At 44.4% G+C, this 118,930-nt stretch overlaps 1 protein-coding gene across 1 annotated transcript; it reads left to right on the forward strand.

Annotated features, from left to right (window-relative positions):
* The first annotated feature begins 8,884 nt into the window (after positions 1–8,884).
* Positions 8,885–118,219, forward strand: LOC149449199 (uncharacterized). Its single transcript, XM_089693692.1, has 20 exons — positions 8,885–8,985; positions 12,693–12,766; positions 17,558–17,701; positions 21,076–21,218; positions 23,058–23,175; positions 26,790–26,918; positions 28,669–28,892; positions 53,488–53,590; positions 80,961–81,035; positions 82,069–82,208; positions 84,886–85,039; positions 86,510–86,585; positions 86,851–86,940; positions 95,939–96,029; positions 99,968–100,060; positions 102,691–102,719; positions 105,062–105,150; positions 105,423–105,515; positions 109,529–109,623; positions 117,271–118,219. Exons 1-20 carry the CDS (start codon positions 8,885–8,887, stop codon positions 117,454–117,456), a joined length of 2,247 nt encoding a protein of 748 aa, XP_089549818.1. The 3' UTR covers positions 117,457–118,219.
* The last annotated feature ends 711 nt before the right edge of the window (positions 118,220–118,930 follow it).

Raw genomic sequence — 118,930 nt, forward strand, 5'->3', positions numbered from 1 at the left:
ATTTTCACCATGCCAAGGCAGGAACCAAGTGCCAGAAACAATGTAACTTATGCATGCACTCATTATGGGTGTCAGTGTGATTGAGTGCTATTCTTTTCATTGGCACCCCAACACACCCTTCCAGCACACCTGTTTGCAGCACTGCTGAAAATGCTGCATGCATGATTTGGTTCATTAATGTATCTCAGCAGACTAGGTTGGTGTGAATGGTCCTTAATGGCAGTGCTCATGAATAGGCAAATTAGAGTTTATTTTGATATTTTAAGTGACAGTAAAAAAATTCCATATGAGGATGTATTCTTTAGGGTCCTGTCACACAGGACCACTCTGATTAGTTAAGCAGGGAATCCATGAGCAGACTCCATTATGAATCTGAGCAGAATGGAAAGGATGTCAGTTTTGTGACATCCATGCCTGTTCACTTTTTTGTTCACACTTTGAGAGTGGACTATGGCAGACCCACTATGGCTCTATGGGCTTCCACATGTAAACGGACTTGTGGCTCCTGACACAGATCCACCACATTTAGGTTCAAAAAAATGAAAAAGGACACAGTCCTTTTCCTTTTTTCTCTGGACCTGGATCGACTCAAAGGTAGGTGGATGTATATCCACCTACTCATAGACCTGCATAGAGTTTCCGATCAGGTCCACCTAAAAAACTGACAAGCGGACCTAATGGAAAAGCTTTTGTGAAAGGGGTCTAAATAAAAAAAAACACCTTCTATCATGTTCAGCCTCCTCCAAATCTCCTTTTTTTTTTGTCTGTGATTCAATTTCCGGTTAGAGGTGCTCTGCATAATTCCACTAAATTTAGGAATTTAGCCACTCTTGCTAGCTAGCTCCCAAGATGAACTAGTCTGTAGACTATATAGTGTGCATAGAGCCATGTACATCATCACAACTAATACACCCTGCTCATTCCAAACAGAGGAAAGGCAGAAAAAGACAGTACGCAACCTGTTATAAATTCGGTACATAGCCCTGCAGAACAGACAATGCACACTCCACGTGTGTTTTTCTGCTTCACTGCAACAAGGAAACAGGAAACTTTATTCAGAGAAATAAGAGTATACCATAGAGTCAGCTACAAAACACTGCCATCTACTGGTTGAAGAATATATCTCTACTGAATACTGATGTAGTTGTCGCACAAAATACATGAACATGGCTCTCCTCCTATCTATCCCAACGCTCCTTCAGCGTTGCCTATAACGCTACCACCTCCCCCTCTCTCCCCCTCTCTGTTGGGGTCCCCCAAGGCTTTGTCCTCGGGCCCTTTCTCTTCTCCATCTACACCTCCTCCCTCGGCAAACTGATACACTCCCACGGCTTCAACTATCACCTCTATGCCGATGACACACAAATTTACCTCTCCACCCCTCAACTCACCCCTTCAGTCTCCGCCCGTATCACCCACCTACTGAACAACATATCAGACTGGATGTCACTCCATTTCCTCAAACTGAACCTTTCCAAAACCGAGCTCCTGATTTTCCCCTCAGCCCATGCACCCCCCCCCCCACCCTCTCCATCACGACCAACAACGCCACCATCAGTCCCTCCCCACAAGCCAAAGTCCTAGGTCTCACTCTAGACTCAAACCTGTCCTTCCAACCCCATGTCCAATAGTTGGCAAACTCATGCAGGCTCCACCTCCGCAACATCTCCAAAATATGTTCGTTCCTAACCCCAGACAGTACTAAACTACTCGTTCACTCCCTTATTATCTCATGTCTGGACTACTGCACCTCCCTTCTCACCAGCCTACCTCATCGCAGACTATACCCTCTTCAGTCTATCCTGAACTCAGTGGCCAGACTCATCCACCTCACCAACCACTCCGCTTCTGCCACCCCCCTCTGTCATTCCCTCCACTGGCTCCCGATTGCCCAACGCATTAAATTCAAACTACTAACATTGACGTACAAAGCCATTCATAATGCTGCCCAAAACTACCTCACCGACCTGATACCCAAATACCACCCTACCCATAATCTTCGCTCCTCACAAGACCTCCTACTTTCTAGCTCCCTGGTCTCCACCTCCCATGCCCGACTGCAGGACTTCTCCAGGACTTCCCCCATCCTCTGGAACTCACTACCCTAATCCATCAGACTGTCACCTACCCTCCTCACCTTTAGGCGCACCCTGAAAACCCATCTCTTCAGAGAAGCCTACCCTGCCCTCACCTAACAGCGGATCTCCTCCTCTCCTCCCACCACTCCATCCCCCACAGCCACTTCTTCCTGTACCACTATCCCCTCCCTGCTAGATTGTAAGCTCGAAAGAGCAGGGCCCTTGAATCCCTCGTGTTCTGTTTTGTTACTGTATTGTCTCATGTACTGTCCCCCACTATAATGTACAGCGCTGAGCAAACCTTTTAGCGCTATATAAATACTGTATTATAATAATAATAATAATAACATAGTATTCCAGTGAAACCATTTTCTAAAAAATAGATACTAGGGTCATTAAGTAGCAGATGTGTATGGAGTATTTTTGGAGTATAAAAATATTGTTTAGTATCACTTTTAGACCATTTATAGGGTTTATGATGTTTTGGCCCACCCATATAATACATTATAATTCTCAACTTCCTCACATTTTTATTTTTTTTATCTATTTTTGTTGTCTTTTCTGTTTGCATCAGAAAGAATTACCAACAGAATAGAATATATCCAATAGAAAATAAAATTTTCGGTGACAGGGGACACGTTCTGTCCATTCAAGACAGGAGAGGATATCACAAGATACAATAAGAGGGGACTAACAAAAAAAAATATAAACTTGAACGTATAGATCAGCATCCACAAGAGCCTAAGACATCAGGGCCAACAGGGAGGATGTTGTGATGGAACTTCCAATATGGAAGCCTGTACAATATAAAGAAAAAGGTAAACATCTGTGATACTGGAATAAATAGCCACTCAGTAAGAAGCTCATTACTATACTCTGGGTACATAGGGTTCTGAGTAACATCATGAGTGATAGTAACAATGGGAAGATGAGTCAGAAACTCAAAGTACAGGAAAGAAATAGAATGAAAGAAAGTGAGAGGAAAAATAGGAGAGGAAGAGGGCAAAGAGAGGGAAGGAAGGAAGGAAAAGGAAGCCCTCAGTGTTTCTTTGAATGTTCTAAGCCAGTGGTATAAACTAGAACCAGTGCACGTTGCTGTGACAGGGTGCGCGTTAATCAAAATATGTAGCAAATTCTGAAGAGTGTCTAAAATGTGACCAAAAGGTCTATGTACTCTTATAGGTTTCTGATTTGTCAGTTTCCCAAGAGACTATTTCATGGGTGCTCAACCTGTGGCCCTCCAGCTGTTGCAGAACGACAAGTCCCATAAAGCATTGCAAGCAAAGGCAGGAGCATGATGGGACTGGTAGTTCCGCAACAGCTAGAGGTCCACAGGTTGAGCACCCATGGACTACTTGTTCTAGGTAACAAAGGGGGCCCATCTCACAAGCCAAACCAATTGGAAAGGGGTACCTGGTTTGAGCCAATTTCTGGACATGATAGACCACAGTCAGAAAATACGAAGCTCCTTCTGTTTATAAGTGCCAGGTAACATGAACAGTATTGTGACAGCAGACGTATTAGGAAACCTGTTGCCCACTAATTTATGGTACAACTGAAAGATTTTATCCCAAAAGGGGTTCCACAGATTTTTATAAACAACAATACCTAACATCCAACTCCAGCTTAAACTTTTTATTTCATATTGGATAGAGAAGAAAAGATTAGAGTTTTTATTGCCCTCTGTGATCATGTTGGGAATATATCTCCTCACTTCATTTTCTGGGCCTCTCAAATACTTCTCTGCTGTCCCTTCATACAGCCCTCATTTCCAGGAGATTTCCTTCTTTGTCCCACAGCAGAGTCTATTCCTGCATCAATAAGGATGCTTTCACACTGATCAGTTTTTCTTCCATTTTTGCATTATAAAAGCGGAAGAAAAACCCATGACCCTTAAATTCTATGGAACTCTTCACACTGGTCATTTGTAGGTCCATTGCACTTTTCAAAGTCCTGCAAGCTTAATTTTTGGTGCATGTTTAAGGTGCTAAAAAGAACTTCAGCAAAACACCCCCCCTCCCCCCCTCATTATAATGAATGGAAAATGCATTAAAAAAGTGTCTAAAATGCATCCAAAATGCACCCGCAGTTGCGTTTTTGGTGCTGTTTTTTGAGTCATGCCCTGTTTCCACAGGTGTAAAATTCACCAGAAATGAGACAAAAACATGATGAAAACATGGCAAACATACATATGCATTTTTACCGCATTTTTGGAATGGAGCAGTATGGAAGTAGTCTAACAATGGGAGCCATTTGGATGCATTGTCCAAATCAGAAAACAAAAAGGAGTACTTGTATTTGAATTATGAAAAATTTGATTTCTGTAGAGATTTCTGTAAATCATTATATGCTCATTGCTCAGTATGATTTGCGTTAAGGGCACATTTAAATTTATGCAGTGCATTCATTCATGGAATGTCATATGTTAATGTGTATTGCATCAAGGTAGCCCATTGAAATCAATAATCAAAAATGTCCCAATTATCAGACATGTCTCAAATTTTGTGGTTGCAGCAGATTATTGTGCGTCACCATATTTTGTGGCATGTTGTAATGCGTGCATGTTGCCTTTATGTATTGGGGAGATAATCAAAATGATTGGCACTGCAATACACAAAAGCATGTAGCAGACGTTGCGTTTTGTTAACACGTGTTGTCACAATGCAGAAATCTAAATCTAAATGTTGTTTGCATTGCTCTGTCAGATGATACATTCTTTTAAATCTGTACCTTTTCCTGTGATTGGTATTTGGCCTCATACAGTGTCAGCCTGTGTTCAGTAGATGTAAAAGAAATTACTATCTGTAGGTCTGCTGGAGGGTAATAAGTGTACTGCAATAGTTTTCCTCTCCAGCTCCAGGTCCTCTTTGTATATCTGTCTCATATTCAGATTTATGTATAATTTATAACCAGCCCTGCAGGCAGAAAATATTAATGTTCTGTCAAATTTGGGTAGCTCTAGCATATTTTTGCTCTCAGCATTGACAAACTCAAGTACGTGGATAGACTTAATCTACAGAACAGCGCCGCTAAAACGTGGAACAACTGTTCCTTTGCTGATCATTTTTCTCTATTCTGTTCACCGTTATCGCTCTCAGCAATCAGAAAAACCTGTTGTGTTTGCAGTCTTTTAATGAGTTTAGCAGAGCTCTTGCCAGTTAAAGATTTTATTCCCTTTAAACTGGAGTAAGAAATTGTATTAGCTGAATTACTATCAGGTTTTAGAGTAATATATATTTTTAAAGGGTTTTCCACTCTTAACAGAACACTGACCAATATTAAAGGGCTCTCCAAAATCACAACGTATCTAAGGCTTGATATCCAAGAACAGTACCAATATTTCAATTTCAAAGAATTTTTTATTGAAGCAATTAAAAATACAAGTTATAACATACAAAATTATGTGGATATACACTATATTGCCAAAAGTATTGGGACGCCTGCCTTTACATGCACATGAACTTTAATGGCATCCCAGTCTTAGTCCATAGGGTTTTATATTGAGTTGGCCCACCCTTTGCAGCTATAACAGCTTCAACTCTTCTGGGAAGGCTGTTCACAAGGTTTAGGAGTGTGTCTATGGGAATGTTTGACCATTCTTCCAGAAGCGCATTTGTGAGGTCAGGCACTGATGTCGGATGAAAAGGCCTGGCTTGCAGTCTCCGCTCTAATTCATTCCAAAGGCATTCTATCGGGTCAAGGTCAGGACTTTGCTTTGTGCACTGGTGCTCAGTCATGTTGGAACAGGAAAGAGCCATACCCAAACTGTTCCTACAAAGTTAGGAGCATGAAATTGTCCAAAATGCCTTGGTATGCTGACGCCCTAAGAGTTCCCTTCACTGAAACTAAGGGGCAAGCCTAATCCCTGAAAAACAACCCCACACCATAATCCCCCTTCCACCAAACTTTACACTTGGCACAATGCAGTCAGGCAGTTTCTAGTCTCCTGGCAACCACCAAACCCAGACATGTCCATCGGATTGCCAGACAGAGAAGCGTGATTGGTCACTCCAGATAGTACGTTTACACTGCTCTAGAGTCCACCACTGCATCCGAAGTTTTGCATTGCCCTTGGTGATGTAAGGCTTGGAAACCCACTCCATGAAGCTCTCTATGCACTGTTGTGCTAATATGAAGGCCACACAAACTTAGGAGAGCTATTGACTCTGCAGACATTTGGTGACTTCTGCGCACTGCTCTTCAGCATGTGCTGACCCCGCTCTCTCATTTTACGTGGTTTACCACTTCCTGGCTGAGTTTCCGTTGTTCCCAGTTGCTTCCACTTTGTTATAATACCACTAACAGTTGACCATGGAATAATTAGTAGCACGGAAATTTCACTGATGGACTTATTGCACAGGTGGCAACCTATCACGGTACCATACTTGAATTCACTGAGCTTAGGAGAGCAACCCATTCATTCATAAATGTTTGTAGAAGCAGCCTGCATGCCTACGTGCTTAATGTTATACACCTGTGGCCATGGAGGTGATTGGGACACCTGAATCCAATGATTTGAAGGGGTGTCCCAATACTTTTGGCGATATAGTGTATCAATGCACTATTAGTTTCCAGAACTGTAGCAGTCAATAACCTGAGTTTGCATTGGACCATAAGATAGCAACAGAAACAGAAAAGTGAGCAGAAAAAAGTCATTCGAGTCTGCCTTATTTTTTTTTTAAATATATACATTTTTTTGCTAACTTTTTTGTATGAATGTAGCACTACACCCTAGGGAGCTGCTGGATTTTGGGTCCCCCTTTGTCTGCACAGGTAGGCAACACGCATATTCAGCAGCCACACGTAGTCAGAAAACCAGTCCTTGGGCTTGTTTTTATGTTTTATTGGGGGAATATGACTTGGATATGGATTAGGGGTTATGGGATGCCCAAAGTGAATTCAACAATGACTTAGAGAACAACATCGCAATGTACAACATGCAGCAAAAATGGATCCTAGACTGTACTCCCTCCAGAATAATGTCAGTCCTTAATGGATCAGTAGCGAATATCCTTTCTGCTTTTAGGAGCTCTATGTCCCCTTTGTAGAAAACAGCACTGTCCCAACTGTATGCAGGAGCTGTATGGCCCCTTAATAGAAAATGCCAGTGCACCTGGCTTCAACTGGGAATTCCCCAAGCAAGGGTGCAGGATAACAGTATGCTGTTCCTCTGAAAGCTAGCTAAATATTTCACTCGGCTGCAATCTCCCTTGTAGGCCCTGGGAAGGGGGGGGATGCAAAGTTTATAAGAACTAGAAAAAAGTCCACTGTGGCTACGCTGTCTTCTTAGGACTAATTCCAGACTGTGTTTCCAGGGGAAATTATTTTCAATAGACTGGCAAAACACTTCTAATACTGATTCCACACTGGCACATTAGCACAAGATTATCTCAAGCAGGGGTGAAGTTTGGCAGTAGCAGTCCCTTCTGGATGGCTAGCTGGTTATTGCACCTGGCTGCATCCCCTCTATAGGCTTTGGGTGGTGAAAGTAGAGGTACTTATACTCTCCCTTGAAATCCTGCTTCTTGGTAAAGACTGTTGTCTAGGCCTCCTGCTGTATGAGTCTTTCCCTTGCAATACAGGGTGTCTTCTGGATGAGACTGAAAGGTGGTTAAGACACCTCTGATCAAACTGCTCTTTTCTCCTTTCCTCAGCTCCTGCCTGGAGCTAGAGCCCCAAGGTCCGCTCCAGGCCTCACAATCTTCAACTCAGCACTTCATCCTCTCAACCAGCTGTGAACCTCTGCTGGCCAGGCTCTTCAATATTGTGGGCAGGTCTTACCACCATGCCAGTCCTCCTGCTTGGCGATTGGTCAAACTTGCATGAATATGTAGATCCCTGCCTCTCTACCCCCACCCACTAGCTTCTAGAAGTTTCTGAAAACTTGTAGAACCAGGGGGAAGTGACAGAGGCCTGACCTTCAAAGCCTTCCAGCCTGACCTGAGCTTGAACCGCACAGTCATGTTCACTTTAGCTACATTGTAAACTAAACTAAATTTACTTAACCATGCAAACTAGAGGGTGCTTCATGGATATAGATCTATGTTTGTACCAAGCATGTTTGAATCCACTTACTGTTGACTGACTCACAACAAAAGTTAGTTTTGAACTTTCCTCCTGCTTGTTTGAGGTCATGCCCCCTGTTCTTGATCTTGGCTTCATATTGAAAATTCTGCCCTCCTGAACCTTATTCACCTCTTGATGTATTTAAAGATTTCAGTCATGTTTCCCCTTTCCCTTCTTTCCTCCAGACTGTACATATAAAGTTCCTGCAGTCTCCCCTGATATGTTTTATCAGATTTTTTAGGATTCTTTGTTTGGATTTTAACGCTGCATCCAGGTCATCTAAAGCACTCTTAGAGCATAATGGGTTTGACATGCACTCCCCTATGCATGTCCACATCTTTCAGAGTATGTGTATGTTTCACTTTATTTCAGAGAGAAGAGGTGTACATATGCTTTATATTCATAGAGATGCATCCAGTATGCTAAACACAGGTATCACTCATGTCCACAAACTACATATCTCTCGGGTCATAGACAGGCTCTTAAATTGTTCGATGAGAAAATGCCCCCATTTTGTGGAATGTTTTTCCACCCCCAAGTGGAAGTAAAAGCAAATCCTAATCAACTGTAAACCTACTCTCAGCCACATTCTAAGCCTAATCTATCTGTAAAGAGAAAAATCGCTATACTTACCTGTTCTGCAGCTGCTACAGTTCGGTCTCCACCAGCACCCTCTGTGTGTTGGAGACAACCAACAACGGCTAGGAAATGCATGGGAAGTGACAAACTATAGAGTTACTATGGGCCTTCCAGTGTTGGCTGCCCCTCCTGCACACACCTACATGCTGAAGCCGCCGCTGACAGCTCAGTGTGGGACCGGACCAGAGCAGCTACAGAACAGGTAAGTAAAGCAATTTTTTTGTTACAGGGCTAGATAGAGCAAGCCTAGAAGTTTAAAGTTAGTTAGGATTTGCCTTTGCTTCCACTCTAATTTGACGAGGGATAAAGAAAAACCACCAGCCTTGTTTTTCTCATGTTGTCCTAAAACAATCATCCATGAAAACAGTGTGTACCCACGGGCCAAGTTGTCTATAAGGCTCAGCATCCCACCAGACTAACAGACTGAGTAGCCCCCATAATAATAATCTCTAATCCTTTACCTGTATAGCCCCATCTCAGTTTGTCATAAGGTTAAAGTAGCTCTCCAATTTAAAAAAAATCATAACAAAAAAATGCATTTTAATAAGTGCATAAATAAAAATAAACATGTTTCACAGCACCCCAAGCAGCTTCATCAGGGATACAATAACACACAATGTGTGCATGTGCTCAAATGAAAAAAAGAATCAAAATGAATGATGAATGATACCTATGTCTAGCATACTATGTTTTTGGGAGGTCAAGGTGTTTCTCTATGAGTATAAATCATATGTACAGTACATACACCTCTATTCTCTGAAATAAAGTGAAACATACACATACTCTGAAAGGTGTGGACATGCATAGGGGGATGCTTGTTAAACCCATTATGCTCTAATAGTGTTACATAGTCTGATTGAAAAAATATAAAAGTCCATCCAGTTCAACCATTAAAAAAAAAAAAGTTATAATCCTATACCCCACTGTTGATCCAGAGGAAGGCAAAAAAAAAAACAGCAAATCATGATCCAATTTGCTCCTGCAGTGAAACAAATTCCTTCCTGATCCCCTGAGAGGCAATCAGATATTCCCTGGATCAAATTTACCTATAAATGTTAGTATCCAGTTATATTCTGTGTATCTAGGAAATAATCCAGGCCTTTTTTAAAGCAATCCACGGAGCTGACCTTTCTGTGTTTGGAGATTACATTTTTTTTCCTCCAGACGTAAACAGTGCCCCCTTGTCCTCTGTGATGACCTCAGGGTGAATAGCTCTACACTGAGTTCACTATATGAACCACTGATGTATTTATACATGTTGATCTCATATACCCTCCCCCCCTTAATCTCCTCTTCTCAAGAGAGAATAAATTCAGTTCCTCTAATCTTTCCTCATAGCTGAGCTCCTCCATGCCTCTTATCAGTTTGGTTGCCCTTCTCTGTACTTTCTCCAGTTCCCCAATGTTCTTTTTGTGAATTGGTGCCCAAAACTGAACTGCATATTCCAGATGAGGTATTACCCGTGTGCTGTTTGTTGTTGCTGTGCTGTTTCATGTATTGTCCCCCCTCTATTGTACAGCGCTGAGCAAACCCTTTGGCGCTATATAAATTCGATGTAATAATAATAATAATACTAATGATTTGTACAGGGGTAATAGGATATCTGTCTCTCTGGAGTCTATACCTCTTTCATTAGTGTTGTCTCTGGACATGTTCTATCTTATTAATAACACAAGTCTGTGAATGGCTTTAAATTATAAACTAGTGATACAAAGGAGGTCCGTAGTTGATTGGCAAAAGTCCAGGTGGCAAGCAAGATACTAGTCAGGATGCACTGCTGAATCCAGTTGAAAGCTGAGTTTTTTGCAATATGGAGATAAAAGAAAGAGTAAAAAAGAGTCTCCCTGGTAGGGAGGTGTGAAAAAGTATTAGTAAGGAAAAATAGTGGTGAGGGGGGGTAGGAGGACATTGAGCCAAGACCTTAGGACATGGCACAAACAAAGTTGAATAACCTGCAATAGGTATTGATGGATGGGCATATTGTATCCACATAGTCCATACTGAAAGGAATTTCTTATGTGTTTGGACAGTTCCAATGTATCAAGGTTTACTCTGGAAGTATTTTGAAGTGTATGTCTATCAAAATTAAAAACATATTTAGTACATCTATGACTGTACATGCTCTGTTTCTTTGAAAATTCTGCAGATATAGTAAAAAAAAAAATAGCAAAATTGGTTGGTCCTGACAAAAATCCAGTGAGCTTCTAAGTTTCTATAATGACCTGACGGCATTGTCTCTGCTGCACTAAAATTCTGAGAGTTGTTGTCAGCCCTGCTGGACTTAAGAACTACAAGATGACATCACTACTTCCCCCTCCTTGTTTACATTCCCAGTATAGTAATTCTTAGTACAGGGATGAAGGTGCTGAGAATGAAAACAAGAAGAACCCAGGGTGAAATGTAGACTGATCCAACAAAAACACAAAACCAGTTCAGGGACAACAGCAATGTGGGCCCAGTGGGACTGCACTAGCAGGCAAAGTGGCAGGGTTACTAACCATCTGTTAATTTACAGACTGCTTGTAAAATAAAAATGGGTATTATGCCCCTTCTACAAAAGTTTGTGTATGGGAGCAAGTGCTGTAAAAAAGTCTCCTCTGCTGGTAAATAAACGCTAGCTGAGTTCAGGCATAGCAAGGCCCTAAAGTGACACTGTCATGGTGATATTATACTGATCTCTTTGGAGCCCATGTCTCCTATCTCTCCAATCAGACACAGATTTTTCAGCATTCAACACTTCTGTGATTGTCGGACGCCTGTGTCACCTGCTTTGCAAAGTAACTATCCTCTGACCATTATGTCACTACAGGATGCAGGCACCCCAAAGAGTCTATTGAAGGTTCAAGTGTTTGAAGGGGCCAGATAAGGGATACAGGCTAAGGCTAGGTTCACACCTATGCACATTTGAGCCGTTTCTGCATTGCGTTTTATGTTGCGTTTTTGCACTTGCGTTTTTGCCAAGTTTTTGATGTGTTTTGTTTGTTTTTTCTTTTTTTTCTTGTTGCTAGGCAGATTTAAAATACAAAAACACATCAAAAACATGGCAAAAAGGCAGCAAAAACGCAATACATGCTTTTCTGCAGCATTTACATTGAAGTCTATAGAACCAAAAATGCAACTTTTTATGTTCAAAAAAGTCCCTGACCCTTTCCAGAAAACGCACCGGTGTAAACATGTCCCATAGGAAATCATGTTAAATGGACTGTACTGTTTCTGCAAAATGCAAAACACTGCAGAAAATGCTTAGTTGTGAACCTAGGGTAAGGGAGAGGTAAGTATAATAGGGTTGATTACTAAAGGCAAAAAGGCTGTACACTTTGCAAGGGAAATTCTCCTTAATATAGTAAATGAGGGGAATCTCTGCTAACTTCCATCATCCAATCTTATGCAAGTAAAAACAGAAGTTTTTTTATTTCCTTGCATGTGATTGGGTGTTCTTTGAAAAGTGAATTTTCCCCACATTCACTAAGCTAAGCTAGGAGGTCAGAGATGAACTGGGGGTGGTCATTGGAAAGCATCCTAAATACCACGATGTCAAGGGAAGGATTTGTATAAACGTTTCCTTAGTTAGTGTTGGTAAGGTATCATAAATGATCCCCACACTCTGCTATCATAGTTATCTCAGTCCAATCTATCTGAAAGTTGAACAACAGTTTGCCCAGAAAAAAAGTTCATGAAGGTGGCTGGGATAATCCATTTTTGAAGGTTTGCTTTTTTTTTTGCCACCAGCGATATGAACACAAAACACATTGTAAACACTTCCTTTCCCTTTCTTGTCTTTTGTTGAGGAAAGGGTTAACCCATTGTGCGTCCATCCAGTTGTCTTTTGGTGTGCTATACTCTGCTGGTGTGTATTTGCATAGTTTGTTGTAGCAACTGAGGTTTCCCTCTTGTGAATACACATATCAGGGACAGACATGGCAGGAAGCTCTGCAAGTCTCCCATGGCTGGAGAAAACCAGGTTACAGATTCAGAATCTGCAGGTAAATCTTTTCAGGTACAGAAAAAAACTAAATTTCTATATCTGCCTTAATTATAGAAAAGGTGACACTGTCAAAAAAGAAAGGCTTTAAGATCCTTAAATCCATCCCCCATAATATACAGTAACTAGTACAGAATGCTTGTCTCTGGTTTTCTAACAATTGCATAGCATACAATGCATCTGTACACACAGCATTTATAAGCAATGCATCTAGAGGAGGCAAATAGGCTGAATGTTTTTTCATTTTTGAATTGTTTGGGTGGGGAGGACTGAGCTGTGATTCTGGGAGTGAGACCTCCATGCCAGCGCACTGATGAAAACAGGGAATTTAACTATGGCTACATGACCCTAAAGGTTCATGTACACGGGACGTTTGGAAAACACTTCTGAACGATGGAAACTGACTGCTGGAAAACGTAGGTTAAAAAAACATCTGTTTAGCTTCATTTGCATACCGCATTTATGCGTGTTTATGCGCGTTTGCGGTTAGAAGCATTTTTTAAAGATAACATCAGGAGACCTTCCAAAATGCCCAGAATGCACTGAAAAACAGTAAAAAATTAACTATTTTAGACATTTTGGGAGAAATAGAGAGAGCAGTATGTGTTGAGATTACCTGTCTTTTCTGGTTGTATTCACTATGGATCCCATCATGAGCATAATGCAGCACGTTCTACCATTTTTTCCTTCATGCAAAACCTGGAACTGACTGCACTGGTGTGCTAGGTCCATTTGAATACATGGAAAATGATTTGCATGCATTTCTGATGATGAAAAAAGGCTCTGGACAGCATTTGAATATGGGACAGTTAAAAAACGCTTCTAAATGCAAACGCTTATAAACGCGGTTAGCCGCGTTTACACACGTTTACAAGCGCTTGGCGTTTGAAATGCTGATAAAATCTACTCCTGAACGCAAGTTTGGTGCGTTAAAAAAATGGCTCTAAACTCAACTGCCTGTAAATGGCTGTAAATGACACAGTGTATATGGACACATAGAAAAACATTAGGGTGAGTTCAGAGGCTGCTGAAAAAAATGCAGAAAAGCTCCTGAACGTCAGTTTAGCAGCTGCAGTGTACATCAGCCCTAAAACTCAACCTGCTGTTGCCCATATAAAAGTGAATGAACACCGCTCACCACACATCGCTGTGATGACTCCACCCCATACCAGTATTTTACAGTACGTTTCCACTATAAGATGTAGAGTGGTGTGAAGCCTGTTGTGTCCTGCAGTGTGTGTTCTCTGCATAAGACATAGGAGAGCCTTGTCACATGACAGGTTAAAGTCATGTGACAGGCTTCCTCCACCTCCTGTGAATTATTTTTCCCTTTCATTTTAATGAATATGGCTTACTGTCTTCAGACTCCCTAAGCAGGTGATATGGAAAGCACATGTGTAATACTTGGTTGAAATCTGTGCGGGTGGTCCTGCTGCGGGACTGTAGCAGCACCACCCACACAGAGGAATGTGGTACCCGCAGGCGGGTGCCATTAATTCTAATGGCATGCAGCCCGCACTGGAAATCGCAACCATACTGGGAACCTCAGTTCCCGTGCGGGCTGTGATTTCCCAAGTAGTGAAGGGACTTCTTCCCTGCGTGTTTCGGGCATGGGAGTCCATTCAAATAAATGGGCTCTCGTGCCCATTCAAATCACATCCCGTACGGCCGCACATATGTGAACCAGGGGTAAAGCATACAACTGTACTTTGTATACATGCAGGAGGATTATTTTTTTCTTATTTGAACAGCAGTGGTATGGCCACAGTTGGGCCACACTGTTGCTCTATAAATTAGACCCAAAAGCTGACCATGGATTAATTTTTTCTTTCATTCGGCCAGTGGGCCAAATGAAAAAAAAAACAAACTGATTCTCCTATCCACACAAGCAAGGTAGATAGAGAATCCTCCCCGTTGTGCCATTGCATTCTGACATCAAGACTCTTCCGCTGTCAGAGTACTCTGATCAGTGGCTGCAGCTGATGATCAATAAGAGCTTTGCAACAGTCCTGTTTGACAGCCATGAACTGACATTGGCCAGTCCTTGCAAAACTGGACAAATTCCAATTCATCTATGGCCAACTTTAGGCTAGACTCACACCAATACAGTATGTTACTGTACACATATTATGTACATTACAGTAAGACTTTTTAGTGCACACAGCTTTTTTTCTAGCACACAATGCACTACATCAGATGGTTTACATCTGTGGGTTGTGTCCGCTAAAGTGCATAGCAAATGTAGTACGTTGGGGTTCCATTAAATATTATTGACATTGCTATTGACAATTAATAACTGTGTACTACACCGTGGTTTGCTTTATGTTTTACTGCATGTCACTGCAACCCAAAAATGTGATTTTGGCCTTAGTTTCACTTATACTATTTGGTAAAGTGTAATAATATGTAGAAAAGAAAAAACCTCAGCGCCCAGGACTCTCCTATTAAACACACAATTCCCCGTGAGATGCTGCTGTACACAGGTGCAAAAACCAAAAAAACTTATATCAGTAAATACCAGCGCAAACCCACATAATAAATTGCATTACCCATCCAATTAAACAAACTTAAAAACCGTGACACAAAACCACTTTTGTGCTAGTACAATAAAAAAATAATAAAATATATATAAATAAATATATAAATAATTTTTAAATTCATAAGTCCAGTGACAAAAAATCCCAAAAAATTAACAGTCCCGTGACAAAATAGGTCAAATTGTAATTATATTGTAATTTTCATTGGATTCTTCCGTGCCTTTGATCCCTTCACCATCCACCAGTGCAAAAAACCAACATTAACCGCACTCACCAGATATTAGTGAGTCACACGCCTTTCAGGAATATTAAGGGCTCCTGGACCCCCTTTACTTTTTATGAGACCTCCAAATACTGCTTCCTCTTGTATATGGGTACCTCTTCTGGTTACTCCTCTCACCGAATACCCCAAGGAAAATCAGGAAGAAGAAAAGACCATAGCGTGATACCGTAGTGGTTTCTCATCAAAATAATCTCTCCAGACCACTCACATTTTAGCGGGATATAACCCGCATTTTATTTGAAACAACAACGATTTTCTTTAAAAACCGATCCACTTTCCAAGTACAGCGACTTTTGCATAAAAGACCCCACAGCCTAGTATACAGCAGGATGGCAGACCTCAGATGCAGACTCATCCACTATGCTAAGATGGCCCCTTGGAACGCACCGCTTGGCATGCGTTCCACTCACCGGAAATTACGTCAGACGCCAGAACAGGCAACCGGAAGTGCGTCAACGCGTTTCGCCCCACCCACAGGGCGTTATCAAGACCCAAGGTATACTATATACTAGGCTGTGGGGTCTTTTATGCAAAAGTCGCTGTACTTGGAAAGTGGATTGTTTTTTAAAGAAAATCGTTGTTGTTTCAAATAAAATGCGGGTTATATCCCGCTAAAATGTGAGTGGTCTGGAGAGATTATTTTGATGAGAAACCACTATGGTATCACGCTATGGTCTTTTCTTCTTCCTGATTTTCCTTGGGGGATTCGGTGAGAGGAGTAACCAGAAGAGGTACCCATATACAAGAGGAAGCAGTATTTGGAGGTCTCATAAAAAGTAAAGGGGGTCCAGGAGCCCTTAATATTCCTGAAAGGCGTGTGACTCACTAATATCTGGTGAGTGCGGTTAATGTTGGTTTTTTGCACTGGTGGATGGTGAAGGGATCAAAGGCACGGAAGAATCCAATGAAAATTACAATATAATTACAATTTGACCTATTTTGTCACGGGACTGTTAATTTTTTGGGATTTTTTGTCACTGGACTTATGAATTTAAAAATTATTTATATATTTATTTATATATATTTTATTATTTTTTTATTGTACTAGCACAAAAGTGGTTTGTGTCACGGTTTTTAAGTTTGTTTAATTGGATGGGTAATGCAATTTATTATGTGGGTTTGCGCTGGTATTTACTGATAAAAGTGTAATAATAACCTAAAAATGTTTCTAAAAATTGTTGTCTATGGGGATTGATTTAGGGCCAATTCACACCGGTGCAGTTTAGCACAGCTGTAAAACGCAGATCAACAGAACGACATCTGAAAAACTATAATTTCTAATATGTCCTATTCACACCATAATGTTGTATTGCGTTGCACTAAAATACAAAATGTATGTCAATGGCCATCAAAATGTATGTGCATGGTAGCCAATCAGCTTCTACCTTCAGCTTGTTCAATGAAGCTTTCACAAACAAACCTGGAAGCTGATTGGTCTCTATGCAGAGCTGCACCAGATTTGGCACTCTCAAGTATTAGTAAACCAATCCCTATGTGTCTATTCATGTAGGAAAATTCAACATCATTATTTGTTCTGGTGACCATTGTCACAGGGACAGAAGGTGATGGGAAATCTAAACATTTATAGTTGGCAATGGAATAGAAAGTCTTGATATCAGCCTACTGGCACCTCCTATACAGCAGCACTTATACTGGGAGATGGAGATCCAGCACCAGCTCCCCTGTATGCACATGTGCAGGCAAGAGGAAAGAACAAAGATGACAATCTTATCTGTATGTTACTGTTCCTTCATTGTCCAACCACAGGCTTCAGGTGGGGAGGTGACCCCAGCATATTCCTTAACTCTAACAGAGAAGAAGGTGTTAGCTTCTTGGCTGTGTTGTCTGGTAGAGACGTAGGAATTCCGATAGTGTGTGGATAGAGTTGCAAATCTCATGGCAGATGAGATAGTTCACGTGTATATTTAACTTGTGTATAGTTCAGCTTTAATTAATACATTCTTTCTGGCAGAACAGGAGTGGAAGGAGTTCACTGGCAAATTATACGATGCTGTACAGCAGCAGATGAATGAGAATAATATTAAGTTCTTCAATGACCTGTCAGAATCTGAAAAGATTTTTGTCCTGGAAAAGGCAGCCAAAGCTCTACATTCAGGTACTGTAAATTAGGAGCTGCTGTGAGTTACTCTATAATCACATTTATCAATGCACGGACAGCTCTCAATGAGTATTCAGAGTGGGGTAAATGTGCTTATGGAATGGGGGGGGGGGAAATATATAGTGCCAGAGTGCAATGGAAAATCATATGAATACACATTTTATATATTGGCACAACTGCTGACAATATGTAGGCCAGATCCTGCAGATCACATGCGCCAGTTTAGGAGATATTTACAGTACCTAAAGGTAAGCCTTATTATAGGCTTCCCTGTAGGTACAAGTTAATAAACAGACTTTACTACCACTTTAACTGAGACTAAGCAACCTTCTACAGCTGGCACTACCCCCAAAATACTCAGACACCCCAACCTATTTGGTAAAGAAGGGCTGATCTATATTCTGTCAGGGCTTACTTTGGAGGCAAGCCAAAAAACCATTTAAATAAAGAGGCAATATGGAGATTTCCCCCAGGTTCGTCAAGGTAGGGACCTACCAAGGGACGTGTAAGTAATAGAGCTTGTATTGTGAAGGTGTAAATAAGCCCATTGTCCTACCACCCCAGTAATGAAGCCTAAAAAAGCCAAATGATGGGCTTCCTACTCTATCTGCTCTCAGCCTACCTGTTGTGTTACTTGTTGACTGATAGTATATCTTCATTTATGTTTCCTTCCATACTTCCATACTGCTTTCCTTACACAGTTCCATATCCTGCAATCTGATACTCTTTATCCCCTTTCATTTCTGTTGTTTTTCTTATTTTTTAGTATATTTGAAAATATAAATAGAGAAAAAAATTCAAAAGACTACTTTTGATTACATTTAATGTAAAAATCCTTTGTACATCAAACCACACTGCTCTTCAACAACTTTCTAAATTTCACAAATCAAACACCCACAACCAAAAGCACTCGCCTACCATTTGTTGACCTCATGCTGTATACAGTACAAAGTTCAAATTATTTCATTCCTATTTGTTACTTCATCTTAGTTTAGTCCCTTTGGATCTCCCATTCATGTATGATTTCTATCATACAGTATATAAGTTGATCTTTTAGCTTTGGTGAGGTTGCAACTTCTTTGTCCCTTTGACAAGGGAGGATTTTTTTGAAGCTGCAGTTTATGTATGCATTATTTTGCATAGTTACATTTGTCCAATTTGGGCCAATGAAAGCATGCATGTGCCACACCTGAAAGATCCCCATGCAAGATGGAAATCAGTAGTAAGCACCACTACTACAGTGAGTGACCTTTTATTTTCACTAAGCAGCAGGACAGCCATTTGGCATGGGAACTGGAAGCTGCTGGCTATCACCATGATAGTGTTGCCTACTACAGTGATTTCCAGCTTTCACGGGTACCTTCCAGTTATGACACATGCATACTTACATTGGTCCAAGCTGGACCAATGTAACTATGCAAATATATGCATACTTAAACTTCAGCCTTAACTTTATTTAGGGTGATAATAATGGGGAGGGGGAAAAAAAAGCATCAAAAGTATGGTTTATTCATTAAAATTTAGGATAAAACTACATTGAAGTTAATATTTTTAAAAGGTGTTAAAGCTGTGATAACATCTCCCAAAAAAATCAAATCTCACTACATTTGACATTCGGTATTAGGTGGCATAACCCTGCTAGAGTGATCTCTGCCTTTGGATATCTTTACTTTAAAGTGAACTAGTCAAGATTGGGCAGGCTAACAAATCTACGGTACATATTTAGTTTTAAATTATTATATTTGTGCAGGCTTACTCTTAACATATTTAAATCCACCATGTTTAGCTAAATTCACATTGTCTGGTCCTGACACTTTACCTAGAGTTACTAAAATCATGTTGTCTGTGAACTACCTAACGTCACGTACTGCTCTCTGAGAAGATGAGAGTGAATGTGTACAGTAGGGCATTTGGCAGGCCAACAATTTTCGAGCTTCAGTTTACACCTGACCCCTTTATTACCTTAGCAATGGCAATTTTTATCTTCCTATCCTGCTCTGAAACCCAATAAAAACATCTGAAGAAATCACTGTTGGGCACTGGCACTATCCCTAGGGACATTGTATAACAGATAATGGCATGAATGGGAGCAGTGAGGACTATGTGGGTGGGGCCACTGCACCCTGAACTTAGAGGTATCTTTTTGCATGTGTGCACGCTCATCATACCCCGGGACCAGGCGGAGCTGCATTAATGTGAAAGTCATCATTATGGTGGCACACCAGCTCAGAGATGAGCTATACACTGTGTGTAGCTCATTATGTCTCTTTATAACATACAGAGTTCCTCTGTGAAGCATTTGATCCCTATTCCTTGTTGAATGTTGCATTTAGGAGGGACACTACTGAGCCTATGCCTTCTCCAACTGTCCAGCATACCTCTGACACCTTACTCCAAGTGACAGAATGGGGCCCACTGAGCACCTAGCGAGGACCTCATGCATGCACACAATTAAGTCCTGCTGTTCTCCTGTACCAAGTGGCCAGGCTGTGGGTCTCCATAACACGTGTTCGGTCCCAGTACTTTTGGGGAACCGACTGGTGGGGACAGAGTCAGAGCACCGATCCCCCTCACTATTGTTGAGCCCGTCGCAATGCTAGGTACCACACTTCTTGAGAGGCTGCTGTACACTCTCCACCAATCCTTGGTTATCCATGGCAACTGTTCTCTTCCTCCACGCCTTCTACCAAGTTAACCCATTGTAGTGGCCTTGCTTCTGTACCCCTATGCTTTACAGGCCCTGTTCTTTCATATGCCAGCATCCCTTTAAAGTAACCAGGCTTTAAAACAATTCAGAGACTTTTCTGAAACTTTCATGGCAGAAAAATCACAAAGCATTACAGTCCAGGCAATAACTGACTAGGAGGTGGCTGCACATGCTTACCTTTAGAAAGTGCAAGTCCATAGTTGGCATTCTCCAACAGCTGGTAGTGTCCTCCGCAACTCCAGTACCTTGTGAGACTACATGGAGCAGTGTCTGGTGCTGGCTTCCTTCCCAAACTCCTGATTCCCTCTCTCCTCCCCCTTCTGAACCACACCTTCCCCCTATTTATATGCATCACAGGGAGGAGGGAATCCCAGAAAAAGCCCAGGAAACCGACTTTTTAGTTGTTAACCCTTATCCAACCTGAGCAGATCTTTTGTAGGCATCTGCTTACAACTACGTGATGATGACATGTTCAAAATACATCATGTGGTACCAGGCAGAGATCCTGTGGGGAAAAAAACTCTAGCTTCCCTAGAGTTCCATACAAAAATATTTAAAGGAACACCTTGGGTTTTTTGGTGTTTTTCTTTACTTTATATATGATGTATTCTATGTGTAGGTATTTCTTCACTTTCAAAACGGAGTATGATATTTTCTCTTCCAGGTGTCACTTACAATAAATTAGCTGGAGAAGTCAGCTCTTGTCTGGAAGAAAATATATACAGTTATGTTGCTCAGGAACTGCAAGATGGCAACATTCCTAGGAGTCAGTCTGACTTGGTGGCTTCCCATATTCAGGATGGAGTGGTTAGTCAAGTGTGATTGTTTTCTGAATGTTCACCCACCTGTATGAACATACAAATGGGGAGTAGAAAGTTTCATTAAGTTTGTATAAAATGTAAGCTCTAGTAAAGACTTGATTCTGCACTGAAGCTTGACCATGCTCATGGTTGGCAAGGTTGAGCACATACCCAAATGTCTGTAAAAAATGATGTCTAATAATAGTAAAAAGCTAACACTGCTCTGATCAGGCATGTTATGTTTGCTATATTTTTTATTTACAAATTCCAAGTCCTCACATTAAGGTCTCATTTACACTTGCTTCTAAATGTGACATTTGGCATGCTTTTTTAAAGCACTCTGAATGCCAATCAAAGCACCACTCACTAACTAGAATGGTTACCTTACAGTCCTGTTAACACTGTTGCGTTTGCTTTGCTTCAAAAATTATAACCCGCGTTACTTTCTTGGGGCTTCAAAGCATCTCCAAAGCTGCCATAGAAGTCTATCACAATGCTCGCTGACAGCATCTTGCATTTGAGGGGCATTTATTCAGAGTTAGTTTCACTTTGTTTTGGAGGTATTGGAGTTATGAGATATCTCAGAATGCACTGGTAAAACCAATAAGCAACTGGAAAGACGTCATTAGCAGTCACTTCTGGTTCATATTAATATATTCTGGGAGTGTCTGGTGCAGATGTCATATCTGGTGTGCAGCACACGTGGTGTGCAACATGGGAACGCTATAGCAGAAGGTGTGCGGGGACCGGAGAGAGAGGACTGGCAGACCGGAGCAGGGGAATCGAGCAGATCTGACATATGGTGAGATATAGAGGGAGGTGAGTGGAGACTGGAGAGAGTCAGGACCAAGCGGCAGAGAATCAGTAGGGCTGGGGACTGGAGCAGGAAAAACTAGCAGACATAACATGCAGTGAGCAGCATGGGCGCAATATAGCGAGAGGTGAGAAGATGCCAGAGAGAGAGAGGAGGATCAGCAAACCAGAGGATCACAGAACTGGGTGTAACTACTGAGTGGGGGATCAGCAGAGCTGGAATTTACTACTGAGTGGGGGAGCAGCAAAGCTGGAGGTCCTACAGAGAGGGTGATCTGATGAATGAGTCTACTAATGGGCTGGGGATCTGCTGACTGGGGGTACTAATGAGCTGGAGATCTGCTGAGCGGGGATACTATTGAGCCAGGGTTCTACTGAGCCCCTTTAAAACAAAAAGAAAATCAACACATACGGGGCATTTGCCAAGCTTCATTAAAGCTTAAAAAAATCATCACAGAAGCCTCAAAAAAACATAAAAAATGCACGTGGATGTGGTAGGTGCTTTAATGTGTGTTAAAATTAAAGCAAGTGTAAATGAGCCTAGCATACCAGGCACTGGACACTTTGAAAATGTACGTTTATTTGCAACTTAGCTACCCTGGTGAACTACTCAACAAAAAGAAAAGTAAATAAAAACACAAATATTACTTTAAAAATGTTGGAATTAGAAAGATTAACTAATTAAAAGGATTTAAAATAATCCTTAGGTGGTCTATCTTCATTAAGAAAAACTAGTTTTACCTTTTTTATTTTTTGTTAAAATGATTAGGTAAATCATAGTGAACTATAATTTGCATCTTACTAATTTGGGGGTGGGGAACTGAAGACTGAGGCAATGTCTGGCGAGGATAAGGGGAGAGTATGAAGGAGAATAAAGGGAGTATGGGTTCTGGGGAGAAGAATAGGAGACAGGTCAGGTAACCTTGGTGATCTTTTTTTACGGGTAACCTTGGAATCTCTTTAGAATGTTGTATTCAGCTTCTCTGATGAATTGACTGATGCACGATACTCTGACGTTTTAATTTTTTTGTAGATAACTATTCTTGAAAAAAGACCCACCCTGAAAGTAAAGCTACACATCCTCTTTAACCAGCCAATACCAGCAGCCTTAAGAGCATTAACTTGGAAGCTGCAACTGTCCAACACAAAGGGTGAGTTGTCCGGGAAATAGAGAAAAAATATTTACTACTTAACAAAGTAATGCTCGAGGCTGAATTTAGAGATCATCCTTGTAGCAACAAAGGAGTTAAAATGTGGCTAATATCAGAAAAAGTATTTTTTTCAAGCAACATAACAGTATTGCAACAGTATTGCAGTATTTATTGATGATAAAACCTCTTCTGGTTTTATCACCAATAACATACTAAGATAATGGTAAGGAAAGTGTTTTTTTTCAACCACTTTAAGACCAGGCCAATTTTGACACTTTTTGGGTATATTAAAAAAAAAATCAGTATTTTTTGCTAGAAAATTACTTCGAACCCCAGACACTGTATATTTTTTAAGCAGAGGCCCTAGAGAATAAAATAGTGAATGCTGCAATTTTTTATGTCACCTGGTATTTGCGCAGCGGTTTTTCAAACACAATTTATTTTTGGAAAAATACACTTTAATAAATTCTAATGCACAAAAACACAACACAATACCCACTTTCTTGGTAAAATGTAAAAGATGATGTTATGCCGAGTAAACAGATACCTAACATGTCATGCTTTAAAATTGCGCCCACTCGTGGAATGGCGACAAACTACGATATTTAAAAATTTCCTTAGGATGATGTTTTATTAGTCTTTACAAGCTACCAGTTTAGCGTTACACAGAAGGTCTGGTGCTAGAATTATTTCTCTCACTATAGTGTTTGCGATCATACCTGACACATGTGATGTGAACACCACTTACATATGCACATGTGACCTACGTTTGCATTCGCCTTTGCACTTGAGCATGGGGGGGCAGGGGCACTTTAAAAAGTTTTTTTAATTATTTATGTTATTAAATTTTGTAATAGTTATACTGTCCTTTTAAAAAAAACACCCCTTGTGATAGCAATAGGCAGTGACAAGTACTCTTTCCTCAGAGATTTGGGGTCCATTAAACCCTCTCCTCTGCCCTCGAAAGCTTTGGATCAAACTCGGATGGGTTCGATCCGAATCTTCCCCTTGCCGGTAATAGCTGGTACACAAACTGCTGAAATTATAAGTGACAAAATACTTGTATTTCTGGTTTCATATACCATAGAGATGGTCAGGAACATTCCAGTCTCTGATCAGCTCTATGATAAGCCGGTGGAAACGCCGGATTCACTGCCAAGCTCCTGGTGGGACAGGAGAGCATGGAGAGGGAGCAGAGAGCGTCGGGAGGGGTCCCTCCTGCAGCTTGTAAAAGCAATCCAGCAGCTAGCCACTCGGATCATTTTATCCAGCAGCTAGCCACTCGGATCATTTTTACCAAAAAATCGCCAGCAGATTTAAAAAATACTGGGTTAGTGCCTTTGGAACTGCCAACGTACATCTAGTATATCATTGCAGTCCGGAAGTAGATGAAAGAATTACTAAAGTTACTAAAGGCAATTTTTTTTAAAATTAAAATAACAAACATGTTATGCTTACCTGCAATAGTTTTGCACAGAGCGACCCCAACCTCCTCTTCTAGGGGTCCTCTGCCAGCTGTGTCTGCCCTCATAGCAAGCTACTTGCTATGGGGGTACACATGTGGGCTTGATCCTGATCCAGGCTGTGTGTGTCTCTAGACACACATAGAGGTTTGGCCCTGCCCCTTGTTTCCTGCTCACTGGATTTGATTGACAGTTACAGGAGCCAATGGCCTGTGAGGAGAGGGAGAGAGAGCAGCATTGCTGATCTCAGGCTCAGTGCTGGATCAAGATTAGGCTCAGGCTAGTATGTGGTGGAGGCTGGGAGCTAATCATAGAAGGTTTTTTACCTTAATGTAGAGAATGCATAAAGGTTAAAATAAAACTTTAGCATTTATAACCACTTTAAATAAAAAAAAATAACAAGCTAGAAGACAACTACTTTGTGCAGCATTTTGAAGTGGGAAATTTATATCCAGAGGGAAGCAGGGGTACATTTGTACATGTAACTATCCATTAGGTTTCATGCACACTGAGTGTTTAGCCCCAGTGCAAGAGATCCCAGCATTTAGATGCAGATGGAAGACATGGATTCACCGTCAAGCACCCCTACCTGCAGTCTGTAAAACTCTATGAGAGGCTGAAAGCTGTTGCAGCTGGACAGTGCACTGAGTGTCACTATCTTTAGGGTAGTATACACCCAGAGATGAATTCCCAGAACACATGCAGTCTGCATAACAGACATTGGTCCCCAGTGCATACTACCCTAAATGTTGGTTCCACTTAGTGCATCATCCAGATCTTTAAGCTTCTTATAGAGCTGGCAGCAGGGCAGGATGGTGCACCTGTGTCTTCTACCAAGTGAGCATGAGGTCTTAGCTGGAAGGAAATATCGGCCCATGAGGGTACTCCTGTCCAGAACAGTATGGGAGAGTCTTGCTTATTAGTTACATACTTCGATTACTGCATCCTGATGACCTTATAATTTAGCATAAAGATAATATAAACTTTAATGAAGACTGCAAGACCCTGGGTTTACTTCAATAATACCAGCAGACACCTACATTGTAAAACAGACCCGGCTGTTCAACCTATAGTACTGTAGCACTACCCCCTTAGGAGTTGCTGATGAATTGTATCCCCCTATAGTCCTGCACAGCCTGGCATCACACTTTTCCACAGAAGCTTGCATTCAGGGTCAAAAATCAGTCATTGAGCTTTGGTTTTATTTGTTCATTAAGGGTATTTAAACTAACATAGGGTTAGGGATGTACAGGATGCCCAAGCTTACCGATAGCTAAGGACAATGTCCTGGAAAAATTTACAAGCCTTCTCTACAGCATGGTCTTTATTGGAGAGCTAGTTAGCGTCTCCTTAGTGTACCACCCCAGACCCTAGATGAACTCTTCACCCAGCAATCTGGAGGTATCCCTGAGCAGGGGATCCAGCTCCTGTCCCTTTAAAGCGGCAAACAGCCACAAGTAGGGGGCTGATATGGTTTCCCACCAGAGTGCTCATATCACCTATCTGCCCAGGGGGTGTAGGTGTACTCACTCAGATCCTCTTCTGTACCACTTGTGGGTTGCTGCTGCTACCAGGCCTATCAGCTGGGCTGCTCCTTCCCTGTCATACAAATGGTCCTCTCTCAGGGGGCCAGTGAGTTCGTAGCTTTCTCCCTTTCCAGCTCCAGACCTACAGGTGGGCCCCATCCCACTGGGCCTCCTTGCAGCCTCCTTCCTCACAGCCTAACATCTTCCTCTCTCCTTCTTCCACTCGACTTCCCTCTCACTGGACAGGCTCACTTATATTTAAGGGCTATTCTGACCCCTTACCAAGCCTCCTATTGGGGATTGGTCAAAGTCCCTTAAATATGCAGATCAGCCACTCCTTACATCCGTCCATTGCTTCTAGAACTTTCTCCAAAGTTCTAGGCAGGGGAATGTCTCAGAGGGCTGAGTCTGCAGAGCCTTCCAGCTCCTTACTGAAATTTGACCACTCTCACTATTACACCTAGGCTGATATTCCACCCCTGTCTAACCATTAGGATATAGCTCTCCCTAACTGACTAGGAGGGTGCTACAGTAAAAATAACTGCTATTGTCAGTGTTATTTCAGCATAATATTTTCCTTGTCTAACTTTCTTTTTTTGTTTTGTTCTTTGGGTTCTTGTCACAGCTCGCATGGAATATTTAACACAAGTGTCTTTGAACAAGGCCCGGTCTGTCCTTGAAAGGGAGATAGCACTGCATTGTGATGCTCTGCTTTCCCAAGAGCAAACACTACAGCGCCTAAGAGACAACAAGAGTAAGTATTGTAGCTTGAACTAACCTCAGAAGTGCTGGAAGACTAAAAGATAACAGGTAGCATCAGATAATACAAAATGATGTACACCAAGAGGACTCACTTGTAACTTGAAGGCAAAGAATTTGGATTTCTGTCCATCCAGTCCTGGGATTTAGACAGCTCTGAAACACACAGCACAACCCTTTGTAGCAGAGCAGAAGTCCTTTTTTTTCTTTCCTGTAGTTATTGAACACTTACAGGTCTGGTCCCTCCCACAGCCGGTTACTGGGAAATGAAAAAAAAAACAGCAGCTTGATGAGCTCATCTCTGTGTCATTCCTCCTATCATCATGTTCCTTGTTAGTACATGAGCACTGCAGCACAACTAACTGGCTATTTGTGCTGCTTCTGCCAGTCTGAGCTCTGTTGTACAAGGACAGCAAAAAGCTGGTATCAGGTCAAATTCAGGTACTAGTGAATTAGCGAATACAGAGCTGCATTAATTTGTGTATTTTATTCCTGTGTGGAGTTCAACATTAACCTCTTAAGGCCTGCTGCATGCATATGTGTGGCAGCACAGTGGTGGGCTTGAATCTTTAATGTTGGGGTACCACATATTATGCACAGCCAGAGATTCTGTTTTATGGTGGGAGTATGCTCACTTGGTGCTCCCAGTTCAGTAACTGATCACCAACAGCTTTGGGTCACTGTTTATGACCCCAGAACCAGGAATGTACTCCTTACCATATGGTCACTGTGACAGCTGATCACAGAGATCACATGACCGGTAAGCCTGCTTCCAACTCCCAACGGAAGCAGGTTCCCACTGGCTAGAAAGGGTTAAAAAATAGGAAACTAAAATAAAAGCATCACCATATACCATATATAGTCAGATTGGTCAACTTAACAAGACTTTGATGAGGCCTGTGACTTAACAGATAAACAAGTAAAAGTTGGATGTTTGCCAGTTGAACCACAGTTCTGGTTCAGAAAAAAATAACCTGGTTGGTATTTTCCCAAACTTTACTAGGCCTTAATATTATGAGCAGACCAGAATGATACAAAACACTTAATGACATAAAGGGTAACTCCACTGCTTACTGTTATTTGGGTATAGATTTTTAGCACTACCCCCTTGAGAGCCGCTAAGTTTTTGGGTCCCCCTAAGCCCTGTACAGTCAGGCAACACAAATTTTCCACACTAAATCACCTATTCGTTTATTGTATCTTTTGTGGTAAGTACTGGGCTCCTGGCACCCCTCTCCCAGGTGTATTTATTTGTATTTTACTTATAACTTGAAAATGATGCCTAATGTCATCTTGAGAGAGATGAGAACGCTAGATGAAGAGTGATATTCAGTATGAAATGTGTTAGATCTGTGCTTGATGTGTTTTTGGTGCTATGTGTATAAATGTTAAAACTTTGGGGAATTAATCATTATCTTAGGTGTCCTAGACTTGGATTATATATCACACTATATACTCCAGTTTACTATGGTTGATTTTTCAGTTAGTGTTTTTCTTGGCTTGTATAATGGCAAGACTGGAGTGTTCTTGTTCCCTGACTGGTTTGTCAATGAAAACGCATTAATATGGATCCCAGCCTGGAAAAAGTGACACAATGGGATATAGCTCTTCCTACCATAGCAAACTACACTATTTACCAATTCTTTGTAGGGCTTAGGACATCTTGAGCATAGTGTTGTGTTCCTTGATGGAATAATTTGTGCTTAAGAACCATAGATTCTCATTGTTTCTTTATGGATCCTTAGATGCAGGAAGATGTATGCGGAATGTATTGTCCTACTATCACAAGCACAGCCAAGTTAGCCTCTTAAAAGAAGACTATTTTGTGCTTGTGCCTCTGGTCCAGGTTGTGATGACCATATCTAATCCCAGCACCTCACTGGATTCAATGACTACATTACTGGTGGAGCAGTATATTGCTTTCATGGATTTACGACCAACTGTTATGTATCAGAATCAGAAAAATGAGGTAACTATCAATTTGAATTATATCAGACCTGTTGTGCAGAGAGAAGCACTGCTAGATACTGTACAATTCTATAATTTCTGAACCCTCAACACTGAATTTAGGCAGATATGTTCTTTCATACTGAGTACCATCTTTGCTCTAAAGCAATATACACAGGTGTATGAGTAGGAGGTTGGATCATCAACCACATGCATTGGAATGAAAAAGTTGTTCCACAAAGGAACAAAAGACAAAAGGCAATAATCTATTTCAGAAGCCCCATAGGAAGACATTTAAATCTGGTAAATTATAAGAACGTTAACAAAGTTGCGCTGTTTTCTGAGTAGGTATCTGATTACTGAAATTTACATTTTCATGTGTGCTGGTCTCCTGAGTTCCCTCCTGAAACTCTCATTAGTTCCCCCCTTTGACCTCGTCTATCCATTACAAGATACAGTAGTGAGGTGCAAGCCAGCAGGAAGAACCAATGAGAGTTGTTAGGGACCCAAGAATTCAACACTCCCGGAAGTGTTGGCTTCAGTGTTGACCTCAGCAGAAGATTTTTGTCATGTACCTAGTTCAGGGCTTAAAATTTCAAGTCCTGAGCTACTAGCCAGGCCTTAGAGTTATTCGCCACCAACAAACACACACAAACAGAGACACCTGTACACACACACAGACATGTATATACACACACACACACACACACACACACACAGAAACATGTACACACACGCACAGAGACACATGTACACACACACACAGACACATGTATACACACACAGGCAGATACAGACACGCATACACACAGATACATGTACATGCACAGACACATGTACATACATAAACAGACACATGTACATACATACACATGTACACACAGACACATGTACGTACATACACACACACATGTACGTGCACACACACAGACACATGTACACAAACACATACATGTACATACACGCAGAGACATGTACAGATACAAACATGTACATACACACAGACACATGTACAATTGTACATACATACACAGGCACACACAAACACACACACACATGTACACGCACACACACACACCACCCCCCCCCCCCCATAAAAAGTTGCAGTACTTCGTTGTTCACTCACAGATCCGGGTACTACACTCTAGGGCAGTGATGGCGAACCTTTTTGAGCCCCGAGTGCCCAAACTGCAACCCAAAACCAACTTATTTCTTTCAAAGTGCCAACACTGCAATGAAACCTGAATATCGAGCTTTTGGTTTAGAAAAAACAACTCGTACAGTAGTGCAAACTAATTAACAGTACAGGGATGACCAGAGACTGCGGACAGTACAGGGATGACCAGAGACTGCGGACACAGTACAGGGATGACCAGAGACTGCGGACAGTACAGGGATGACCAGAGACTGCGGACACAGTACAGGGATGACCAGAGACTGCAGACACAGTACAGGGATGACCAGAGACTGCGGACACAGTACAGGGATGACCAGAGACTGCGGACACAGTACAGGGATGACCAGAGACTGCGGACACAGTACAGGGATGACCAGAGACTGCGGACACAGTACAGGAGATGACCAGAGACTGCGGACATAGTACAGGAGATGACCAGAGACTGCGGACACGGTACAGGGATGACCAGAGACTGCAGACACAGTACAGGGATGACCAGAGACTGCAGACATAGTACAGGGGATGACCAGAGACTGCAGACACAGTACAGGGATGGCCAGAGACTGCGGACACAGTACAGGGATGACCAGAGACTGCGGACACAGTACAGGGATGACCAGAGACTGCGGACACAGTACAGGGATGACCAGAGACGGCGGACACAGTACAGGGATGACCAGAGACTGCGGACACAGTACAGGGATGACCAGAGACTGCGGACACAGTACAGGAGATGACCAGAGACTGTGGACACAGTACAGGAGATGACCAGAGACTGCAGACACAGTACAGGAGATGACCAGAGACTGCGGACACAGTACAGGGGATGACCAGAGACTGCAGACAGTACAGGAGATGACCAGAGACTGCGGACACAGTACAGGAGATGACCAGAGACTGTGGACACAGTACAGGAGATGACCAGAGACTGCAGACACAGTACAGGAGATGACCAGAGACTGCGGACACAGTACAGGGGATGACCAGAGACTGCAGACACAGTACAGGAGATGACCAGAGACTGCGGACACAGTACAGGAGATGACCAGAGACTGCGGACAGTACAGGGGATGACCAGAGACAGCGGACAGTACAGGGATGACCAGAGACTGCGGACACAGTACAGGAATGACCAGAGACTGCTTACAGTACAGGGATGACCAGAGACTGCGGACAGTACAGGGATGACCAGAGACTGCGGACACAGTACAGGAGATGACCAGAGACTGCGGAAAGCACAGGGATGACCAGAGACTGCGGACAGTACAGATGACTGCTGACCTTTGGGGAGGGAGGGGGAGCGGGTACCTGAATTTGACAGGTACCCGCTCTTACTTCGGCAGAGTTTTTTTTTTATCTTACCTGTTCCTTTATCCAGCCGCGCGCTGTCTTCCCGGCTTCTGTAGTGTGGGCGCTCGTCGGACAGCCGGATGCCCAGTGCGCATGCGCGAGAAGCGCTGCGCTTTGTGATTGGTCCGGCGGCTTCTGGGATCTGTCATGTGTCCCAGGTACCGCCTTACCATTCACAAAGAGCACTGCTTCTTGCGCATGCGCACTTGGGACGCACACTACAGAAGCCGGGAAGACAGCGCGCCGCTGGATAGAGGGACAGGTACGGTCCCACTGCAGAGCTGAGCGGCCGGCCCGGTATTCTGAGACGGCGGCGGTGGAAATACCGGACCGGCCGCTCTATATTCCCTCCATAAGACGCACTGACATTTTCCCCCCTTTTTTGGGGGAAAAAAAGTGCGTCTTATGGAGCGAAAAATACAGTATTCTCCTGGCATGCCCACAGATAAGGCTCGGCGTGCCGGCTGTGGCACGCGTGCCATGGGTTCGCCATCACTGCTCTAGGGGGAGGCAGAGAGCACAGCACACACTCCTTGCTTTGCTTTCACTGCTCTCAGCTATTGAGCAGTCTGACGGCTCCCAGTGCCAATGACAGATCCGGCCTGAGCTCCGAGCCTGCTCAGCAAGATGGCCCTGGGGGACATACTCACCCCCACCATAATTTCCACTCGCCTGCTCGCCAAATTTCAAGCCCTGACCTAGTTGAACCAAGTTGACAAGTGGGCTTTCTGTACACCTCCTGTCCTGTTTTCCCTGGAATTACAGGGTATACAGGGCACAGCGTGGCATGGGTGCTTGTAGAAGATCCTGGCCAGTAGATGCTCTGGGTAATGCAGGAGTGCAGAAAGCAAAGGCAGAGTCAGGGGCGAGGCCAAAGTCAGTATCAGATGAGCGAAGTAGGTACCAAATCAGCAGACAGAAGACAAGGTCATATCCCAAGCTGGAGTCAGTAATAAAATAGCATAAAGCAGAGTCAAGACAAAGCCAGGTTAGATCACAGATGTAAGCACAACACTTGGTCACGGGTCACAGAAGCTGATGACCACTCAGTTATCTTCTGAATTCCTGTACAGCTTTAAATAGGTCACCAGGCACCAAAATGTCAGCCCCTAATGTGCATAATCATCCTCACTCCTGCACATGTGCATTTTCATGAATGTGCTCACATTGATGCATGTATAGCTCTCACTAAGCGAATGCACAAACTGTGTTATGCACACATTCTCCTGAATATTTCTCAGCATCAGAGTGAAATGTAGCAGTGCATTTACATACAGTACTTTTACAGGAATGACTTAATTTAAACACGTTACTATAGTGTCAGGGTTGCTTTAACTACAATTTAAAGAAATAATCTATTTTAAAGAGAACACAGTGCCTTATGTACACTACTAAGAAAAGTAAAGTGCTGACTGTGCTGACTGCACATTATCTGTTTGTTCAAAAGAAATAATGTCAAATTCAATCTATATACTACAAATGTGTAATTCGATTAAACTAATGAAATCTTTTATCAATTCCCTCAGAGACTGTTTTGGTGGTACAGCAATGATTTACCAATTTCTTCACTGCCAGCTGGCACAGACTAATTGCAGAGCTAATCTAGTAGTAGAAAGCATACTGGCAAAACCCAATTCATAATCCCTGGTTCAATATTTAATGAAGTGTCATAATTAGAGATGAGCGAATTATTCAAAAATTCGATTCGACTGATTCGGCGAATTCGTGAAAAAATTTAGATTCGAGTCGAATATATTCGCCGCGAATTTAACTTATAAAAGGGTGTTTCTAGGCTTCAGAGAGCCTTTATATTAGTGCAGAACACTGTACCTTTAATTTAAATGCCCTTGGAGTCTGCTGGGGAAGAGAAATAATACTGACAGTCAGTATGACATGCAGATGAGTGCCGTCGATCTTAGAATCACCGCACACTTCACTCATTTGGGCAGTCACGGCGCCAAAACCAGAGTGTGGAGCCACAGTGTGGCGGTGGAGGCAGCAGCAATGGGAGGCCATACAGCACCCTATGACAAAAATGGAAACCACCAGCAGTGTGAGGAGACCTGAAAGTGGCACATGGCAGAGTGTGGCGATGGAGACAGCAGCAATGGGAGGCCGTACAGGGACCCATGACACACTCTGGACCTGGCAGCAGCATGAGGAGGCGGTACAGGGGCCCATGACAGATTACGGGCCTGGCAGCAGCATGAGGAGTCGGTACGGGGGACCATGGCAGATTACGGGCCTGGCAGCAGCAATGGGAGGCCGTACAGGGACCCATGACACACTCTGGACCTGGCAGCAGCATGAGGAGGCGGTACAGGGGCCCATGACAGATTACGGGCCTGGCAGCAGCATGAGGAGTCGGTACGGGGGCCCATGACACACTCTGGACCTGGCAGCAGCATGAGGAGGCGGTACAGGGGCGCATGACAGATTACGGGCCTGGCAGCAGCATGAGGAGTCGGTACGGGGGCCCATGACACACTCTGGACCTGGCAGCAGCATGAGGAGGCGGTACAGGGGCGCATGACAGATTACGAGCCTGGCAGCAGCAACTTGGTCAGGAGGACGTTCAGCTTCTGCACCGTCGGGTGCGTGCTCGCAAACTGTTGTCTCTTGGAAACGGATTCCAAGAAAGACTGCTGACGGAATCCGTGAAGAGGAGTAGCAGGAGAAGGAGCATCTGAACGAGCGGAATATGCCAACAAGCGACAACAGGGGCCCATGACAGATTACGGGCCTGGCAGCAGCATGAGGAGTCGGTACGGGGGCCCATGGCAGATTACGGGCCTGGCAGCAGCAATGGGAGGCCCGTAATCTGCCAGCACCCTATGACAAAAAATGGAACACACCAGCAGTGTGTGAGGAGACCTGAAAGTGGCACATGGCAGAGTGTGGCGATGGAGACAGCAGCAATGGGAGGCCGTACAGGGACCCATGAGAGACTCTGGACCTGGCAGCAGCATGAGGAGGCGGTACAGGGGCCCATGGCAGATTAGGGGCCTGGCAGCAGCTATGGGAGGCCCGTAATCTGCCAGCACCCTATGACAAAAAATGGAACACACCAGCAGTGTGAGGAGACCTGAAAGTGGCACATGGCAGAGTGTGGCGATGGAGACAGCAGCAATGGGAGGCCGTAAAGGGACCCATGAGAGACTGTGGACCTGGCAGCAGCATGAGGAGGCGGTACTGGGGCCCATGGCAGATTAGGGGCCTGGCAGCAGCTATGGGAGGCCCGTAATCTGCCAGCACCCTATGACAAATAATGGAACACACCAGCAGTGTGAGGAGACCTGAAAGTGGCACATGGCATGAGACACTGTGGACCTGGCAGCAGCATGAGGAGGCGGTACAGGGGCCCATGGCAGATTAGGGGCCTGGCAGCAGCTATGGGAGGCCCGTAATCTAACAGCACCCTATGACAAAAAATGGAACACACCAGCAGTGTGAGGAGACCTGAAAGTGGCACATGGCAGAGTGTGGCGATGGAGACAGCAGCAATGGGAGGCCGTACAGGGACCCATGAGAGACTCTGGACCTGGCAGCAGCATGAGGAGGCGGTATAGGGGCCCATGGCAGATTAGGGACCTGGCAGCAGCTATGGGAGGCCCGTAATCTAACAGCACCCTATGACAAAAAATGGAACACACCAGCAGTGTGAGGAGACCTGAAAGTGGCACATGGCATGAGACACTGTGGACCTGGCAGCAGCATGAGGAGGCGGTACAGGGGCCCATGGCAGATTAGGGGCCTGGCAGCAGCTATAGGAGGCTCGTAATCTGCCAGCACCCTATGACAAAAAATGGAACACACCAGCAGTGTGAGGAGACCTGAAAGTGGCACATGGCAGAGTGTGGCGATGGAGACAGCAGCAATGGGAGGCCGTACAGGGACCCATGAGAGACTCTGGACCTGGCAGCAGCATGAGGAGGCGGTATAGGGGCCCATGGCAGATTAGGGGCCTGGCAGCAGCTATGGGAGGCCCGTAATCTGCCAGCACCCTATGACAAAAAATGGAACACACCAGCAGTGTGAGGAGACCTGAAAGTGGCACATGTTTGGGGCATGATTCATGGCGGATTTAGTCAGTTGTGTCAGGAACTGGTGGTTTGAAATCCAGACTAATCCACGCCTGATTCATTTTCACAAACGTGAGTCTCTCCACACTTTGGGTGGACAGTCGTGTCCTCCGCGGAGTTACAATACCTCCTGCCGCACTAAACACACGCTCCGATGCCACGCTACTGGCCGGGCATGACAGCCTTTCAAGGGCAAATTCAGCTAGTTGGGGCCAAAGGTCAAGTTTCGTTGCCCAGTAGTCAAGGGGATTGTCTACCTCGGTTGGCAGGGTGCTGTCCAAGTAGGCCCAAGCCTGTTGTTTGAGGTCCTGCTCCAGGTCCACCTGATGCTGCTGCTGCTGCGGCTGGTTAGTAGTTTCCTCACTGCGCTGGTGAAGAAAGCTACTCATCATCGACTGCAGACTGAGGCAGCCGCTGCTGGTGGAGCTGCCACTGCTCCTACCACCCCACCCCTCCCCTGCTGCCATGGCAGCGGAACGCGAGCGCACAGGGCCCACAGTGTCTGAGGATGGACGTTGGCGCACAAAGGCAGAGACCAACTGACTACATAGGTGGTTTTTATAGTACGTTATTTTGGCCTCCCTCTCAGCAGGTGTGAAAAAGGCCACCATTTTTGAACGGTAGCGAGGGTCCAACAAGGTGGCCAAAAGTCATCCCTCTGTCTGATGGTTATTATTCGGCTGTCGCTACGCAAGCAACCGAGCATGCTATGGGCCATTTGTGCCAAGGAATGCGAGGGACTCCCTGCCTCCATCTCCACAGCATACTGCCACGGTGCGTCTGGGTCCTCTGTCTCCTCCTCCTCCTCCTCTACCAGATGCTCCTGCTCCTCCACTCCTGTCCGCTGAGTGGAAAAACCACCCATTTCACTCAATAATTCCTGAGCACCAATGTCCTCCTCTACCTCCTCCTCTTCTTCCTGTCCTGCCCCCACAGGGGTCATGTGGCGTTGAGATCTGTGCGCCACGTCTACCGCACCCTGACCAGCCATTGTTAACAGCATTTGTTCCAGGACGTGCAACAGAGGAATGACGTCGTTCATCCCATAGTCCTGCCGACTCACGAATAGCGTGGCCTCCTCAAAGGGCCTGAGCAAGCGGCAGGTGTCACGCATGAGCTGCCAATGGCTGACATCGAAGTTACACAGGGGAGTACCTTTATCCGCTTGTAACATCAGGAAATCGGTGATGGCCTTTCGCTGTTCGTAAAGGCGGTCTAACATGTGTAGGGTTGAATTCCACCTTGTTGCAACGTCGCAGATCAGGCGATGCTGTGGAATTCCGTTCTGCCGCTGCAGCTCAAGGAGGGTGTGCTTTGCGGTGTAGGAATGGCTGAAATGCATGCAAAGTTTACGTGACATTTTAAGGATGTCTTGCAGTGGGATGGTGGATTTTAGGAACCGCTTGACAACCAGATTGAACACGTGAGCCATGCATGGCGCATGGCACAACCTTCCTTGACGCAGAGCAGACACCATGTTCTTTCCGTTGTCGGTCAACATGGTTCCGATTTTCAGTTTGCGTGGAGACAGCCATCTGTCGATTTCTCTGTTCATTACACTGAGAAGTTCCTCCCCTGTGTGACTACGTTCGCCAAGGCATACCAGGTGCAGCACAGCGTGACACCGTTGCGCCCTGCACATGTGATATGCCGGTCGGGTAATGGGACTTGGCACGGGGGTGGCGGCTGAGGACACGGCGGAAGAAGAGGTGGTAGAGGCGGACATCTTTGCCGGACCAAGGACGTGCAAACGTGGAGGCAAAAGCGGCGTGACCTGTCCAAGTTGCTGGTGCGGCTGTGACGGCACCACGTTCACCCAGTGGGCCGTAAATGACATGTACTGTCCCTGACCGTAGTTACAGCTCCACACGTCGGCGCTGCCGTGCACTTTGGCAGAGACCGACATGCTCAAAGACTGGCCCACCATCTCTTTTTCATGTGAATGCAGGGCTGGCACTGCCTTTTTGGCGAAGAAATGACGGCTTGGCACTCTCCACCGCGGCGCGGCACAAGCCATCATTTCTCGGAAAGGTGCTGAGTCCACCACTTGGAAAGGGAGGGACTGCAGCACCAGCAACTTGGACAGGAGGACGTTCAGCTTTTGCACCGTCGGGTGCGTGCTCGCAAACTGTTGTCTCTTGGAAACGGATTCCAAGAAAGACTGCTGACGGAATCCGTGAAGAGGAGTAGCAGAAGAAGGAGCATCAGAACGAGCGGAAGATGCCAACGAGCGACAACTCCCCTCAGCAGAGGTGTTGGAGCCTTGACTGGCTGATAGAGGGCGATTGACGTCGGGTGACGGAGCAAGTAACGGAGCGGGTGATGGAGCGGGGGCTGGGGCAGGCAGAACCGCCGTATCTTTATCACGGTTTTCCCAGGCCACCAAATGGCAATGCTGCATATGCTGACGCAACGCTGTAGTCCCAACATGGGCCCCCTGGCCACGCTTGACTTTCTGGCCACATAGTCGACATACGGCTACGTTTACTTCCTCGGGCGGCTTGACAAAAAATTGCCACACCGCCGAGTAGGAAACTTTGCCCCCGATACTCCTCACTGGCTGACTGCTGCTTCCTCCATGCACACCGGCACCACTACTGGCCGTGGTGGTAGGCTGCAGTGGAGCTGGTGCTGTACTCCGTGGCCGTTTGCCTCCACTGACACTGCTGCGACCCTGCTGCCTCCTGGGCAACCCACCGACTGTTTTGCTCGCTGCCAAGCTGCCACCCTCTTCTCCTGATGATGCGGAAGCAATAGCCTGATGACGACGAGGCTGCCAAGTGCGATCAGCCTCATCATCATCAATTAGGGTCTCCGCCTCACTACTAGCCCCCTCGGCTGCGTGTGGGTCAGGAGACAGACCTGTCTCTAGACCGGCTACCGAGCCACTTTCCTCGCCACTACTTCTTCGCCTGGCTGCTGAAGAGGCGGATGTCTCCCCCCGTTCCTGAGCACCCTCTGTTAGCTCTTCCTCACTGTACAGTGGGGCTGAGCCCACAGCATGCGATACTTCGCTTGGTGAGGGAACACCAAAGGACAGGGGCAGGTAGAGGACACGTGATTTCAGTGGGCTTGCTCCCGGGCCATGCCAACTAACGGTTGTGTCTGACGTACCCACCGACCGTTGGCTGTAGGTGTCAGAGGTGACCTGGGAAGAGGAAGACGACCGAGCCAACCAATCGATGACGGCAGGGTTGTCGGTGGAGACACAACCGCTGGATGACACCGGGAGCACTGGCCTCTGGCTGCGACTAGTGCTGCCTCGACCCCTTCCTCTGCTGCCACGTCTGCTCGCTCCTAAAACATTGCCTCCTCTGCCACTCCTCTGCATGTTGTCTGACATACTCTTTAATTCAACGATTATGTGTCCCTGAGTAACAATTCTGTGTCTGTCCCTGAGTAACAATTCTGTGTCCCTCAGTAACAATTCTGTGTCCCTGAGTAACAATTCTGTGTCCCTCAGTAACAATTCTGTGTCCCTCAGTAACAATTCTGTGTCTGTCCCTGAGTAACAATTCTGTGTCCCTCAGTAACAATTCTGTGTCCCTCAGTAACAATTCTGTGTCTGTCCCTGAGTAACAATTCTGTGTCTGTCGCTGAGTAACAATTCTGTGTCCCTCAGTAACAATTCTGTGTCCCTCAGTAACAATTCTGTGTCTGTCCCTGAGTAACAATTCTGTGTCTGTCGCTGAGTAACAATTCTGTGTCCCTCAGTAACAATTCTGTGTCCCTCAGTAACAATTCTGTGTCCCTCAGTAACAATTCTGTGTCTGTCCCTGAGTAACAATTCTGTGTCTGTCCCTGAGTAACAATTCTGTGTCCCTCAGTAACAATTCTGTGTCCCTCAGTAACAATTCTGTGTCCCTCAGTAACAATTCTGTGTCTGTCCCTCAGTAACAATTCTGTGTCCCTCAGTAACAATTCTGTGTCCCTCAGTAACAATTCTGTGTCTGTCCCTGAGTAACAATTCTGTGTCTGTCGCTGAGTAACAATTCTGTGTCCCTCAGTAACAATTCTGTGTCCCTCAGTAACAATTCTGTGTCTGTCCCTGAGTAACAATTCTGTGTCTATCGCTGAGTAACAATTCTGTGTCCCTCAGTAACAATTCTGTATCCCTCAGTAACAATTCTGTGTCTGTCCCTGAGTAACAATCCTGTGTCTGTCCCTGAGTAACAATTCTGTGTCCCTCAGTAACAATTCTGTGTCCCTCAGTAACAATTCTGTGTCCCTGAGTAACAATTCTGTGTCCCTCAGCAACAATTCTGTGTCCCTCAGTAACAATTCTGTGTCCCTCAGTAACAATTCTGTGTCTGTCCCTGAGTAACAATTCTGTGTCTGTCCCTGAGTAACAATTCTGTGTCTGTCCCTGAGTAACAATTCTGTGTCTCTCAGTAACAATTCTGTGTCCCTCAGTAACAATTCTGTGTCCCTCAGTAACAATTCTGTGTCCCTCAGTAACAATTCTGTGTCTGTCCCTGAGTAACAATTCTGTGTCCCTCAGTAACAATTCTGTGTCCCTCAGTAACAATTCTGTGTCTGTCCCTGAGTAACAATTCTGTGTCTGTCCCTGAGTAACAATTCTGTGTCCCTCAGTAACAATTCTGTGTCCCTCAGTAACAATTCTGTGTCTGTCCCTGAGTAACAAATCTGTGTCTGTCGCTGAGTAACAATTCTGTGTCCCTCAGTAACAATTCTGTGTCCCTCAGTAACAATTCTGTGTCCCTCAGTAACAATTCTGTGTCTGTCCCTGAGTAACAATTCTGTGTCTGTCCCTGAGTAACAATTCTGTGTCCCTCAGTAACAATTCTGTGTCCCTCAGTAACAATTATGTGTCCCTCAGTAACAATTCTGTGTCCCTGAGTAACAATTCTGTGTCCCTCAGTAACAATTCTGTGTCCCTCAGTAACAATTCTGTGTCTGTCCCTCAGTAACAATTCTGTGTCTGTCCCTGAGTAACAATTCTGTGTCCCTAAGTAACGTTTCTGTGGCCCTAAGTAACGGTTCTATGGCCCTCAGTAACAAATCTGTGTCCCTCAGTAACAATTCTGTGTCCCTCAGTAACAATTCTGTGTCCCCCAGTAACAATTCTGTGTCTGTCCCTGAGTAACAATTCTGTGTCTGTCCCTGAGTAACAATTCTGTGTCTGTCCCTGAGTAACAATTCTGTGTCCCTCAGTAACAATTCTGTGTCCCTCAGTAACAATTCTGTGTCCCTGAGTAACAATTCTGTGTCCCTGAGTAACAATTCTGTGTCCCTCAGTAACAATTCTGTGTCCCTCAGTAACAATTCTGTGTCTGTCCCTGAGTAACAATTCTGTGTCTGTCGCTGAGTAACAATTCTGTGTCCCTCAGTAACAATTCTGTGTCCCTCAGTAACAATTCTGTGTCTGTCCCTGAGTAACAATTCTGTGTCTGTCGCTGAGTAACAATTCTGTGTCCCTCAGTAACAATTATGTGTCCCTCAGTAACAATTCTGTGTCCCTCAGCAACAATTCTGTGTCTGTCCCTGAGTAACAATTCTGTGTCTGTCCCTGAGTAACAATTCTGTGTCCCTCAGTAACAATTCTGTGTCCCTCAGTAACAATTCTGTGTCTGTCCCTGAGTAACAATTCTGTGTCCCTAAGTAACATTTCTGTGGCCCTAAGTAACGGTTCTGTGGCCCTCAGTAACAAATCTGTGTCCCTCAGTAACAATTCTGTGTCTGTCCCTAAGTAACAATTCTGTGGCACTAAGTAACGTTTCTGTGGCCCTAAGTAACGTTTCTGTGGCCCTAAGTAACGATTCTGTGGCCCTAAGTAACGTTTCTGTAGCCCTAAGTAACGTTTCTGTGGCCCTAAGTAACGTTTCTGTGGCCCTAAGTAACGGTTCTGTGTCCCTCAGTAACAATTCTGTATCCCTCAGTAACAATTCTGTGTCTGTCCCTGAGTAACAATTCTGTGTCCCTCAGTAACAATTCTGTGTCTGTCCCTGAGTAACAATTCTGTGTCCCTAAGTAACGTTTCTGTGGCCCTAAGTAACGGTTCTGTGGCCCTCAGTAACAAATCTGTGTCCCTCAGTAACAATTCTGTGTCCCTCAGTAACAATTCTGTGTCCCTGAGTAACAATTCTGTGTCCCTCAGTAACAATTCTGTGTCCCTCAGTAACAATTCTGTGTCTGTCCCTGAGTAACAATTCTGTGTCCCTAAGTAACATTTCTGTGGCCCTAAGTAACGGTTCTGTGGCCCTCAGTAACAAATCTGTGTCCCTCAGTAACAATTCTGTGTCTGTCCCTAAGTAACAATTCTGTGGCACTAAGTAACGTTTCTGTGGCCCTAAGTAACGTTTCTGTGGCCCTAAGTAACGATTCTGTAGCCCTAAGTAACGTTTCTGTGGCCCTAAGTAACGTTTCTGTGGCCCTAAGTAACGTTTCTGTGGCCTTAAGTAACGGTTCTGTGTCCCTCAGTAACAATTCTGTATCCCTCAGTAACAATTCTGTGTCTGTCCCTGAGTAACAATTCTGTGTCCCTCAGTAACAATTCTGTGTCCCTGAGTAACAATTCTGTGTCCCTCAGTAACAATTCTGTGTCCCTCAGTAACAATTCTGTGTCCCTCAGTAACAATTCTGTGTCTGTCCCTGAGTAACAATTCTGTGTCCCTAAGTAACGTTTCTGTGGCCCTAAGTAACGGTTCTGTGGCCCTCAGTAACAAATCTGTGTCCCTCAGTAACAATTCTGTGTCTGTCCCTAAGTAACAATTCTGTGGCACTAAGTAACGTTTCTGTGGCCCTAAGTAACGTTTCTGTGGCCCTAAGTAACGATTCTGTGGCCCTAAGTAACGTTTCTGTAGCCCTAAGTAACGTTTCTGTGGCCCTAAGTAACGTTTCTGTGGCCCTAAGTAACGGTTCTGTGTCCCTCAGTAACAATTCTGTATCCCTCAGTAACAATTCTGTGTCTGTCCCTGAGTAACAATTCTGTGTCCCTCAGTAACAATTCTGTGTCTGTCCCTGAGTAACAATTCTGTGTCCCTAAGTAACGTTTCTGTGGCCCTAAGTAACGGTTCTGTGGCCCTCAGTAACAAATCTGTGTCCCTCAGTAACAATTCTGTGTCTGTCCCTAAGTAACAATTCTGTGGCCCTAAGTAACGTTTCTGTGGCCCTAAGTAATGTTTCTGTGGCCCTAAGTAACAGTTCTGTGGCCCTCAGTAACAATTCTGTGTCCCTCAGTAACAATTCTGTGTCTGTCTCTGAGTAACAATTCTGTGTCCCTAAGTAACGTTTCTGTGGCCCTAAGTAACGGTTCTGTGGCCCTCAGTAACAAATCTGTGTCCCTCAGTAACAATTCTGTGTCTGTCCCTAAGTAACAATTCTGTGGCCCTAAGTAACGTTTCTGTGGCCCTAAGTAACGATTCTGTGGCCCTAAGTAATGATTCTGTGGCCCTAAGTAACGTTTCTGTAGCCCTAAGTAACGTTTCTGTGGCCCTAAGTAACGTTTCTGTGGCCCTAAGTAACGTTTCTGTGGCCCTAAGTAACAGTTCTGTGGCCCTCAGTAACAATTCTGTGTCCCTCAGTAACAATTCTGTGTCTGTCCCTGAGTAACAATTCTGTGTCCCTAAGTAACGTTTCTGTGGCCCTAAGTAACGGTTCTGTGGCCCTCAGTAACAAATCTGTGTCCCTCAGTAACAATTCTGTGTCTGTCCCTAAGTAACAATTCTGTGGCCCTAAGTAACGTTTCTGTGGCCCTAAGTAACGTTTCTGTGGCCCTAAGTAACGATTCTGTGGCCCTAAGTAAAGTTTCTGTGTCCCTAAGTAACGTTTCTGTGTCCCTAAGTAACGTTTCTGTGTCCCTAAGTAAAGTTTCTGTGGCCCTAAGTAACGTTTCTGTGTCCCTAAGTAACGTTTCTGTGGCCCTAAGTAACGTTTCTGTGTCCCTAACTAACGTTTCTGTGTCCCTAAGTAACGTTTCTGTGTCCCTAACTAACGTTTCTCTGTCCCTAAGTAACGTTTCTCTGTCCCTAACTCTCTCCCTGAATACAGCCAGGTCTGCCTCTGTTGAATGACTGGAGGCAAATGGAGAATTCTAAAATGGCCGCCATTTATAGCTCGACCATTACACAGTGCTGGCTGGCTGGCTGCTGATTGGCTAATGCGATCACATGTCATGAATGAATGCATTATGGGTCAGCGCGCCTTGTCTGCGCGCCTTCCCAGACATCCCCGCTCCGTCGCCGCACATGTCGCCGCCATTTTAGGAAAAATTTCGATTCGCACATCGAAATTTTCCTAATATTCGAAGGGAATTCCACTTCGCCAAGTTCGATTCGCTCATCTCTAGTCATAATGTCCAAGTATCAAAGTTCTAATGTTTTCAAACAAATGGAAAAAATGGAATAACATTTTAGGTAAAAGGAGCCTTAACTAAGACAATGTTTTTTTTAAGTCAGTTCAGGATTAAGATGGGTCCAGAGCAAAGCAATTTATTTAGGAGTAATTCCATGTTCTGGGTAAAAAAAATTAGAACCACAATCAACGTGAATAAATCATTAAACTTACTTTTATTAATTTTTCACTTGAATTTTATTTAAACCCCTAAATATGAGTGTAACATGTAAAGTTGAATTTCAGCTAAAACTTAACTAGTCTTAAAGGAGAAGTACAGCCAAAGTTATTTTGGCTGTACTTCTCCTGTGGATCACATGACTACAGTTCGTTCTGGACTCCTGTGACCCCTTTTCAGCTGACAGTAGGTTGAAGGCTGCTGTCAGCTGACGTCATTCAGCCAGTCCAGGCTGGGAAAAGATCCCGACTTTAAAGCCGGGATCCACCCCAGGGTCTGGATCAGAACTTGGCTTAGACCTCTCAGTGAGCCGCTGAGATCCCGAGCCAGCTGCTCCCTCCACAGCCCAGCATTCCAGTGAGCACAGTGGGAAGCAGCGCAGACAGCGGTGACTGACGGTCACCCCTCTCTGCTCAGAGTGGCTGTGAGAACTCACCATCAGCGGTCATGCGGCAAGTGAGAGATGCAGCATCGGACCAATGCTGCATCCACCCAGGTAAGCATAATTGGGGATAAGAAAAGCCCATACTTTCTCTTTTAAGAAAGCTCTCTCCCTCCTTCTAACACCTATACTTACTAAACTACCTCACCGACCTGATAGCCAAATACCACCCAACCCATAATCTTCGCTCCTCACAAGACCTCCTACTTTCTAGCTCCCTGGTCTCCACCTCTCACGCCCAACTGCAGGACTTCTCCGGGACTTCCCCCATCCTCTGGAACTCACTACCCCAATCCATCAGGCTGTCACCTACCCTCCTCACCTTTAGGCGCACCCTGAAAACCCATCTCTTCACAGGGAAACCTACCCCACCCTCACCTAATTGCCGATCTTCTCCACTCCTCCTACCACTCCATCCCCCACAGCCACTTCCTCCTGTGCCACTATTCCCTCCCTCCTAGACTGTAAGCTCGAAAGAGCAGGGCCCTTGAACCCCTCGTGTATTGTTTGTTGCTGTATTGTGTCATGTTCTGTCCCCCACTATAATGTACAGCGCTGAGCAAACCTTTTGTGGCACTATATAAATACTGTATAATAATAATAGCTAAAATAAAAAAAGATGTATATACAGTACTTATCTTTTTTCAGCCTGCTCTGATCTGGTTAAGTGATCTGGCTCCCCTGTGTTAGCCAGCAGTGGCTGCAGAGGAGAGGAGGGACCGCCAACAGCAGGTGCACCAGGGGAGCCTATTGGTGATATCATCATTCCCAGCTTTCACAGCCATTGTCAGAAAGCGCTCTCCATTCCCCTGCAGCTGCCGCCGAAGTACACAGGACATTACATGACCAGACCAGAGTGGGCTGAGAGGAGCCAAGTCTATGCATCTGTTTTTACACAGAATAGTAAGCATAGCTAATAAAAACCAGAAAGTGCTGTGCTATCCCTTTAAGAACTCGATAGACAAAATATCATATGTATATGTGTAAATCAGTGCAAAACATTTAATAAATCAAAATAACATAAATATATCTTTATACATTAACATGTCCACTTATATTGTAAATAAATGTATCATGAAATTCATAATGTGTGCAAACTGTTGCCAAAGAAAAATGTGACCAGTGTAAAGTTCATGGTAAACTTCCATAAGTATTCATTAGTGTAAAATGTCCACTTTCAGAGATCCAGCGAGCCAAGTGTAAGAACCCCCTGTGTCAGTTTCCTCCACCACCATAGATAACCTACATCTTACTAAAAATTGAGACCTCTTCGTTATAGGAGGTCTCATGCGCTGCCCCAAATAATAGTTAAAGACAAAATTCAAATCCACACCAAACTCTTCAACAATTGGTTCCACAGCATCAAATCATAAGTGGCAACATTAAAGGAAAAGGAAACCTCCACATAGTATTATACAGCAAAAGAGTTTTATTAAAAGTGTATATACTCACAAGAACAATCAATAAACAGACAATAATGAATAAGCGTCACAGCCTGGGGTCACACTTGGAGACCATCTGGATATAGACACAAGCAGGTCACTCTGGCAAACGGCACAAGTTCATCTAAGGTGCAGGGTCTAACCACTAATCGGTATTCAGCAGAGCTCCTGATGTTGGAGATGGGTTTTGATGCGAGTCACTACCAGGCTGCGGTCCTTAGGAGGTGAGCAAGCCAGGGTCCAGTAGTGGTTATAGCAGATTGAGATCAAGCAGAAGCGTAGTTGATGGACAAGTCAAAGGTCCGTAACATATGGTTGGACATTGGGATCAAGCAGAAGCGTAGTTGAGGGACAAGTCAAAGGTCCGTAACGTATGGTTGGACATTGGGATCAAGTAGAAGCATAGTTGAGGAACAAGCCAAGATTGGTAACGAATAGTAGTAAAGATAAGGACTGTAGCAGGAGAGACAAGAGCAAGATATTGTCTGGAGAAGACCACAATAATCTGACAAACAGGAAGTGCAAAGGCATGGCTTAAATAGGAAGTTCATTGGAGGAACAAGGAATTCAAACTTCACCAGAAACAATGCAGAAGGCAGGACTGTCTAATGGATCAGACAGGGTGCTGTCTAGCATCTCAGGTGGCTCAACAAGAACAGCTACTGCTGGAAGCAGCCGAGGCCATGGGTTCAGAACCCGGTCCTGACAATAAGATTGTGCGATCTGCTGGTGTGCTCGATGATATCAGATCATTAGCTGTACCCAATGTATGTCATCAAAACTGACATCATCAGGGGACCAGAACATAGGGTCTGACATTGCTCTCTTCCATTATAAAGACAGGCGGGACCACAGAGAACCAAGTCACTCTTATCATAAGTGCATATATAAGTTTTAAAATAATTTAAACAAACTTGCTGCATCTTCTTTTATTTATTTATTTAGTTAGTCTATATGGTACATACCAAACATTCATTTATGCTCAATTTATTATATAACCTCAAAACACCCTTAAATGACACAAACCATAATATCTAAAATCAGAAAAAGATGAATCACTCTGGGACCCATCTAATTTTAAAATAAAAAAATAATATCTTACATAGTTACATAGTTAGTGCGGCTGAAAAAAGACAAAAGTCCATCTAGTTCAATCATAAAAAAGGAGAAAAAACCCAGCAAAGCATGATCCAATTTGCTCCTGCTGGGGAAAAATATTATTTCCTGATCACCCGAGAGGCAATCGAATATTCCCTAAATCAACTTTACCTATAAATGTTAGTATCTAGTTATATTATGTACAGTGGGGATCGAAAGTTTGGGCACCCCAGCTAAAAATTTGTATTAATGTGCATAAAGAAGCCAAGGAAAGATGGAAAAATCTCCAAAAGGCATCAAATTACAGATTAGACATTCTTATAATATGTTAGCAAAAGTTAGATTTTATTTCCATCATTTACACTTTCAAAATAACAGAAAACAAAAAAATGGCGTCTGCAAATGTTTGGGCACCCTGCAGAATTTATAGCATGCACTGCCCCCTTTGCAAAGCTGAGACCTGCCAGTGTCATGGATTGTTCTCAATCATCGTCTGGGAAGACCAGATGATGTCAATCTCAAAGGTTTTAAATGCCCAGACTCATCTGACCTTGCCCCAACAATCAGCACCATGGGTTCTTCTAAGCAGTTGTCTAGAAAACTGAAACTGAAAATAGTTGACGCTCACAAAGCTGGAGAAGGCTATAAGAAGATAGCAAAGCGTTTTCAGATGTCAATATCCTCTGTTCGGAATGTAATTAAGAAATGGCAGTCATCAGGAACAGTGGAAGTTAAAGCAAGATCTGGAAGACCAAGAAAAATATCAGACAGAACAGCTCGCAGGATTGTGAGAAAAACAATTCAAAACCCACGTTTGACTGCACGATCCCTCCAGAAAGATCTGGCAGACACTGGAGTTGTGGTACACTATTCCACTATAAAGAGATACTTGTACAAATATGGTCTTCATGGAAGAGTCATCAGAAGAAAACCTCTTCTACGTCCTCACCACAAAAATCATCGTTTGAAGTTTGCAAATTAACATATAGACAAGCCTGATGCATTTTGGAAACAAGTTCTGTGGACCGATGAGGTTAAAATTGAACTTTTTGGCCGGAATGAGCAAAGGTACGTTTGGAGAAGAAGGGGCACAGAATTTAATGAAAAGAACCTCTGTCCAACTGTTAAGCATGGGGTTGGATCAATCATGCTTTGGGGTTGTGTTGCAGCCAGTGGCACAGGGAACATCTCACGAGTAGAAGGAAAAATGGATTCAATAAAATTTCAGCTAATTTTGGATGGTAACTTGATGCCATCTGTGAAAAAGCTGAAGTTAAAGAGAGGATGGCTTCTACAAATGGATAATGATCCTAAACACACCTCGAAATCCACGGGGGATTACATCAAGAGGCGTAAACTGAAGGTTTTGCCATGGCCTTCACAATCTCCTGACCTCAACATAATTGAAAATCTATGGATAGACCTTAAAAGAGCAGTGCGTGACAGACAGCCCAGAAATCTCAAAGAACTGGAAGACTTTTGTAAGGAAGAATGGGCAAAGATACCTCAAACAAGAATTGAAAGACTCTTGGCTGGCTACAAAAAGCATTTACAAGCTGTGATACTTGCCAAAGGGGGCAGTACAAGATATAACCTCTGCAGGGTGCCCAAACTTTTGCAGACGCCATTTTTTTGTTTTCTGTTATTTTGAAAGTGTAAATGATGGAAATAAAATCTAACTTTTGTTGAGATATTATAAGAATGTCTAATCTGTAATTTGATGCCTTTTGGAGATTTTTCCATCTTTCCTTGGCTTCTTTATGCACATTAAAACAAATTTGTAGCTGGGGTGCCCAAACTATTGATCCCCACTGTATATCTAGGAAAAAATCCATGCCTTTTTTTAAAGCAATCTACTGAGCTGGCCAGAACCAACTCTTGAGGGAGTCTATTCCACATTTTCACAGCTCTTACTGTGAAAAAACCTTTCCATATTTGGAGATTAAATCTCTTTTCCTCCAAATGTAAAGAGTGCCCCCTTGTCCTCTGTGATGACCTCAGGGTGAATAACTCTACACCGAGTTCACTATATGAACCACTGATGTATTTATACATGTTGATCATAACCCCCCTTAATCTCCTCTTCTCAAGAGAGAATAAATTCAGTTCCTATAATCTTTCCCCACACATGACTAATGTGTAAGGTAATGTCTACAGGCTTGGAAAAATCAGTATGTAAATGGATAGAAAACTGGCTAAAAGATTATATTCAGAGAGTAATGGTTAATGATTCATACTCTGAATGATCTGGGGTCATCAGTGGTGTACCCCAAGGTTCAGTGTTGGGATCCTTACTTTTTCTTATATTTATAAACAATATAGGGTCTGGGATTAAAAATCCCATTTCAGTCTTTGCAGGTGACACCAAGCTGTGCAGTGGAATAACGTCCTTACAGGATGTCTCCAGTTTACAAGCCGACCTCAATGCACTGTTTAATATCTTAATAGAAACATTCTAGGAGACAAATTAAATAAATAATATTGTTTATCAAGCTTCATTTCAAAATTATATATGAGATAAAACATATATAAAAATATCATATATCACTAATATTAATAAAACAATTGATGTCCCACTCTATATTAAACCCAAATGGACTAATAGTTTTCATATTCTAAATTTACTTGGCCTTCATCTTGGAGATTTCCCTTCTAGTATTACTACCCCACCAGTGTGGAGAAAACTTGTCATTCCCTATTATTTTAAGACCTCTCAGATTCTTAGTATGTGCCTAGGCAAAATGTCTAGAGAGGCTATAGACTAAAAGTGAGAGATCTTCTCCCAGCACTTGCTGTCACAATTCAAAAGCCCACACGACTGTGTCATTCAATCACAGTTTCCTGTGAATGAATGAACTACAACTACCATCAGCCATTGCGGCTGATGACTTGTAGTTCTGAATGTACTACGAGGTCACCGATGGAGCAGTCTTGTATTTCATTCATAAGCCACGCAGCTTGTAAACAGTCAGCCCGTATGAAGGTGGGGTGCAGTGCTTTCCAGGCTCCTTAGGGGAAAAAATACATTCGCATTTTTTTTTCTGCAAAAATATGTACATTTATTATTCTGAACTGATCCTTTAAAATGTGCTTGACACTGCATTGTAATTTATCTGTAAACAAAATTACCTAACAGTCAAACTGTCTCTTCCTTGTGCCTTTGCTGCACACATGAGTTATCAATGATTTAATCCTATTTGTGATTGGTTGTTATATTGCTTGACAAGCTCTGAAAAACTCTTATCCTTCTGTGGAAACTTAAAGTATATTCTGAACTTTTTTTTCATTAATTTACTAAAATTTTGTTGCTTATATCGCCAGAATAGAAAATGGTAGGAATCCTGAAATAATTGACTGTAATATAAATATGACAGACTTGGATATATTTTCACCAAAGTTATTTGTGCTAGAGTATTAAACAGGGTGTAATCAATGTGTGAACAGTGAACAGAATAGTGTTAGTGGGGGATTCATGCAAACACACAGCTTTACGCCCTCAGGTAGCATGCACCCCCCCCCCCCCCCTCTCTCTCTCTCTCTCTCTCCCTCTCTCTACTCTCCTTCCCAGTGTTAAATATTATGCACTCAGGGGTGTGGAAATTTTTTAAAAAAACACTTGTCCAAGGACTGAATCAGGGTTCCAATTTACTTGTCCGCCATGACAATCTACATTGTCTTAGAACCCCCAAACATTTTTTTTTAAAACAGAGTCCCTTGAGAATAAATTGTTGGGTTTTGAAATTTTTTATGTAACACAGTATTTACGCAGCAGTTTTTCAAGCACAGTTTTTTTTTTTTTAAATACACTTTTTTGAATTTTAATAAAAAAAACACAATACTAAACCTAATTTTTTAGTAAAATATAAAAGATGGTGTTACGCTGAATAAATAGATAACAAATATGTCACACTTTAAAATTGGGCATACCAGTACAGCGGCAACAAACAATGTATATTTTACTATCCATAGGCAACGCTTTAACCACTTCCCGACCGGCCGTTGTATATAAACGGCCGGACGGTGGCACTGCAGGGTCGGGTGGTCGTCTATAAACGGCCTCCCCGCACCCTGCTTGTGCGCGCTCCCTGGGAGCGCGCAGCACCGCGATCCGGTGCCCGCTGTGTCCTCCGGACACAGTGAAACACCGATCGTCGGACGGGACCTCTGTACGAGGTCCCGATCATGTGATCACTGATTGGCCAATCAGTGATCACATGCAAAGTAGTAAGCAAGATGTCACTTCTGACATCATTGCTTACTATGTGTGAAATCTGTGAATGATCACAGAGGTCACATGGTACAAGGCTATTCACAAAAGCCTTGTACCATGTGACAAGCTGTGACCAATCACAGCTCACTCAGTTCTTCTCAATGAGTGCAAGAATGCACACAGAGAGAAAGAGAAATGATTGCTTTTACATCCTATATGGGTGTAAAAGCAATCAGTGTAAAAAAAAAAAAAAAAAATCTTCATCACCCCTCACAAGTAGTACAGTGTCACCATGGTGACACTGTACTGCTAGGGTGACAGTATGTAAAAAAAAAAATAAATAAATAAAAAATAATAATATAAAAAAATAAAATAAAAATGTAAAAAAAAATGTTTAAAAATTATAATTTTTGCTTATAAACTAATTTGGATTTTTTTTTTTTTACTAAAAAGATAACGGAATAAATTTTGGCTAAGATTTATGATGAAATATTATTTATTTGCAAAATTTTATAAAAAAAACACTTTTTTTCAAATTTTTTGAACATTTCATTTACATAGCAAAAAAAATACAAATCCCAGTGGTGAATAAATACCACCAAAATAAAGCTTTATCTATCTCAAAAAAATGGTAAAAAATTCATTTGGGTACAGTGTTGCATGGCCGCGCAATTGTCATTCAAAGTGTGATAGCGCTAAAAGCTGAAAATTGCCCTGGTCAGGAAGGGGGTAAAAGTGTCCGGTCTGGAAGTGGTTAAAAGCCTTTACAGGTTACCAGCTTAGATGTACAGAGGAGGTCTGGTACTAGAATTACTGCCCATGATCTGACATTCTCGGTGATGCATCACATGTGTGGGCCGATTGCTGTTTGCATGTGTGCAGGACCGACGCATGCGTTTGCCTTTGGGTGCGGGGACGGGGGATGCTTTAAAACATTTTTTTAAATTATTTATTATTTTAACACTGCCTCTTTAATTTTTGTACGTAAACATCCCTTGTGCTAGCAATAGGCAGCGACAGGTACTCTTTATCAAGAGATCTGGGGTCAATAAGACCTAGACAAGATCAGTGTGATCAAATGCTTTCCATTTATAAAAATGGCGCCATTTACATCCGGGGAAATTATATGTGATGTATGCTCATTGCTTCCTGTTTCCAATATCGTAGAGGCGGAACAGAGTGGTTCCCGACTTTGTCCGCCTTTATGATCAGCCGGCGGTAGCGCCGGATGGTCGATTGGGTGTCCTAGTGCGATGCGACAGCTCGTGGAAGGAGATGTCCCCTCCGCTGTTTGTAAAAGCGATCCAGTGGCTAGTTTGCCTCTCGAATCTCTTTTACAAGAGAGTCGACTGTCGGCTCTAATTCCTACAGCTTGCCCACAGCGGGGCTAAACATAAAGAAAAACCTCTTGCCTGGCTCCCAGAACCGCATGTCCCAGGCGTTGGGTTATAGGAATTGCACATACCTGGCACATTTTATAGGCCCTTTTTTTCCTATCTTCTGTTCCAGTATTGCACACCTCTACAATGTGGCCTCTTCTCTCATAGTACTTTTTTTCTGCATGTCTGCTCCTCACTCAGTATCTTTGAGTTTTTCACAGGTACATTTTTTTTAGCACTCTCTTTTTCCATTGCTCTGTACCTCTTCATTACCTTTCCCTAAGCACCCCTATTCTGCTTTTCCGTCCTGCACTCTAAGCCGCTTCTTATCAAAGGTTTCATTGCCTCCACACCATCCCTGAACAGCCCTGCTCTCTCCATCCCCAAAGTAACAGCTCTCCTCTTACCCCATAAATAAAATTGACAGATCATCTGTAAGCACAGGAACATGAAAAAGCTCCAATTCAACACTATATGCGGTGACAGATGTTTTACTGCATGGGACACACAGAAAATAATTGTTTCCTATGTGTTCCATTAACACTGCAACGCAGCCTAGCACTGCGCTGCAGTGTGCTACAGTAAAATGAAGATATGCTGCATTTTATCGCAGCACACTGGACTGAATCGCTCTGCAATGCCAGGCAGCTTAGCATGAAGTGTACATTTTGTGAAGTAGGCCGGGCTGGCACCATATGGTTAGGAATTGAGAGCTGTTCTGTCATGTCAAAGAGGAAGGAAGGAGCGCATTATATTTCTAGTACATTGGCAGCCATTTTTATGTAGTTGCAGTATGTTTACAGAGATGACACATGGGTGAAGGTGCATGTTCTCCAGAGTTGTACTAAGTGTGATTTTTTTCTTCTATTTTGTCTTAACATATGCTTTCATTTCTATTGTCATCTAGGGTGGAACTAATGATAATGAAGTTTTCCAGTCTATTGCATTTTCATTAGAAAAAACAGACCCAAATTTGGCACATGCAGTCCGGAGTATCTACACTTCGCAAAGTGGGTGACACAGTACATATTTACAGTATATAGTTTTAGTGTTTGTCATAAGTGTACTATGGCCATTATTAAATACCTGTATATAAAAAACACAAACTTTTGCGGTAGATGCATGATGACATCTAAATCAAAAAATAATTAATTAAAATAAATTATAATAAATGCTGGTGCTTCTATACAAATAAATATAATCAACAAAAAGAACCTTCAAAGTGATTCAGTAGCGCAATAAAATATATCTGTGCACAAAGATAAACAAATTAGTGACTAAAAAAAGTGAAAAAAACTAAAGTCCATAAAAAGTCTTTTCCACCAAATGAATCTTCCAATTCCCAAAAGATCACCAAGTGCAATAAAACAGCGTTACCCCTTTCGAGTGTGCACTCACCAGATAGCCATGCCTCCCATTCTCATGGGTGGCTAAAATCGCTTTTTGCATGAATCCAAATGGAAAGGAGATCAATCATAAATGGGTATCATAAATAGGTATTAGTGTGCTAACACCCATTTATGATTGATCTCCTTTCCATTTGGATTAACACAAAAAGCGATTTTAGCCACCCATGAGAATGGGAGGCATGGCTATCTGGTGAGTGCACACCCGAAAGGGGGAACACTATTTTATTGCACGTGGTGATCTTTTGGGAATTGGAAGATTCATTTGGTGGAAAAGACGTTTTATGGACTTTTAGTTTTTTCCACATTTTTTTGATTACTAATTTGTTTATCTTTGTGCACATACAGTTGTACTGTTTGTGGTAGAAATGATATTTCTACATGGCAAATAATTTACTAGCAGGTGTAGTAGAGTAATAGAAACCCAACAGTCATGACATGTATGCTGCTGATTCTGTGTAATTGAATCACTAATTGAAAGGGGCATGTTCAAAATAATAGCAGTGTGGAGTTCTATTAGTGAGGTCATTCATTCTTTCAAAAACAGGTGGCAATTATTGCCCTTATTTAAGGAAGGAAGGCAGCAAATGTTGTACATGCTGGTTACAGTGCATTTCTCTCTGAAATTCTGAGGAAAATGGGTCGTTCCAGACATTGTTCAGAAGAACAGCGTATCTTGATTAAAAAGTTGATTGGAGAGGGGAAAACATATAAATAAGTGCAGAAAATGATAGGCTGCTCAGCTAAAACGATCGCAAATGCTTTAAAATGGCAACCAAAACCTGAAAGATGTGGAAGAAAGTGAAAAACACCATTCGAATGGATAGAAGAATAGCCAAAATAGCAAGGACTCAGCCAACAATCAGCTCCAGGAAGTTCAAAGAAGGTCTAAAGTTCCCTGTGAGTACTGTTACAATTAGAAGATGCCTATGTGAAGCCAAGCTATCTGCAAGAAGCCCCCGCAAAGTCTCACTGTTGAAAAAAATACGCGATGAAGAGGTTACAATTTGCCAAAGAGCACATTGACTGGCCTAAAGAGAAATGGCGCAACATTTTGTGGACTGATGAAAGTAAGATTGTTCTTTTTGGGTCTAGTGGCCGGAGACAGTTTGTCAGACGACCCCAAACACTGAATTCAAGCCACAGTACACTGTGAAGACAGTGAAGCATGGTTGCGCAAGCATCATGATATGGGGATGTTTCTCATACTACGGTGTTGGGCCTATTTATCGCATACCAGGGATCATGGATCAGTTTGAATACATCAGAATACTTGAAGAGGTCATGCTGCTTTATGCTGAAGAGGAAATCCCCTTGAAATGGGTGTTCCAACAAGACAACGACCCCAAACACACCAGTAAACGTGCAACATCTTGGTTCCATACCAAGAAAATTGACGTTATGGAGTGGCCAGCCCAATCCTCGGATATTAATCCAATAGAAAACTTGTGGGGTGACATAAAAAATGCAGTTTCTGAGGCAAAACCAAGAAATAGAGAAGAACTGTGGAATGTAGTCCAATCATCCTGGGCTGGAATACCTGTTCACAGGTGCCAGAAGTTGGTTGATTCCATGCAACACAGATGTACAGCAGTTCTCAGAAACAGTGCTTATACAACTAAATATTCATTAAGTGATTCAAAGGAAAGCAAAATCTTCAAACATTTTTCAGTTTATATAGTGAATGTTTGAGTTTGTAAAGAATACAAACACTGCTATTTTTTTTTGAACAGTGTAATATTCACTTTTCTTCAATTTTTTTAGAGGAACAACACAAATTTGATATATTTTTCTTCATGTTTTGATTTGGAATAGAATGTGTAATGTTCCCAATGCATTTGTGTTGTATGGAAATAAAAGCTATTAGAAGGATTTTGAGCTTTATTCACTTTTTTCAACACACTGCTATTATTTTGAACACAACTGTATATATTCCATTGTGCTACTGAATCACTTTGAAGGTTCTTTTTGTTGATTATTATTAAATACCTAGTTATTAATAAAGTGTGTGTAAAGCCAAAAGGGTTTTTTTGTAGTTTTGGGTAGTGTGAAAGGGTTGCATACCCTGTCAGATCCTAATTGCTGTCTGTAGCTCCGCCTCTATTTGTTTTAGTAACTGTCACAGTAACATGAAATGATGGGTAATCCAAAATTCAATAGTTGTCCCCAGAACAGGAGGCGAAAGGAAAATGGGGACACACATCCTGGTGACAACTGTCTAAGATGGGAATTTCCCTCACTGTGGATAGAACTCCTCACATTTCCTGTTGCTTATCCAAGACAGGAAGTGAAGGGAAATCCCCCAGCAGAGGAAATCTCTTCTCTATATCCAAAGTCAAACTATAGCCATCTAGAAAATGCAACATAACACAACAGGTTATACTAGTACTAGTGTTTTTTTTATCTGAAAATGTTACACTTCTGTTAAATGTTTAACTTTTTCTAGCTCCAGTTTCAGGAATTGGCTCCTGTCAAGCCATCTAGCTGCAGAATGGTAATATGGCATCAGTCTGGGGGAGGGTCTCAGAAAAACATGCTCCACCCACTCCCAGTATATGTAAATGTATGTTGCTGTAGATGACAGATGGGGGCATGAAGGGGGTTGCATTGTTCTCACTTACAGGGGCTTCTGCACACATTGGCCACAGGTTTCTCTCTGCAGCTGCCCCGGATGCACTGTCAATAGGAGGAACTGCTATAAAATACAAAGAAAAAAATATCATATGTAATATATACATTTTACAGCATTAGCGGGCAACAGAAATATAAATATAACTTCACTTGAGCTAAATGTACCTGACTGCTGTATGTTCCATTTGCACATTCTTAGTGTTCAATTAGATACTGTAAACTATAAATTAATTTACTACAGGAACAAATTTTCTTTATAATTAGTAATAGAAGGTACATTCAAATAAATAACCAATGGTCATGTACCCATATTCACATAACTTCAGGTCCCATGTACATGGTGAATGAATGAGTTGATGAACCCCTTATTCGTCTATGGTTAGCTGTGATGTCAGGCACAACTTCATTGATGTATAACTTAATTGCACTTGGACTAGGAAAAAATATATACCATATATCGTTTTAATAATAACCTTCTGTGACGGGCGCAGCGTCAGACCCCAGCCCTTCTCACCAAACTCATGACCGAAGGACTAGCCAATCTAAAACCGCGATGTCAAGTGCGTAACAATGCCACACCCAGCTGCACCCTGCACACCGATGTTCCAGTTAATTGGACAACGATCAACATACCGGCAGCCTGAATGCGATTGTTACTGGTTCAGGTTAATTACGCAATTAACCCTTCACACTGCCACCACCTGCTTTTTATACAGAGAAAGAGGACACTCAGCAATACACTAGGATGATTGGTTAACCGTCAGTATCCCGCTATCTCTACAGACCGGTTATACAGAGGGTTAAATACTCATAGTAGCGTTCTTCAGTGGCAGGGACTCGTAAGTTACATTCAGGAGCTATAGAAACAGTTCAACACTTTTAGAAAGTAAGATTTATTACTAAAAAGTCAAAAGGGTGCAGTAGAAATATTTACAGAAAGAAGATGTAACCAATATATATATAAATATACAGAGCACAACAGCACAGCAAACAGATAACAGAAAGAAGTTTAGGTAAATAAGTACTTGCCAAATAAATGCCTGGGGTTAGCTGATCAAGTTTTCAGAGCACAAGGGTGCTTTGATCTCCCTCTGTTTCGATGGTCAATGGGAGAATTCTTCAACTCTTTCTCTGCGAGATGTTGCATGCAGCAAGTCCTCAATTCTCTGACTAAACACAAAAAAAACAGCTTCTTTTTTTCTACTCAAAACCTCTTCCAACAGCGGACAAGCCAAGCCTCATTTGGCCAAGAATTGTTAGGCAGGGACTCAGCATTAGAGATGAGCGAAGAAATGAAAAATTCGATTCGACTGATTCGGCGAATTCGTGGACAATATTCGATTCGAGTCGAATAAATTCGCTGTGAATTTAACTTAAAAAAGGGTGTTTCTAGGCTTCAGAGAGACTTAATATTAGTGCAGAACACTGTACCTTTAATTTAAATGCCCTTGGAGTCTGCTGGGGAAGAGAAATAATACTGTCAGTCAGTATGACATGCAGATGAGTGCCGTCGATCTTAGAATCACCGCACACTTCACTCATTTGGGCAGTCACGGGGCCAAAACCAGAGTGTGGAGCCACAGTGTGGCGGTGGAGGCAGCAGCAATGGGAGGCCATACAGCACCCTATGACAAAAATGGAAACCACCAGCAGTGTGAGGAGACCTGAAAGTGGCACATGGCAGAGTGTGGCGATAGAGACAGCAGCAATGGGAGGCCGTACAGGGACCCATGACACACTCTGGACCTGGCAGCAGCATGAGGAGGCGGTACAGGGGCCCATGACAGATTACGGGCCTGGCAGCAGCATGAGGAGTCGGTACAGGGGCCCATGGCAGATTACGGGCCTGGCAGCAGCAATGGGAGGCCGTACAGGGACCCATGACACACTCTGGACCTGGCAGCAGCATGGGGAGGCGGTACAGGGGCCCATGACAGATTACGGGCCTGGCAGCAGCATGAGGAGTCGGTACGGGGGCCCATGACACACTCTGGACCTGGCAGCAGCATGAGGAGGCGGTACAGGGGCGCATGACAGATTACGAGCCTGGCAGCAGCAACTTGGACAGGAGGACGTTCAGCTTCTGCACCGTCGGGTGCGTGCTCGCAAACTGTTGTCTCTTGGAAACGGATTCCAAGAAAGACTGCTGACGGAATCCGTGAAGAGGAGTAGCAGGAGAAGGAGCATCTGAACGAGCGGAATATGCCAACAAGCGACAACAGTGGCCCATGACAGATTACGGGCCTGGCAGCAGCATGAGGAGTCGGTACGGGGGCCCATGGCAGATTACGGGCCTGGCAGCAGCTATGGGAGGCCCGTAATCTGCCAGCACCCTATGACAAAAAATGGAACCCACCAGCAGTGTGAGGAGACCTGAAAGTGGCACATGGCAGAGTGTGGCGATGGAGACAGCAGCAATGGGAGGCCGTACAGGGACCCATGAGAGACTCTGGACCTGGCAGCAGCATGAGGAGGCGGTATAGGGGCCCATGGCAGATTAGGGGCCTGGCAGCAGCTATGGGAGGCCCGTAATCTGCCAGCACCCTATGACAAAAAATGGAACACACCAGCAGTGTGAGGAGACCTGAAAGTGGCACATGGCAGAGTGTGGCGATGGAGGCAGCAGCAATGGGAGGCCGTACAGGGACCCATGAGAGACTCTGGACTTGGCAGCAGCATGAGGAGGCGGTATAGGGGCCCATGGCAGATTAGGGGCCTGGCAGCAGCTATGGGAGGCCCGTAATCTGCCAGCACCCTATGACAAAAAATGGAACACACCAGCAGTGTGAGGAGACCTGAAAGTGGCACATGTTTGGGGCATGATTCATGGCGGATTTAGTCAGTTGTGTCAGGAACTGGTGGTTTGAAATCCAGACTAATCCACGCCTGATTCATTTTCACAAACGTGAGTCTCTCCACACTTTGGGTGGACAGTCGTGTCCTCCGCGGAGTTGCAATACCTCCTGCCGCACTAAACACGCGCTCCGATGCCACGCTACTGGCCGGGCATGACAGCCTTTCAAGGGCAAATTCAGCTAGTTGGGGCCAAAGGTCAAGTTTCGTTGCCCAGTAGTCAAGGGGATTGTCTACCTCGGTTGGCAGGGTGCTGTCCAAGTAGGCCTAAGCCTGTTGTTTGAGGTCCTGCTCCAGGTCCACCTGATGCTGCTGCTGCTGCTGCGGCTGGTTAGTAGTTTCCTCACTGCGCTGGTGAAGAAAGCTACTCATCATCGACTGCAGACTGAGGCAGCCGCTGCTGGTGGAGCTGCCACTGCTCCTACCACCCCACCCCTCCCCTGCTGCCATGGCAGCGGAACACGAGCGCACAGGGCCCACAGTGTCTGAGGATGGACGTTGGCGCAGACAGGCAGAGACCAGCTGACTACATAGGTGTTTTTTATAGTACGTTATTTTGGCCTCCCTCTCAGCAGGTGTGAAAAAGGCCACCATTTTTGAACGGTAGCGAGGGTCCAACAAGGTGGACAGCCAAAAGTCATCCCTCTGTCTGATGGTTATTATTCGGCTGTCGCTACGCAAGCAACCGAGCATGCTATGGGCCATTTGTGCCAAGGAATGCGAGGGACTCCCTGCCTCCATCTCCACAGCATACTGCCACGGTGCGTCTAGGTCCTCTGTCTCCTCTTCCTCCTCCTCTACCAGATGCTCCTGCTCCTCCACTCCTGTCCGCTGAGTGGAAAAACCACCCATTTCACTCAATAATTCCTGAGCACCAATGTCCTCCTCTACCTCCTCCTCTTCTTCCAGTCCTGCCCCCACAGGGGCCATGTGGCGTTGAGATCTGTGCGCCACGTCTACCGCACCCTGACCAGCCATTGTTAACAGCATTTGTTCCAGGACGTGCAACAGAGGAATGACGTCGTTCATCCCATAGTCCTGCCGACTCACGAATAGCGTGGCCTCCTCAAAGGGCCTGAGCAAGCGCAGGTGTCACGCATGAGCTGCCAATGGCTGACATCTAAGTTACACAGGGAGTACCTTTATCTGCTTTTAACATCAGGAAATCTGTGATGGCCTTTTGCTGTTCGTAAAGGCGGTCTAACATATGTAGGGTTGAATTCCACCTTGTTGCAACGTCACAGCATGAGGAGTCGGTATAGGGGCCCATGGCAGATTAGGGGCCTGGCAGCAGTTATGGGAGGCCCATAATCTGCCAGCACCCTATGACAAAAAATGGAACACACCAGCAGTGTGAGGAGACCTGAAAGTGGCACATGGCAGAGTGTGGCGATGGAGACAGCAGCAATGGGAGGCCGTACAGGGACCCATGAGAGACTCTGGACCTGGCAGCAGCATGAGGAGGCGGTATATAGGGGCCTACGGCAGATTAGGGGCCTGGCAGCAGCTATAGGAGGCCCGTAATCTGCCAGCACCCTATGTCAAAAAATTCAACACACCAGCAGTGTGTGAGGAGACCTGAAAGTGGCACATGGCAGAGTGTGGCGATGGAGACAGCAGCAATGGGAGGCCGTACAGGGACCCATGACAGACTCTGGACTTGGCAGCAGCATGAGGAGGCGGTATATAGGGGCTTATGGCAGATTAGGGGCCTGGCAGCAGCTATAGGAGGCCCGTAATCTGCCAGCACCCTATGTCAAAAAATTCAACACACCAGCAGTGTGAGGAGACCTGAAAGTGGCACATGGCAGAGTGTGGCGATGGAGACAGCAGCAATGGGAGGCCGTACAGGGACCCATGACAGACTCTGAACTTGGCAGCAGCATGAGGAGGCGGTATATAGGGGCCCATGGCAGATTAGGGGCCTGGCAGCAGCTATAGGAGGCCTGTAATCTGCCAGCACCCTATGTCAAAAAATTTAACACACCAGCAGTGTGAAGAGACCTGAAAGTGGCACATGGCAGCAGAGTGTGGCGATGGAGACAGCAGCAATGGGAGGCCGTACAGGGACCCATGAGAGACTCTAGACTTGGCAGCAGCATGAGGAGGCGGTATATAGGGGCCCATGGCAGATTAGGGGCCTGGCAGCAGCTATGTGAGGCCCGTAATCTGCCTGCACCCTATGTCAAAAAATTAAACACACCAGCAGTGTGAAGAGACCTGAAAGTGGCACATGGCATGAGAGACTCTGGACCTGGCAGCAGCAGGAGGAGGCGGTATAGGGGCCCATGGCTGATTAGGGGCCTGGCAGCAGCTATGTGAGGCCCGTTATCTTGCAGCACCCTATGTCAAAAAATTTAACACACCAGCAGTGTGAAGAGACCTGAAAGTGGCACATGGCAGCAGAGTGTGGCGATGGAGACAGCAGCAATGGGAGGCCGTACAGGGACCATGACAGACTCTGGACTTGGCAGCAGCATGAGGAGGCGGTATATAGGGGCCCATGGCAGATTAGGGGCCTGGCAGCAGCTATGTGAGGCCCGTTATCTTGCAGCACCCTATGTCAAAAAATTTAACACACCAGCAGTGTGAAGAGACCTGAAAGTGGCACATGGCAGCAGAGTGTGGCGATGGAGACAGCAGCAATGGGAGGCCGTACAGGGACCCATGAGAGACTCTGGACCTGGCAGCAGCAGGAGGAGGTGGTATATAGGGGCCCATGGCAGATTAGGGGCCTGGCAGCAGCTATGTGAGGCCCGTAATCTGCCTGCACCCTATGTCAAAAAATTTAACACACCAGCAGTGTGAAGAGACCTGAAAGTGGCACATGGCAGCAGAGTGTGGCGATGGAGACAGCAGCAATGGGAGGCCGTACAGGGACCATGACAGACTCTGGACTTGGCAGCAGCATGAGGAGGCGGTATATAGGGGCCCATGGCAGATTAGGGGCCTGGCAGCAGCTATGTGAGGCCCGTTATCTTGCAGCACCCTATGTCAAAAAATTTAACACACCAGCAGTGTGAAGAGACCTGAAAGTGGCACATGGCAGCAGAGTGTGGCGATGGAGACAGCAGCAATGGGAGGCCGTACAGGGACCCATGAGAGACTCTAGACTTGGCAGCAGCATGAGGAGGCGGTATATAGGGGCCCATGGCAGATTAGGGGCCTGGCAGCAGCTATGTGAGGCCCGTAATCTGCCTGCACCCTATGTCAAAAAATTTAACACACCAGCAGTGTGAAGAGACCTGAAAGTGGCACATGGCAGCAGAGTGTGGCGATGGAGACAGCAGCAATGGGAGGCCGTACAGGGACCATGACAGACTCTGGACTTGGCAGCAGCATGAGGAGGCGGTATATAGGGGCCCATGGCAGATTAGGGGCCTGGCAGCAGCTATGTGAGGCCCGTTATCTTGCAGCACCCTATGTCCAAAAATTTAACACACCAGCAGTGTGAAGAGACCTGAAAGTGGCACATGGCAGCAGAGTGTGGCGATGGAGACAGCAGCAATGGGAGGCCGTACAGGGACCCATGAGAGACTCTGGACCTGGCAGCAGCAGGAGGAGGTGGTATATAGGGGCCCATGGCAGATTAGGGGCCTGGCAGCAGCTATGTGAGGCCCGTAATCTGCCTGCACCCTATGTCAAAAAATTTAACACACCAGCAGTGTGAAGAGACCTGAAAGTGGCACATGGCAGCAGAGTGTGGCGATGGAGACAGCAGCAATGGGAGGCCGTACAGGGACCCATGAGAGACTCTGGACCTGGCAGCAGCAGGAGGAGGTGGTATATAGGGGCCCATGGCAGATTAGGGGCCTGGCAGCAGCTATGTGAGGCCCGTAATCTGCCTGCACCCTATGTCAAAAAATTTAACACACCAGCAGCAGTGTGAAGAGACCTGAAAGTGGCACATGGCAGCAGAGTGTGGCGATGGAGACAGCAGCAAATGGGAGGCCGTACAGGGACCCAGACAGACTCTGGACTTGGCAGCAGCATGAGGAGGCGGTATATAGGGGCCCATGGCAGATTATGGGCCTGGCAGCAGCTATGTGAGGCCCCGTTATCTTGCAGCACCCATATGTCAAAAAATTTAACACACCAGCAGTGTGAAGAGACCTGAAAGTGGCACATGGCAGCAGAGTGTGGCGATGGAGACAGCAGCAATGGAGGCCGACAGGGACCCATGAGAGACTCTAGACTTGGCAGCAGCATGAGGAGGCGGTATTAGGGGCCCATGGCAGATTAGGGGCCTGGCAGCAGCTATGTGAGGCCCGTAATCTGCCTGCACCCTATGTCAAAAAAATTAAACACACCAGCAGTGTGAAGAGACCTGAAAGTGGCACAGGGCATGAGAGACTCTGGACCTGGCAGCAGCAGGAGGAGGCGGTATAGGGGCCCATGGCTGATTAGGGGCCTGGCAGCAGCTATGTGAGGCCCGTATCTTGCAGCACCCTATGTCAAAAAATTTAACACACCAGCAGTGTGAAGAGACCTGAAAGTGGCACATGGCAGCAGAGTGTGGCGATGGAGACAGCAGCAATGGGAGGCCGTACAGGGACCATGACAGACTCTGGACTTGGCAGCAGCATGAGGAGGCGTATATAGGGGCCCATGGCAGATTAGGGGCCTGGCAGCAGCTATGTGAGGCCCGTTATTCTTGCCAGCACCCTATGTCAAAAATATTTAACACACCAGCAGTGTGAAGAGACCTGAAAGTGGCACATGGCAGCAGAGTGTGGCGATGGAGACAGCAGCAATGGGAGGCCGTACAGGGACCCATGAGAGACTCTGGACCTGGCAGCAGCAGGAGGAGGTGGTATATAGGGGCCCATGGCAGATTAGGGGCCTGGCAGCAGCTATGTGAGGCCCGTAATCTGCCTGCACCCCTATGTCAAAAAATTTAACACACCAGCAGTGTGAAGAGACCTGAAAGTGGCACATGGCAGCAGAGTGTGGCGATGGAGACAGCAGCAATGGGAGGCCGTACAGGGACCATGACAGACTCTGGACTTGGCAGCAGCATGAGGAGGCGGTATATAGGGCCCATGGCAGATTAGGGGCCTGGCAGCAGCTATGTGGAGGCCCGTTATCTTGCAGCACCCTATGTCAAAAAATTTAACACACCAGCAGTGTGAAGAGACCTGAAAGTGGCACATGGCAGCAGAGTGTGGCGATGGAGACAGCAGCAATGGGAGGCCGTACAGGGACCCATGAGAGACTCTGGACCTGGCAGCAGCAGGAGGAGGTGGTATATAGGGGCCCATGGCAGATTAGGGGCCTGGCAGCAGCTATGTGAGGCCCGTAATCTGCCTGCACCCTATGTCAAAAAATTTAACACACCAGCAGTGTGAAGAGACCTGAAAGTGGCACATGGCAGCAGAGTGTGGCGATGGAGACAGCAGCAATGGGAGGCCGTACAGGGACCCATGACAGACTCTGGACTTGGCAGCAGCATGAGGAGGCGGTATATAGGGGCCCATGGCAGATTAGGGGCCTGGCAGCAGCTATGTGAGGCCCGTTTATCTTGCAGCACCCTATGTCAAAAAATTTAACACACCAGCAGTGTGAAAGAGACCTGAAAGTGGCACATGGCAGCAGAGTGTGGCGATGGAGACAGCAGCAATGGGAGGCCGTACAGGGACCCATGAGAGACTCTAGACTTGCAGCAGCATGAGGAGGCGGTATATAGGGGCCCATGGCAGATTAGGGGCCTGGCAGCAGCTATGTGAGGCCCGTAATCTGCCTGCACCCTATGTCAAAAATTAAACACACCAGCAGTGTGAAGAGACCTGAAAGTGGCACATGGCATGAGAGACTCTGGACCTGGCAGCAGCAGGAGGAGGCGGTATAGGGGGCCCATGGCTGATTAGGGGCCTGGCAGCAGCTATGTGAGGCCCCGTAATATTGCAGCTCCCTATGTCAAAAAATTTAACACACCAGCAGTGTGAAGAGACCTGAAAGTGGCACATGGCAGCAGAGTGTGGCGATGGAGACAGCAGCAATGGGAGGCCGTACAGGGACCATGACAGACTCTGGACTTGGCAGCAGCATGAGGAGGCGGTATATAGGGGCCATGGCAGTTAGGGGGCCTGGCAGCAGCTATGTGAGGCCCGTTATCTTGCAGCACCCTATGTCAAAAAATTTAACACACCAGCAGTGTGAAGAGACCTGAAAGTGGCACATGGCAGCAGAGTGTGGCGATGGAGACAGCAGCAATGGAGGCCGTACAGGGACCCATGAGAGACTCTGGACCTGGCAGCAGCAGGAGGGAGTGGTATATAGGGGCCCATGGCAGATTAGGGGCCTGCAGCAGCTATGTGAGGCCCGTAATCTGCCTGCACCCTATGTCAAAAAATTTAACACACCAGCAGTGTGAAGAGACCTGAAAGTGGCACATGGCAGCAGAGTGTGGCGATGGAGACAGCAGCAATGGGAGGCCGTACAGGGACCATGACAGACTCTGGACTTGGCAGCAGCATGAGGAGGCGGTATATAGGGGCCCATGGCAGATTAGGGGCCTGGCAGCAGCTATGTGAGGCCCGTTATCTTGCAGCACCCTATGTCAAAAATTTAACACACCAGCAGTGTGAAGAGACCTGAAAGTGGCACATGGCAGCAGAGTGTGGCGATGGAGACAGCAGCAATGGGAGGCCGTACAGGGACCCATGAGAGACTCTGGACCTGGCAGCAGCAGGAGGAGGTGGTATATAGGGGCCCATGGCAGATTAGGGGCCTGGCAGCAGCTATGTGAGGCCCGTAATCTGCCTGCACCCTATGTCAAAAAATTTAACACACCAGCAGTGTGAAGAGACCTGAAAGTGGCACATGGCAGCAGAGTGTGGCGATGGAGACAGCAGCAATGGGAGGCCGTACAGGGACCATGACAGACTCTGACTTGGGCAGCAGCATGAGGAGGCGGTATATAGGGGCCCATGGCAGATTATGGGCCTGGCAGCAGCTATGTGAGGCCCGTTATCTTGCAGCAACCCTATGTCAAAATTTAACAACACCAGCAGTGTGAAGAGACCTGAAAGTGGCACATGGCAGCAGAGTGTGGCGATGGAGACAGACAGCATTGGGAGGCCGTACAGGGACCCATGAGAGACTCTAGACTTGGCAGCAGCATGAGGAGGCGGTATATAGGGGCCCATGGCAGATTAGGGGCCTGGCAGCAGCTATGTGAGGCCCGTAATCTGCCTGCACCCTATGTCAAAAAATTAACACACCAGCAGTGTGAAGAGACCTGAAAGTGGCACATGGCAGCAGAGTGTGGCGATGGAGACAGCAGCAATGGGAGGCCGTACAGGGACCATGACAGACTCTGGACTTGGCAGCAGCATGAGGAGGCGGTATATAGGGGCCCATGGCAGATTAGGGCCTGGCAGCAGCTATGTGAGGCCCGTTATCTTGCAGCACCCTATGTCCAAAAATTTAACACACCAGCAGTGTGAAGAGACCTGAAAGTGGCACATGGCAGCAGAGTGTGGCGATGGAGACAGCAGCAATGGGAGGCCGTACAGGGACCCATGAGAGACTCTGGACCTGGCAGCAGCAGGAGGAGGTGGTATATAGGGGCCCATGGCAGATTAGGGCCTGGCAGCAGCTATGTGAGGCCCGTAATCTGCCTGCACCCTATGTCAAAAAATTTAACACACCAGCAGTGTGAAGAGACCTGAAAGTGGCACATGGCAGCAGAGTGTGGCGATGGAGACAGCAGCAATGGGAGGCCGTACAGGGACCCATGAGAGACTCTGGACCTGGCAGCAGCAGGAGGAGGTGGTATATAGGGGCCCATGGCAGATTAGGGGCCTGGCAGCAGCTATGTGAGGCCCGTAATCTGCCTGCACCCTATGTCAAAAAATTTAACACACCAGCAGTGTGAAGAGACCTGAAAGTGGCACATGGCAGCAGAGTGTGGCGATGGAGACAGCAGCAATGGGAGGCCGTACAGGGACCCATGACAGACTCTGGACTTGGCAGCAGCATGAGGAGGCGGTATATAGGGGCCCATGGCAGATTAGGGGCCTGGCAGCAGCTATGTGAGGCCCGTTATCTTGCAGCACCCTATGTCAAAAAATTTAACACACCAGCAGTGTGAAGAGACCTGAAAGTGGCACATGGCAGCAGAGTGTGGCGATGGAGACAGCAGCAATGGGAGGCCGTACAGGGACCCATGAGAGACTCTAGACTTGGCAGCAGCATGAGGAGGCGGTATATAGGGGCCCATGGCAGATTAGGGGCCTGGCAGCAGCTATGTGAGGCCCGTAATCTGCCTGCACCCTATGTCAAAAATTAAACACACCAGCAGTGTGAAGAGACCTGAAAGTGGCACATGGCATGAGAGACTCTGGACCTGGCAGCAGCAGGAGGAGGCGGTATAGGGGCCCATGGCTGATTAGGGGCCTGGCAGCAGCTATGTGAGGCCCGTTATCTTGCAGCACCCTATGTCAAAAAATTTAACACACCAGCAGTGTGAAGAGACCTGAAAGTGGCACATGGCAGCAGAGTGTGGCGATGGAGACAGCAGCAATGGGAGGCCGTACAGGGACCATGACAGACTCTGGACTTGGCAGCAGCATGAGGAGGCGGTATATAGGGGCCCATGGCAGATTAGGGGCCTGGCAGCAGCTATGTGAGGCCCGTTATCTTGCAGCACCCTATGTCAAAAAATTTAACACACCAGCAGTGTGAAGAGACCTGAAAGTGGCACATGGCAGCAGAGTGTGGCGATGGAGACAGCAGCAATGGGAGGCCGTACAGGGACCCATGAGAGACTCTGGACCTGGCAGCAGCAGGAGGAGGTGGTATATAGGGGCCCATGGCAGATTAGGGGCCTGGCAGCAGCTATGTGAGGCCCGTAATCTGCCTGCACCCTATGTCAAAAAATTTAACACACCAGCAGTGTGAAGAGACCTGAAAGTGGCACATGGCAGCAGAGTGTGGCGATGGAGACAGCAGCAATGGGAGGCCGTACAGGGACCATGACAGACTCTGGACTTGGCAGCAGCATGAGGAGGCGGTATATAGGGGCCCATGGCAGATTAGGGGCCTGGCAGCAGCTATGTGAGGCCCGTTATCTTGCAGCACCCTATGTCAAAAAATTTAACACACCAGCAGTGTGAAGAGACCTGAAAGTGGCACATGGCAGCAGAGTGTGGCGATGGAGACAGCAGCAATGGGAGGCCGTACAGGGACCCATGAGAGACTCTGGACCTGGCAGCAGCAGGAGGAGGTGGTATATAGGGGCCCATGGCAGATTAGGGGCCTGGCAGCAGCTATGTGAGGCCCGTAATCTGCCTGCACCCTATGTCAAAAAATTTAACACACCAGCAGTGTGAAGAGACCTGAAAGTGGCACATGGCAGCAGAGTGTGGCGATGGAGACAGCAGCAATGGGAGGCCGTACAGGGACCATGACAGACTCTGGACTTGGCAGCAGCATGAGGAGGCGGTATATAGGGGCCCATGGCAGATTAGGGGCCTGGCAGCAGCTATGTGAGGCCCGTTATCTTGCAGCACCCTATGTCCAAAAATTTAACACACCAGCAGTGTGAAGAGACCTGAAAGTGGCACATGGCAGCAGAGTGTGGCGATGGAGACAGCAGCAATGGGAGGCCGTACAGGGACCCATGAGAGACTCTGGACCTGGCAGCAGCAGGAGGAGGTGGTATATAGGGGCCCATGGCAGATTAGGGGCCTGGCAGCAGCTATGTGAGGCCCGTAATCTGCCTGCACCCTATGTCAAAAAATTTAACACACCAGCAGTGTGAAGAGACCTGAAAGTGGCACATGGCAGCAGAGTGTGGCGATGGAGACAGCAGCAATGGGAGGCCGTACAGGGACCCATGACAGACTCTGGACTTGGCAGCAGCATGAGGAGGCGGTATATAGGGGCCCATGGCAGATTAGGGGCCTGGCAGCAGCTATGTGAGGCCCGTAATCTGCCTGCACCCTATGTCAAAAAATTAAACACACCAGCAGTGTGAAGAGACCTGAAAGTGGCACATGGCATGAGAGACTCTGGACCTGGCAGCAGCAGGAGGAGGCGGTATAGGGGCCCATGGCTGATTAGGGGCCTGGCAGCAGCTATGTGAGGCCCGTTATCTTGCAGCACCCTATGTCAAAAAATTTAACACACCAGCAGTGTGAAGAGACCTGAAAGTGGCACATGGCAGCAGAGTGTGGCGATGGAGACAGCAGCAATGGGAGGCCGTACAGGGACCATGACAGACTCTGGACTTGGCAGCAGCATGAGGAGGCGGTATATAGGGGCCCATGGCAGATTAGGGGCCTGGCAGCAGCTATGTGAGGCCCGTTATCTTGCAGCACCCTATGTCAAAAAATTTAACACACCAGCAGTGTGAAGAGACCTGAAAGTGGCACATGGCAGCAGAGTGTGGCGATGGAGACAGCAGCAATGGGAGGCCGTACAGGGACCCATGAGAGACTCTGGACCTGGCAGCAGCAGGAGGAGGTGGTATATAGGGGCCCATGGCAGATTAGGGGCCTGGCAGCAGCTATGTGAGGCCCGTAATCTGCCTGCACCCTATGTCAAAAAATTTAACACACCAGCAGTGTGAAGAGACCTGAAAGTGGCACATGGCAGCAGAGTGTGGCGATGGAGACAGCAGCAATGGGAGGCCGTACAGGGACCATGACAGACTCTGGACTTGGCAGCAGCATGAGGAGGCGGTATATAGGGGCCCATGGCAGATTAGGGGCCTGGCAGCAGCTATGTGAGGCCCGTAATCTGCCTGCACCCTATGTCAAAAAATTTAACACACCAGCAGTGTGAAGAGACCTGAAAGTGGCACATGGCAGCAGAGTGTGGCGATGGAGACAGCAGCAATGGGAGGCCGTACAGGGACCCATGAGAGACTCTAGACTTGGCAGCAGCATGAGGAGGCGGTATATAGGGGCCCATGGCAGATTAGGGGCCTGGCAGCAGCTATGTGAGGCCCGTAATCTGCCTGCACCCTATGTCAAAAAATTTAACACACCAGCAGTGTGAAGAGACCTGAAAGTGGCACATGGCAGCAGAGTGTGGCGATGGAGACAGCAGCAATGGGAGGCCGTACAGGGACCCATGAGAGACTCTAGACTTGGCAGCAGCATGAGGAGGCGGTATATAGGGGCCCATGGCAGATTAGGGGCCTGGCAGCAGCTATGTGAGGCCCGTAATCTGCCTGCACCCTATGTCAAAAAATTTAACACACCAGCAGTGTGAAGAGACCTGAAAGTGGCACATGGCAGCAGAGTGTGGCGATGGAGACAGCAGCAATGGGAGGCCGTACAGGGACCATGACAGACTCTGGACTTGGCAGCAGCATGAGGAGGCGGTATATAGGGGCCCATGGCAGATTAGGGGCCTGGCAGCAGCTATGTGAGGCCCGTTATCTTGCAGCACCCTATGTCAAAAAATTTAACACACCAGCAGTGTGAAGAGACCTGAAAGTGGCACATGGCAGCAGAGTGTGGCGATGGAGACAGCAGCAATGGGAGGCCGTACAGGGACCCATGAGAGACTCTGGACCTGGCAGCAGCAGGAGGAGGCGGTATATAGGGGCCCATGGCAGATTAGGGGCCTGGCAGCAGCTATGTGAGGCCCGTAATCTGCCTGCACCCTATGTCCAAAAATTTAACACACCAGCAGTGTGAAGAGACCTGAAAGTGGCACATGGCAGCAGAGTGTGGCGATGGAGACAGCAGCAATGGGAGGCCGTACAGGGACCCATGAGAGACTCTAGACTTGGCAGCAGCATGAGGAGGCGGTATATAGGGGCCCATGGCAGATTAGGGGCCTGGCAGCAGCTATGTGAGGCCCGTAATCTGCCTGCACCCTATGTCAAAAAATTTAACACACCAGCAGTGTGAAGAGACCTGAAAGTGGCACATGGCAGCAGAGTGTGGCGATGGAGACAGCAGCAATGGGAGGCCGTACAGGGACCCATGAGAGACTCTAGACTTGGCAGCAGCATGAGGAGGCGGTATATAGGGGCCCATGGCAGATTAGGGGCCTGGCAGCAGCTATGTGAGGCCCGTTATCTTGCAGCACCCTATGTCCAAAAATTTAACACACCAGCAGTGTGAAGAGACCTGAAAGTGGCACATGGCAGCAGAGTGTGGCGATGGAGACAGCAGCAATGGGAGGCCGTACAGGGACCCATGAGAGACTCTGGACCTGGCAGCAGCAGGAGGAGGTGGTATATAGGGGCCCATGGCAGATTAGGGGCCTGGCAGCAGCTATGTGAGGCCCGTAATCTGCCTGCACCCTATGTCAAAAAATTTAACACACCAGCAGTGTGAAGAGACCTGAAAGTGGCACATGGCAGCAGAGTGTGGCGATGGAGACAGCAGCAATGGGAGGCCGTACAGGGACCCATGAGAGACTCTGGACCTGGCAGCAGCAGGAGGAGGCGGTATATAGGGGCCTATGGCAGATTAGGGGCCTGGCAGCAGCTATAGGAGGCCCGTAATCTGCCAGCACCCTATGTCAAAAAATTCAACACACCAGCAGTGTGAGGAGACCTGAAAGTGGCACATGTTTGAGGCATGATTCATGGCGGATTTAGTCAGTTGTGTCAGGAACTGGTGGTTTGAAATCCAGACTAATCCACGCCTGATTCATTTTCACAAACGTGAGTCTCTCCACACTTTGGGTGGACAGTCGTGTCCTCCGCGGAGTTACAATACCTCCTGCCGCACTAAACACGCGCTCCGATGCCACGCTACTGGCCGGGCATGACAGCCTTTCAAGGGCAAATTCAGCTAGTTGGGGCCAAAGGTCAAGTTTCGTTGCCCAGTAGTCAAGGGGATTGTCTACCTCGGTTGGCAGGGTGCTGTCCAAGTAGGCCCAAGCCTGTTGTTTGAGCTCCTGCTCCAGGTCCACCTGATGCTGCTGCTGCTGCTGCGGCTGGTTAGTAGTTTCCTCACTGCGCTGGTGAAGAAAGCTACTCATCATCGACTGCAGACTGAGGCAGCCGCTGCTGGTGGAGCTGCCACTGCTCCTACCACCCCACCCCTCCCCTGCTGCCATGCCAGCGGAACGCGAGCGCACAGGGCCCACAGTGTCTGAGGATGGACGTTGGCGCACAAAGGCAGAGACCAACTGACTACATAGGTGGTTTTTATAGTACGTAATTTTGGCCTCCCTCTCAGCAGGTGTGAAAAAGGCCACCATTTTGGACCGGTAGCGAGGGTCCAACAAGGTGGACAGCCAAAAGTCATCCCTCTGTCTGATGGTTATTATTCGGCTGTCGCTACGCAAGCAACCGAGCATGCTATGGGCCATTTGTGCCAAGGAATGCGAGGGACTCCCTGCCTCCATCTCCACAGCATACTGCCACGGTGCGTCTGGGTCCTCTGTCTCCTCCTCCTCCTCCTCTACCAGATGCTCCTGCTCCTCCACTCCTGTCCGCTGAGTGGAAAAACCACCCATTTCACTCAATAATTCCTGAGCACAAATGTCCTCCTCTACCTCCTCCTCTTCTTCCTGTCCTGCCCCCACAGGGGTCATGTGGCGTTGAGATCTGTGCGCCACGTCTACCGCACCCTGACCAGCCATTGTTAACAGCATTTGTTCCAGGACGTGCAACAGAGGAATGACGTCGTTCATCCCATAGTCCTGCCGACTCACGAATAGCGTGGCCTCCTCAAAGGGCCTGAGCAAGCGGCAGGTGTCACGCATGAGCTGCCAATGGCTGACATCTAAGTTACACAGGGGAGTACCTTTATCCGCTTGTAACATCAGGAAATCGGTGATGGCCTTTCGCTGCTCGTAAAGGCGGTCTAACATGTGTAGGGTTGAATTCCACCTTGTTGCAACGTCGCAGATCAGGCGATGCTGTGGAATTCCGTTCTGCCGCTGCAGCTCAATGAGGGTGTTCTTTGCGGTGTAGGAATGGCTGAAATGCATGCACAGTTTACGTGACATTTTAAGGATGTCTTGCAGTGGGATGGTGGATTTTAGGAACCGCTTGACAACCAGATTGAACACGTGAGCCATGCATGGCGCATGGCACAACCTTCCTTGACGCAGAGCAGACACCATGTTCTTTCCGTTGTCAGTCAACATGGTTCCGATTTTTAGTTTGCGCGGAGACAGCCATCTGTCGATTTCTCTGTTCATTACACTCAGCAGTTCCTCCCCTGTGTGACTACGTTCGCCAAGGCATACCAGGTGCAGCACAGCGTGACACCGTTGCGCCCTGCACATGTGATATGCCGGTCGGGTAATGGGACTTGGCACGGGGGTGGCGGCTGAGGACACGGCGGAAAAAGAGGTGGTAGAGGCGGACATGCTTGCTGGACCAAGGACGTGCAAACGTGGAGGCAAAAGCGTCGTGACCTGTCCAAGTTGCTGGTGCGGCTGTGCCGGCACCACGTTCACCCAGTGGGCCGTAAATGACATGTACTGTCCCTGACCGTAGTTACAGCTCCACACGTCGGCGCTGCCGTGCACTTTGGCAGAGACCGACATGCTCAAAGACTGGCCCACCATCTCTTCTACATGTGAATGCAGGGCTGGCACTGCCTTTTGGGCAAAGAAATGACGGCTTGGCACTCTCCACCGCGGCGCGGCACAAGCCATCATTTCTCGGAAAGGTGCTGAGTCCACCAGTTGGAAAGGGAGGGACTGCAGCACCAGCAACTTGGACAGGAGGACGTTCAGCTTTTGCACCGTCGGGTGCGTGCTCGCAAACTGTTGTCTCTTGGATACGGATTCCAAGAAAGACTGTTGACGGAATCCGAGAAGAGGAGTAGCAGGAGAAGGAGCATCTGAACGAGCGGAAGATGCCAATGAGCGACAACTCCCCTCAGCAGAGGTGTTGGAGCCTTGACTGGCTGATAGAGGGCGATTGACGACGTCGGGTGACGGAGCAAGTAACGGAGCGGGTGATGGAGCGGGGGCTGGGGCAGGCAGAACCGCCGTATGTTTATCACGGTTTTCCCAGGCCACCGAATGGTGACGCTGCATATGCTGACGCAACGCTGTAGTCCCAACATGGGCCCCCTGGCCACGCTTGCATTTCTGGCCACATAGTCGACATACGGCTACGTTTACTTCCTCGGGCGGCTTGAGGAAAAATTGCCACACCACCGAGTAGGAAACTTTGCCCCCGCTACTCTTCACTGGCTGACTGCTACTTCCTCCGTGCGCACCGGCACCACTACTGGCCGTGGTGGTAGGCTGCAGTGGAGCTGGTGCTCTACTCCGTGGACGTTTGGCTCCACTGACACTGATGCGACCCTGCTGCTGTCTCCTGGGCAACCCACCGACTGTTTTGCTCGCTGCCAAGCTGCCACCCTCTTCTCCTGATGATGCGGAAGAAATTGCCTGATGACGACGAGGCTGCCAAGTGCGATCAACCTCCTCATCATCAAGTAGGGTCTCCGCCTCACTACTAGCCCCCTCGGCTGCGTCTGGGTCAGGAGACAGACCTGTCTCTAGACCGGCTACCGAGCCACTCTCCTCGCCAGTACTTGTTCGCTTGGCTGCTGAAAAGGCCGATGTCTCCCCCCGTTCCTGACCGCCCTCTGTTAGCTCTTCCTCACTGTACAGTGGGGCTGAGCCCACAGCATGCGATACTTCGCTTGGTGAGGGAACAGCAAAGGACAGGGGCAGGTAGAGGACACGTGATTTCAGTGGGCTTGGTCCCGGGCCATGCCAACTAACGGTTGTGTCTGACGTACCCACCGACCGTTGGCTGTAGGTGTCAGAGGTGACCTGGGAAGAGGAAGACGACCGAGCCAACCAATCAATGACGGCAGGGTTGTCGGTGGAGACACGACCGCTGGATGACACCGGGAGCACTGGCCTCTGGCTGCGAATACTGCTGCCTCGACCCCTTCCTCTGCTGCCACGTCTGCTCGCTCCTAAAACATTGCCTCCTCTGCCACTCCTCTGCATGTTGTCTGACATACTATTTAATTCAACGATTAGGTGTCCCTGAGTAACAATTCTCTGGCACTCAGTAACAATTCTGTCTGTCCCTGAGTATGAATTCTGTGGCCCTGAGTAACAATTGTGTGTCTGTGCAAGTAACAATTCTGTGTCTGTGCAAGTAACAATTTTGTGTCTGTGAGAGTAACAATTCTCTGGCACTCAGTAACAATTCTGTCTGTCCCTGAGTAACAATTCTCTGGCACTCAGTAACAATTCTGTCTGTCCCTGAGTAACAATTCTGTCTGTCCCTGAGTATGAATTCTGTGGCCCTGAGTAAGAATTCTCTGGCACTCAGTAACAATTCTGTCTGTCCCTGAGTATGAATTCTGTGGCCCTGAGTAACAATTGTGTGTCTGTGCAAGTAACAATTCTGTGTCTGTGCAAGTAACAATTTTGTGTCTGTGAGAGTAACAATTCTCTGGCACTCAGTAACAATTCTGTCTGTCCCTGAGTAACAATTCTCTGGCACTCAGTAACAATTCTGTCTGTCCCTGAGTATGAATTCTGTGGCCCTGAGTAACAATTCTGTCTCTGTGCGAGTAACAATTCTGTGTCTGTGCAAGTAACAATTTTGTGTCTGTGAGAGTAACAATTCTCTGGCACTCAGTAACAATTCTGTCTGTCCCTGAGTAACAATTCTATGGCACTCAGTAACAATTCTGTCTTCCCTGAGTAACAATTCTCTGGCACTCAGTAACAATTCTGTCTGTCCCTGAGTATGAATTCTGTGGCCCTGAGTAACAATTCTGTCTCTGTGCGAGTAACAATTCTGTGTCTGTGCAAGTAACAATTTTGTGTCTGTGAGAGTAACAATTCTCTGGCACTCAGTAACAATTCTGTCTGTCCCTGAGTAACAATTCTCTGGCACTCAGTAACAATTCTGTCTGTCCCTGAGTATGAATTCTGTGGCCCTGAGTAACAATTCTGTCTCTGTGCGAGTAACAATTCTGTGTCTGTGCAAGTAACAATTTTGTGTCTGTGAGAGTAACAATTCTCTGGCACTCAGTAACAATTCTGTCTGTCCCTGAGTAACAATTCTATGGCACTCAGTAACAATTCTGTCTTCCCTGAGTAACAATTCTCTGGCACTCAGTAACAATTCTGTCTGTCCCTGAGTATGAATTCTGTGGCCCTGAGTAACAATTCTGTCTCTGTGCGAGTAACAATTCTGTGTCTGTGCAAGTAACAATTTTGTGTCTGTGAGAGTAACAATTCTCTGGCACTCAGTAACAATTCTGTCTGTCCCTGAGTAACAATTCTCTGGCACTCAGTAACAATTCTGTCTGTCCCTGAGTATGAATTCTGTGGCCCTGAGTAACAATTGTGTGTCTGTGCAAGTAACAATTCTGTGTCTGTGCAAGTAACAATTTTGTGTCTGTGAGAGTAACAATTCTCTGGCACTCAGTAACAATTCTGTCTGTCCCTGAGTAACAATTCTCTGGCACTCAGTAACAATTCTGTCTGTCCGAGTATGAATTCTGTGGCCCTGAGTAACAATTCTGTCTCTGTGCGAGTAACAATTCTGTGTCTGTGCAAGTAACAATTTTGTGTCTGTGAGAGTAACAATTCTCTGGCACTCAGTAACAATTCTGTCTGTCCCTGAGTAACAATTCTCTGGCACTCAGTAACAATTCTGTCTGTCCCTGAGTAACAATTCTCTGGCACTCAGTAACAATTCTGTCTGTCCCTGAGTATGAATTCTGTGGCCCTGAGTAACAATTGTGTGTCTGTGCAAGTAACAATTCTGTGTCTGTGCAAGTAACAATTTTGTGTCTGTGAGAGTAACAATTCTCTGGCACTCAGTAACAATTCTGTCTGTCCCTGAGTAACAATTCTCTGGCACTCAGTAACAATTCTGTCTGTCCCTGAGTATGAATTCTGTGGCCCTGAGTAACAATTCTGTCTCTGTGCGAGTAACAATTCTGTGTCTGTGCAAGTAACAATTTTGTGTCTGTGAGAGTAACAATTCTCTGGCACTCAGTAACAATTCTGTCTGTCCCTGAGTAACAATTCTCTGGCACTCAGTAACAATTCTGTCTGTCCCTGAGTAACAATTCTCTGGCACTCAGTAACAATTCTGTCTGTCCCTGAGTAACAATTCTCTGGCACTCAGTAACAATTGTGTGTCTGTGCAAGTAACAATTCTGTGTCTGTGCAAGTAACAATTTTGTGTCTGTGAGAGTAACAATTCTCTGGCACTCAGTAACAATTCTGTCTGTCCCTGAGTAACAATTCTCTGGCACTCAGTAACAATTCTGTCTGTCCCTGAGTATGAATTCTGTGGCCCTGAGTAACAATTCTGTCTCTGTGCGAGTAACAATTCTGTGTCTGTGCAAGTAACAATTTTGTGTCTGTGAGAGTAACAATTCTCTGGCACTCAGTAACAATTCTGTCTGTCCCTGAGTAACAATTCTATGGCACTCAGTAACAATTCTGTCTTCCCTGAGTAACAATTCTCTGGCACTCAGTAACAATTCTGTCTGTCCCTGAGTATGAATTCTGTGGCCCTGAGTAACAATTCTGTCTCTGTGCGAGTAACAATTCTGTGTCTGTGCAAGTAACAATTTTGTGTCTGTGAGAGTAACAATTCTCTGGCACTCAGTAACAATTCTGTCTGTCCCTGAGTAACAATTCTCTGGCACTCAGTAACAATTCTGTCTGTCCCTGAGTATGAATTCTGTGGCCCTGAGTAACAATTGTGTGTCTGTGCAAGTAACAATTCTGTGTCTGTGCAAGTAACAATTTTGTGTCTGTGAGAGTAACAATTCTCTGGCACTCAGTAACAATTCTGTCTGTCCCTGAGTAACAATTCTCTGGCACTCAGTAACAATTCTGTCTGTCCCTGAGTAACAATTCTGTCTGTCCCTGAGTATGAATTCTGTGGCCCTGAGTAACAATTGTGTGTCTGTGCAAGTAACAATTCTGTGTCTGTGCAAGTAACAATTTTGTGTCTGTGAGAGTAACAATTCTCTGGCACTCAGTAACAATTCTGTCTGTCCCTGAGTAACAATTCTCTGGCACTCAGTAACAATTCTGTCTGTCCCTGAGTATGAATTCTGTGGCCCTGAGTAACAATTCTGTCTCTGTGCGAGTAACAATTCTGTGTCTGTGCAAGTAACAATTTTGTGTCTGTGAGAGTAACAATTCTCTGGCACTCAGTAACAATTCTGTCTGTCCCTGAGTAAGAATTCTCTGGCACTCAGTAACAATTCTGTCTGTCCCTGAGTAACAATTCTCTGGCACTCAGTAACAATTCTGTCTGTCCCTGAGTAACAATTCTGTCTGTCCCTGAGTATGAATTCTGTGGCCCTGAGTAAGAATTCTCTGGCACTCAGTAACAATTCTGTCTGTCCCTGAGTATGAATTCTGTGGCCCTGAGTAACAATTGTGTGTCTGTGCAAGTAACAATTCTGTGTCTGTGCAAGTAACAATTTTGTGTCTGTGAGAGTAACAATTCTCTGGCACTCAGTAACAATTCTGTCTGTCCCTGAGTAACAATTCTCTGGCACTCAGTAACAATTCTGTCTGTCCCTGAGTAACAATTCTCTGGCACTCAGTAACAATTCTGTCTGTCCCTGAGTAACAATTCTGTCTGTCCCTGAGAATGAATTCTGTGGCCCTGAGTAAGAATTCTCTGGCACTCAGTAACAATTCTGTCTGTCCCTGAGTAACAATTCTCTGGCACTCAGTAACAATTCTGTCTGTCCCTGAGTAAAAATTCTGTGGCCCTAATAACGTTTCTGTGGCCCTAAGTAACAATTCTCTGGCACTGAGTAACAATTCTGTCTGTCCCTGAGTATGAATTCTGTGGCCCTAACTAGCGTTTCTTTGTCCCTAAATAACGATTCTGTGGCCCTCATTAACAAGTCTGTGTCCCTGAGTAATGGTTCTCTGTCCCTAAGTAACTTCTCTCTGTCCCCAATTCTCGTTTCTGTGGCCCTAACTCTGTCCCTGTCCCTAGTACAGAGCGGTCTGCCTCTGTTCAATGACTGCAGGCAAATGAAGATTTCCAAAATGGCCGCTATATATACCTCGACCATTACACAGTGCTGGCTGGCTGGCTGCTGATTGGCTGATGCGATCACATGTCGTTGAGGAATGCATTATGGGGCAGCGCGCCTTGTCTGCGCGCCTTCCCCGACATCCCCGCTCCGTCGCCGCACATGTCAGCCGCCATTTTCGGAAAAATTTCGATTCGCGCGTCCGAATTAGGCTGTTTTTCGGATTCGGCACGAATCGAAATTTTTCCGAAATTCGACTCGAATTCCACTTCGGATACTTCGATTCGCTCATCTCTACTCAGCATCATACGCTGGTTTCATTCCTGCGGGAGGGAGAATGAGGAGATACATGAAGCCTTCTTAATACAGTGAGCCGGTGCTTGGCTCTTGTATGCACGATACTACCCCTTCCCCCCACTCAGGTGATGGTATATGAGTTTAAGAGAAATACCTCAATGCAGAAATTTGGAGCAAAATGGAGAACTGTGCCTCTCCCTGTGGGCATGATTGTGACACCTTCCAACTGCTATGGAGCCCAGCAGCACTAGAAGACCACCACTGCCTGGCTATATAATAATGAATAAAGGTCGCAATAGCTCTTGGCAAATACATTTGAATAAACTGAATATATACACTTTCGGAATCCCTTGTAAATTTGCTAAAAAAAACTAATAGGATTGTGCATTGCTTAGACATATCAGGGGTGGAGAGGGAAGAACAAGGTCCCCCAGCATGCATAATTACTCCTCTTCACTTAGATGTAAACGTTGAGTCTCTTACATTTTGCAGATTCATTCCTGGTGCACCATACAAAAACTGGAATGCATTTCCGAAACTGACCACAACTACGTAAAGCCAACATGATCACTACACTATTTATTTATTTCAGGTACTTATATAGCGCTGTCCATTTACACAGCACTTTACATATATATATTGTACATTCACATCAGTCCCTAACCCTCAAGGGGTGTACAATCTAAGGTCCCTAACTCACATTCATACATATACTAGGGCCAATTTAGACAGGATCCAATTAACCTACCAGCATGTCTTTGGAGTGTGGGAGGAAACCGGAGTACCCGGAGGAAATCCACGCAAGCACAGGGAGAACGTGCAAACTCCAGGCAGGAGGTGCCGTGGCTGGGATCTGAACCAATGACCCTTGTACTGCCAGGCAGAAGTGCTAACCATTTAGCCACTGTGCTGCCCACTATTTCAAATATGTTGCAATTACAGTATATCTCAAAGCTCTGTATTTTTCTCTGGGAGCTGTTTTTTTTTATCATCTGTCCATATAGTTGCTACATAATAAAGGATGTGTTAATTTAATTTTTTTGTCTTTATTTTTATAAACTTCCATTGTCTCAATTTTCATTTCTCTATAATTGTTCTTACACAGTATAATACTGTTCTATTTTTTTTTCCGCAATCCATGAAAATATATATTCTTAGGTTCGCTTGCTCTCTGTGCATCAATCACTCATAACAGACAAGCTGTTAAACTATCATTGAATGTAATTATGTTTTTGTTCTGCGTCATACAGCTGAGGATCCAGAAAATGCCTTGACACTTGCAATGAAAAGGATATTACAGCCTGTCTTCCAAGTCTTCTTTGTCGGTACGAAGCCATCAAGATCCTATTGATAAAAGCCAAAATTAGATTTCAGCCTCAGTCATGTGTTATCCTAACTTCAGAACAGAGAGCACATCTTAAAAGAATTTGAGATTTCACATGCTTTTGGATAGGGGTGTTATAGCATGTGGTTAGACTATATAGAAAATCTTTTTAAACCACTTAGATCTAAATTAGATAAAAAACAGAATTCTACTGCTAAGAGGCGGCAGTAACCAACAATGCAGCATATAAATTGCTTTTATAGCCAATTTAAAGTTGTTCGTGATCTGTCATATACATTATCTTAGACCATAATTCTCTGACAAAAGCTGCTGATGCCTAAATATATAATTTAAAATAATAAGCCAAGACAGATAATGCTAAGACCTCTTCTTCTGGTGCTGTGTACAAGTGGGCTGAAGCATGGCTGATCCTTCTTTGGGTCTGTACTGCTATTCGTGGCCCCAGAAGGATGTTCTTTCCCATCCCCAATCCTACTTTGAGAAACAGGTTACCTTTATGTGTTGAACTTCTTCTTTGGATTTCATTTTTCATATATCACTACAAAAAAATCTACTAAGGGATCATGGATATCATTATCAGCATTATGATATCCTCAAAGCTATCAACACCTGGACAGAATCCTTGTCCTTGCTTATACTCTGGAGCCTCTGTACAGTATTCCTAAGCTTCATTGGGCTTTCAATACTTGGACATAGGCTGTACACAGGATGATGTCTTCTGGCACACTGACCTATGAAAGTCGGTGCTCCATGTGACTGTGCGGGCAGCCTTGTGCTGCCAATTGTTGGTGTGTTACAAAATTAGTCTAAAAATGTTTTGATACCACCTCGTATTACACATAGACAGCAAATCCATTTCTTGATGTATGTCTATTTTATTTAAAATGCATATTTAAAAAGAAAAAAAAATAAAATTTCAGTCGTTTTGGGGCATGTAAACACCTAATAACTGATTAAGTAATACCTAATAACTCATACTATATTTTTGAGCCAGCATTTTTGTATTGTTACAGGTTATCTGGACATGAATACATTGCTATATGTGTGGGACCAGTACATTCTTGGACTGGATGAGCCAAGTTATAACTGCCTGCCAGCTTTTGGCTTGGCCTTTCTACTGCTTCTTCAAGGTCATCTCATTGGATGCAGTTCTGTAAGTACTACCAGCTCACTGCAGGATTCCATAATTTGGATGACACTGTGTTCTGTTATAGTAGAATAGTGGTATATTTACTGAAACTACAAACAAAAAGCTGTCAATAAAACAAAGATCAGTGGTTACTAACCAGTGGCGTAAACGTTGAGCACATTGGCAATCATTTCTGCCCTGCCAAAACATGGTCCTCAGATTGAATTTGTAGGCAGGGGTTAATTTGTTGCCCCTTTAAAGTGATCCTAAAGGCTAGACATTCCCTGCATTAAAGTAAAAAAAGGTCACACTAGCTTTGCCGCCCCCTCACCTCCTGTTATACTTACCTGAGTCCTATCTCGATCCAGCGCTGTGCTCATCTACTGGTCTCGCTCGCTCTCCTCACAGGCTCAGAGACAGCAGTTCAGCCATTGGCTAATGCTGCTGTCAATCAAATCATGTGAGGAGGGAGTTAGGCCACACTCTGTGCGTGTTAATGGATGCACAGAGCCCGGCTTAGAAACAAGCCCACAGATGTGCCACCATAGGAAGGGACTTCCTATGAGGAACCAGGAGCACCAGTGGGGGACCCTAGAAGAGAAGGTTCCAGGTTGTTCTGTGCAATACTATTGCACAGAGCAGGTAAGTATAACATGTTAATTTTTTTTTTTTTCAATACACTTTACCACCACTTTAAGGAAGGATTCTTCTTTAAATCCTTCCAGGAAGATGATTTCATATTCTTCATGGCAAGATCTTATATAAGCTTGGAGTGGAGCTTAGCTGAGAGAGTTTGGGCCAGCCAATGGAATAAGAAAATAAAATTCTTTCTTTGCTACCCCAGGGATGGGCATCCCCTACTGCTTGGCACTGGAGGTATACTATCACATAGAGAAAAATCTTTATGGCTGGATAAAGATAAATTCCTTTATTGAATTGTGACTTTGATCTACCTCAATAAAATCGAGTTATTCCAAGTGTATGGCTGTTCCAAGTGTATGGAGTGGAACCTGAGTATCTTTAAGGCTGTAAAGTGAGATAGCTAAAGCTAAAGCTAGGCTGTGCAACTTATGAAGAAGGCACATTGAGAGATAGGATCATAGTGCAAACCTGGCTGGGCTTGGGATGGTGATGATGTGTCCCCAGCCAGAAGAGGAATCATTGCTACAGGTAACCAGTGTTGGTGTTTGGGTGTTTTGGGCACTCCATACCTCAGACACACTATACATGTACATGTGCTGCAGGAGTGAAGTTCTGCATGGCTGTGAGTATTACCAGTTTGTTAGGCCTGAGTCAGTCCTGTACTAGGCAGTTCCTTATAAAAAGGTGTAGAGGCACCTCGGTCATGGCAGGAACTGCCTACATTTGGCTGCTGGGTGCTTTTTTTACACACTTCAAAGGCATGATGGTTGATTGGCTGCTGTCTATATTCCCCCTAAGATGTGCATGTACTGTATGTATGTGAGGTAAAGACTTGGCTGGTAAGTTTGTAGGTGGGTGCAGCAGCAATAATACACAATTAGTTCAGGTGCAAATAATGGAACTTGTATTAAAGTAAAGGCAAAACAGTTCACAACAAGCCAGGTGGAAGGAGGCCCACACTCAAGGATACCAACAGCAGAGCAGATTTCAGCTGAACTGACAGCATCTGTATGGAGGGGCGGAATGCAGCCTGGCTGGTCTGATCCGAAAGGGGAAGGTATACAAGAGAGCCTTTTGCTTTCCCTACTCATCTGGAACCTATCCTAACCAAAAATACTGTCCCTGACAGACGGGTGGCTTATCCCTACACTACCCAAACACTGAAAGCGTGCCAAACCCAGGAGCCAGGGTCTTAAATAGACTCTGCCACACGTAAGATGGCTACCAGAATAACTTGGGCAGCCAGTATCCAACCAGATTGCTGTCTCATTGACTCAGGAAGCCATAGAACCATGTTACTTTTGCCTTCCACTTCCTCTGCACTGACGCTGCAGAACCACCTGCAGTGGAGAAGATAGATTTAACCTACCTACAAGGTCCATGAAAGCAGGGACTGATATGAATGTACAGTATGTAAATGGCCATAATAAATGAATAATTCCTCTTGCCGTCCTCTGAGATATGAGATCACTTCTCAAGGACTGTGACAGACTGATTTTGCTGTTTCAGTTCAGCTCACATAAGCATGGCTTCTCCATATGTTCATGAAGCATCCACAAGACAGAATAAATAAAACAGGCCAGGCTCAGTCCTTCAGAGCTGTGTCTGGACCTCGTATGGCATTAAAAATCTCATGGATGACCCAGCCAAAACTGTTCAATACCTTTGGACGGAGTTGTTCTTTAAATATAGATTGTCATTCGTAATGTATTGAACAAAAACTAATCATGTATCTACTGTGACTTCTCAGTTTTAGAGAAGCTTTGTTCCTGTAGTACTCTTTGTGGTACTTTGAAATTAAATTTGGGGACAAATAGTTGATATGTATATACAGTACAGAAGTAATAATGGTATAAAATGTTTTTCTTCAGGACAGAAGAAAATTTAATTATATACCTGCATAAGTACCCATACTGCAGTAGCTTTACAATAACAAAAACGAGAGAACATTTCAGATGATTATGATCATTGTGTATACCTGCATTCTGTAGTAATGCATTATATGGGTTTCCCTAACATGTCATTTAATCATTTAGAATACTTTTGTTCTGTATTCCAGAACAGTGAAATAGAAGCAGCACTAAAGGCCAGTGGACCAGCCCTGTCTGTCCAAGATTTTCAGATTCTGATACATAAACATTTTTACCAGGATCTCTTCAATGCACTGAACAAAGGAGGGAACAGCCAATTTCCAGTACATGATCCAACACAAGGTACACAGCCAGAGAATAAATTCAGAATTCATGCTATGCACATATCAAAATGGGTTTTTTAAATTAAATATCTAAGGCCTACTAAACTTTTAGTGTGTATGAAAAGTAGAGACATTAAAAATGCAAACAAAAAAAACCTGTAAAAATGTAGATTTAAATAATAGCTTTACTGGCAAAAGGTTTAGTTTGCTATATATATATATATATATATATATATAATTATTTTTTTTTAGGTGGAGGTGGCCTGGTGGGCTATATCAGCCCCTGGCTTCTATTTATTGTGCACATACAGTATATTTTAAAGTATATGTGAGCCCTCACAGTGTAAAATAACCCATTCAGTTTAAAATAGAAATTAAATCCAAGCACATCTGTATATAGTTATAAAAGAAAATATAAATACCTCGTTTTCTTTTTTTATTAGTGATCACATACCCTTTATTCTCAGCTGCATAAGGAGCTCAGATCTTCCCAGTGAATGGGTGTGCAGGGAGGAAGGGATGTGTGTCTGCTTCAAGTGTATGTAAATCCTCACCTTGTAAAACAACCCATTTAGTTTAAAATGGAAATAAAAAGGAAAACAATTTGTGTATAGAAATAAAAAACATTATAAATAGTTTTCCCCCCCTTTTTTTAATATGTGATCACATACCCTCTGTTCTCAGCTGTATAAGAACCTTAGAGAGCTGGTGGAGGAGAAGCAGCAGCACACTGGCCTTCCCAATGAATTGCTGTGCAGGTGGGGGGGAGGAACATGTCAGCAGAAGTCTGATCATTGGAGGAGAGTAGGCTGAGTTTCCAGCACAGCCAGAAAACTGACCACTCTGTGTTTTCATGCCTAGTATTGTCAGTTTTTATTAGGAAAGCAGAGGGACTGTTAGGAACACCAGGGATTCTACACAAAAGGAGCAATACAAAAAGATCAGGATACTTTTTCATACAAGTACATGGTACAGCAGGCACAGACCAGGAACATGAAATGTTGGGGTAACAAATTTTTTGAATACTTTGAAAGCAATGTCTCCTTCTATAATTACAAAAAATAATATAGAATAATTTGTATTCTTCTCTGTCTCTCTTTATGGACATCTTTCACTTCTTGTGCTGTCTAAAACCCAACACACAGGAAGTTAAGGGACCTCACCTCATCAAGACCATGGACAGCAAAACGCATTTGATAGTCCTCGCCTTCCCTACTTTGGCTGGTTGAGCCTTCCCTACTTTGGCTGGAGTTGAGCTATAAAGTAAAATTAGATGAGCGCCAGTACAAGTTATAAAGTGTATACAGCTAGGATAACCACCAACAGCAAATACCGATTACATACTGTATACATCTAACATAAATACCAAAAGAAAATACGGGTTATATACTGCATACAGCTAGGATAACCACCAGAAGCTAATATGGGTTATATACAGTTAAAAGCAAACATTTGTAATTCTGAAATTCTGCATAATATTTTTTTTTAGCTACTTCACAGTGGACCTATATTTCAAAAGTGACAGCACCTTTAAGGACAAGGCCACAAGATCGTAGAAAAGCGAGGTAAATTTAATTTTCTGCAGCCAAGTGTCTGACGCTAATTACATTTTATCTACACAATGAAATGCCTCCATTAAAGTGTTCAGGATAAAAACAGAAAAAGCTATAAGGAATGTTTTCTGAAAATAAAATAATCTTAGCCTTGTTATCAGTATACATAAAACGAAGCCAGACAAAAGACATGAAGGTTGAACAATAAGTCAGCCTATTAGTCATCTAAATGTCATTGCTGTTGACTTTGTGTCTCTCACTATTTGTGAAATTGCAGAGAAGAACGGGAATTACTGAGAAGACAAGCTGCAGAGAAGGAACATATAGATGAACAGAGAAGACGTCAGCATGAAGAAGTGCAAAGAAGGTGAAAAACATTTTTATAATAAAAAGTAAATCAAAAGAGCTAATGACAGAAAGATACTCTGAGAATTATTACATTTGAATTAAATCAACAGAATGATTACGAGGGAAGGTAAAGTTATTTCTAATGTAGCACCCTCTAGAATAGTGTAGTGTATTGCAGGTTAAACCATTGTGTAGGACTCATGGTAACTGTGTGAGTCTGTGATTGAGGTCGGGTTATTGAAAGTCAGCTGGATGACTTAACAGGCTGTAGCTTTATCGCGCTCCTCCTAACTCTGGAGGATCATAGAACCTTCCATAAGTCGGTAAGCAGGAAGGGGTAGATACCTAATCTGCATGTTTATGGAAATCCGGCCAATCCCAGGTTTGGAGGCTCTGGTAGAGTGGTGGACTGGCCCATAAATATGGGAGAGTCAGGCTGACAGAGGAGTCGGGTGGAAGATGGAGTGCTGAGGAGACTGTCGGTGCTTGGGAGAGGTCCCCTAGGTCTGGGGGGGGGAATACCCCCAGGCGGGGCTCAGACTGGCTTGGGAGGATACATTCAGCAGTGTAGGGTGAATAGGATTGAGACCTGGAGCAGCAGTGAGCAAAGAGAACAGAGTGAGTACAGCAGCATTCTCTGAGATCTACAAGGAGAAAGACTGCCACACATAGAAAGCTTTCTAAGTACAGTGCTGGGCTCAATCTTTTATCCTTGTCCCAGGAGATCTTCCGAGAAGCCAGGAGGGCTGGCAATGTTTGCAGGCCATGGAGCTAGGAGCAGCTGAACAGGGGGAGAGAAGATATCTCTGCATGTAGTTACAAGAAGCTAAGCTGATTTTTGAGGGGCTGCTTGTTCCTCGCACATGAAGGGCTGTTGCTACTAATCCACAACGACTGTTGACTTTCAAGAAAAGAACAGTCCAAGATCTGTCTTTGCAAATAGGAAGGAAGCTGTCCCCCCTTCATTGATTCATGCCAACTGGGCATCCCATAATCCCTATTTCCCTATCCTAGTTAATTCCCCTAATAAAATAACAAAACCAAGCCCACGGACAGGTCACTGTCTCTTGGATGCAAGTTTGAGTGAGAAATACCTGTTGCTTGGCTGTGCAGAGAGAGCTTAGGGGTACCCACAATACAGTAGCTCTCATGAGGGTAGCGCTACAGGCAAAGCCTTCACTGCTCCTTAAAGCAAACATTCGCTTTGCCCTTTCAAGACAAACAAAAAAAAAACATGTACTTTAATCCCCACGCTTCTCCAGGAACATATACTCACCTTTCTTTCTCTCCACTGTTGGCCCAATCAGTACCAGTAACTGAAGGCCACTGTGATTGGCCTTTTACCTCATCATGTGATCAGCTATGTCCGTAGGACACAGCGATCATGGAGATTGCCGGATTCATGCTGTCGGGGTCGCGCAGGAGGGCGTGTTCTGGGAGGACATCATATGACGCCCTTCCAGAACTGGTCAACTGCACTGTAGCCGTCATTCGGCTATAGCACAGTTAGCAAGTGGTTAAAGCAGTGTTTCTCAAGTAATGAGTCGTGACCCAAAAGTGGGTTGTGACCAGAGGTGAACTGGGCCATGGAACAAGTGCCCCCCAGGCCTCCCTAATGCTCCTTCCATCACCCCAGACTTTGAGACACTTATCAAGAGCAAGAAGCATCCCCAGTTTTCCCATTAGTTCTAATTAATTTCATATGTTTCAATTACCATTTATTTTATTGGGTTTTTACCTCAACAGTGCTTTCATTTTCACTAGCACTGTGATTACTGCACTATACATTTTGGAAGGAAGCCATTTGTTTACTGTCTAAAAAGTGCATGTACATTGTAGAATACTGCACAAGTTGTTTTGTGGAATAAATTATAAAGTTTTGGAAATTAAATTATTTTTGGGTCACGACTAATTGGACCAAGGACAAATGTGGGTCCTGAGGTTCCACAGGTTGAGAACCACTGCTTTAAAGTAACCCAGTCATCACCATAAAGTAAATAAACTAAGAACATGAATTTATGGCAGGCGCCTACAGGTTCCTGCACATATCTCCTGCAATCCATACCTCCCTGTTGGTCAGTCAGGCCATCCATCACTCATAGAGACCTCTAGTAAAGAGTGAAAGAATGGATGAGCCAAGTGAGAGCTCATTTTTTTATGCCCTACATAGAAAGAACATAGGCAAAGCATAGATTAACTTTAAAATAAACCAATCATCACTATGAATTAATTAAACTAGAGACTGGAATATATAGCAGACACCTACAGTTTCCTGCTCATACAGTATCTTCTGCATTACTTACATTCCTATTGATCAGCAAGACCATCCATCACTAAAAGAGACCTATAGCAAACAGTGGGAGAATGGATACCCTACATCCGAATAAACAGAACTGCCCACATTTAAAGGCTTCTGGGTATTTAAGCAGAAATCTAAAGATATGTGCAGGCATCTGTAGGTGGCTTCTATATAGTCCTGCCGTTAATTTATTACCTTATGGTAACAGGTGGATAGGTAATCTAAGCCAATACAAATCTGAGCAAAAGCCATTCCTCTGCTTCCAGGACCTGTATAAATTAAATTTCATGGTGAGTCATAGAGTGCCCAAAGCTATAGGCGGATCAAAGATGCGATTGAGACAGATATCGACTCATGTGACAGATTACCTTTAAGGGAAAATGAGAGTGTTACTTAATACACCTGTTAATACAGCACACCTGACTCCCTATATATCATGTAAGCCAGAGGCAATCATTACACAATAGCTAATAGAAAAAAGGAAAAGCTGGAATTTTGAATGCAGTTTTTTTTTATAGTTATTTCTAAAAATGTGTAACTTCCTTATTGGACCAATTTGTAATTTCAGTTGTAATGTGATTTGCCTTCTGGCAGTTTAAAGCAGAGACAGAAAGTGGGTGAAGATTCCACACTAATACTGATACTTTCAGTCAGCTACTTGCCGATAACGATTACCAATACTTTGCAGTGTGATTTGCATCAATACAAAATGTATGGATGCAAATTGCACCACAAAGAATAGCATGCAATTTGAACAGCAATGCGATTCCTGTCCAAATTGCATGCAGTTTTCCCACTGCTTTTGTGTGAATCCAGTATGTCATAGCCTATGTTCACACCGGAGTGGTGCAGGGAGGTTTTCCGCAGCGGAGAGTAGGAGAGTGGACGTGCGGGGATGTATATTATGGTGGCAGATGCTCCATATTCTCAGGGGATTTGAAATCTTCGCCACTTTCTGTCCTCTGTTTGCAGGGATGACAGTTCAAGCTAAAGGGCTTTTGATTGGACAGCACCGTCACATGGATGATGCTGACCAAGCAGATGCCGTCTAGCCGGTACTGTCATCCCTGCAAGAAGAGGGGAGAAAGCCACTTCACAGGTCTGTGGATTTAAAATCCACTCCGCTTTCTCTCCTCTCCTACCACTGAGAATATGGAGCATCTGCCACCATAGTATACATCCCCACACAGCCACTCTCTGCTCAACATGGGATCCCTGCAGGGAGGTTTCCTGCACCGTTCCTGTGTGAACTCAGCCTATGACAAGCCTGGGTTCACACACCATATGCGAGTTGGACGGGAATTTCATTCCTGTTCAAATCGCATGCTAATCTTTGCAGTGCAATTTGCATTGCCGCAAATCACACCGCAAAGTATCATTTTCCAGTATCGGGAGCATTTTCACAAGTACTTCTGAAAATACTTGGTATCGGTATTGGTGCATCCCTACTAAAGACAAAACATTTTCTTCATTTGGGATAGAGTAATGCTTGAGGTAATTGTAGCCGTATTAGTGCACTGTCCGTGATACTTTTTTTATTTGCACTAACATACATTTTCAGGACAAGCTATCGGGGTATGTCCCCTCCTTCAAGGTCCAAGCAGTACTACTTCTTAAAGTTTTAGCAGAATGTTAAAAGAAACAATCTTTGTGGGGAAAAAAAAACAAAAAACAATAAAAACACAAACAAATGTACACAGCAATGGTTATAAAACTAGGATTATAAGGGATAGAGTAAGGAAGGTTTTTTTGCCATCTGTGTCCCATTGCAGATAGTCCCCTTTACTTCCTGTCCTATAGCCAAAACAGGAAGTGAGTGGAAATCTCTCCAAAGTATGGGGATCTCTGGTTGTCACCAGGGTCACAAGAACCAATGCCCCCATTAGTATTCTTCAACTCTGTTACTATTCTGGGGACAATCCAAAATTGGGGATTTTCTTTTACTTTCACTTTCAGTTACAATGGTAAACATGACAAAGAGAGAAGGTGAATCTTCCTAACAGAGGCACAGACAGCAATAAAAACCTGATAGGTGTTCTAATCCCTCTCCACTCTATCCAGAACTAAAAAAAGATGGTTTTGACTTAAGTGATATTAAAGCTTCATTTTTGTTTTGTTTTTTAAAACAAACATGTCATACTTGCCTGCTCTGTGCAATGGTTTAGCACAGAGCAGCCCCGATCATCTTCTTTTCTGGTTCCCCACTCGCGCTCCTGCCTTTACAGTTATACTTTAAATAAAGGCAAGTCAAAATAATATTATAACGCAGTGAGATTTAGTAAAAATTCTGAGTAGGTGTCAGCTTGTGTTTAAATATCAAATGTTACAAAATCTTTAGGACAGTTTAATATACCTAAGAGGCTGTCTAAACAAATCAGTGCTTGGCTTTCTTATTGTTATCTGATACAGCATTTAGCGATAACCGCAGCAGAAAAGTAAGAGACTCAATGAGGCCATAGAAAGATAGCTGAATGTGATTAGCACTGCGAACATGAAGGAAAATCAGGAAGACCAGTCACCTATTTAAATGGCTGGGCACTAGACCTATAAAATCTATTAAACAAGACAGAGCACCCCCACTTAAACAAATACCCTTTGTAACCTTTGGCTTTGCTTTACCCTTCTTTCCTCGAGGGTCTGGACACCAGTTTGTAAAAGTTACTTGTATGTCCACATATTGAACAGGGGGCACATTGCTGCCACTACACTAAAAAAATTAAATTTTACATAATTTAATATTTTTAAATAATTTTATAATTAAAAAAAAATAAAATTACATAGGAGCTTTAGTCCATAAGCTGGCAACTCAAATAATAAACAAAATTGGAAATTTCTGTTAGAATTAAAGTGGTTGTAAACCCTAATATACACCCACTGAAGTGACTGGCTTCAGGTGATACACAAAGATGAAAAAAATCCTCCTACATAGGTTGTACCTGTTTATCTGAGCCCACTCTTCTTTACATCCATTCACAGTAAAGAATTTACACAGGATTTCTGAGCTTCAGAAGGCAAGGGGCAGGGATGTCACACACTGTACAGGATAGAACAGGGAGGCAGAGAAGTGAGTGTAATCTGAGACCTAAGTGGAAAGAAAGGACAAAAGCGCCTCTACACAGTCTCATAGGGTAACATACACAAGTGAGTGCTTGGTGCTGGCATAGATTGTCTGACTCATGAAGATAGCAGAGGAAGGAAACAGCATAGGCGTGCGCACTGGGTGTGCCAATGTGCTTTGGCAGACCCTTATCACCCTATGCGCACAAGGTGGCACTGTGCTTGACGTTCATTATCTTCATATCTGAACACAGAAGCCTGGGGGCTGTATTTAGAAGTGACAGCTCCTCTCTGATTGGCTGCACTGAACCCTCCCCACAATCCCTGGGTGCAACTACTATAATATACAGGAAGGGAGAAGGGGGGGAGCCAATGGAATCACTAGTGCCGGCCATCCATTGCCATGCAGTGAATGCTGGCACCCACAGCATCTCTTCCCACCCCTGTGTAACAGAGATGACAGCCGAGGAGGCTTCCACTAGGCTCCTCCTTGGCTCCTAACCTGTCTTATGACAGACCACGTAGAGGAGCCTGGGAAGAAGAACATATCCCGCCCCACATGGAGCCACACTGTATCTGAGGGAGGGGGTGGAATAAAAAAATTATAGTGTTATTTGTACAGATGGGGGGGGTTGTGATGGCAGAGAAGGAGGCTTTACACTGGAGGTAGGGATAGGTGTGCTTGTGCTAGCATTGGGATGTCAATCCTGTCAAGGATGGGGATATGGGAATTGGAGGAGAACTCTGTACTGGGGGAGGGGGAAGATTTTGGGGGAAAAGCGGGAGTCCTGTTTGGTTTAAAAGGGGCAGTGAGATATGCAGTCCTGAACCCTGTCTTCTGTACATAGCATGATCCTTAACTCTGCACTCTACACTGCGCACTCCTAAACCCTGCACTCTGTACATAAGCGCACTCCTGAGCCCTGCACTCTATACGTAATGCACTCCTATGGGAGACAGCCTCCGGAAATCACAATAGGTGCTTTAGATAGAGGTAAGTACACACTATAAAAATATATACTTTCTTCATTTTTAATTTCAGAAGCTTACCACCTTAAATGTTTGAAAAATTACCAATGTTCGTTAGGAAAAAAATATTTAGAAGCAATTTTTAAGAAACACTGACAACTTACTCAAGTAAGGCAAAATAACAGTGTCTCTAGAAAGAATGGTGAGGGAACACACTTAAGGTGAGTATAAGGGAGTCAGGGGAACCTTTTGCAGGCATGTACAAAAGAAAATGTCAGTTGTGTAAAGAAACAAGCAGATTTTTCCACAATTAGAGCCGGGGGGAGCTTTTATCCACAAACTGCCTTTATCTCTATATAAGTAAAAGCAGCTTGATGCAGCTTAACCCCTTTCCACCCATCATGGCCTTTTAACTGGGTCTTAAGGTAGGTGGGTTGCATGGACTTCCCATTCAAGTGGCCACTGTAATTGGATGTCGTAGTGGTCATATGATCTGGAGCCTGTCTCAGTGCCTTCTGATCCTACTTAGACACAGTGAGCTGATGGTGAGAGTAGAGAATCCTCAGTTGCCATGGATGAATATGTGCGGCGTGTGGGCACACTCCCTTTTCTGATGCACATATGCGTTACTCAGTCAGCAAGGGGTTAAACCGAGGTCAACTGCAGGTCAAATGTACCTGTCAGTTGACTTTGAGATCAGTTTGAGAGCCTTCTAAGATGATTCAAATGCAAGCTGAATGCACATGAAAGCAAGCTGCATTTGCCCATTGACTAGGGTTGCCACCTCACCCCTTTAAACCTGAACACTTATTAATTACACAGGTTCTGTGGCTTATTAAGGTGGTATTTAAATGCACTTAGTGCCTTGTCTGCAATAAATTAGCCCCAGAACCTGTGTAGTTAATATGTGTTTGGTTTTAAAGGGATGAGGTGGCAACCCTACCGTTGGCCCAGGACCTAAGTTTGGTTAAGCCGTGAAATACTTTACCATATAAGGTGGAAATTCCAGACTGACCACTGTTTTTTATAAAGGGGCTGGATGATCTTCTACAGCTAAAAGTGTTCACAGATATAATTACTAAAGAATAATGTGGAAATTTATTTGACTGCCCTTGGAGGGTCAGGGTTCTTCTATGTGGAAAAACTTACAGCAATTATCCTTCAAGGCTTTGTTTTCCATTTCCCGGGACCAAACCAAGAAGTTGTGAGAAGTGGAATTTGATGCACATACTGTGAGTTTTTATTTCAGTCTGTTTATTAGATAACTATTTTAGGTGAGGGAAGGATAAAATGCATCATTTACTTATAAACCCCCAATGACAGCAACTGTGTTTACTTTGTCCAATTCTTCTTGTGTTCAGGCCTTTTAATACTCTATGACAATGTGAGATTTAAAGACAATGTTTCATGACATTTATATTGATATGGATTCAAAGTATTAGTTGGGACAATTTTAAAAAATATGGATGAACTATGTATAGCACCCTCCTAGTTCAGCTAAGGGGAGCTAGACCTTAATATTTAGCCAGGAGCTGGTTAGCAGCTCAGGTGTGATAGCCAGAGGGGTCATACTGTGGTCAAGGCTGAGACACTCTGCAGGCCATCCCCTTTGGAATTTCCCCCTGCTCTGAGGTTTTGTAGGAGGGCCTTGGAGGCAGTGGGTGGATCTGACGAGTGGCTAGCTGCACTCTTGAGGGACCTCAGCCAATCCCCAACAAAAGGCTTGGCAAGGGGCTGGGACTCCCTTAAAAGTGTAAGATCCTGCTCAAGTGTAGAGGTGTAGAGTGGAGTGTAGAGAGTCGGGTGGAAGATGTGAGACTAGAGGAAGAAGGCTGCTAGGAGGCCTACAGGGATGGGGCTTGCCTGAGAGCCTGGAGATGGAAAGGCGGAACACTTGGTACTCACTGGCCCCCTGAGCAATGACCACATGTATTGCAGGAAAGGGGCACCCCAGTTGATAGGCCTGGTAGCAGCAACCTACCCACCAGCGGTACAGGATTTGAGGATCTGCGTGAGTACACCTGCACCCCCTGGGCGGATAGGGGAAGGAACACTAAGGTGGGAAATCAGATTAGCCCCCTACTAGTGGCTGTTCACCTCAATTAAAGGGACAAGAGCCAGATCCCCTGCTCAGGAAGAAAGTCTCCAGATAGCTGAGTGAAAAGGAGTTAATCTAGGGTCTGGGGTGGTACAACTAGGAGATGCTGACTAGCACTCCACTGTGTTGCTGAAGAAGGAGAAGCTTGTGAATAGTTTGGGAAGTTCCCCTCAGTTATTGGTTCCCTTGGGCATCCTATATCCCCCTTATCCTCAATAAATACCAAATCCAACGCTCAAGGATTGGTTTCTGTCTCTGGATGAAAGCTTGTGTGGAAAATGCTCAATAACTGGCTCTGCAGGACTATAGGGGAATCCAAATTCATCAGCAATCCCTAAGGGGGTGCTACACATGTAAGTGACTAACATAAGTGAGAGAGAAGTTAGAAGCAGAATGTTGCAGTTGAATGCCATGCTACCCTCAGCCCAGTCCTCTAGCAATTACTGGTTGCTGTTGGTATGCACTCTGCTTGGCCAAACAAATGACAGTGAATAGTCAAAGGCAGTCAGCTTTGGAAGAAAATATTACACTTATTTTGTCAACTATGATATGTTTTTGTAGTCATTATTACTTATTATATATTTTTTAATATAGGCAAGAGGAAGAAAGGTTGAACAGACTGCTAAAGGATGCCAGGAGGGAATTTGAAAAGGAGAAATCTGATCTTGAAAATCAACTCAGACAGGTTTAAATAATACTTTGTTTTGCTTTAAAAGGAGGATTGGCTAAATATTTTTGTTTAGGTATGTGAATTTGTCTTTATTTCAGTAATATACTGTGAATTTTAAAAAAATAGCAATTTTCTGCACTTGATTGGTTGGCTGAAGCTAATACAGTTTACAATGACAAATTAAAAAAAAAAAAAGCAAAACACCTACCGTACTTGTCAGTCCTACAGTACATGAAGACAGGTTAGTTTATGGATCTTGCTCAAGTATTATGAATATTAAAGAAGAATATAATATAGAATAATGTAAAGAAAGTAATGAATAACATATTGCTGTCACTATGCCACTATGCAGTGAAGGCAGATTTGTAATGAAGTCAGCACTAGACCAAGAACTTGCTGTAAAATATAAGTTTATTAGCATACAGGTAAAGATCCTTGAACATAGCACCACTAACCTGTTTCAGCCTAGCGTGGCCTTTTAACCACTTCATGTCCGGACACTTTTACCCCCTTCTTGTCCAGGCTAATTTTCAGCTTTCAGCGCTATCACACTTTGAATGACAATTGCACGGTCATGCAACACTGTACCCATATGAATATTTTAGCATTTTTTGAGACAGATAAAACTTTATTTGATGGTATTTATTCACCACTGAGATTTTTATTTTTTTTGCTATATAAATGATAAAGTCCAAACATTTTGAAAAAAAGTGTTTTCCTATAAAATTTTGCAAATAAATAATCCTTCATAAATCTTGGGCAAAATGTATTCAGTTATCTTTTTAGTAAAAAAAATAACCCAAATTAGTTTATAAACAAAAATTATAATTTTTCAAATTCTTTTTTTACATTTTTATTTTATTTTTTTATATTATTATTTATGTTTTTGTTTTTTTTTAAGCATACTGTCACCTTAGCAGTACAGTGTCACCATAGTGACATTTTTATTGTTTTTTATTTTTTTTTAAACTGATTGCTTTTATACCCATAAAGGCTATAAAAGCAATCATTTCTCCTCTCTGACTGCATTCTTGCAGCCATTGAGAAATACTGTGAAAGCTGTGATTGGTCACAGCTTGTCTAATGGTAGAAGGCTGTTGTGAATAGCCTTGTACTATGTGACCTCTGTGATCATTCACAGAGATCACACGTAGTAAGCAATGATGTAAGGAAGTTACATCTTATTTACTATTCATGTGATCACTGATTAGCCAATCAGTGATCACATGATCGGGACCTCACACAGAGGTCCCATACAGCAAACAGTGGACACTGGATCGCTGTGCTGCGCACTTCCAGGGAGCACGCACAGGCTGTAAATGCGAGCGCCGTTTATGAACGGCAACCCACTCCTGCACTGCTCCTGTCCAGCCGTTTATGTACATGGGCCGGACGGGAAGTGGTTAAGGTAGACTCTTCTTTGTTTAAAAATAGCAAGCATGTTATACTTACCTGCTCTGTGCAATGGTTTTGCACAGAGCATCCCCGATCTTCCTCTTCTCGGGTCCCCCTCTGGAGCTCTTGGTGGTGGGGGCACCTAAGCAGGCTTTCTCCAAAACCACTGCTCTGTGTGTCCATTAACACACAGAGCATAGCTCGGCCCCACCCCCGCTCTCTCCTCATTGGCTTACTGACTATGATTAGCAGTAACGGGAGCCAATGGCTACCACTGCTGTCTCAGGAGGGAGAGACCCAGGAGAGCCGAGGGTCACGTACATGTCACTGGAACGAAATGGTGCTCAGGACAGTTTTAGGGGGAGCTGGGGGGTGAGCGGGACTTCTGCACACAGAAGCTTTTTACCTTCATGCATAGAAACGGATTAAAGTCTCTCCAGGCTGAAATGAGTTAGCGGTGCTACATTCATGGATCTTTAACCACCTCCCATCCGGCCGTTGTATATAAATGGCCGGACGGTGGCAGTGGAGGGTCGGGTGGATGTTTATAAACGGCCTCCCTGCGCCCTGCTTGTGCACGTTCCCTGGGAGCACCGCGATCCAGTGCCCGCTGTGTCCTCCGTACACAGTGGAACACCGATCGTTGGACGGGACCTCTCTGCGAGGTCCTGATCATGTGATCACTGATTGGCTATGCAGAGTAGTAAGCAAGATGTCACTTGTGACATCATTGCTTACTATGTGTGAAATCTGTGACTGATCACAGAGGTCACATGGTACAAGGCTATTCACAACAGCCTTGTACCATGTGACAAGCTGTGACCAATCACAGCTCACTCAGTAGTTCTCAATGGCTGCAAGAATGCAGCTAGAGAGAAGGAGAAATGATTGCTTTTACAGCCTTTATGGGTGTAAAAAAAAAAATCTTCATCATCCACCACAAGTAGTACAGTGTCACCATGGTGACACTGTATTGCTAGGGTGACAAGTATGTAAAAAAAAAAACATAAATAATAATATAAAAAAAAAAGTAAAAAAAATGTTTAAAAATTATAATGTTTGGTTATAAACTAATTTGGGTTATTATTATTTTTTTACTAAAAGATAACGGAATACATTTTGGCCAAGACTTATGATAAAATACTATTTATTTGCAAAATTTTATAAGAAAAACACTTTTTTCAAAATTTTTTGACTTTTTCATTTACATAGCAAAAAAAAAAAATCCCAGTGGTGAATAAATACCACCAAAATAAAGCATTATCTGTCTCAAAAAAATGCTAAAAAATTCATATGGGTACAGTGTTGCATGACCATGCAATTGTCATTCAAAGTGTGATAGCACTGAAAGCTGAAAATTGGCCTGGACAAGTGGGTAAAAGTGTCTGGACTGGAAGTGGTTAACCATGTATGCTAAGAAACTTTTATTTTACCACAAGTACTTGGTTGAGTTCCAGCTTCAATATATATCTGGACTTTGTTGGCTACAAGAGCCTCAGTCACAGCACTGACCTCCTCTGCAGCCTAAACAGAATGTTTTGGGTTGAGCGCGGTGAATGTTTGAATTAATGCAGTGAAGACTGCATGGCCATTCACCATACACTGTTGACATCATTGTAGTATAGGTGAATCCCAGTATATGAATAAAGATGAGCAGAGGGAGGTGAAAGATTAGGAGGCAATAGTGGTGAAGGTTTGAAGATGCTCTCAGACACTTGATGGTAGGTGGTCATGCATACATGATCTGGCCACTGCAAAATGTGTTCACAATCAATTGTTGTACAAAAAGGGCTGCTCAAATCAAATGTGTGCACATTTGTTCCAATGGAGCTAGGACAGAAGAGGCAGTACCAGGACAGGTTTTTTCAGCATCCTGGGAAAGGATGCGGAATTACACCCTCACCCCGCCTCCTAGTGCATGCCATAGAATAGGTGTTCCACCCTGTGCTCAGTTACTGCCCCTTTGCACCGACTGTCCATGGTTGCCATGGTGTGTGCACTGCACATGCGTGGCCATTTTTCTTGATTTGTATAGCAGTAGCTATCAAAGCCATGACATGAAGCTACAGCCTGGACCTGTTTACTAACCATTGATCTAGAGCTTTTGTGCAGTAAAGGCCCCCAACCTCTTGCTGCACCCCCCTGGGTGGCTGTCCCTCCTGCCCACCCCTTGTTTCAGCTCTGAAAAGAGGAGTGAAGTGACAATTTATCTAAACAGGGATAGACTTGCTGTTATTTCATGATCCAATCATAAACCGTGGACTACTGGGCATGTATCTCCTTCTCTTGGACCCTATTTAGGGCCTATCCACTCTTTTCCAGTTTCCTGTAGTAAATAAATATTTACTGCATATAAATTAATGTTTAATAGAATCACTATCTTATGTAGTTTGGTCTCATCTATGTACTTGAGTTTATTGTGTTTTTGACGGGAATTTATAGGGGCCCATTTACATCAGCTTGTGAATTTGACTTGAGATGTGCTTAATGAAAACTGAAGATGCTCATTTTCTTTATTGTATATGTCATTTTGTGTTCATTTTGTTCTTTTCTACCAGGAACAGCAGCAGAACTATGAATTAGAGAAGAGGGCAACTAAGCAGATAAATGACTTACAAAGTGAAATCAGATGGCTGTTACAGCAAAGAAGGGTAAAAGATCAATCGTTATTAAATCAAACACTCTACCCTGCAATAAATGCAGGAAATAAGTTCAATTATAGAAAAAAGAAAGGAAAAAAATGCAGTTATTATATTTATTCAGAGAATGTTAACCCATTCCTGTTTCCTATTTTGAAATTATAGCAGCTGTAATTTATTTCAAAGAATGCTTATTTGACTGAAAGGGTACAGACACAGTATATGGGAGCTGTCATTGTACACACTCCTGTGATGTCAAATTTATCCTTGCTTCACTACCTAATGAGTCGCTTACTTGGAACTGGTATACCCATCTTGACTGGCATTGAAGCAAGGTAAGGTGGACACCACCTGACCGAAAACATGTATTCCAAACACTTCCAGATAAGACTGCTGTTAAAGATCATAAGAGACTCCAAGCGTTTTTTAGCGAATTTTTGCAGATTTTTAAACAGTATGGATTACCTGAAGCAGTAATTTTGGCATTTATGCACCAAGATTGAATAGCGTTCCTGGTCTGTACAATGTAATTATAGTACAGCTCACATCAGGCATCTAGAATCCCATTCTATGCTTTTTACAGCATCTTATTCTCCTTTTTAACTACCAAGCTCCAGAAGGGCCATGGAGGGAGCGATTCAGTAACCTAAAAATAACTGCAATGTCTTATTTAATCCAGAATTCTGGACACAATTGAGAGCTTAAAAAAAAGCAGCAACAGCTGTTGTTTATTTTATTATTCCATTTTTTACCGGGAAGGTTAATTCAAAATTGTTTTTCACATGTCATAATTTAAGTTAATTTGACTATGGCAGGCATACTGGCTTTCAGCAAGTGTCATGGCATTTGCCTGTCTCAATATCTACAAAACAGGAGCAGATAAGAATCTGCTTCTAAAATCCTTGCAATGTTTCTAAAACAACAACAAAATTAGAAGGGTAGATTACTATTATATTCTTTGATGCTACTACTTGTCTGCCTTCAATTACTGACTTATGACGTAGTGACATATGATATGCACTATATTGCCAAAAGTATTGGGACACCATCCAAATCATTAGGTTCAGGTATTCCAATCACCTCCATGGCCATAGGTGTATAAAATCAAGCACCTAGGCATGCAGACTGCTTCTACAAACATTTGTGAAAGAATGGGTCACTTCCAGGAGCTCAGGGAATTCAAGCGTGGTACCGTGCTAGGTTGCCACCTGTGCAATAAGTCCATCCGTGAAATTTCCTTGCTACTATCTAGCAAGTTCCACAGTCAATTGTTCGTGGTGGTATAACAAAGTGGAAGTGGGAACAACAGCAACTCAGCCATGAAGTGGTAGGCCACATAAAATGACTGAGCGGAGTCAGCGCGTGCTAAAGCACATAGTGCTCAGAAGTCTCCTACTATCTGCAGAACCAATAGCTAAAGACCTCAAAACTTTGTGTGGCCTTCAGATTAGCACAACAGTGCATAGAGAGCTTCATGGTATGGGTTTCCATGGCCGAGCATCCAAGCCTTACATCATCAAGCGCAATGCAAAGCGTCAGATGCAGTGGTGTAAAGCACGCCGCCTATGGACTCTAAAGCAGTGTAGACATGTTCTCTGGAGTGACCAATCACACTTCTCTGTCTGGCAATCTGATGGACGTGTCTGGGTTTGGCAGTTGCCAGGAGAACAGTATGTGGAGGGAACTCTTAAGGCGTCAGCATACCAAGACATTTTGGACAATTTCATGCTCCCAACTTTTTGGGAACAGTTTGAGGATGGCCCCTTCCTGTTCCAACATGACTGCGCACCAGTGCACAAAGAAAGGTCCATAAAGACATGGATGAGCGAATTTAGGGTGGAGGAACTTGACTGGCCTGCACCCTCAACCCGATAGAACACCTTTGGGATGAATTAGAGTGGAGACCGCGAGCCAGGCCTTCTCGCCCGACATCAGTGCCTGAAGAGTTGAAATTGTTATAGCTGCAAAGGGTGGGCCAACTAAATATTGAACCTTACAGACAAAGACTGGGATGCCATTAAAATTCATGTGCGTGTAAAGACATGTGTCCCAATACATTTGGCAATATAGTGTACATGTAGCTGTGCTGAATATTTTTTAAAGTGATTGTAAATCCTCAACTTGTAAAACCACCCATTCAGTTTAAAAACGAAATGAAAGTTAAAAGATTTGTGTAAAAAATATTTTAAAAAAACATTATAAATACCCTTTTCCCTTTTTTATAAGCAATCACATTCCCTCTGTTCTCAGCTGCATAAGAGTTGGGGGAGGAGAATCAGCAATACACTGATCCCATTCCCAGTGAAAGGCTGCGCGGGGGGGTGCATCAGGACAAGTCTGATCATTGGAGGAGAGCAGGCTTTGTTCCCAGCACACACCACGGTGTGTTCTCCTGCTTAGTGTGGTCAGTTTTGAATGGGAAAGCAGAGGAACTGGCAGGAATACCAGGGATTTCACCCAAAGGAAGCAATATAAAGAGAACAGTAGAGTTTTTCATGGCGCAGCAGGCACATATCAAGAATATGAAATGTTGGATTTACGTAAACCTTACTTTAAACTTTAATGTGTCTTCAATCTTTGTATTTGTAGAATAGACCTAGGTTTTCCCAACAGTAGTTCATGTATTTCTCTTTCTGTTTTAGATATCTTTTGGGGGACACTCCATAGAAAGGTAATGATATATAATGGACAGTGATGATCAATAACAACACACTGAAACATAGGTCATGAGTTCTTTTTATACATAAAGATATATAAATATACAAGCAGCAGAATACAATAATCACTGCTGGCGGCTATAGCCACCTACAGTGATCGCACACAAAAACCCGACAGGCTGGTTATACTGATGTTGATCAATAGGTTGACTTCAGTACAACCAGCCTGCCCATAGATGGATGGACATTCTGTTAGTTCCTTCTGAACTGGCCAAATTTCGATCCAGCTATGGATGGCCTTAATCCCACCCTAGCAATACAGGTCTTTAAATAAGTCTTTTGCTTAGTTATCATTGCAGGGATCTTTGTTTTCAAAAGCAAGTGTGCGGTTAATAGAAGCCTAGAAAATGTTTGTTTTTCTCATGAGCTTACCTAGGAACTTTTAAAAAGTGTAATTCCTGAGAATATGGGGTGGGGTGGAGTGGAGGTGTGAAAAAATTTGCTAACAGTCTTTGGGGCTTAAAATGTGAGCCTACATACAGAATGCAGGGGTTAGAAGTATGTAATGTAAAGAGTATAGGTGTCAGGAGTATATAACAGACAGTGCAGGGCTCCAGGATGGGTATCATACATAGTGTATGAGCTGGAGTGGGTAGCTTACAGGGTTCAGGTGTGCATTGTACAAATTGAGGGGGTCAGGTGTGGATAATGCACGGCGTGCAAGGGTCTGGAATATGGTCCATAGTTTAGGATTCATAAGTATATACAGCCCAGCACACAGCACCCAATTGAATATTTTCATGACCACCCTCTTATAAATAGCACAGCTGGTCCACGTATGAACATACATACACATACATACTGCATACACATACAATACATATACATAAACACTGCATACACATACAGTACTGTACATATACATACATAATGCAAACACAAGTAGACAAAGTAAAAAGCATGCTTAAAGGTTTTAAAAAAGGCATGTATGAAGAACTGAACTTGAAATGTGTGTACAGATATATATTTGGAGTGCTAACTGCTCCCCTACTTAACATTTGTGTATACAACATTATAAATAGCTTTTTCCCCCCTTTTTTAATAAGTAAACACATACCCTGTACGCCACCATCAAACCCGCCCTGCAGGCCAGAGTACTTGGTGTCATTCTGGACTCCAACCTATCCTTCCAGCGCCAAGTCCAATCTTTAACAAACTCGTGCAGACTCCACCTCCGCAACATTGCCAAAATATGCACATTCCTGAACCCAGAAACCACTAAACAGCTCATGCACTCCCTCATCATATCACGACACGACTACTGCAACTCCCTCCTCACTGGCCTGCCTCGCCGCTGGCTATCCCCACTTCAGTCGATCTTGAATATGGCTGCCAGACTCATTCACCTTTCCAACCGCTCCATTTCCGCCACCCCCCTCTGCCAATCCCTCCACTGGCTTCCGATTGCGCAACGGATCAAATTCAAAATCCTAACACTGACATACAAAGCCGTCCACCATACTGTCCCGAACTACATCACTGACCTAATATCCAAGTACCGCCCAGCACGCACACTCCGCTCCTCACAAGACCTCCTTCTCTCTAGTTCCCTGGTCTCCTCCCATGCCCGCCTCCAGGACTTCTCCAGGGTGTCACCCATCCTCTGGAACTCCCTGCCCCAACCCATCAGATTATCACCTACTCTCCTCTTCTTTAGGCGCACCCTGAAAACCCATCTCTTCAGGGAAGCCTACCCCACCCCCTGCTAACTTGCCAACCTCCTCCACTCTTCCTACCACTCCATCCCCCACAGCTATCTCCTCCTGTACCACTATCCCCTCCCTCCTAGATTGTAAGCTCGAAAGAGCAGGGCCCTCGATCCCCTCATGTTTTGCATTGTATTGGTATTGTTCTGTCACATGTTCTGTCCCCCTTTGTAATGTACAGCGCTGAGCGAACCATTGGTGCTTTATAAATACTGTATAATAATAATACCCTCTGTTCTCAGCTTCAAAAGAATCTCAGAGAGCTGGCAGGACACTGGTCTTCCCAGTCAATTGCTGTGCAGGTGGGGGCATGTCAGCAGAAGTCCAATCATTGGAGGAGAGCAGGCTGAGTTCCCAGCACAGCTAGAGAACTGACCATGCTGTGCTTTCCTGCCTGATGTGGTCAGTTTTTAATAGGAAAGGAGAGAGACTAGCAGAAATACCAGGTATTTCACACCGAGAAAAATACAAAGAGAAGAAGATACTTTTTCATACAAGTACATGGTACAGCAAGCACATATCAGGAATATGAAATGTTGGGTTTACATAATCTTTAAGATCTTGAGCCTTTGTAATGTGTTCTGTTCCAGTGTAATGGCTCCGCCACCTTCATTGAGTTCACAGACCCCTCCAGAGAGAAGGCTAACAGCCACTCCATTGTCTCCTGCACAGGAAGCTGGTTTGTACACAACTTGACATTTTAATTAAAATTTGTCTCTAGCAGGGGCGGACTGACCATTTGGATTTGAGGGCCCGAGGTCAGTAGGCGGCCCCATGAGATGCCCCTGGTACCTTTATCAGACTTTTTTGAGTTTAGGCAAGGACACAGGGGCCCCATGATCCCCTATTGCCCAGGGGCCCCATGAGTTGTCAGTCCGCCCCTGGTCTCTAGTACATCTTTTATGGAGACTTTTGTGATCTACAATGCCCACATACTTTGCTTTTTTTCAGGGACACTTCCCGCTATTAAAGAAGTCAATGGAAAAACAGCCAACACTGTGGTGCTTGACCTGTTAAAGCGCATGATGGGTTCTGCAGATATGTGTAAGAGTGAATTTTATCACATTTTACAGGAGTGTTTCAGATACAAGCAGATTGTTACCACCCAGCAACAAGTAGCTATGTTACAAGGAAAACTTGACTTTGTGTAGCAACAGTGACACCCAGTGGTCATTGTGTTTTTGCATTTGTCCTAGCTGTCGTGCTTTTCTGATCCTGGCCTTGAGCTACAACTGATTGAAGGACAGGTTACTGTACTGTAAATATATAGCAGCATTCATGATGGTGTTTAGTAGTGATGGGCTGAACACCCCCGTTCGGGTCATGGTCGAACATTCAAACCTACCAAAAGTTTGACCGCGAACTTTGAACAGTGACAATTTACTGGGCTTTTTCTTACCCGACAATAAAAACAAAACAAAAATACATGGAGTCCCCCCTCGCATACACACAAAGCCCTTCGGGTCTGGTACGGATCTTGAAGGTAACCCCCCCCCCCCACGCCCAAATTTTATAAAAATGGCATAGGGGTCCCCCCAGAATCCATACCAGACTCATATCCGAGCATGCAGCCCGACAGGTCAGAAAAGGGGGAGGGATGAGCGAGCGCCCCCCCCCTCCTCCTGAACCATACCAGGCCACATGCCCTCAACATGGGGGCTCCCCACAACAGGGCTGGTGGTTGGGGGGTCTTTGGATGGGGGGCTTATCAGCATCTGGTAGATTCCCCAGATCCCACCCCCCCCATGTGAATGAGTATGCAGTACATGGTGCCGCTAACCATTCACATAGAAAAAGACAGGAGACAGTCTTTAACAAGTCTTTTATTAAAAATTAAAAAAATGTCCTCCAAAGTAGATCCGAAATCAGCCACGATGCCCACCACCACTGCCAACCTGAAAAAAGAAAAGAAACAGCTGCACCCTTGACACTGGCTCCTGCCATCTGACAGCTGCACCGCGATGACAGTTCTTAAATAGGGTGATGATGTCACAAGGGGGCAGGTTCACCCCATCCCCTTTATGATCAGTGGTGTATTTAGCTTTTGTGCTGCCCTAGGCAACACAAAAATCGGGCAACCCCCACAGAGAGAGCCTGACATTGACCAACAACAACCCTGCCCACCCCCCTGAGAGAGCCTTCCACTAACACCTCCCCCGGTGAGAGAGAGAAAAACACTCACCTTCACAGCTCTGGACATCCCCCAGAATGAGAGTCAGGCTCTCCATACACCATCAAGCAGCCTGCAAACTCTCTCAGATCTCACCTGGTCCCCATGCAGCATGTGTTCCTTCTTCCATCCCTTCGTCCGGGGGGCGCTGCTGCCCTCCTGAAAAATGCCACCCTAGGCAAATGCCTTGTTTGTCTTGTGGTAAATATGCCCCTGCTTGTGATGTCATCATACCCTGTAATTGGCCAAAGTGTTGCACCTGTCCTGTGTTCAGGTGCAATGCTTTGGCCAATCACAATGCACTGTCGGTGCAGTACATTGTGCAGTGCAGTGGGTGAACAGCCCGCCGAACGTCCGTACTGTTCGTGTGGTGAACGAACACACAAACGGCCCATGTTGGACTCGGACATGCAGCCCATCACTAGTGTTTAGTATCCTATGTAGCATGCAGTATATGACCCAGGTAGTTATACAGGTGCAATAATTTAGACTAAGTGTAGTATCTTTATATACATTTGGTATTGCGACAAACTTTGACAAACAGACAATAAAAGAGCGTGATCACCAAAAATATAGAAGATATGGGATTCAATAGATACATACAGTACACCTTACTTTGGGGCAGCTGTAAAACATACAATTGTTTACTTTAAATCTGAAGTATGCCCAAATGTATGTTTTGGCCATTTGCACAGTACAAATAAGTTAGCTTTAATGATGTGTGCGTCATCTCTTGCTGCTGCAGTGTTTGTGACATATTTTACTGTTACTCAGGTGGCAGTGGCCTGTTGGTGCTGAACCTTGTAGTTCTGGCTGCAGTGCACTCAGTACTCTGATCACTATGGTTTGTCTCCTCTATTCATGAAAACGTTGCATTCTTTTTAGAAGGTGGAAGGCATTCTGTGATTGGCAGAGGGAGAGTAAGAGGGAGAAGCAGCACAAGGAACTCACCAGATGTGTTACAGTGCAAGAAGCACACTGATAGGAAAATGATAGAATGATAACGTATCAATGTTGCCAGATTTTTTATGAAAAGAGGAATATACATATTTTATCATTTAAATTTTGGGACTATAGGAGTCTTCTTACCAGGCCAGAGACATGGTCCTTTTTAAAGGATAAGTTCACCTTTCGTAACATGTTACACCCATATATACTCGCACCCCCTTCCCCGATCCCTGTTGTTACAGCAAGCGGGGGATCTTCTCCTCCCCGCTAGCTGTCACAATTTTTTTAAAACGTGGCCATGCAGGGCTCCTCTTCCCACATCACTCTTTTTCAAGCTGTTGGCTTGTAGTTTTCAATGAACTACCATGGCACTCCACAGCGCCATGGTAGTTCATTGAGCCTTCCCGTCAGTAAGTATCTGCTTGCCCATACGGGATGTACAAGCAAGCAGATATACTGACAGGTCAGGAGGAGTCCTGCATGGCACCAGCTATCTACTGATCGCTGGTGCAATGCTTTAGAGCAGGAGTCTCCAAACTTTCTAAACAAAGGGGAGGTTTACTGTCCTTCAGACCTAAGGGTGGCCAGACTATTGGGAGTAGAAAGAGTCCTGACTTCTGCAGAACAAACAATGCCACATCTTTGGTATCACTGGGAGGAATAGCGCCCCATCTTTACTGTCATTGGGCCCCGTTGTTGGTGTCATTCGGAGAAATTGTGACCTGTCATTGGGAGTTATTATGCCCCTCTAATGGTGTCAGTGGGGGGAATTATGCCCCATTGTTGGTATCGGTGGAGAAAAATAGTGCCCCAAGGGCCAGATAAAAGTAGGCAAAGGGCCACATCTGGCTCCAGAAACAAAAATAATAAATGCACATTTTTTTACCTGCAAAAAAACATGCTTTTATTATTTTTGTTAAAAGGTGAACTTATCTTAACCAGATTTCAAAGAGGCCAAAGGAGTGTGTCAACTTTCTCAATAGACAATATTGGTCTACAACCAAATTGGGAACAGTAATTAAGTCAGAGTTTCCATGTATGCATACACACAAGGAGAGTATCTTTTAATACATTGAGACTAGGATATATTTAAGAACTAACAAAACCTTATTTGACAGATCGGTGCATTGTAATACTTGTGGATGAAACAACTGACAGCCTGTGTGACCAGTGCTTGCCTTTTTTTATAATCTTTGAGAAAGATAAACACAGACTATTGTCTGATAATTAGTTATCATTGGTTATTTTGTGTACAGGGAGAAATTAATTATTGGATTTAAATCACTACAGTATATATCTGCTTTGTTGTTACAGACAATTTTAGAATTTTTATGCAAATATCTTAGTGTCTATGCATATCACAATCTGACTATTAATTATTGTGTTTGTAAGTGACTTATGTAAATAAATATTAATTTATTTAATAATCTCCAGTCCTTACTCGCACTAATCTCGTTTGTGTCCTTAAAAGAGTTCTGTTTGAGTATGATTTACTCAAAATAATTAGTTATATTATTTTTATAAATTATACTTATATTTGGAGGCACTTTTAGCTGACTAAATTAATTGTTCAGGTGTTCCCTGACAAAACAGTATGCTGCTTCTCCTTTCACTATCCAGTTAGAAAGTGGGGGGAGGCAGAAATTGCAGCAGAAAAATAGGTCTCCTGTTCTGCAAAGCAAGACTGTGCTGCGTGACAAGGCTGTGTAAATCCAAGGACTGGATGGACAAAAATAAAAATATTTTACCAGGTACAAAAAGCTTAGCTATGCTATATGTGTTTCATCTGTGTAACTAGTTGCTTGGTTAAAGCTCACCTTCAAAACAATATTGCTAACTAGGAAACATACTTCACATTTCAATGCTTTTTAAAAAAAACAAAACATTTTTATTTAAATTACCTTAAACTTTTTGTGTAATTTTACTTTTATTTTCATAGTCATCAATGGCCGAACTGTAGCAGAAAAAGATACTTTGAATGGAATCACAAGAAAACACCAGAAAAACTACAAAGAAGATGTTAAGAATGCAGAGGTATGGATTTATGTTTATGGACTGTAATGATGCATATACTAAATACTGCTGTACATATTAGATATGGGGTATGATAGTGTTGGTGCCAAGCATAGATCCCAGATGTGGCCCATTTGCTCAAAAGTAAAACATTTGTGAACATTTAGTGGTCCAATTTAAGGCCTAGCCTCCCTTTCGCATGTCTACTTTGTCCAACAGCCAATCAAACTCTTATCACACAAGCATTGTGAGAACCCATTTTGCCAAGGTATGCTTAAATGCAGGGATCAACAGATCATAGTTGGGCTTAGGCCAATGGTCTCCAAACTGCAGCCAGATGCAGCCCTTTACTTGCTTTTATGAGGCCCATGGGGCACTATTTCATCCACCGATACCAACAATAGGACATAATTCCTCCCAGTGACATCGATGAAGGGACATAATTGCTCCCAATGGGCTCCTTTAACAAAGCAGTATTTTCCTCTTTAAAATTGCCAGTAAAATACCTCATAGCGTTTTTCAACTATTTTTTGCAATTCACAAAAAATGAATGGATACAGTAGACAAGAATTAGAACCCTGTCAGTTTTTATTGCTAATAAAGAGGTAAACCGTAGCAATATGCCAACTCACTAAGTCAGTGCAGTCCCTGCAACATATGTATTACATATGTAGTACTACAAAAGAAAAAATGTGACTGAAATACCAGTCAATGGAAAACTGCTTTCACAGGACACATAAAAAACAACTATGTTAAATAAAGTAAATACAAAATATCTTTAGAAATGTCTAACGTAGAATGAAAATAGTCTCAAAGATCACACACATACACTATATTGCCAAAAGTATTGGGACGCCTGCCTTTACATACACATGAACTTTAATGGCATCCCAGTCTAAAGGCAGGAATACACGGTAAGAAAATCAACCAATTGGTCATCCGACGACGTTCGGTGTTCGTTTGTTGGTCGTAATCGTGGCCCACATTAACCAATCAAAAAAAATCGTTCATCGCGCAATACGTAGTGTTGACGTCTTCCGTACAAGTGGAAGTGATGCAGTGTGCGTGTGACCTTGTAACCACGCGCTTCAGAGCATTCAACGCCCTGCCGCCCAGAACAAGTGATTTATGGATTTAGTGGATTTATGGATTCTTGGACATAATTGGAATAAATTGGATTTATGGATCCTTGGACATAAACATTGGAGTCATCTTCTGTTTCCGCTCATGCATGATAGCACTTGATAGATTTTTTTCGGACGACCATCATACCACCGCATAGAAAATTGGTTGTTTGCATGCGAAACAACATTTTTCACTGTTGTTCAACTGGATTTTTTCGTTCACAGTATCGTTATTGGTTATAACAACCTAGAATAAAACAAAATACTCAGTGAGCGCTTGGTGGTAATATAGCAGCTAAAAGCACGAAAAGGCAACCAGAATAAAACCTCATAAAATACTTAAAAAGAAAGTGCAGCGCTAAAACAAATATAGATAAATAGTTTCAATCCATAGAACAAGCTGAACAAATAATCCCAGTATGCTTAAGTAAATGTATTAAAATGGTGACAGTCTGTGATAAGTGATGGATACAGGAGATATTGGTGACTTCACGTTCCAGGTGGCAAGGTGATAGAATAGTTAAAATACGCACTCACCAGATGCGTATCTTTATATACGCATATAATCAATAACCAGAGGTCCCCCTCAAAGGATGGGATGGATGAGCTGAACCGCTAATAACGGACTCTCCCCCTCTTGGTATTGGTCTGGTCTGGTTAGTGGTCGTCTCTCTTGGGATAGCCCCAAATACCACCGTGGAAGCCTCTCAGATACACAGCTTGGATACAATCGCACTAGACCTGGCGTTTTCCTCTGGTAGTAGTAGCTGATGTCAGCAATATGGGAATACCTCCTATGCCATGGAGTAAGGGCTCTGGGGATGAATTGTTGGCTCACAAAGGAGTCAACAAAAATAATAGTCCATAGTGTAGTATTTCGATAAATTTATTAATCCACGTGGGTAAAAAGAAGTGATAAAATCAAAATTGGCATATAAAAGTACACTGACCGTAAATAAATGTAAAGGAGGCCATCGGACCTATAACAGGAGCTGGTGACTTAACGTCACGGCATTATGGCCCCTTGGACGCGTTTCGTGCAATTGCACTTCCTCAGCAAGGGATAGCCATCACGCCTGTGCCGTGCGTCACATATATATAGTCTGTATTGCTAAATGAATGATAAAGACGCTGGCTCATGCGCAGTGCGTTCGCACCGACTTCCAGCACACTGCGCATGCGTGAAACATGCGGGCCGGCAAATTGCATACTGCGCATGCGTGGTTTACCCGCGCCATCTTGCCGGAGTGCGGAAGTTGTAGTCCGGTTTATGGTAAACACAGCCAAGCTCCTGTCTCCATGAAAACTGTGACAGGCTTGCAGAAGAGAGGAGAACGATTCCACATTCACTCAAAAATATCAGAGGGGTATAATAGTCGGCTAAAACTATAGTGATATGCTGCCCAAATGGTGTAAGCTCCCTGTAGGGAGAATCATTATAATAAAAACCTATGACAAAACACGGCTGATAATTAGGGCATGCAACATACTGCCTACAATCAGAGGGGTAAGCTGTCGGAAATTCATATATCATGTTAAAAATAGAAATATATACATATGTATAGCACACAAACATATATTCCAAATGTATATAGCAAATCAAAAAATGTGGGAAAACCAAAATAATGGCGAATAGAATATTAAGAAATAACAATTTAAAGAGAATAAATGAAATAAATATAGATAATATGGTAACCCCTATGTATTAAAATATTATAGGATACTACATACGGAATCTTAATGTTAAATATTAAATATTCGTAAGGGTAATTCGAAAATCAGTTTGTGCAATGATTAAAATGAAAAATAAAATTATATATATAAAATATATATATAAGAAAAAATGGGATAAAACCTGCTGATCAACGAAGAGAAAATCGGTCAATCATTTGATGAACAAAGTTTTTCGTACAGTTTTCTTACCGTGTATTCCTGGTTTAACCACGTCCCACCCGCCATATAGTAATATGACAGACACAAGGTGGTTCTCTCGCTCTGGGAGGACGTCATATGACATCCTCCCATTCTAACCGCGCATGCGCGGCTCCCGGAGCACACAGCGTGGTGATCGGAGGTGCGCTGTGTCCCTCAGACACAGCGGATCACCGATCCATGGAAAGAGCCGAAGATGTCAGCTCGGTCATGTGATCAGCTGTGTCCAATCACAGCTGATCACATGTAAACAGGGGAATGCAGGTTATCTGCATTTCTCTCCTCTCGACCTGACAGCACTAGAGGAGAGGAGAGCCGGCAACTGGCATTCCACGGAGGGGACAAGTACACTGATCATCAGAGCACTGATGATCAGTGTGCCCTAATGATCAGTGTAGCCCCAGCAGTGTCACCTGTCAGTGTCCATCAGTGCCAGCTGTTAGTGCTCATCAGTGCCACATGCCAGTGCCCATCAGTGCCACATCAATGCCACATATCAGTGCCTACCAGTGCACATCAATGCCACATATCAGTGCCCATCTGAGCTGCCTTTCAGTGTCACTCATCAGTGCCAGTCAGTGCCACCTATCAATGCCAATCAGTGCCACCTATCATTGCTGCCAATCAGTGCCACCTATCAGTGCCAGTCAGTGCCGCCTATCAGTGTGCATCAGTGCCGCCTATCAGTGTCAGTCAGTGTCGCTTATCAGTGCCGCCTATCAGTGCCAGTCAGTGCCGCCTGTCAGTGCTGCCTATCAGTGCTGCCTTTCAGTGCCCATCAGTGATGCCTGTCAATGCCCATCAGTGCCACCTACCAGTGCCTCCTCATCAGTGCCCATCAGTGCCACCTATCAGTGTCCATCAGTGCATCCTATCAGTGCCCATCACTGCAGCCTCATTAGCGCACATCGGTGAATGAGAAAAATCACTTATTTACAAAATTTTATAACAAAAACTAAGAAAAATTTTTTTTTTTTAAATTTTAAGTGGTTTTTGGTTTGTTTAAGAAAAAATAAAAAACCCAGAGGTGATTAAATACCACCAAAATAAAGCTCTGTCACAAAAAAATGATAAAAACTTCATATGGGTATAGTGTTGCATGACCGCGCAATTGTCATTCAAAGTGCAACAGCGCTGAAAGCTGAAAATTGGCCTGGGCAGGAAGGGGGTATAATTGCCCTGTAGACTTGTGGTTAAGTCCTTAGGGTTCAATATTGAGCTGGCCCATCCTTTGCAGCTATACCAGCTTCAACTCTTCTTGGAAGGCTCTCCACAAGGTTTAGGAGTGTGTCTATGGGAATGTTTGACCATTCTTCCAGAAACGCATTTGTGAGGTCAGGCAATGATGTCGGATGGGAAGGCCTGGCTTGCAGTCTCCACTCTAATTGATTTCAAAGGTGTTCTATCGGGTTGAGGTCAGGACTCTGTGCAGGCCAGTCAAGTTTTCCACCCCAAACTTGCTCATCCATGTCCTTATGGACCTTGCTTTGTGCACTGGTGTGCAGTCATGTTGGAACAGGAAGGGGCCATCCCCAAACTGTTCCCACAAAGTTGGGAGCATGAAATTGTCCAAAATGTCTTGGTATGCTGATGCCTTAAGAGAACTTTTCACTGAAACTAAGGGGCCAAGCCCAACCCATAAAAACAACCCCACACCGTAATCCCCCCTCCATCAAACTTTATACTTGGCACAATGCAGTCAGGCAGTTACTAGTCTCCTGGCAACCACCAAACCCAGACACGTTCATCGGATTGCCAGACAGAGAAGCGTGATTCGGCCCTCCAGAGAACACGTCTCCACTGCTCTAGAGTCCTTGCATGTAATTGGGTATTCTTTGTAAAGTGAAGTTTACCTCATGTACTAAGTTCAGGAGCAACTTGCAAATTGTACAGTCTATTTGCCTTAAAGTAGAACTATAGGCAACTTTTTTTATGTTGGATAGAGTAAAGGAGGGTTAACCATTAGCCGCCCGGCCAATGGCCGTTTGGCGGCTTCAGAAGTGCTGCGGCATTCCGGCACATGCGCAGTTTGCGGTAATGCAGAGCCTCGCAGCGGCGCGATCTGTCACCGGCCGTGTACCTCGGACACGGCCGATGACAGATCTGAGTACCGGCCCCCGTTGCTGGTACCATGTGACCTGCTGTGACCAATCACAGCAGGTCACATGACAGTTGTATACAATGGATGGCTTCATTCATGCCATCCATTGTATACTACTGCCTAGCTGTGAATGGTCACAGCAGGTCACATGCACATGTCATGTGATTAGCTGTGGCCAAATCACAGCTAAGCACAAAAAAAAAAAAACCCTGAATTAATCGATTTCATTCAGGTAAATGCTTGCTTTTAGCAAAGTAATTCTTTGCTATAAGCAAATTGTGTAAAAAAAAAAAAAAAAAAAATACTGATCACTGCCCCAAAGTAGTACAATGTTACTATGGTAACATTGTACTACTTTGGGGCAGTGATCAGTATTTTTTTTTTTTTTTTTTTTTACTATGGTAACATTGTACTACTTTGGTCATAGTACAATATGAAAAAAAAATCTTAAAAAAAATTAAAAAAAATGTAATAAAAAATTAAAAATAATAAAAAAATAAAAAATAAAATTTTTTTTTTTTCATACTGTCACCAGTCAGTGTCCCTGTTCACCGCCATGCCAGTTATATGATGACGCTGTACTGCACTGGTGACAGTATGTAAAAAAAAAAATAGTGAAAATAATTTTGTACATTTTTTTATTTTCCGAAAAATGACAAAAAAATTACAACTTCAAAAAACTCGCCATTCCTCTTATGAAGTACGTCGGACTGTCTACTCTGCAAAAAGGGGTAATTTGGGGGATATCTGTACTGTTCTGACATTCTTGGACCTCAAGAAATTAGATTGGCTGTCAGTACTTCTGGATTGATCAATTTTCAGATCTATACCATAGTTTGTAAACTCTATAACTTTCCTACAAACTAAATAATACATCCTAATTATTGGGTTATTTTCACCAAAGACATGTAGCAGAATACATCTCGGCCTAAATTTATGAAGAACAATTATTTATTTGTACTTTTATAACAGAAACAAAGAAAAACGTGTTTTTTTCAAAATTTTTGGTCTTTTTTTGTTAATTTAGCAAAAAATAAAAACCCCAGCGGTGATTAAATACCACCAAAAGAAAGCTCTAGTTGTGTGAAGAAAATGATAAAATTTTAGTTTGGGTACAATGTTGTATGACCGCGCAATTGTCATTCAAAGTGTGAGAGCGCTGAAACGTGAAAAATGGCCTGGGCAGGAAGGTGTAAAATTGCACGGTATTGAAATGGTTATTACCCCTACCAGTTTTTTTTTCTATCTGTGTCCCCATTGGTAGATTCCCCCTCTATTACTTTTCTGGGGACAACCCAAAATTTGGGATTTCTTTTACTTTCTCTTTCAATGATGGTAAACAGGACAAATACATAGAATGAATCCAATAGTGGCACAGACAGCAATAAAAATCTGACAGGTGTTCTAATCCACCTCCACTGTATTGAAAAGTAAAAAAAAAAAAAGTTTTCTTTATTCTTTAAGTAAATCAACCCCAATGATTTCCATATTTCAATATTTAGGTTTCAATGCATTACTGTTGAGAGCACTGATCCAAAAAGGCAGAAACTACTAAAAATTGCCTATTATATTTTTTAATTTTTTAAATACCGCATGCCTGAACCACTACTTAATTACTGCAAGCATTTAATTATTTATGTTAATTTTTCACTGCTAAGCAGATTAAAGCAGACCTAGAATTAGGCAACGTGATCCTTCAAACAGTTTGAGATATGTCAGTTGCGCTAAAGCTGGTCATATACTATTAGTTTTTTTTTTTATTCAGTCAACAGGCTGAACAAAAAAAAAAAAAACTATTAGGCTCCTATATCCATACAAATGGGGCAGATGGAAGAATACCCCTGCCAGGACATTGTATTCTGACAGCTGCACCTACCACTGTTAGAATACAGTGATCAGCTCTGCAGCCGCTGATTGAAAAGTTTCCGACATGTCCCTTCAACAGACATCACTCTAATGGCCGACTTCTGTTGAGTGGGGGATTCCAGACGCTAATCAAAATTCATCCAGTCCCTGCTGAACTGGTCGAATTTCGATCACTGTATGGCCAGCGTTTACAGGAGGTGTTATGAAGCTGCAATGGGCCCACATTTTCAGGGTAGTGTGGCTTAGAGATGACAGCTATATTAGTGCATATAATAGCTATCTCTGGATAGGTCTTCCTGTTCCTGGAGCTTTCAACCCCAATGGCATCATTCAGTGTTACCCTGCCATCATAGACAGGAGTGGGCAAGATATGTCTGAAGTCCTGTCAAGCACCTGTAAGGCCAGAAGAGTGAAGTTTGTCTAGACACTGTCATAGGTAGAAGTGCTTTACTGCTTCTAATCAGGTATATCTTGTTGTTGATTTCTTTGTCATATTAAGCTGTAAAATGAATCCCTGTTATTTTAAAGTTTAAGTCTACTTTCAGTGTCACAAAATTTTTCTGATATAAAAAGTGTGATTTGATTTAATGTATTGCCACCTCTTCTGGTAAACTCAATGAAATAATCAATGTTTTCTGCTTTTAGATTGAACTATTTGGCCGTGAGCTAGAATTAAATGAGCTAGATTACATAAAAGAACCCAAAAGAACAAACATATCAAACAGACTATCCCAAGCAATAAAAAGACGGACAGATGCTCGCTTTACAGCTGCCATGAAAGCAGGTGGACAAAACCTGCCAAAAAATGTTACCTATGTAGATCAACTATAGGTTAAATTTTATGTCTGTTTATTTCTATTGCAAAATGATTGCACTTTTTTTTTTAAGCTTTAGCATTTACACTATGCAGTGAATGTGTTGAAAGTATGACCAGTGTTTGTGTATGAGATGTACACGTATTAGAGCAACCGCAGGCAATAAACATTGACAGCTTACTAATGATGTTTATGATTAGTCTTACATCCTTTCTATTTTTTCTCTTGGATTACATGTGTTAAAGGCCAAGTTCACCTTTTAAAAAATAATAAATGCACATATTTTTGCAGGTAAAAATATGTGTATTTATTATTTTTTTTTTCTAAGGAGCTTGCAGAGAAGTTCCGGCCCTTCTCTTCCCATTCATCAGCACAGGCGGAGCTGCTCCTGCGGAGGAAGATAATACCTGACCGGCCGACCATCCATCACATGTGCAATGTGTCAGTGAATGAAGACATCATCACAATCACACAGCCTGCTCTTCTAGTGCCTGCTGATCTGTGTCAATGTTGGTGGTGGTGTGTTGTGTCGGATCTGTCACTGTGTGGGATCGCTCAGTTGAGCTGCCTCACAGCATTTTATCCCCCCATTGCCTGTGGAATTCCAACCTGGGATGGGTCAGAGTGTGAACACATCATCCTCCACTCACTGCAACTGTCACCCTGTCACTGACAGCCACAGATACAGTCCATTTGTGACACTGATTTTGTCTTTAATATTAGTGCTGGTGGCATCCTTTGGCACTTATTTTTGCAAATTAAAAGAAATTTAGCAGTTTCATGTTTTGTTCATTTAATATTTGCTACTGTCCTTAAAAAAAAATATTTTTTTTTGGGGGGGGGGGGGGCCCAAATAGCTGGTCTTGCCTAGAGAACAAAATAGTATGGCACCAGCCCTGCTCTCAGTATAGCTGTTTGCCCATATTTCCCATACAAGCAGACAGTTACTGAGGAGCAAGAAGAATCAATGAGCTGCGACAACACTCACCAGCGCCTTACAGTTCATTGAGAACTACAAATTGTCTTCTGCGGTGAATACAAAAACAACAGAGGGCACAGATCAGCCCTAGTGTACCTCCGTTTATTAATGTAAAAGAAAAATGAAAATCAATGCACATGTGCCCAGGCCAGCTGATGCCATGTTCCGTCCAGATGGAACGCAGCCAGAGGGGAAGAGGGAGGTGATCAACGTGCACTTCGTGGTTGCCATGATAACGTGTTTCAGAGGCGTGGTCTCCTTTAGCAAGTCAGGGACACCCACCTAACCAGGAGCCTTAAGTACAGCGCTGGAGACTTCCCATTCAGAATATTAAAGGGGCAACTCCAAGGAGGATAACCTGCGGTGGGACCACAGCAACCGATATAATACAAAAGTAAACAAATATAAGGCATGCCTCAATCTGAGAGGTCCTGATTAAATATGCATATCAATTCTAAACAATGTTCAGGACCTCTCAGAATGAGGCATGGCTCATTTTTGTTTTATATCA

This window comes from Staurois parvus, unplaced genomic scaffold (assembly GCF_062004578.1).
Source record: "Staurois parvus isolate SC_StPar_1 unplaced genomic scaffold, SC_StPar_1.0 ptg000635l, whole genome shotgun sequence".
In the NCBI taxonomy this organism is placed as follows: Eukaryota; Metazoa; Chordata; class Amphibia; order Anura; family Ranidae; genus Staurois; species Staurois parvus.

What these genes read in the sequence shown, in the direction of transcription:
- LOC149449199 (XM_089693692.1), top strand. Translation starts at nt 8,885, where the DNA reads ATGGGCCTTCCAGTGTTGGCTGCCCCTCCTGCACACACCTACATGCTG. An exon ending in CCAGAGCAGCTACAGAACAG is followed by an intron (nt 8,986 to 12,692) that starts GTAAGTAAAGCA and finishes TACACATATCAG; the next exon opens with GGACAGACATGGCAGGAAGC. An exon ending in GAGTATCTACACTTCGCAAA is followed by an intron (nt 53,591 to 80,960) that starts GTGGGTGACACA and finishes TGCGTCATACAG; the next exon opens with CTGAGGATCCAGAAAATGCC.